Source organism: Cupressus sempervirens, chromosome 1, assembly GCF_028749045.1.
Source record: "Cupressus sempervirens isolate cs-2001-9-10 chromosome 1, ASM2874904v1, whole genome shotgun sequence".
NCBI lineage: Eukaryota > Viridiplantae > Streptophyta > Pinopsida > Cupressales > Cupressaceae > Cupressus > Cupressus sempervirens.
Window position 1 is genome coordinate 359,302,024 of NC_143118.1, and position 144,179 is coordinate 359,446,202.

The 144,179-nt window shown below is 34.6% G+C and overlaps 1 protein-coding gene across 1 annotated transcript; it reads left to right on the forward strand.

Annotated features, from left to right (window-relative positions):
• The first annotated feature begins 16,277 nt into the window (after positions 1-16,277).
• Positions 16,278-70,054, forward strand: LOC149577740 (wall-associated receptor kinase-like 21). Its single transcript, XM_089825402.1, has 4 exons — positions 16,278-18,800; positions 67,125-67,187; positions 67,916-68,217; positions 68,934-70,054. Exons 1-4 carry the CDS (start codon positions 18,023-18,025, stop codon positions 69,792-69,794), a joined length of 2,004 nt encoding a protein of 667 aa, XP_089681528.1. The 5' UTR covers positions 16,278-18,022; the 3' UTR covers positions 69,795-70,054.
• The last annotated feature ends 74,125 nt before the right edge of the window (positions 70,055-144,179 follow it).

The following is a 144,179-nucleotide window of genomic DNA, read 5'->3' on the forward strand; positions in this document are numbered from 1 at the left end:
GATTTTGTAGCTTATGTAAGAATTAAAGTTGCCACGAGTCAAACTACTTATAATTGAATAAATACTAAAGTTTATTGTTATAAACTAAATCACTTGGTTGTCACTCCTTGGCTCGATCAACACTAGATTCTCATCACTAATAATGCAAGCTCAGTATATACTACTCATTATGAACTGTATAAAGATTCTAGGACTCAGTAGCAACTGTAGAACTCAGTAACAACTATATTACTTGGTAGCAACTATATTACTCAGTAGTAATTGGAGCACTTGGTTAACACTACAAACTGAGAGATAAGCTTGATAGCAGCTTAAACAATTGACTAAGTGTGAGTCATTAATAAACAAACTTTGACCTTAATGTCAATAGTCTCCTTGTTTGGCATTAGTGACAAAAACTCTTATCAATCCAAAATTAAATGCTCATAATTTCAAGTCCAAAACATTCTTTTATCTCCTTTTTGTGTCTACAACTCGGTAACATACTCTATTTTTGAGATTTTTTTTAATTGCTTTTGTAAAAGATGTTTTCTAATTATCTATACATGTTTTTTTATAATACTATGTTGCTCCCCCATACATATATCTCATCTATACACATATATGTAGAGTAATGTTCCCCCATACATATATCTCATATTATACTTCTCCCCAATACTATACTATATGTTAATGCCTAAATATGACAAGAAGTCAGAATGTACCTTCAAAATCAATGTCATTGACTTGTCCCAATTTTCCTGTAACACCTTGCTTGGATCTAATGCAATGCTGATAAGTCAATCATGTGATCAACTATGGAGAAGTTATTGTCATGGATGAGTGTCTTGGCATGTGCAATGTATTTTTGCAATACATCCATGTTTGGAAGAATTGTGCCTTGGATGTCTACAAGTGTGGCCTTGATCCTAGCTTCTTCCCTTAATAATTATGCCTACAAATTTGTTAGATATCTGATCTTTGAATATTGAGTAGAACTATAGCTTGGGTCAAGTGACAATTGGTGTTCACTTACCTTCAAGTCTTCATCTATATTAGATAATTTTTCCTTGATTCCTTGGGTGAAGATAGATGTATCACACACCTTACTAAATAATGAAGTTACATTATTTGTAGATGTTTCCCATGAACTAAGAATAATAGACAATTCTACTTGGTTTATTGCAATTTTCTGTGCTACTTGTTCCAAAACTTTGTTTTCAAAATTTCTTTCTACTCTTTGTAGCAACTTATCTTGTCTATTTAGATCTTCATTGAATTTATGGACAACTTCTGCTAATTGATTCAAAATAGGTTGTGTACTATCAACCTCTATACTTAGTCCCTTCACAAATATGTCTTTTATATTTTCTAGCACTTGGGTTTCCTTCCTTTTCTGTTCTCTAAGCATTTGCTTCTTAGCTCTTTTCTGTTGTAATTTCCCTAGGATTTTCATCTTATCAATAGTGAGGATAGTGATATACCAATTTTGAATAAAAATATCCTCATCTAAATCTATTTCCTCTTCTTCATCCTTTGTGTTCAGAGTAGGAGAAATAATTTTCTTACCCTTGTCTGATACTTTAGTACTTGTTTGAGACTGGTTCTCAACTATCATTTTACTTGCTATTGACACATTTGGAATTGTAACAATTGTAGAAATTGAGGGGCTAGCAAAAAAAGTAGATATGGCAGTGATAGTAGAAACACCTTGTTGTTGCATTGTCAAATATGATGATGGAGGCACTTGCTGCTTAGTAGATGAAGTGTTGATCACTTCAGTTAGTGTAGTACTCAACTGAACATGTGTAGAGATTGGTTGGGTGCTTGGTGTTGCAGTGGTTACCACAACCAACTCGATAGAAGCTTTCTCAGAGTTTGATGGCAGTAAAGATTTGCTCATAGAGTGAGGAAATGAGGCTATCGCTATTTCTATAATCTTTTCTGGGTCAATTTCCTTAATACTCTGAATCTCATGGAGACTTTCCTTTGTAGCTTCCTATTCTTCCTCCTTATCATCCAAATTTACATCTTCTATTTCCACATCTTCTTCTTCGTCATTGTCATCATCTCCCTTGTCATCTTCATCATCTTTGTCATCAACATGAACAACAAAGTCACTTAGTTGATGTAGTTGGTAGATGTTTTTCCATGTGGCAATGGTTGATTTTACCTCAAATTCTATGTCTTTCATTAGCACAAGACATGTTTTGAACTTAGGCGTAAGCTTCTTTTCATTTGTCTTTAAAGCTTCTTTCATCTTTTTATTGTGAAGACTCGGCATAAGTTGTCTTAATGTTTGCTTACAGATGTCCATGAATGTCTTCTTTGCATTCTCCCATTTTGGCTTGATTGCTTTAAGAAGTGCATCAAGAACTTGTTGAGAAATCACATCTAGTGAGTATTTCCATTTCCCCAAATTGGATAATAGAATATATTCAATTTGTCTCTTCTCCTCAGGGTTCCTAGTTTCATAATTTAAAGATTTGAAACTATTCATACCAGAACCTTATTCCATCTTCTTCAACCTTTCTTGAAGTGTAGGAGGAGACTTCAGAAGGACAACTTGGTTATCGTCTTCTTCTTCTCCTAACTTCAACTTCATCTTGGATTTTGATGTCCTTGTGAATAATTTAATGGATGACTCAGTAGGTGTAGTTATGATAACCTTACCTTTCTTCCTTAGAGGTTCTTCTTCCTCAGACTTGGTTTCTTCTACTTCATCCTTTGCTTCATCTTCTTCCACATCATCTCCTTTTCCTTCTGTCAGTAGGAGCGTAGAACTTGCTTGTTTCATTTTTTCTATCGTCTTTCTTCCTTTGTTAATTGCTTGAGGAAGCTTAATTTCAATTTCTATCCTCACCTTGGCTTCTTCATATGTTCCAAAATATGGTGCCTTAGGATCCATAAGCTCATTTAGTAGAGACTCAATGATATTCTTTGTATCATCAATGTTAACCTCATATTCAAGAGGCTTAACACTTGCCACCCTCGGTTTGACTTCCTGAATGTACACTCTATCAAAGACTACCATAAAATAGATATCATCTTTGTAGTCTTCTATAAGTTTCTTTGGTATCCTATATCTATTATTCATCTTTTCTTTGAATGTATCAAAGTAGTTATCCATTATACTATCAAAATTTTCACCCATCTCTACTATGTATTCATTAATATGATATAGAACAAGTACATCTTTTCTCCATATAATTGTGCCTTTAGAAGGGAGGAATTTTTGTACAAAGAAAAATAAACAAGTTATGAGTGAACCAAACTTGCACAGATTGTTCTTGGAACCTCTGATGTTTTCCATGTTCTTATTTAACTGATTCAATAACAACTTAGGAAGGTCGAATGTCATTGTTTTTCACCACCTTGAGGGCCAAATATACTACCTCACATGACACACTGTTGAGATAGATGGAATTGTAGATTTTGTGGGCAATCAAATGAATTCCAAACTTCAATTCCATGTCTGTGATTCCACTTATCTTCATTCCTTTTCCATCCCACTCGGTAAGAGTTTTCTTCGCTAGTTAAGCCTAACCTAGGATTTTGGTCACCTTGGCTATGTTTAACATTGGAAGGATAATGATTTGGTGAATCATCTTCCTTGTGATCAAAATGGGCTGATCCAACCATAACTTCCCATTGTGAATTCAACTCAGTATGAATCTTATCCATTTTTCTTGAAAATCCCTTGGCATATGGAAAATATGCATCAAGCCCTTTTCTTCCAAATGTTAATGCTCAGGTTTTAGAGTGTCATTCACACTTAACTCATTCAATACCTCATGCATTTCATGTGTGTTTAATTCTTGAATAGAATAGTGATAATACTAGTATATATCGTGCACGAGTAATACTTGGGAAGGAATTTGTGATTGTGCACCTACTACATGGAGTGATTTGGTTATTGTTGGATTGATTTTGAATGTTGGAAGCTCATATTCTACTTGTCAAATCAATATTTCTGATCCGTTCTTTGCTTTGTTGCTGGAAGAAGCCATGCTTGGTAGGGTCTTGTAGGGTTTCAAAAAACTTTGAGAATTCTTCCAACAATAAAAACATAGATTGCTTGGAAGCACAGACATTGCTCTTCGCAAATAGCTCTCAAAAATTCACAGTGAAAAATGAATTCAATTTTCTTCCTTTAACAAATTTTCACTTTTCAATCGTCATAAATGCTTTGGCATGACCACTCGCTTGGTGATAGACTATTTTCCACTTGGTTCTATCTTTTAATACTCAATAGACATTCATAGCTTGACAATCTCAACATTACTTAGTAGAGTCTTCAACAACTCGATGTCCACACACAATACTTTTGTGTAACCCAACCTTGCTTGGTAGGGCCTTGCGACCCGACCTAGCTTGGTAAAGGTCTTGAATATTCACAACTACTTAGTGATCCTTGTGCATCTTGAATGTTGATATGGATATTTTCTTCTAGCTAGTTGGAACTAATGAGAGATGTCTGCTTCACAATCTTAGTTCCAGTTATTCCTATGGGAGTTCAAGTTTAGATGCCTGAGTCACCCAACTCTTGAGTGACATTTACTTCATGACTCAATTTTTCATTCTTTGGAGGCTTTGGCACCCATTGCTGCTTCATTTTTTTTCTGATATTATTAGCTTTGGATTTCTTTTTAGCTTCAACTCTTCTAGTGTTCATATAGTTCTTGGCAAGGTGTCCAAGTTCTATACAAATGAAATATTTTCTAGTAGTGTCTCTTTTCCTCATGTGATGTTTCACACAATTTTCTCCAATGTGCCCAAATTCTCCATAGTAGTGGCATTTGCACCATGTGTTTTAATCCCATCCAAATATAGCTTTTACAATTTGTTATGTTGGATTCAATATCTTGGTTCGACATTCAGAAGATTTGTGTCCTTTTTCTTGCAATTGTGACATTTACCTTCAACTTAGGTTTCTCCTTGCATTCACTTGTTCTATGACTATGCTTATTGCAATTGTAACACTTTCCATTGAATTTTGCTTTACCATTACTCCAACATTTATTTGATGCATGACCTAACTTACAACACTAATTACAAGTAGGCCTTTGATTCTTTTGAGCTCCTTGCTTGGATGATTCACCTTCTTTTGTGTATCATATTCCTACTTTGCCTTTGTATCTATACTGACTTTGCTCATTTAACTGATTCATGCTTTCTTGAGATTTTGACATTCTTTCATTGGTTTGCTTTGAGTGTTTAGATCATTCTGCAGTCTTTCATTTTCTGATCTTAGATTCATGAGTTCTTCATTTGCACTAGTGAGCTGATCAATGAAGTTTGTTTGATGAAGGGATAGATGCTAAATTTCATTGTTCTTTTCGTCTATCTCTTCTTTGGCTTTGTATTTTTCTTCCATGACTTCACATAATCTAACTAATTGGATTTATTGTTCTCTTTTCAGCTTTCTAACTTCTTCTTGAAGATTGGAGTTCTTTTCTAATAGGTCTTTGATTGCTTCATTAGCTTCATCTAAATTTCTTTTTGGGCAGATATCTTCAATTCTATCTTCAATGTAGAGATTGTCATTTGTTTGCTTTGCCAATTCTTTCCTTCTTTGTAGAGATTGAGAAAGATTCTCTTTTACTTTTCTAAGATTTCCAATAGCCAATTAAAATCCAACTTGTCATTCTCAATAGCCTTTTATAGCTTGTATACCTCCATTGCCTTTGATCTTTGGTCAAGTTGTTAAACTTCTTCTGTGAGAATCAAAATGCTCTAATACCAATTATGGAAATATTAGATAGGCAAGGTTACTAAGAGGGGAGGGGTGAAATCAGGAACCGATAAAACTTTAACTTATTTCACCAACGAATCCTTCATATAATATTCTAATCTAATTGCATGCATGAAAGAATGAAAGTAGTAAAAAATTCATAACACTTTGACACAAGATATGGTGACCTAGAAACCTTCCAAATAGAAAGTAAAATCGAGGTGGGGATGATACCCAAAAGCTTTAGTACTACAGTATAAAGTTGGTCTGTTAAGGCTCACAATTGATCACTTTTGATGATCTACCTTGTTACGAGAAATAAGGATTGCTAGGTCCACCTTGTGAAAGGATTTACAAAACATATAATGAAGTATGCACCCAATAAAGAGATTTGTCAAAGACTATTAAGTCTATACTATTAAAGGATTTAACTGATACACCTATTAGGATGAACCAGTGGTTGATCTTTGATCTACAACTCTAATTTGCTAAGTGAGATTCCTTTGAAATGTAAAGATCACCTTGTTGTGATAGATAAATCTTTGTTGTCCCTTATATTTCTTGTATCCTTCTCAATCGCACTTCTACTCTTCATATTCACCTCATACATACTTATTTGGATATGATACAATTCATTACATATATGCCAATCCAAATCACAATTCATCAAAGTTGGCTATCAAATAGGTTTCCATCAAGATCAAAAAGTCAACCCAATTGCTAACACATGGGTTCAGAAGACAAACTCAATGATGTTCTAATGTAAGACAACCATTGTCAACACTTGACATCATCATGCACTCAATAGACATAGTATCTCAGTTCATACTAATCAATTCCAAGTAGCTTGAACTCAATCAACACTTGTGTGATTTAGTGAACACTACGAAACTCGATATATAAACTGAATCACTTGGTTGGCACTCCTTAATTCGATCAACACTAGATTCTCATTACTAATATTGCAAGCTCGGTAGATATTGCTCATCATGAATTGTATAAAGATTCTGGAATGTGATAGCAACTATAGAACTCGGTAACAATTATATTACTCGGTAGCAATTATATTACTCGATAGTAACTAGAGCACTTGGTTAACACTGCAAATTGAAAGATAAGCTTGGCAACAGCTTAACCAATTGACTAAGTGTGAGTCACTAATAAAAAAAACTTTGACCTTAATGTCAAGAGATTAAATCCTCTAACAAGGTTACATTTATCAATATGTATTGTAACCATTATCAGGGTTGGCTCTCAACAAGGCTCACTTCAGAAGAGTGAAAATTGGTGACATGTTGCCAGTGGTTTTTCCCAAATTGGGTTTCCACATTAAATCTTAGTGTCAAACTTGTGTAGATGTTGTTATGATGTTTTACTGATTAAAGTTTACATTTTGCAAGTTTGCTGTTTTAAGAACATTTGACAACTAACTAGTGTTGCAAATAATTTATAATAGAGGTTGAGTAATGGAATGATAAGATATGAAGTTGTTTAAGTGTTTTTTTGTCCAATTGGTACATCTGGACCTTGGATAACTAATTCACTCCCCCCTTTTTGTTATACTAAATATTGTAACAATTGGTATCAGAGCATTGGTGCTTGTAGAGAAGAAGTTTGAAGGTACTCAAAGCTAAAGATCATGATGTACAAAAAAGAGGTTACAAATTTGAACAAAGAAAATTTTCCTGCATGGAAAAAGTTGATGAGGCTACATATAGCTAGTGTTGGTGATGTTGCATTGGATTTTCTTGATAATGCATATGCAGACATAACAATAGTCCTCTCGACTGCTCAACAACTAAAAGAAAAGCAAGAACATAATCAATCAATGTTGGAGATTGCTTTAGCCCTAAACTATGCTAAGTTTGATGACCTAAAAGATTGTAAGAATTCAAAGGAAATGTGGGATAGATGGAAGACTATCTATGGAGGAGATGATAATGTCTTGAGAGCCAAATCAGAAAGTCTGAGAGGTGAGTTTGATGAAATGGGAATGACAGAAGGTGAGAACATAGTGCAATATTGCACAAGAATCAAATACATTGTCAATGCTATTAAAGGAGCCAATGGAAAGATTGAAGGTGAAATAAGAATCAACAAGGTATTCAAAACTCTACTTCCTATTTATGCTATTAGGGTTTCTACAATACAAGAGCTAAGATGTCCACCAGGTAATAACCTAATCCTAGAAGGTCTAATTGGTAGGCTTATTGCTTTTGAGATGTCTAATTTTGATAATTACCCTCCCACTACTATTGAATATGCTTTTAAATCACAATTGGTCCTTAACAAGAAAGGGAAAGGAAAACATGTGAAAAATGACAATGATACTTTTAATGATGAACTTGAGGCACTGATAGCTAGGAGATTTGGAAGAGGCAAAGGAAAATACAAAGGTAAACTTCCCATAATCTATTTTTCATGCAACACGGTTGGTCATATTGTTGCAAGGTGTCCTAACAAGGAGGACAAGGATGAAAGAAAGTAGAGCAAGTACAAAGGTAGAAGAGATGATCGAGACTTCAAGAAGAACAATGACTACAAGGACAAAGGTAAGAAATCTTGTTATATTGGTGAAGAAGAAACTAATACTTAATATGAAACTAATGATGAAGAGGTAGTACATGTTTCTATGAAAGAAGATTCTAATGAAGATGAGAAAACTGCTTTAATTTCTTATCCAAACAAGGTGATACATGGATAATTGATAGTGGTTTCTCTAATCACATGACTAGTAAAAGGAAAAATTTGAGGACATTGGACCATACAAAGGTGGTTGTGTAAAATTTGGTAATGATGTTCCATGTATTGTGAAAGGTAAAGGGACAATTAAACTAACTAATAAGATCAAATTTGATAATATTTATTGGGTTGAAGAACTTAATTATAATCTACTGAGTGTTTCACAATTAAAGAAATCAGGTTACAGAGTTGAATTCCATCACAAAAAGGCCATAATATTTGATGTTGATGGTAAATTGATTGGAAGTGGTGATCAAACAAGAGGTAACTTGTTCTATTTAGATTTATCTGATGAGACATGTTTGCCTGCACAATATGAAGATATTTGGTTATGGCACAAAAGGTTATGTCATGAAAATTTTGACAATTTCGTTAGTATTAGTAAAATGAAAGAAGTAAGAGGTTTGCCAAAACAAAAGAAACCTAACAATGCTATGTGTAAACAATGTCAATTGGGAAAAATGACAAAGCCTAGTTTCAAGAGAAAAACATATTCATCTAATGACATTTTGGAATTGGTTCATACTAACTTATGTGGACCTATTAGAGTTCAAAGCTACTGTGGAGACAAATATTTCATTTTATTTGTTGATGACTATTCTAGAATGATGACTATGATGTTTCTTAGAGAAAAATCTAACATTTTTCAAATGTTTAAGTTGTATTTGGCCAAAGTTGAAAATGAGATAGGAAAGAGTTTGAAGTGTTTGAGATCTGGCATAGGTGGTGAATTAATTTCCAATGTGTTCAACATATTTGGTAATGACAAAGGAATCAAAAGACAAATGTCTACACCTAGGACCCATCCTCAAAATGGAATAACTGAAAGAAGGAATAGACCAATTATGGATTTTTTTATAACATTGATGATGAAGAATAATGTGTCACATAATTACTAGAGAGAAGCTATAAGTACAGTTGTTTTATACTCTGAATAGAGTGCAAGTTAAGAAAGGTACAAATGCTACACCTTTTGAATTATGGTATGGATATGCACCTAATGTGAAATATATCAATTTTTTTGGAAGCAAATGTTACATGCTTTAAGACAATAGGAATGGAAAACTAGATGCTAAAAGTGATGAAGGTATATCCCTATGATATTCCACTAAGAGCAAAGCTTATAAGTGTTTGAACTCTAACAGTAATAGAGTTGTGGAAAGTGCAAATGTGAAAGTTGATCAATATACAAAGAATAATGAAGTTGAACTTAAGACAAAACCTAAAGATTATAGTTCATTCATACATGTAATGATAGTGCTCTAGGCACTCCGCCTGAACAAGAAATCAAGGTTGTAGATCCTTAACAAACTGGGAATGTTGAGTTGTAACAATCAATTGCTGAACAATAGATTGTGGGTGTTAAGCAACGTATGAATAATGTTGAGTCATAGACAAAGGAAGTTGAACAATAGGAAGGCAATGCCAAGTGTGCAAAACTTGAACCAAAACTTGTGACAAGAAAGAGATAATGAGCTTGAAATTGTTTTTCAAGATGAACTTGTTGAAGAAAAGAGAGAGAGAGCTTGTGTTAGCAAAATATGTTAGAAGACATCATGCACCTGAACAAATTATTGGAGATAAAGAGTGGTATTATGACAAGGAAAAGACTCAGAAGTGATACATGCTTACTTTGTGAGTTTGAACCCAAATAAGTGAAAGATGCCTTGGAAGATGAAGATTGGATACAAGCCATGAATGAAGAAATTGAACAGATTGAAACAAAAAAAAAATGGTCTCTAGTACCTAGACTCGAAGACAAAATTGTTATTGGAACAAAGTGGGTATTCAGGAACAAGTTGAATGAGAAATGTGAAGTCACAAGGAATAAAGCTATATTAGTATGCAAAGGATGTGCACAAGAGGAAGGTATTGACTATGGGGAAACATTTTCCCATGTAGTAAGATTAGAAGGAGTAAGAACATTACTTGCATATTCTTCTTATAAAGGATTCAAGGTATATCAAATGGATGTCAAATGTGCATTTCTAAATGAGATACTTGAGGAAGAAGTATACATAGATCAGTCTGAAGGATTTATGGATCTGACAAGAAGAATATTGTATGCAAGTCACACAAATCTTTATATGTATTGAAACAAGCCCCAAAAGCATGGTACAAAAGACTACATAACTATTTGGTGAAGATTGGTTTTGCAAGGACAAATGATAACAACAATCTATATTTGAAGACTAGAAAGAACAATGAGGTATTGTTATCTGAAATTTTTGTTTATGATATCATATTTGGAGGAAAGGAAGCATTATGCAAATCATTTGTTGATGAAATGAAGAGGGAATTTGCAATGTCAATGTTTGGTGAGATCGAATTCTTTATTCGTTTACAAGTATATCAAATGAAGCAAGGTATCTTCATTACTTAGTCCAAATATATCAAGGAGATACTAAAATGTTTTGGGATGGAAGATTCTAAACCAATGGGTACACCTATGATTACTGGCTACAAACTTTCTAAGAATGATGATTCTACTAATGTGAACTAGACACAATACAAATCAATGATTGGTAAATTGCAATATGTTATTCATAGCAAACCAGATATTGCATTAGTTGTTGGAATAGTTGCTAGATTTTAAACAAGTTTTAAGGACAATCATATGATGACAATAAAGAGAATACTGAGATATCTGAAAGGAACATAAGACTATGGATTATATTACAAGAAGAATGATAAATTTGAACTAAAAGTATTCAGTGATTTTGATTAGTTAGGAAACATTGATGACATGAAGAGCACAAGTGGTGGTGCATTCTTTCTAAGAAAGAGACTAATTTCATGGACAAGCAAGAAGCAAAACTACATTTCCCAATCAACAACTAAAGCCGAGTATGTGGCAGTAGCAGTAAATTATTTGAATATCATTTGGATCAAACAATTGTCGAAAGGAATGAAGGAAGAGATTACTGATTGAGTGGTTATCTATTGTGATAACACAAGTGCTATTAACATATCAAAGAACCCTCTTATACACACAAAGACAAAGCACATTGCTATCAAGTATCATTACTTGAGAGAGCTAGTTCAAGATAAAGAAGTGAAATTGGAATATGTGAACACAAAAGAGAAAATTGCTAACATAATCACTAAAGCTTAACCTAAGGATGCTCATGATTATCTTAGAGGTAAACTAGGGGTGATTCCCTTAGACAAAGCTACTTAAGCTATAGAGAAGCATTGCATCAAATATGTTGACCATACTATATTACACATTGATGTAGATAGTTCTACTTTAGGAGTTTCCTAAGGTAATAATGAAGAAGAAGAACAATATAACATATAAATCATATGAAGATGACAAATGAAGAATTCAAACATGACATGCAATTATCTACATAATCAAGATGTATGAGCAAGAGATAATGTCTTTGGCATTGTTGTCAAAGAGGAAGAGATTGCATAAAATATTTGACGGTGAGATTGCCAATGAGATTATCTTCAAAGAGGGAGAGATTATTCATGAAAAGAGAAAATAGATGCTAGTAGAGACATGCTAAGTAAGAGGGAGTGATTACTTAGAGGGAGTTCATAAATTTTAAGAGGTGTTACCATATCATAGATATGCATTAGAATGAAACTACAAATATTAATAAAAGATCTAATACATTGAGAGTGTTACTCAAAGACTGTACAAATCTTGGATTGTATGGTTATATGAGATATTCCTGCAATATTTTTAGAGGTGTTGTCCTCAGTGCCAAAGAGGGACATTGTTGGAAACTACAATTGGAACAATTGTTGTATTGTTATTGATGTCAAATCTATTGGTGAGATAGTTTTCTATCTGATCTAAATGTCATAGCTATTTGATTGATGAAGAGAATTTGAGAAGTTATTCATAATAAAAGAATCTAGAGGAAAGATTGAGTTATGAAAATTAAACTACAAATGGACATTTGATTTGTTAGACTTTGACAAGACAAAGTGATTGTTTAAATCACGTTGCAAGAGGAGAAGATAATAATGTTCAAGTCTTGGTAGTGTGAGCAAAGATAGATCCAAATGTGTAGGCTTGACCGAGTAACATAGTAGAAGACAAAGGAATTTTTTTGAACATGCCAAGTGATGCTAGTGTCAACCGAGCCATAGTAAGTGCCGAGTAAATTCAATGTTGACCGACCATTAGTATTGATTGAGTGATGGTGTTGATGTCAACCAAGAAGTTTTATAGTGACCGAGTAACTTAGTGATGACCAAGTGTTAGAATTTAGTGTTGGCTGAGGAACAACATTTTAATTATTTGAGAGGAATCATAATTTCTAGCGAACTCAGTTAATTTATTGGGTTATGGAAAGCATGTGGAAGATAAGGATCGATGATTTGGATCATTTAATTCGAGGAGAGGATTAGGTAAACAATCTAAGAGATGAATTCAAGGAAAAGTTTCTAGAAAAGAAGAGTTAAACATAATGGCTATTATATACATTATATCTGATGGATTGAATTGTGAACCCTAAGGTCTACAAAGTTGATTAAATGAAATAGGATCATATCTACCTATTTAAGGAGGTACAAAGGAAAACTTTCTGCGTGTAGAGAGTGTAGAGTGCAAAGCAACTATGTGCATAAGAAGAGGTTCCAGAGAGTTAGAGTTTTTACTGATGTTGTTCACTGGTAAATCTAAGAAGAAGTATTAATTGAGTTGAGAAGAAGTGAAGGGTTGTCAAGTGAATATGAGATTGAGATGACAATGGAGGCCAACCATTGAATTAGTATTAGGAGTTGAACAAAGATTTGAACATGCAAAGTGAGTTGTACTTAATAGATCAAACCTGTTGTTACTTTCTAACCATTGTGAATAGTATTTTAAATCCTTTAATCAAGGTTGAACTAACAATCAGAAGGACTTAACAGTCTATGCAAATCCTTTAATTGGGTGAAATTCTAATGGAATGTTCTAAAGTCCTCTAACAAGGCAACTTCTAATAGGGTGATTAAATCCTTTAACAAGATCACATTTAACAATGTTTATTTTAACCTTTAACATGGTTAGCTCTTAATAGGGCTCACTTTAGAAGAGTGAAAATTGGTGACATGTTGCTGGTGGTTTTTCCCAAATTGGGTCTCCACATTAAATTGTAATGTCAAACTTGTGTGCATGTTATTATAATGTTTTACTGATTAAAGTTAATATTATGCAAGTCTGTTATTTTAAGGACATTGGACAACTAACTAATGTTGCAAATAATTTACAATAGAGATTGAGCAATGGAATGATAAGAAATGAAGTTGTTTGAGTTTTTGTTTGTTCAATTGGTACATCTAGACATTGGATAACTAATTCTAAACACTTCAAAAAGTTTTGAACACCATTAAATTTACAATAATTTTTTTGAATACTTCTCATGATTCAACATTTCATGAAGATGACCATCCATCAATCTACACGAATCCTAACATCACTGAACACATAATGTCTAAGATGCTGTCAGTGTTGATTGATGTAGTGGCTAGAACAACTTGTGTCAATTGAATGAAGATAATTCTAATAGTCCAAATTTTGCAAGGTAAGGAGGTTGTGGAAAACTCAATAAATCAATCAATAGAGGTAGGGGAGGATGATCTATAAGTTGGGTTTTAAAAAATGATTTCACCACCGTTTAATGACTCTACAATACTCTTTCCTTCATACTTTAGAAAATGTTGAACATTATTAATTTCTACTAAATTTCTTGAATACTTCTCATAGTTCAACATTTCACAAAGATGGCCGTCCATCAATCTACATGAATCCTAACATCACTGGGCACGGAATGTCCAAGACAATGTCAATGTTGACTAATGTGGTGGTTGGAATAATTGGTGTCAAGAGAATGAAGAGAGTTCTAACAATCTAAAATTTAGAAGGTAAGGAGGTCGTGGAAAAATTAGTAAATCGATCAATAGGGGTAGGGGAGGATGCTCTATAAGTTGGGTTTAAAAAAAAAAATTGTACCATTGCTTGATGACTCTTCAATACTCTTGCATAAAAGCTCTGAAAAATGTTAATAACAAAATGAATTATGAAGATGAGACCAAATTGAATCTCAAACTTAAAGTAATAAAATAGGTTCCTCTTAATTAAATATTATTAAACATTGTCCCAAATTCTCAAATATGACTTCATCTTTCATAACTCAATTATATTAGAATTGTTGGTGTAAATACATATTTATTATTTACACTTACTTAAGTTTACTTAGGTTAATGCATTATTTTATTATTTATTTTGTGAGACACTTAGGAGTTTGTGTACCTTTTTGAGTTGTCATGTTGACAACACAGAAGTACACAACTCTAATTCAACACATGGTGTCTACAACACTAGAGTTTGCATCATTCACTGAGTTGTCATGTAGACAATAGAGTTATTCACACTCCCTTTTTAGCACATGTTATCTACAACATAGATTTGCATGATACACCATTGTAGGCTTATCCTCTCATCATCACACTTACTTCCGTGCTTAATGGAGGATAACCCATATCTGGTGGACATGTACCTGGTTGAATGACTTATCATGATGTTGATTCATATGCATTCTAGATGCATCTCAGAGGCCTCTATATACAGGCACTCCTAGTGTACTTTAATGCATATTGAATCGAATACATATCGATATTCTGATCATACTCTTTCTAGTCTATAGTTGTGCTTGTGCTTGAGTTCTTAGTTCTTGGGTGAATTTTGCCCTAAGGCAAATTCTTACAAGAATGAGTCTCAAAATATCTTACAAAATACATTCAACTGACATGGTCTCTAAGCCAAACTGGTAGATAAACACTAAACCCACAAAAAAGGTAGATAAAGAAACCATCTATTGATTATCTTACTTGTTCTACAAAACTGTATCATTCCATCAAAACAAAGCGCTTGCAAATTAAGTACAAGCCTCACAACCCCCTAATCAACCAAAACATTAGGAAATAATTTATACATTCAAAACCAATCTCTACCTCTTCCCATCTTCTCCTTCACCACCTCCCACAACCCTAGAAGAGTGGGGGAGAATCCCCAACTAGTACAGTTGACCATGACGAGCTTTCGAAGATTAATTCCAAAGGTTTGTGGAACTTTCCAATGACTGGCATATATTTTAGTTTTTTGACATTTTACGAATTAAAAACAAATGAATAATAAAACTCTAGGAAAATTAAGACCAACAAATAATAATAATTATTGATTAGAAATTAATTTAAAAATAAACCTGTCTTTAAACTTAGAAATGAAATAATTTTGGTCATAAAAATTAATTGGCAAGGGTAACTCAAAACATTAATTCCCTGAAATATAGAATTAAAAAAAAAAAAAATTTAAATCCTCATAATACAAACTAAAAAATATGATAATAGATTTCTAACCAATACAAAAAATAAGTAAAAAACAAAACACTTATAAAATATACTCACCTTTTTTCTAAACATAACATTATAAGATACCTTTAAAACTTGAGTATCTCTAAAAACATAACATTGTAAAATACCTAGATCCAATGAATGCGAAGTGATCTAATTATTCTCATGAGAGATGGATTTATTATGAATCACCACTCGTTATGAAACTAGAGATATATCGTGATAGTAATATCAATCACTATTCTAATTAAATTAGAGATAAATTGTGGTATTAAATTGTGATGGTAATACCACAATTGTAAAATAACTTTAACCTCTTAAGAGTAACTAAGTTATGAACTCTTCATGTTAACCATTCCGAAAATATCTTGAAAACATGACATCAAAGTAAATTTAGAAATGGACTTGCAATAATTGCATTTTTGAAAAGTTTGACCACTAAGTAATCCAATCCGAGAGTTCTCGAATCAAGATGGTGGAAGAGCAACGCAGCTCTGCATTGAAGCCTCTTCAATTCAATTCAACACCGCGTGCCCTCGAACACCAACCAATCTATTCATTATTATTAGTAGTAAATATAAGAGGATCTAAAAGTCCACACCTATTCATTGTTATGGGGAATCGAGAAAAGAGGGATCAAAAGTCCTGCCATTATCTCGAAACAGCATCATCCCCGAAATTCAAGTATTTAAATATCCCAATTTTTTCATTTCTCCATTTCTGCTGCTTGTTTCCATCCAATTTCTTTTTCATTTAATGGATATAATCCATATCATTATTATTATTATTAGCACATGCCGAAGTTGTTGGCTAAAATGTCCATAGAGTAATAAAATGTGTTACTGTACATTTACAATTATCTACCTGGCTTCTCCATATTAAATTCCGACTGATTTAAAATGTCAACGAAGAGAAGGGGAGCCGTCGGCATTGCAATTGAGTTATTGGCCCTGATTCATAGGGTAATGCATTTACCCAGATTCCTCACGGTACAGCCTGGAAGCGGCCAGAGTAGTCAACGGGGTTGAACAATTTTGTGGGTTCTATTTCTTGCCTCATAAACAATTCAATTTTAGACTTGGGATGTCTATTAATTGTGTAAATTGTCGAACTAGGGCATTTTCCTTGATCTGGACTTACGTGCATTGGTATCTTGGATGGAAGAAAATCGAGCCCACATGAATAAATTTCATTTTTTTTGGGTTGATCTGGAATTATTTACGTGTCGGATGAAAGAAAATTGAGCCCGCATGAAAAGTTTTTATTAGGTTTAGTCCTTGAACACGTGAAAGGGTCTATACTTACCGCATGGCTTTGCACTTAAAATGAAGCAGCGTAAACGGAATAGACGCCCCTACAGTGTCGAAGCAATCATGCAAAATCTTAAAAACTAAAAATAAAAGTTATGAGTATTTATACATGTGTATATGTTATCTATGACGCTGTTTGTTTTTTCGGTTGATTTGACAGGGGCCACTATGGATTATTTGATTCAATAAAGCAGTAAAGCTGAAAGGGTGTTATTGCTGGAATCCAATTTACCTTCCTTTGACTGTAGTTATAGTGTGTTTTCAAGCAGAAAACCTGGAGAGAACTTATTTTTAACGTTATAATGTGGCATTGAAGAGATTCAAATCAAATTTGTACTTTGATTTTGAAGATTGCTGTGGAATTTAATGCAGATATAAAGTAGGGTACTTTTCCTGATTACTGCTTGTGAAATGGGTAATTTTTTCCAGCCATTCGATGAAGTGAATGTTGTCTTAGTAGGCCTTGGAAACAATTCAACATACTTCATATAAATGGGAATTTCTTGTTTCCTAATTTGAATATACTTTCCTCTTCAATCTTTCAACAAATCAATTTAGGTCCGACCAGTGATGAAATCCACGCTGGAAAATATTGAAAGGATCGACATTTTTGAGATAGTTCAGTGAAAAGTCGATACCGTTCAAGTGATGCCTCAAACTCTGAAGGAAGTATTTAGGAGAAGTTAAATTCTGATTGTGCTCTTTTGGATATCCTAACTAAGTTTTCAGAGGATTTGTGTCCGTATAGAATATGTTAGTAAAATTCTGTAAAGAATAGACCATTTCCTAGTACGCCTTAGTCCAAGATCAACTTTGCAGCTGTCTTAGATAGTCCATTGCTCTGGTTAAAATTTATGCAAGGGAAAATGGCAGCGAGCTGAAAAGCCAATAAGACCTTGATACCATGGTGAAACATTCCAGACAAAGGAATTCTGCTTGTATTTTAATTGTTATTTCAGTCTTGTTGGTTTCGAATCTGTCTCTGGTTTTCTCAATTAGTGCAGTCTCTGAAGCACCTCACAGCAAAGTGGGTTGCAATAATGTTTGTGGAAATACACCAGTTCCATACCCCTTTTACCTGAAGCCCTGTAGTAAACCTAATAATAGTACTGAATTTGGACTTGACTGCTACGATAATTCTACTTTGATGATTACATTGAATCAGGTTAGCTACACTTTGACCAGTATTTATCCATATAGTATTATTATTAATCCCAACCAGTCTTCTTGTTCTATAGACCTACATAATTTCACCATCGACGGTCTGCGTAGCTATGCAATTTCCACCAGTAACATTGTCCAGTTGAATTGTACTAAGGAAGTCAATCGCAATTGCCCTTTGTCATGCAACATTCCTAGTCGAGGAAACAATGAACAATGCAAGTTTGAACATACCTGCTGCTACTATCTTGACAACGTCACAAACTGGCATACTAATTTTACGCAATTCTCTCAGGATTGCACAGGTTTCACCAGTTGGGTGCTTCAAACCATTGACCCGACTTACCATGCAGAGAATGGGCTGAAACTGGATTGGGCTGTTCAGGGGAACTGTACAACCATTGAATGTGATTCCAATGCAAACTGCTCTGAAGCCAAAAATGTCAAGGGTGGTGTGAACTGCGCTTGTAAGGATGGTTATATTGGAGACGGATACGTTGAAGGCACTGGTTGTAAAAGAGGTAACTTTCTTTACATTTTTTAGCTTCAAATTCAATTAATCTTATATAGAATAGCCTATGCTTGTTTGGATGGGATTTATTGATTCGTTCCTGTAATCAATACCCTGGCCTCTCCCTGTTTCTAAGAGAAGGGAAAAAATAATTAAAAAATGCCGTGTTCTTACCATTTTCCTAGCTTTGCTTTAAAATTGCATCTTGCAGATAGTGTAGAGTTTTCAGGACTCGATTCTTTTTACTAAACTTTACCTTGGATAGTTCCTTTAATTTTGGAGAAACTAAAACAAACAGCAACACCTGTACCATATCTACCCTGGCCTCTCACTGTTTCTAAGAGAACGGAAAAAATAATTTAAAAATGCCGTGTTCTTACCATTTTCCTAGCTTTGCTTTAAAATTGCATCTTGCAGGTAATGTAAAGTTTTCAGGACTCAATTCTTTTTACTAAACTTTACCTTGGATAGTTCCTTTAATTTTGGAGAAACTAAAACAAACAGCAACACCTGTACCCTATCTATGCTTTCATCTTCATCAATCCAGTTTGACTGTAGATAGGAAGTATGAAAACTGGTAAAATTGTGTCGTCTAAAGGGTATTTCATATAAATGAATCGGTTTTTAACTTGTTTGTCTTTTGTCTTATCATATCAACGAGTTTAATAATTTCATTATATTCTTGTATTTGTCTCGTGGCTCATTTCGTAGAGAAGCTTTCCTCTGATAAGAGGCTTTTGTCATTACTGATTTCGAGAAAATTATTGTTTAGGCTTTTGGTAGTTGCTAATGAATGGCTTTTGCAGAACTTCATTCAGATTTTATCAGTGAATTATTTTCCTGATTGAACAAGTAAACTATTGAAATCTAACAAATATATCCCAATTGATGTTTGCTACACTTAACATGCCGTCATCAAAGTCTCAACTGGGAATTTCAACTTGTTTATAGTTCAAGCACATCTACACTACTGAAATCCATCTATCTATCTATATATATAGTGGCAAATGGTCACATAAAGAGCAGGCAACTAAGGCTCAAATCAGTAACATAAATTAATGAAACACCTGCACTTATACTGAAACAATGTTCCATATGATTGTATACAACAATTAGTCACCCTCTTGCAACTTAGAAGGGTCAGCCACTTGTACAACTGGCATACAACAATGAAACTTTAGTATAAAGGAATGAAAAAGACAACACTGCAAAGGTAATCACAAAAGAGATGACAGATATTTACTCCCATGAAAGCCAAAATGAGAAAAACTCCAGCCAAGAACTGTGCTTGATTCAGTAATGTGAATACAGAGTGAAGCTCTCCTCTTCTTCTGGCCTATGGATGATTATCTCTTCTTCACAACCATGAAATAAATGCAATGGAATAATGCTCTCTCACAAAAGCCTCTGCTATTATGTTTGGCAATGGATGAATTAATGAGGTTGGAGCTGAATTTTAGATTCCCGACTTTCTAAATTCCAATGTTTAGTCAACCTTGGTTCTTTGGTCCATTTTAACACCTCATGATCCCATTCCACATGTTAGAAAGACAGAAAACATGTCCTTGGCTGCAACTTTATTAATGCTTAGAACTTTAGAGGACCAGACAAATTACATTTGAGCTAAAATATTCTGGGTGTAATCTAATTGATGTAATTAAAAATCAACTATTTTGACAGGATTAGCTCATTTGCAATCAAAGAATGCAAGACTTATTTTCTTCCATTAAGGAAAAGAAGGTTTCTAGGGGGGTTAGGATCTCAAAAGGCCTTGTTCAAAACTAAAGACCAGTTTTATGCCACAGGGGAGGTTTGTAGCTTCCACGCTGAGATTTCCCTGTTATCATGTGATATGGGATTATGTGCAAATACTCCTCATTTATATCATGTGGATATGCATGAGGCTGCACATGCTCCTCTTTTTAAGTCAACATGTCGACAAATCTAAGAGTGTGGGTTGCTTAGCAAATGGTATGTCTTTCTCCAATGGAAATTTGACGGGCCATATATTTGGGATCTAAGATTTCATTTATTAAGTAATAAACTTGGCCTCTTTCCAAGGTTTGCAAATAAAATATATTCTGTGAAAGGATTCTTTCACTTGGGGCATCTCCAGAATCATGAGCAACAGCACTGGCAAAATTAGTGCAATTTCTAAGGAGCTTGAAAGGCGAATAAAACTGAAAAATCAGCCTAGTAATGCCTCATGTTGAAATTTTATTAATATTATGAACCTTCAAGGGATGAAGGCCTTCTACAAGGTTGGGAAATAAATTTTGTAATTTAGTGAGGCACAAGGTGTATAAGCCCCCTACGGTAAACAAAAACTAAAAGACCTTGGAGTGTACCAGCAAAGGATGTTCTAATCTTTCAAGCATAAAGTTCCAGGTCTGAATGCTTCTCCACAAATAAGAAAACTGTAACGCTTCAAAATCCTGACACACTGACTTTACATGTTTGGTAGAGATGAAAAGGCTAATCATGTCTTTTGAAAACACTCCTTTGGCAAGACTTTCTGAATGCTTCTCCAACAATTATCAATCAAATTAAGGCTTCAAATTTTCAAAATACTGACATACTGACTCTGCTTCTTGTGTGGTAGAGATGAAAAAGTTGATTACCTCTTTTGTAAATGTTCATTTGGTAAGACTTTCTGAATAGACTGTTAATGTGAGGCATTAAAATTTTGACACACTGATTCTGTGTATTGTGTGGCAGAGATGAAAAGATGGATCATTCTTTTGGAAATGCTCCTTTGATAACATTTCTTGGGCATTATTTAAAGCCAACTTAATTGTTTACTTGTTGAAGAGTCTAATAGCTGCTTACTTTTTAATCCCAAAGGTCATTGGCATCACCTGCTGAAACCTGGTGGAATGATATCTTAAATTCAATAATAACATCAATGGCTTGTGGATCAATTTCTGATCATTTCTCCCATGAGCTTCTGATAGGATGGATTGCCATTCAGGACTATGCCATGATTCCAGACTTGTTTCTTGAAGACTATGCCATGATTCCAGACTTGTTTCTTGAAGACTAACTGTTGTCCACTGTATCAACCCTAGGTTGTTGGGGTGAAGATTTTTACTTCGAACATTACTACCACTAGACCCTTGGGCCCCAGTGTTAAAATTGTCTAGACCCAGATCTTGAAGTTTGAGCATGGTTCTAGAGTAGCTTAGAAACCTGAGAAGCCCAAACCCTAGTTTGTCTTTTCAAAAGCTCTGTTTATTTTTTTCAAAACACCAGCATGATGGTTTGCAGATTTGAAAGTTTTGTTAAAATTCCAGTTTCTAGTTTGAAGTTTGTTAAAAATTTGGATTTGCAGCTTTAAAGAGATTTTTAATGAAAAATCTGCAAAAAATAGGAAAAAAACTGCACAAAAGAAGAGAAGAGGGAAGAGGTTGGGGCAGATCTGTTCCCCCGGACAAAACCCAAACTCTTGCCACCATTTTTGTCAGTGTTCTGGAATCAACATAACACCTACGCTGTTGCAAAGTAGCCATAACATCTTTCCTCTACTGTCCCTTTGCTCATTGAAACCTTCATAATGAAAATATATTCTCTACTTTCATCTTTGTTCTTGCCTGCAATAACATCGTTGCACTGGCCTTTTCAATTTTTGAGTTGAAGATTAAGATAATGCTTTTAACATTTAGCACGCCTCATTCAGTTTTTGTAAGAGCTATGAATTGGAAGTTCAAGTGTAAATCCAGAGGCAACTTCTGATATTCAAACCATAGGGGGAGATTGTAAGATAAGATAAAGATAAGTTTGTTAGTGTCCAATAAGTGACCACAAACGTGTAAAGGGACCAAGGGAACAATAGGTAAAAACCTTAACAATTGGAGTACCAAACGGTGACCAGAGACCAACAAAACAAGAGAAAAGGAAGGATCCAGGAACAAGCAACAAACAGGGAGCCGGCCAAGCCGGGGGGAGGTGGAAGGGGCAAGACAGTAACCCCGCCATGCCAACCAATGATAAGGAGCTGAGGAGACTGAGAAAAATCCCCGAACAAAGGGATAGCCCATAGAAGTGGTAATGCAGCGATGTCGACATTGCTTCTGTCTCTGTCTCTGGAGGTGCTTCAAACCAGAAGAGGGTGGTATAACAACAGCTGGATCTCTGTGAGTAGGCTCTCTGGCATCTCATAAATCTAGGCTGAGGAGGAGGATCCAAGTGTCTTTTGGTGCCACAACCCATCTTCAGGAAGAAAAGATTATGAGCTGATATGAAAGAGGGTGTTGGGGGCGCTGGAGAGAGTGCTAGAGAGGGTGGTCTTGCAAGTGGGTAGCCTTGTGGAGAAAGAGGGCCACACAGCGCTGATCCCTGTATTTCCAATTTGATCTTACCACCATCAGGACATCAAATTTTGGATCAATCGTATGCATGCAATTAAGAAAAGAATGAAGCCAGGATTACGAGCGATCAAGAACAGCATAGAGTTTATGAAGCCTGGGCAAAGATGAGATTTGATCCTCCTTTTAGCCATGTTTTGGAATGATTGAGACTTTGAGCCCAACTCTTGCAAATTCCAATTTGTATTAAAAAAAATCAGGGGTTGTTATAATAGTTGTATTAGAGCAAGTTTATTCTTGCCAACCTATGATAGTATCATATAATCAGATTTTAGCATTCTATGAGTGAGAGGGCACAATTTATCTTTAAATAGAGAACAAAAGAAAAATAATTGGTAGTGCACTCAAGTTCTAGAGGGAGAGAGTTTAATGAGTTTGACCCCATGCTCAATGCAAAATTTGATGGGCACCATGAAGTATTTGCACAATACATGATCAAATTCCTAGGTGAAAGATCAAGTTCAAGCCCAAACAACAAGTCAATTCCACTTGAATCATGACCTAAAAGCCCAACGAATAGGCAAATTCCAGGTCCTAAGCATGATGTTTGCCCAAGAACAATACAAATTCTGAAATCCATGGTGATTTTCCAAGGACTTGACAAAATCCAAGTAAAGACGAGTTTGAGCCCAAGGGATGTATGAATTCCGCTCAAGGCTACAACCATGCACTTGCACTCAAGAACCTTGCATTTTCCAAAATGCTAGGTAACTGAGCCCAAAGGATATGCAAATTCTTATTTGCATTTTGATGATTAAGCCACTCAACTCATGGTCCTTTTCCACCAAATCCAAGGGGTGGGTGAACCCATGTGAAGGACAAATTCTTCTTGGCAACTATGCAGAGTGCTTAACTAGAGTGCCAATTCTGATCAGCTTTCAAGAGGCCGAGTCTAAACGCCATGTCATTTGCAATTCACACTCAATACACGAGCCCACTGAGCATACAAATCCTGCCCAACCAAGTATAGGAACTCAACACTCAAGAATTTTCCGGAAATGACTAAGGCTGAGTCCAACAAGCATACATATTCTGCTTTATTCAATTGGGAGTAAAAAATCGATAAAAAATGGCTACCCAAGCTGGCTCTGAAGATGCAATCGATCATTAAATGCAAGGGAATTCGTTGATTAATTATGAGCAAGGATGTGGAGGAGGTTGGCCTGATTGTGAACAATAAGCGGATTTGATTTTGATTTAATTTGTTTATGAAAGACCAGGTTGGCCTAAACAAAATGACATACCTCTTGAACCTCAATGCTTATATAAGTTGGGTGTTGAAATTTATTTTAACATCCAATCCAAATTTGATCCTACCTTATTTATGGAAGACATTGAATATCATTTGAAAACAAATCAAACAGACATCTAGACTTTATGTAATTGCAAGCTGCAAATTCAATTACCAAAGGAAATCAGGTTGAAAAAGGGCTGCAAATTCGTACATCTATGTGAAAGTTCGAAGTTTGAAAGGTGAGAATACCTTATAGAAATCAAACATTTCCAGATTTAAGTTTCAAACTCAGAATTTGATTCCAACAGCAAGATGTGTAAGGTTTCTCATGCTAATCCAAAGCTGGAAAAAGGCTGTGAATGCAGTCTAAAATGAGAAATTCGAACTTGATAGGGTTTATGATTTAATTGTTTTAACATAAGTCATCATTCAGTCTAGAAACAAGTAAGATGTAATCAGGTTTTGAATTCAAGGAATGTTTTTAGCAGCTATCTAATGAGAGTTTTCCATCAGTAGTTTTGATTTCTTAGCTCTAATTTCAACTTGAGGTGAAGAATGAGCACTATTTGGTTGATAACTCCCCTTGCGCATACACCTACCTGTATAGATCAGCTTTGTTATGATTCATAAATATAGCTTCACTCATCATTTTTTACACAGCGGCAAGCTGCAGATTTGCATATTCAGATTCTCCAATGATATGGATGTTAGGTTTTTGTAAGTTGGTTCCCTGGTTTATATTGTTGAATCGTGAACTTTATGCATAAAACCTAATCAAATGCTAAGATGAAATTGATTCAAATAATGAATTGTTTGGTCCTTCAACAACTTGGACTAGTGTGTAGTTCATTAGGTGACAAAGTCATTAACAGTAAAAAGGGAGGAAATACATTAAGAAAAATATCAACACAAGCAAAGATCCATTCACATATACATATAAGATACTACATTTCAAGAACCGAACACACTACATAATCTATAATTAGAACTACACTGACTCGCTTAGAATAAAGGAGTGACCATTATAGAAGTTTTGCAACACATTAGATGTCATCACACATACATCAAATTTTCATTACATTTGACCATTAAATTTTTTTTACAATGCATTAGATGTCACCACACATACTTTAGACTTTCATTGCATTGTTCCAACAAATGTGGCAAGAGGAGATACAATAATCACAGATACAATATTAATTTGAATCACTACAAACAGCCACAGACATACCATTATGAAAAGATGTACACTACACAACATTTCCTATTTGAATCACTACAAGCAACCACAAACATACCTTTATGAAAAGATGTACACTACAAATTTTTTCCTACATTTCAGAAAACATATTCTCTTATTTGCAATTTAAACTTTCAACTTTTGATTCTCTAGATCCTTTGTATATTAGAGTCCAACTATACATGAGAGCCTTGACATTGTTGGGTGGATATTTTGCAACCGACAATTTGTTAAAAGTCAATTGCAAAATAGGTAGATTAGCCACAATGTATGAGACAAAGTCTCTGCCACCTTATGGAGAAGGCTCCCCCTTCTCACCGTTCTTTGGATCAACTCATTGTAAGCAAGAAGTTGAGAGATTTTGAAAAGGTGTTACCAATATTTTTTCCTTTGAACTTTCAGAAAAGAATCCACTTACCCGTGGAGCGAGTAATAGGCAAGATAAAATCTCTAACTATATTTCTATCTAATAGCTGGAAACGGTGATACCAATAAACCAACACCAACTCAAAGGCTGGTTGAAAGCATACCGGTTTGGCTCAAGTCCTGTTTTAATTTATCCTATAAGAATAACCTCTACCATTGGGGCACAAAGACTTCCAAAAGTAGAGAATTCTAACTATTTTTGATGAATTGAGAAGGTAATACAAGCTACAATCAAAGCTTCTAGTCTATGTATAACCACAATTGCTTCCAATCAAAGCTTTGTCTTTGATTGCTTCTTAACTTGTTTATGCTCAATTATTGAAAACATACAACAATAACATGAATCAAAGATAACAAATGCAAACTACAGTAAAAGCTTCGAATTTGCACTATCACAATTGTACTCAATCAAAGTTTCAGCTCCTATTGTTGCTTTGTATTCACTTTTCATCAAAATAGTACTACACAATCAAAGTTATGCTTGCACAATTCTTCATAGCTTTCTTGCATACAATAAAAGATGGTTTTTACAATGAGAGAGGCGCTCCTTTTATAGGAAAAGATGTGAGAAAAAGGAGGAGGAAAAAGTGAGAAGAATTATTGGATTACATGTCATGAGGACATGCAATCGAATTACATGTAATTGCAATCGCATGCAATTTACATGCAATTAAATTACATGTATTTGCAATCGCATGCAATTCATCTTCTTCAACTACAAATATGAAAAATTGAAAACTAAAAGAAGACGGAAAAAGCTGAATCAATCCTAACGAATGTCCTGAAAAGTCTTATATTTGGCGATACAATCATGAACCGTAAGAAGATATGGGATCTCCATTGTCTTTGAGATAGCTTCAGTTCTGATTGCATTCGCATGTGCTAATTTTACAATTTTGTAATTTTTTACAAGAGAATACCACAAGTGTTTTGCTACAAATTTGTATGTAGTCGATTTCTGAGTTCATTTCTTCTTCTGTGAATAGGTTGTCATGTTCAGTAAGGACATTATATCCCATTTGCTGTAGATTGCAAATGATTTTTGTTTCCACTAATTGACAACCTTCTAAAGCGCCTTGCAACTTTGTGAAAAGTTTTCCAATTACCTTCTCCTTATGACCTAGGAGTCCTTGATATCTGTAGAATATATCAGAAGATGGGATGACGTCACAAGCAACCAAGGTATCAAGGTCAATGCCTACCATTTGATTCCACACACCCAAAATTTCTTTCAAGCTATTGGTTTCTTGATTTAGAGAAGCAATCATATCATGAAAATCTCCTTAACACCTTTGATACATTCAAGAACTTTGACCGCATCCTTGATGGATTGAACTCCTTCAGAGATCACTTCTCTGAATGAAGTCTTGCTGCTTCAACTCTTCGTTTCTCTTGAGTTGTCTGAGATGTGAAAATTGCAAGTTGCGAAGACTGTTGGCGGATGACCTCATTAAGATGAGTAACCTCCTTTAGCTGATTCTTCTTCTCCGAAAGCTTGTGATTGCTCTTAGACACATTGGTGATTGCATCTTGGGCATCTTGCAAACACCCTAGCTGTGATTGTTTATCAAGTTCAATTTTGGTGACTTTTAATCTAAGCGGTTAACCTCCTCAATTGGTTTGTCTACGAAAGGCTCTGCAACCTTGACGTACTTGGTCTTTTTAGAATCAACTACAATCCTTGAAATGACCTTGGCTTTAGAAGATATAGACTTAGTCTTTTTGATAAGAATATTGTATGGAGGTACTACAACCTTCCTTCTCTTCATAGCGAATTTTCCCAACCAGGTGGGCAAGCTGAAACCATAATTTGCTAGAACAGGGTGAATGGCTACAACAAACATTGAACCTGATTGTATTTTTGTTGTGACTGTGCATGCTTCAGTTTGCGTGGCCGGAACCATGGCATCTTTCAAGATGACTTTGTCATGAACATCTTGAGCTCTGCAACCAAAGTATTAAGTTTGGAAACTTGATCTTCTGTGAGAGTTGGAAAATCTTCAAGCACATTTCCCAAGTTCTCACAGTATTCTGTTGTGAGGATACGAGCTATTGCAGAGGAGATGAGTAGTGCCGACATGTCCACTTCTGAGATAAAAATGGTGGAGAATGAGTCCACATTGTTGTCTATGGTATCCAAGAAGGGTCTTCCCTGAATGGATGGATCCTAATTTCTTTTTGGCCGTGGGGGGGATATGATCATTATCTCTCTCTCTCTTCCATTTCATCTTCTCGATCAGTTTCTTACTTTGATTCTTGAGCTTGCGCGGGTGCTTGAGAAGATTCCAGAGGTGGTTTTGATCCTTTTCTGCCTTTGAGCTTGAACTTGAGGGTTTTAGCTGGTGCTAAAGTGGATGAACCGTCCTTGCTTGTTATCTCCACCCGGACTGTTCTTCCAATAGGTATTTACTCTTTTGAGGCCTTGGATTTTCAGCCACTTATTGGTATTTACTAAGATGGATTGGAATCTATCAAAGATGGAATTGCTTTCCTTTTGTTGCCATTGAATAGCAAACAAACAATGCTTGTCAAAGCCAACCCTATGATATTCTGGATCTAGGATAACGCTGCCATCTTCAACTTGAAAACCCGGTGGAATCTCAACCATGTTGAGGTCAATGATCAGTTGCAATGTGAGCCTGCAATAGTCCATTTTCATGATGTCTATCTTTGTGCGTAGATCAATCCATACATCTTCCATGCAATGAACATGGGTGAATGCTCTTTTGATTCTTGAATACATCCCTCGATAATTGAAGTCGAACCTAGCTTTGAATTTCTTCAAGGTAATAAGTTGAAGTTCCTCTTCCATTGCTTTTGCTTTGTATACCAAATTGAACATATATTGACCAATTACAAGGGGTTTAGCAGTGGTGATGCCAAATCTTGACTTGTGCTGACTGTGTTCGTATGATTGCACCTCAATGAGTTGTCTGGCCAACTCCATCAAAATAATCTTATCTGTAGGATATCTTGGTAAGGTATATGGTTCCCCTTGACAATAGTCAACTCTCAAATAGGCGAAAGTTGGAAATTGCAAGAAGATGCATCCGAATTGATTTACCCTATCCCAAGCTTCATCTGATACTCTTCTAACTATTAGCTCTTTGTCAAATCGACACCCAAAATGTCCAAAAAATGCATCTTGGACTCTCCTATAGTGATATTTTCTTTGCGTCAATGTCATTTGATCATAATAACTTCAGATAGGAACTAGAGTTCAATCCCCCTTGGTGGAAAGTTCTGAGAATGTTCCCATGAGCACAACAATGTATACCAAGTATGAATTCATGTAGAAAGGTGCTGATGTTCCCACCTTAAGCAACTGCTCACATAGTGTTGGTACTTATAATTTCTCTCTAGTAGATGGGTTCCTTGTTATCAAAGATTTGAAGAATAAACTTGTACATTTATGGTTCAAAACTACAAGATTCCTTGAGGCCACAAACTCTGTTGAGAAGAGTTATCAAATCTTTAAATTCTGATTTGAAATCAGATCTATTTATGGTTTTGGGCCATTTAGAAAAATTAGTTCTCTTATTATCCAACCAAAATGTATTCATATGCCTTTGATAATCCAATTTGGTTTGATTCCATAGTTGTAAAGACATCTTTGTAGTTAAATCTACACATTTTGGATTCTGAGGAACTTTGAAGATTTGCTCAATGACATCCGGTTCCATACTAATGATGACCTTGCCATCTGCATTCTTGATTGTTCTTGTCTTGGGGTTGAAACATTGAGCACATCCCAAGACAAACTCAGGTTCCAGGGCAGCCATGGGAAAAGTAGACTAGATGAATATTGCTTCTTTTGATGCGTCTCATCTCTTTGTTAGCAGGAGATTCAATTCTTTGTAAGAAATTAGGCATTTCAATGTGCCTAATCTCCGTATCTGATACTTGATCAAGTGGAGATGAAACAAGTGATGTAGTCGCATGAGCCAACTCCTTATCAAACTGGTATTTCATCTTTCCTTTGGACTTTGTTGGCACAAACATGTCTTGTGCTGCAACATGGAAATTCTATAGAGTAAATACATCATCCAAAGGGATTGGCTCCATGAAGACGTTAGCCTTTGATTGGAGAAGGTAGATCTATGAGGAACAAGGTGTTTGGAGTATTGATTAGAGACTCAAAGAACACATGTGATAGCTGGCAATGAACCAGAAAGCATATGTATTTGGACATAAAGGGGCAAAATAGGACTTAGAGGGATGGATTGCATGTGGGTAACGATGGCTTTTCATTTGTATGGCCAAGAATGCAAGCTAGGTACATATGGATGTGTGCAAATGACAACTTTGGTATTAAAAAGAGTGACCTTTTACCAAAGTCAGGTTCTCTAGAGGTAATTACATGTAATAATTTGAGGTGCACATGTAATCGAGTTCGGACGATGTAATTGCATGTGTAGGAAAACGGATGGAATATGCATTGACATGAAAAGATGAAAGGTGAAACGATGTGGATGCATTTGCATTCTTGGATAGGAATTCACAACTTTCTCCAAAAAAGGAAACCAAAACAAGCAAGCAATCAAACAAGAAAACTAAGCATAAAACAAAAACATACCTCTTGCTATTGACTTGGACATGACAAACTTCAAAATGTTTTTCTACATGCAATTTCGTTTTTGGAGTTTGGAGGATTTTCAAGCATTTGAAATGAGAAGATTTCATCTTATTTATAGAAAAAATGCAAAGGATATGGCATGCTTTTGAACAAATGGAAAAAGACAAACCAAAACATGCAACATAATAGCAAAGTAAGCAAGCAATGAGAGCAAAATCAAAATCTTCTACTTGGAGCTCAAAGAGCCAAATGTGGAGGAAAGAGAAGTTGAAATGAAAGTCTCCTCTCCAAAATTGAACTCTCTAAGTGTACTTGCATACAATAACTCAATATCCTTTGACCATTCAATGTTGCAAATGCAAATCTATATGGTCAAACACTTGGTTGTTTTTGCATGTAATGGCAAAGTTTAAGTCACAAAACCTCCAAAATGCAAAATGTTTTTTCATGTATAATGTTCTTGAGGTATTTCCAATAAAAAATGTGACTCCTTCCTGCTATATATGGGTCGTTTTTGAAGGAATAGAGCAAAAACGTGATTCTCCAATGCTGAAATGGGACTCCAAATACTGCAATGCCTTCTCCTTTGACATATGTATGGGCTGGAAGTGCAAATTCTGGCCTTTTTAGACAAAAATGGACCCTTCTTATTCACTAATATGCATGTTCTTGCAAAAATGTGGCTCACAAATGCACAAATGTGATTCTCAAATGCAGATTTCTGGGTGTTTTTAACAAAAACGTGCTCTTAGAAGGCATAAATATGGGTCGTTTTTGACTTGAGAATGCACAAACGTGATCCCCAAATGCATAATTATACATTAAAATGCAAAAACGTGGCTCTTCAAATGCCAGAATGTAGATAAAAAAGAGATTTTCTGGGCGTTTTTGATGGAAACGTGGCCTTGAAATGCATTTGTTTGAGGCATTTTTGGAAGGAAATGCTCAAAATGTGTTCTCCAAAGATAGTTGCATAAGTTTGTATGCACGATCGAACTCTAAACATGTATTTACATGGTTAAGTTTGTCTTTGAAAGCCAACGTTTTGGCTATAGATGCATAATTGGACAATTGGACTCTCAACATGCATTTACATGTAATACTTTCCCTTGTATTTGCAAGTTGAAGTCAAACATATCTCCTAAATGCAAAATCGTACTCTACATATGTAATTTTCCTTTCTATGTGCAAATCTCACTCTAGAGGAAGAATTACATATCATGTACTTGGAAGTTTTTGGCTTGAGAGTGCAAAAATGGGGTTTTGGAGGGTGATTACACGAGTTTTTAGGGCAAATCAGATTCTCCAAGGCATATTACATGTAAAGTTCATTTGCTGGAAGTGCATTTACATGCAAATCGTGGTCTTGAAGGTCCATTGCATATTTAAAAGTATGCTTTTTATTTGCTTAAGTCCAATTACATGTAAAGTGGTTTGCATGTAGAGGGAGTTTTTCATGTAAAGTGGACTCTTGGAAGTCCGTTACATATTTAAAATATGCACTTTTAAGTCAAAATCGGACTCAAGGAATGCATTTACGTGTAAACATGTAAAAAGACATGTTATTGAGTTTGCACAACTGAAGTGACCAATTTAGAACGTCTAATTGATTTTTGAGTTAATATCACTTAAAGGGGCCAAAATTAACATTTACACTACATAGTTTACATATCATGTGCAAATATAATACAAAAAGTAATATTCAACCTAGATGTTTTAAAATAAAACATTAAGTAAAAAGCAAAAATAAATTAGAACTATATAGTGATAGAGTCACTTAAGTGAAAAATTAAAAAGTAACTCAACCTGAAAATATAACATAAAGTGCACTATAGTCACTTAAGTGATAAAGTAACGTAAAAACATAAGATAAAGTCAATTTATGTTATATTTAAAAAAAATGAATGTCAACATTAAAATATAACATTGATATTTAAAATGTGCAATTGCATCTGGAGAGTCCACTTTTTGGGTACTTAAATACTCACATCTTTTGACTACCAAGTCCGATTAAGCCCTAAGATATACTGAATCGAAGGGAACCAAACGCAAGAGATTGGACAAAACCAAAAGACTAAAAACAACTAAACACACAATAAAAAACACAAGAAAGGACGTTTAAGGCTTAAAAAATCAAGCAGAGGATTAATAAAATGAAAAACAAAAAGGACTTGACGAAAGTGTTCAGTAAAAGGATTTATTATGTGAATTGGGGTCGATTGATTGATCAATGTTTGCCAATTAAATAATGAATTGTCTTAGAGAAATACATAACTAAGTTGAAAATGTTTCGTATTGTTATCTACATTTTTTGGTGACAAATTGTAGGATGACAGACATTATAAAAACTTTGATGATGTGAGAATATCCACAATACCTTACTCATAGGCACTCGTGTCACAATTTGTGTTAAATATGGTGAAAACAACTTGCAAAAACTTTAAAATCATCTAGAGGTATGAAATAACACTAAAATCTAGAAAATAAATTTTTCATTTATTATGTGCTTGGATCAAAGTGTTAGGCATGGTTGACTTGTGAAAATTGTTGGAAATAACACCACGAGACGACATGGAAGTATTGTTCCTAAAAACACTCCACTACCACATTAAATGTAGCACATGTTTTTACCTTTTATTCTCGTTGAATCTACATATTTTTGATTATAGTGAAGTTGTTGATCCTAGTTTGGATTCTGATTAAGGCTCAAGATTTCGGTTCGCAGGTTTGTTGTGGGTTTGTCTATAATAAGACAAGTGTATATATACTATATATATAATTTAGTAATATTTAATATTTGTTATTTATTAATATATATTGTATAACTATATATATAATTTATTAAATATTATATATAATTTATTAATATTTAAATTCTAATATTATTGTTAAGATAATAAATAATAAGATCTAAAATTACTGTGTACCAAATACATTGGATCCGGACCTTGCTATCACATGATCCTAGAACAAGTATTTGAACTGAAATGATTACATAATTTCTAGTTTTCCATGCTAATCTAGTAGATCAGCCACCCACAATTTATATGTATTAGATTTATCTATTGAGACAACTTCAACTTGATGCAAGTAGGCTTTGATCAAGGATCAACCCAAGCTCACATATTCAGGTTTCCAATGGATCGAGTCCTATAACAATTCATCTAATGGGACATCGATGAATTATACCCCACTTTCCTTAAAACATATCCACCTTTGTTTGATATGATGCCACCATTTCAGATTTGTTCTATTTGTATGTGGTAGAGATAATGATAATGCTCCTCCAAAACTCCCAAACATATATCTATCGATAATGAGCTCGTAAAATTGGAATCACCATTGTCTATCAATTCTAAATATCTCCTCCATCAATATCTTCATCTTGAATGTGGCAATCACTTATCCACTGAATGATTCTACTTTTGGCGCCCCCTCGATATTATTTCTGTGTGTCTGGATGATGTCAATCGATCCTTTCCTTATGCAACAATGCCACAATTTTGAATATAAACTTCTATTATGTCTTTGTGCTTTATTTTGAAGTTGTGATGTCATGGATCAATCCTCTACTGACCCGTTGGTGACAACTATTTCGGAACTCCAACCACAACTCCTTAGATATGCTTCGTGCACAAATAGTTCTTAGAGGATGCTTATAGTGTCCTTTAAGAATCCTATTTTAAGTTAATTTTCTTTTTGAGGGCAAGCAACTCATTTGCTAATCTCTGCACTACAAGATTTGTCCTTATGATGGAAGAAAATGAATTAGGAGGAAGATAGCATTCCTTAAACCCACTTGCCTCAATGCTCATCTTCTTAGCAAGAATAAGATCATCTTCAATTTCAATCGCCAATGTTTGTGCGGCTGCAAGAGTAGGTGAGGCTGCTCTTCTTAATAGAATCTTGACTTCAAGAATTTGAGCATTCATAAAGAAACACATCAAATTTGCAGCTATAGGTTGAGCGAAAACTAGAATTCTTTGTGTCAATTTGTTGAAATAAGCAACAAATTCATGCATAGGCATGTGAGATGCCTTCTTTAGCTGAGTGAGTTGAGTTAATAGTGCATGAGCATCTTTAGGAGGTTTAAATCTTTCTTCAAACTTGGCTATGAGATTAACCCAACTTGTGATAGGTTGGGGTACTAAGTGGTAAAACCAATTAGTAGTCATGCCTTGGATAGTTTCTACGAACAACCTTACAGACATGTCCTTGTAGCCATCACCATGAACACCATATGCAATATAGAAGGCAGCAATATGTTCAACTGAATGTTATTGTCCATCACAGAAGAACTTGGGAAAATTCTTTTGCGAACCATCAGGAAGAGTGTGTAGAGGCAAAACTAGATTCAACAGTCCAGAAGTATTTCCCCAAGGACCTTGAGCCATTTACATGTCCTCGGTAAAAGCTTGAAACAACTACAAGAAATAAAATTACAATGATAAAGGACACAGGGATGCTTCAAACAAAAACTTGAGACTTTCAAATTCGTGTTGTACCCTCAACAAAGTTGCCAAAATCTGTTGGCTAATTTTTTTATATGTCACTGACTACAACTTACAAAATTGTGACTTTAGGCAACATTTCATGAGATTTCTCTCTCCTGTCAACAATAGGAGAGGCTCCCTTCTTACCATAGGTGGCTTCAACAGGAACTTAAATGCAATCACAAAAAGGATGGTTCTCTTAAGCAATTCCTTTTTTTAAGGAATGATTTGCATAAAACTATATCTCTTCAACTTAACAAAAAGTGCCTTATTGCTACAATAATACTGGTGACCCTGGAATTGACGTAAGAACAACACCAGGGGCAATAGTTTACCTTTTATATCTTGTGAAACAAAAACAAGAACCCAAAGCCTTTTGCACTTGTTTCGAATGAAGATTCAAGTAGAATAACCAGTAAGGCACAAAGTCTCTTATTGGATAATCTCTATTTCAATCAATAAAAACTTACAATTGAAGCCCAAAGTCTTCAAATCTAAGTGATTACAGCCACTACCATCTATTACAATTTGTCCTCCTGGAGCAAAAAGTCTTCAAAAGTTTAAATTGGCTCTAAATGCAATAGGCACCTCAAAGTCTACACGATTAAATTTAAATTCCTCTTGATCAAAGCTCCAAAACTCACAATCAATATTAGAAAATATCATCACATAACACCTTGAATCAATACAAAGTTTGAAAGCAAGTTGCCTCTTTTATTGAAAGCAATTTGATTTACATCCAAGCACAAAGTCTTAGAGTGCGCAATACAAATTGGCATAACTTTCTTGCGTTGACAAAAGATGTTTAGTTACAATGAGCTCCCTCCTTTATCTAGGAAAATAGTAGAGAGAAAGGTGGAGGAAAAAGGGGAAATTCTCAACGACCTTGACTTATTGTCTAACAAACTTCTAACTTACTAATTTGACTTATTCAAAGTTGCATGCCTAATGCAATTGCAACTTGATTACATGTTACAACTTTGCACGTGATACTATCACATGCAATTACATCCTTGTTTTCCATCACATGTAATATGTCAATTGCAAATTACAAATACATGATGAAAATATTCTAAGTGTCTTACAAGACACAAATTCTATTACATCAAGCTTTATTGGTCTTCATGCTGCTACAAGATGCCTAATGTTTTACGATTGTTATGCTCACGTTTAGTGGAAGCATCTCGAACTGGAATATGAATATGCATCTTTGATTGTTCCGTTGAGTGTTCATTAACCTTTTTTTAGCTTGAAAGCACTCTATGCTTGTAATCATTCTTTTACCTCCTTGTAGGCTCCATCATGTGATCGTGCTTGTTTCGTGTCCTCCTTTCTTCTTTGCATGTATAAAACCAGCTCTTTAATTGGGGGAAAGAACTTAGAAACATGGTTGTTTTGGGAGCATCGCATATGTCATACGGCTGGAAACTTTTGGGACGACAAATGGGAAATGCATTTAAGCTCAAAATATGTGCTTATATGATGGAAAAGACAAAAATGGGTTTTTGGTGGTCAAAAGCATGTATCAACAACAAGCTTTAAGTTACGCAAATGAGGACGAATGAGGAGCAATCAGGTAACATATGAGAGGTATAGCACGCTTTTATAAATGCAATTCATTATCTTTTATCTGATAAGCACGTGGGAAATACTTTCAACCATAGGGCAGCCATGTCGAGGTTTATGGAATGCATGATGGTGGAAATTATACTTGCATTTGCATGAGAAGAAATAAAGAGTTTTCCTTTTCCTTAGAACGAGATTTTACCCCCAATTGCATATGCAAGTAAATGAGACTTTGCATATGCAACTTAGAGAAGTAGACGAAAGAATAGAAGAAGCAACTTGACATATATAAAAAAAAATGCAAATTTGAAAATGAAAATGATGAGACTTGCATACACAACATAACAAATATATGCAACAAAAGCCTTAAGAAAAATAACAAGGAATCAAACCTTTTTCTCAAGAGGCAAGAGAGGAAGTCTTTTTTAAACACTAGTGAAAAATCTGAAAATGCAATCAAAGAGATTTTTCGGATTTAGAAAGATTGCATAATGATGTGTTAAATAAACTTTGAATCTTGACTCAATCCTTGCAAGAGATGAGTCAAGATTCGTAGCTTGTGAAGTGTAGGAAGTTAGAGCAAAAATTTGCATCATTTTAGCAACCATTTTGACCAAGCAATGTGCAACATGCAAAGAATTTGGAAAATGGAGTCCAAAACACATCAAGTGATTTGAAAGACTTGAGTGTACTCTAGGAAGGATAAGAAATGCTTTCAAACTTTCTTTGATCCAAAGACTTGCTGTTTCGATGTAAATTGCTCAAAACTAGGGTGTTTTTGAGCAAAAACGTGCCCTAGATGGGTTGAGAAATCAAGAAAATACTCAAGAAACTCCCTTTTTGAGTAGCCCAATGTGTTCTTTGGGTGAATTTAGGCAAAAATGACCCATAGATCATAAAAAACAACCAAGTAATGCTCAAGATATGAGCATTTGAAGGCTGCAAAATCCATTTTTGGAGAAAAGCAGCCAAAAAAGTGAAGTTTTGAGAGCCAAAAAAAATTGTGTTTTTGGGCTAAAATTTGTCACTTTGAGGTGTTTGATCAAAAAGCCTCATATTATGAAGTAAAATGTTAAGATTATAGCTACAGTTGGATTGATTTAATCTTAAGATGCAAAGTTGATATATATATATATATATATATATATATATATATTATAATTATACTACATATATATAATATTATAAATATATATTATATTATCTTATATATACACATATATATATATCATATATTATATTGTGATTTATATTGTTAATATATATTAACTAATAATGATTAACGTAAAGACATGTCTCCTACTCTTATATTTGTAAGAGTTTGGGATCTGCATTTGAAACATATCTATAACAATGGCAATATAATTACATTTGCAGAACCGATCCATGTTACTTAAAATGGTATCAGAGCAAGACTGCAAGTGTAAGATAAGGAAAAAAGGATAGAAGAAACAATAGCAGCTTGGATTTTGCACATTGTAAATATACAATAGTGATTGATTCATTTATCCAACACTTTATATCAAAAATAAATAAGGTAGTTCTATCTGAAGAGTGATGGCGAAATCTGAGGCAGAACTTTGAACAAGGATATACCAATCAGCATTTCTATATGCATTTGGGACCTGTTCAGAACATTTAATCCCAATCAGCCAAATCCACATAGACTCACCCAACCCAGCAACCATACAAGACAAGTAAAATAGAATATATCGAACAAGATAACCAAACAATATTTGTTATAAGACTGTTGAAAATATATTCATAGTGGGCATTTTAAAACTTCAACGCGGAACCAGATTTCTAATCTAAGCACAGTCAACATTTGTATAAGTTTGTAAAGAAGGACATGAACAGATTATCATAGAAAATATTATCTTAGGTGGGTTAGAAGGAAGAGATTAGAGGCAGCAATCAAAGAACCAAATAAAGATATGACAACATTAAGGTGGATTCAGATAATCAATTAAGGGAACTGAATATAAAAGTTATAGCAAAGCAACAAGGATACTTATCAAACACAACATCTAACAAACCAATTGGAGAATTGGCTGTATAATGATACTGAACGGTGACAAATAAAACGATTTGATTCAAAAATACATGAAGTCCACTACAATGTAACTGAGTATGCCCAGTTTGTACTTAGAAGTGTGACAGAGCATATAAGTGATATACAAATATAAAGAGGAAGGGGACAGTGTAAGAAGTTCTATGTTAAAGAGAAGAAAAATATTGTGAATATATAAAGATTCTACAACTGTGGAAGTAATGTGGAAGAAATGGTCCAAATATATATAGAAGAAGGATTTACAATAGATGCTGAAAGAAGTATATAGACAAATTTGAGAAGGGAAGCACATGCAACTGCGAGAATATTTGCAAAATTTGAAAGGGTCATTTAAAAAAATATTTGTTGTTATAACTATATTAATAAGGAAGTTGATATGTACGAATAACATATCGTTATCATCCAAACTTTAAGTACAGAGATTTAGTAGAAGAAGTCTGTTACAAAAAAATTGAAGATATCAATCAGAAAATCCCATATGTTCGGCCAAGGGACATTACAGTGGTTAAAAATGATCTCAACATAACAGACTCAACGAGATATTATAGGTCAGGAAATCCACTGTAGAGACGATGAGTTGCATCGATTTGGCCGATCATTATGTTTGTATGACTGAATTCACTACTCGTGCAAGACAAATATAATATGGTGCTTGGTACTAGAGAAAGAAACTTATTATTGGTACGATATATATAGAATTCTGCATGAGACATCCTCATTTTATAAAGGCTGTGATTGTTCATCAATATACAAAGATATTCACATCGAATATTTCTAAAGGAGCGAATGCTGATATAGACTCCGTATACAATTAAAGATGGAAGTAGGTTTTATTCTGTGAAATTCCTCATGATTGGTGGAAAGGAACAATATTAACATGGTAAAGTTGAAGAGAATAATAATAATACACCCGTGGTATATAATTGCGATCATTGGATAGCGTTGAAGAGAAATACCGATTGCAAATTAAAAAGAGTGGTCCCAACATGCCAAAGACATAAGAAGGAACAAACTCAAAATTGACAAGTGATAATCCAAGTCAACATGTGTTAATGGATCTATGATAGTGTTCAAGTCGAAAGACATAAGTTGTTGAAAGATGATGATACCGATAAAAAGAATGAAATTCAAGGAAAATACAAGTGCAGTTGAAATGTTGGATTCTCGTATTTGACTGCAAAGACATTATATTCCAAAGCTATTAATCCAGAGTGTTAATATCTGGTAGCAAATATAAGAAGTGTATAAGGTGGTGACTCAAAATTTGTTCAAAGGACATCATTGTTATAATATCCGAGAGGTTGGCTGTGATGCGTAGGCAAATAGGTCAAGTTGTTAATGTTGCAGTATATTGATGAATAGGATGTCATAGACATGTATATTATTAGATATGTTCCCTTCAATCATGCATTGATTAATGATCACTATTTGAGTTGAATTTTGGAATGTCATTCTACTGAATTGTGGGGTTTCTTTGGAACATATGAATGGAACTACAAATTTATTATATTGGTCATTGATGTAAACTATCAACATGGGTGGCCACTAGAATTACACATGTTGATGAATTTATATTGTATATGGCTAGAGAAGAGTGCTCTCCCAAGACTAAGTTTGAGCATTTAAAGTAAATATGTGCAACCTTGGACATTTTAGGTGTTTTGAGCATTTTGGAGAGAGAAATTTTCATTTTGAAAATGTGATAATAATTGAGGAGCATATTGTGTGTTTTACTTCGCTATGACCAAGTTGCATGCATCATTTTGCTAGTTGTTGATCTCTTTATCTAGCACAAGTTCTCTAATACGTGAACACTATAAGGAAAATTGTGCGAGTTCAAATTCCTGAATGAAGTCTTAAGTTTGTCATCTAGAATATATGCTTAATCTTAACAAACATTTGTCACTAGCATATTCTGCCTCAAGAATGCCAAGAAAGCTCTCAATAATGGATAAGTGGGAAGTTTACATTAAGGGGAGAATAATAACCAATGTTCCATTCCCATTGTTTCACAAATGCTTATGTAAAGGCATTGTCTTACTTGATGGATATGGACCTTCATTAGAGCAACTTGTATCAAGGATGCACAGATAAGTACTCATTAACTTTGAGTATTACATTTATCTAATTACTATATTCTCTCTCTTAATTGAAATCATACTGTAAGAGTTATTTGCCTTGATCTTTTCCTTTATGTGTAGGGATGTTCTTGCAGGAAAAGAAGGTTGGTACCTTACACATGCTACCAAATATTGTACAGACTCAATCTTATGACAATAGTTTCAAAAGACGCTTTGATCTATAATTCATTAGTCATCTGATGATTTGGCTGGATAAAGTGAGGCCCATGAAGCGAATATTTCTTATGATTGAGATTATGAATATCCATCTACATTAAGAGGGTGTATGACAGTTCTTTGAAGGCATTGAAGGAGCTCAGAAGATTGATACTCAGAGAGAGTCTACAAATACATGTGTGTGAATGCATAACTTTGATGGGCCTACCCCTCTATACATCATGTGAAAATAACAACTTACCATAGAAGGTTGAAAGATTAATATCAGATTCAAAGTGAGTTCGACATGCATCCTTGGGTGAACAGAGTTTTTGAGGAAGTAACTAGAGGACCTGATTTCCCAGAATCGATGCTCAGAGGGAGAAATTTTGAGATGCAATCTTTTGTGGATGATATCTTCTCTACAAGGAGAAGTTCTAAGAGAAATTCTTTGTAATGCTCTCTCCTCTATGAGAGAGAAGTCTAAGGTAAAAGCCCTTGTTCCACCCTCTAGTAGCAGCTATGGTGGGTCCACCCTCTGACTTGGTTCATGGTGGATATCATGTGAGTTACTACATGATGCTGTTGTCATTATGTCATGAAAGGTGACGATTTTTCATTGATGTATATATTTAGAGGGGAGCTATTGAAAGGTGATGATCTTATCAATAGTTGGAGTTGTTATCATAACAGACTACATTAAGTTGTTGTCTTGGAGTGCCGGAAGTTATGATAGCGAATAAAAGGTAACTATTGAAAGGTGACGATCTTATCAATAGTAGACCTATCTCCTGACACCAAAATGTGTTGGAGCAAGTGTTATCTTGGTTTTTCGGGCTGGATTTTGCCGGATACCTTGATAATCAACTTATCACGGTTCTTCGGGCTGGATTTTGCCAGACACCATGATAGTTGTTATGGTCCTTAGGGCTAGATCTTGCCAGACACCATAACTTAAATCTATCATAGACCACACTTAAGGTGGTGTTCAAATTCTTGTAATCATATTGCTTTAATTCTCTCTTTTTTAAAGAGGGAGTGTTGAGAAATTCGGCCTCATAGTGAATTGAAGCAAATTACATATGTAATATATGTGTGAGTTGATGGATTTTTGTTGATATTCGTAAATATCACTTTGAGATGATATATCTCCATATTATTGAGAGCATATTGTGTTCCATAGCAAATCCTCCTTAGCTAAGAGGGAGTGTTAAGATTATAGCTACAGTCGGATTGATTTAATCTTAAGATGCAATGTTGATATATATATATATATATATATATATATATATATATAATATTATAATTATACTACATATATATAATATTATAAATATATATTTTATCATATTATATATATACATACATACATCTATATAAATCATATGTTATATTGTGATTTATATTGTTGATATGTATTAACTAATAATGATTAACATAAAGACACGTCTCTTCATGAGACATGTCTCCTACTCTTATATTTATATGAGTTTGGGATCTGCATTTGAAACATCTATAACAATGGCAATATAATTACATTTGCAAAACCGTTCCATGTTACTTAACATAAAACACACTTTTTGGTTGCATTTGCATGTTCAAAACATATGCAATGGTTGGAGAAATCGCCACTTTGGATTTTAATGCACTACAAGCCTTAAAAACGGGTTAGTAGAAGCTATTTGCATGTTTAAATGATATGCAAATGGGTCTAAAATCGCCACTCTTGCTTAAACGCATTTTTAGAAGTGAAAAACATGTTTAAAACTACATTAATTATTGCATGAAAAATCACCACTTATGATGTTTAAGTGAAAAACAAGATTTTTTCAATGTATATGCATTTTTTTTAGCATATAAAACACATGTAATGGGGTCAAAATTTCCACTTCTAATTTTGGCTTATAGAAATGGGTTTTCTTTTACCAAAAACATATGCAATATGGTCAAAAACACCACTTTTGGTTTACTTAAGGGAAAACTCACTTAAAACATGTATTTGCATGTTATAATAACATGTAAATTGATCTCAAAAGTCCACTTAAGTGGCAATTTTAAAAATGCATATGTAATAGGATTGAAAAACTCCACTTAAATGCTTTAAACACTAAAATAAACTGTAAATTGATTTCAAAAGTCCACTTAAGTGGCAATTGCAAAAATGTATATGTAATAGGATTGAAAAACTCCACTTAAATGCTTTAAACACTTAAATAAACTGTAAATTGATCTCAAAAGTCGACTTAAGTGGCAATTTAAAAAATGCATATGTAATAGGATTGAAAAACTCCACTTAAATGCTTTAAACACTAAAATAAACTTATATGTGCAACAAAATGTGTAACGGATTCAAAACCTCCACTTATATTGATTTAATAAGTTTTAAATATGTAAAAGCATATCAAAAATCCATTATACACATTAAAATGTGTTATTGCATTTAAAAAGTGCACTTTAATGATGTTGGGACTTATAATTTATTGGAAGTGGGTTCTCATATAATGATTTGCATGTTGATATATGCAATGAATAATAAAAATTCCACTTAAATGCATTTAAGATGTCTTTAGTAATTAAATTTGATATCTAACTATACTTTTTAATAAAGTAACATGAAAAATAGTCTTGAAATAGGTAATTTCATAAAAACATTAAAAACTATGGTCAAATCAACTCAAATTGAGTTGAAATTTGAAAATGGAACACAAAATTCACTTTAAATATTAAACAAAAATTTTATATTATGATTTTATCAATAAAAAAACCCACTTTTATGAGGTTTTTAAATCGAGATATGCATTGGTCTTGAAAACCCCTACTTTTTCCTTGATAACTTGAGTTAGACAACTTCAATTTCAACCTAAGTTAGCGCAAAATGAGTGGAATTCCAAGGGCTATTCACCTAAGTCAAAATCAAGACTAAAAACTATATACAACACAAAGAAAAACAAAGAAAATACACGAATGTTTGCCAAAATTGAGTGTTTGCAGTTAGAGAAGAAAAAGTCTTACTAGCAAACAATTTGAGATTTTACTCGATAGAAACCTTCAAAAAGAATGCAGAGATAGGATCAAATACAATACAATTCAGGGATAACGAATTATTCCATGACACCTTATCGACACATTAAAACGAAGAGGATGCGCCTACCAATCCATAAGAAAAAATGCGTAGGGTTGCCCCAGTTTTTTAAAACCAAAATTGAGGACAACAAAATCTAATTTTCAGCCTTGTATAATGAGTAATCTGTCATGCTCAATTGAAGAGAAAGCTCATCTACCTCCTTTTTATCATTTGCATACTTGAGTACAACACTGTAATGTCCCCATTTTTGGAGAGCTCCTACAGTTGATTGAGTCAGTTTATCATAGCGGCCCTCCTGAGCTGACAGTGAGACTTGAGGGTCTCAGTTGTGGATTTGCTATTTTTAGTAAGTCTAAATCACATAGTTGCCATATTTGGCAGCGCAGATGGTGGTGTTGGTAGTTGGTCATCACCTGCACTGCATAGGCTCATATTTTTTAGTTAATTATTAAAGTTTACATTATTACAAGACACTTTATTATATTTAATGCTATAAAATGATGTGTTGATGAAGCTTCTTAAGTGGAGTTATGCTTGGGAAACTAAGTGCCATTTGGGGGATATAAATATGAGCTCATTGTAAATTAAAACGCATCTGATTGTCTAATTGCTTTTGTTGTCTTGTGTGGTATTCATTGAGTTTGGTGAGGTATAAGGGTTTGATCAGAGGCTATTGAAGATTGAGCTGATTTCTAGTCTGCTGCTGAGGTATAGTAGGGTTCGAATTGAAGCATGGTGAATTAATGTGGTATCTTCCATTATTGTTATTACTATGATAATCCTTCTGAGATTTTGAGGATTAATTATATCTGCATCTTTGGGTTTCAACATCTGTTGTTGAGAGATCCTTTTTGTTTGGAATTTAAATTGCATTTCCACCTTCAAATCGGAGAGTTCGGTCTACATATCTGAGCATATTGGAGTATTTTTGCAAATCTGTTCATACTGTTGTTGAAGGTTGAAAGAAGTGGAATTGGTGAATTGCAAACTATTGCGTTTGGTGTTGGAGTTTAATTGGGTTTGAAAGTGATTGTCCTATTCTCTAAAGGCAACTTTTAGCTTTGCCAAGGCTTTGTTCAAGCCAATTAAGGCTTGCGATCAGGTTTTAGAGCACCTGTGACTTATCTGAGAGGCTGTTGGGTATCATTAAAGGCTGCTGTCCCTTTCCAGAGGCAGTGTTAGGCATAAATACAGGCCTGTGACTACTTCTTTGTGGTCTGCAAGCATTTTCATAAGGCTGCGATCCACCCATACATCCCGTGTTTCATGATATAAGCCTGTGGTTCCATAATTTGGGGTCTGCACACAAACTTAGAGGCCAGTGTTTGGGATTTTGAGGCCTATTATTGTTTCCTAATACCTGCGAGCTGTTTTAAGGTGGAGATTGGCATAATTAGGTTTCAAGGAAAACTTGCCATTGTGCAAAAATCAGGTTCCATGTTTAATATATATAATTTCCAATTCGTAGTGACTTAATATATTAGCACAGTTCAACGTTTGGTATCTATTATTCAGTTTAGCATTTAGCTTGAGTATTTACATTTGAATGTATTTAATTTGCTAAATCATACATACCAAAAAACACAAAAAACAAATACATTTCAAAACATCATATACATTAATAACAGAGTTGTGCGCCAAGTGTTTGACGAAATGTCGAACCAGTGACTTGTGAAGAAAATTGATCTTTGATTAAGCTATCAGCAGTTGTGGGATATTACAAACATGTCCATCTTTGAGTAATTTCAAATATTCTGATTTCATCTTTTTCAAAGCCATTCTAATTGTGTAAAGGTATTGACTAATAACTCCACTTGCTATTCCCTTATCCTGTTGCTCAGTTTAAATTTCCCAGATAGTTTCTTCACTGTTTTCATGGGCATTATTAAAATGCACTGAGGCTGCAACAACCATATTACTGGGACCTTATCTTATGTTCCGAGTTACATGCTCCAAATTCCTCATCTAGTAATAAAATTTCTGATTGGTCATTCAAATCAGCCTCTTTAGTGTCATCATCATGGCCTAGCTCAGGTATACGAGTTTGGACAACCCTTTGGTTGGAAGAAATTTCATTATCAGCTGCACTTTTTAAAATTTATTAAAAGAATTTTCCTTCATCTCAAAATAAATGGCCTTGCCTGCTATTATGTCATCTTTTTTGAACAGTTCATCATCATGGGAAGATTCATTTCCTTGAGAACATCTTGAAAATAAACATGCTCATCAAAATGCTTGTCAATAACAATTTCCACCTCACCAAATAAGAGGCTTGTATATCCCTTACCATTAGCCGTAGTTGATTCCATCTCTTTGCAAGCTTTAGTGTTACTTTGTTGGAGCAAAATTGTTGGATTCTTCTCTTCTTCAACACTAGTCTGAATTTGTTTGGCTACTTTTTCTTCCTTGTTGTCTTCACAATTGTGATCAAGTGTCCGAGTATGTTGGCATGTGAAACAAATTTGCTCTCTTCTCATTTGGTTCTTGCTCATTTTTGGAGATTCTGCAACTTAGCTTATTTTCAGTCATGAGCTCCTCGAACCTTTCATCTTATGTTCAATCATTTCCTTTGTGAGCTCATAAGCCATAGATGAGATTTCATGCTCCCCTCTCCAAATTGTCAACAATTCTGATTGCAATTGGTTACAAATATCACCATCCTCATCTAAGGTTAAGAAAATGATAGTTTGCATGCAAGCCCTCACATTGTCTAGATGACACTTCTTGAATTTATGTAAGAAACATTGAAGCATTTGAAGACTCATGCTATCACAATTGAGATCCAACCTGATAAAAAATGCAGCTTTTGCCGTGATTTCCAAAGTCTTAGCCCTCTTATCAAAGGTAGGGCCTTAAACATCATGTAATCTACATAAGTTGTCCGCAATCAGTTGTAGAACCTTGTTCAAGATGCTATCATTGTAAGGTGCAATAGGAGCCATTATTCTTATGATTTTGTCATGACTGAAGCAACCATTAGTCTCACACCTTCAAACAAATGCTCCTTTAACCTATGTTGGACTAAAGCAACCATTGAGGGCTACAAAGCTCAATTCAAAACCCTTCAACCAGACTGGTCCACTTTGGATAAATATGAATCCAATTCTTTAACCTTTGAAGAATACTATCCATATTTTTCAGAATCCAATTGTAGTCCAATGATACACAACCCATTCCCTATTTCTTTTTCTTTCTACAAGTCTCTTAACTATTCATCATTAAAAGTGTCATTAAATTCTTTTGAAAACACCTTGCCTCACAAATTATTTTGAATGAGTCGCCTGTGTAACTTTACTCTATGAGTCTTGTTCCAGCTAATTACCGTCCCCTATATGCACTCAATATACAACTTTTCCAGACTAAATAACTCCATGCATTAGTCTTCACCAATGTGCGAGCCACTAGAGAATAGCAATCCTTCAAATATCTACCACAGTCCAATTTTATTTCAGGCCAAAATTTATTTAACACACAACATACATTAATTTATTTTGTTTCGAACTAGATATTAAACACCAATTATTAAATACGACAATCTTGCAATAATATATATATTCAAGGAATATATTAGCAAAACCCCACACATTTTATGCACCTTCAAAAATACAATTGCTTATTTTTGTTAGACGTAATCCTTCATTTGCAAATCTTTATATTCAAGATATCGAGTCTTAAGAAGTTATGATATATTCTTTTAAAGATAATATTTAATACTTAGTTTCTCCAAATACTTTAATCAATACAAAGTCTATCTTTCCCAGTTTGAAACTCATGCTTGATGAAATATATTCATGACACGGATTATATTTGCAACAAATAATATATTTGTTAAGGGCCCAATATAAATATTATTCGCCAAGACGATGATCCCCTTTTTTGCCTTATTTGGTAGGATGAGATTATAATATAGGATCTTGATATTTACTCTTAATTCTTGTAATGATAGTGACTAATTTTGATTCCTGTTCTAAAACACTCAGAGTGATACATTGCTCCAAGAAATGATTCCGAGCTACTAGGAATGTGAAATGCCTTTAATACCAGCTCCTCCTGAAATAATCCTTGCTACTAATTTGAACCAAGTCCAACAAGCCAGTTTGTTATCTACAACTCCCTGTATTTGTTCAAAATCCTCCCAATGCTTCTCTCTAGACTCGTCTGATGCCATAATAATTCCATAATGCTCTAAACATTTAACAAGATCCCTCCTGATTATTTATCTTGTTATTGACCAATCACACTATAGTTTTGCTTGTCATTTCGTTTTCCTTTCCTTTAATAGAGCATATGTCAATTCTAACATGACCAGTCTTCTCAATGGTCATGGTAGATATTCAACGTAATCTATAGATAGTCTTTGTTAAAAACTCCTCTATATGCATGCAGTCATCTCTACCATTTCACTATACAAGATTCTTTCCTATTAGTTTTTGAAACTCATACACGACAATTTATTTGACTTCAAGCAATCCTTAGAAGAGAAAATTAAAAGGAGCATGATAACATAAGGTGTTTTTTTAATATATCTGGTGGCCCCACACCCAACTCAAGATTTCATTCAATCCAATAAAGTTTTGGAAACCTTCGAATAGAATAAAGGCCGAAAAATGAAACTTACGACAATATTAGGAGTAATAGCAATCTAGAGAACTTTGATATTCACTTTAAAATTCAGGATGATTTATAATGTTAAATATTTGGCCTGAGCTTGTCTTCATTTGGTCGCTATATTTTACCTTCCACTTGACATTTTCTTAAGTCAGAAACTAATATATTTTTGCTTGTAGCACTAAGTTATTTTTGTGTACTTCAATATCTCATATAATCTTCAATGTTAACCCTTCAGGCTAGCAGGATACACTGCTTTGATGCCACTGTAATATCCCCAACAGTATTTCTCCCCAGATTTCTCAAAAGATATCTCAGAAATTTAGAATAATTTCATGCGAAAGGTTTTCAAATTATCCAGCAAAATACTAGAAAATACCTAAGTTGCTGATTTGGGTTTAGGGTTCGGGTTCGTGGGTTTGGGCAATTTTTTTTTTCCCATTTGGGTTTGTGGGTGGGTTCACGAGTGTATATATATATATATATATATATGCAAAAAAAAAAAAGAGAAACATGCATAGTTGTAAAACTAACTTACGAAGTCAAAAAGAGAAACATGCATAGTTGTAAAACTAACTTACGAAGTCATTTCATAGTATGAATATATCAATGTTACTTGATTATTGATCAATGTTGAGTGCCAAAGATAAACATCAAATACTTGCTCATTAATCAATGTTAATACTGTAAAGAAAATCATACATTGAAAATATTAAAATAATGATATTTTAATGTAATTTGAAACACTTATATGGTCGACAGTCCCAATTAGGGACCCTACCTGGACTCGGATCTGGACCCAAGCACGAATCCGAACCCAGACAAATCTAGATCCAGACCCAAGCTCTAGGGTCCGAACCCAGTAACTAAGGAAAATACCTAGATAAAAATTCTCAAAAATATTATTGCATTTCAATCTTTAGTAGTACAACAACAAGATCCAATTGTAAACACAAAAAGCTACAATAAGCTTATTAAATAAAGATTTCAAGCACAATTGAGATATTCGTGTGAATCTCTAGTAGACAATGGGTTTTTGTCCATTGCCTCCAAGTTCAAGGGTTCCCGTCCTCAAACTAGCTGAAAGTTGAGCTTCCAAATTCTCCAAGAGAAGAAATCAAAACATAATCCAAGCATGTTGGATGAGTTCCTCTTTGTTCATTTAAGGAGAATCCCTGTGCCCCTTCAATTTCCCATTTCTATCTTTCCATCTTCCTCTTTTGTCACTTTTACACCTCTTTTAATATTAAAATAAATTTCATCAATTTGGATTAGGCTCTCATAAAGTCATTTATAATATTTTAGAAAGTTGGCATTAAAAATTTTAATGTCCTAAACAGGTTATCACCTGAATCAACATCTTGAGGGCCAACTTGTTCAATGGCTTGGATGAGAATGTTTGCAATGAAAGGATTGTCCTTCACCTCCCCTTTAGAACAACATTAATCGAAGGACGATTTCTTGCATCTTTCCATTCATCGAATACTGTGGTCACACTTGTTTGGATTCATGAATCCTTGATGTGTTGCATGAGAGCTTCTACACAAATCACCTCTTTATCCAATAAAATGGTGCACACTTAATAACTCAGGCCCTTGAATCCCTTTGGAGCCTGACTTATTGATCTCATCTTTTTTTGCCAGTACAGTGAGCGAATAACATTAAATGTCAATCCATTTGCATAGATGCATCTCACTATGTCTTCCTTGGCAATGTCTCTAGCTTCTATTTGAAATGATATTTCCAAGCCCCCATTTGCTCTATTATTTGCATTGGGTTCTTAAGGACCACACAAGAAAGGATGGCCCCCCGCTAGTGGTTAATTGGGAGTGGAAACAAAAACCATCGATGATGTTTTTGTTATTTTTCTAGACTTTTGCAAAGGATGCGAATGTGCATTCTCATCTGCTTTGTCTGCTTGTTTTTGCTCTTGAATATATTTATTCACAATGTGGTTTTGAAGAAGGGTTTTAGGTAGCACCACATTAATTGTTCGCTTCACTATACAAAATTTAATGACTTTTTGAAGAATAAAGCACAAATGTGCTTTCACTCTACTATAAGAGCTACTAAATTCCTCTTTGCAATGGCTGCAAACCTCGAAAAACCTCCTCCACCCAGCATTGGTTGACCCATTTCAACATATTTCCATGGTGATGAGCATCTATCTGTATTGAAGTAGGAGTTTCTAGTGCTAGAAACACTTCCCATTATATGAATCTACAAATAACACAGAAAGCAAAAAACTAAAATTAGAAAAGAAAATAAATGTAGACTTAGAGAGCCTATTTCCTTTTGTAAAAAAAAAATGCATAAATAACTTTTAAACGTAGACAACAATGAACGTAAAAAAGTTTCAAATCCCCACCTCTTTTATTTTTCTCCGTTATTCCCCAAACAAACAACTTGAATTTACTAAGATTTGCAAAAGTTCCCTATTATCTCTATTATTTTCAGGCTTTGGCTCCCTACAAGCAACTTTGTGCCACCCTATTTGGTCTGTGTGAGTAAATTGCTGGTTTGAGACTTTCCTAGGACAGTGAGAAGAACTATCATTGTCTTCACAAATGGCTTGTTAAATGTGAAAAAACTTTATACAAGTTATTTTAGGTTTAGAAAGGTCAAATAGACCTAAAAAGTCAACAAAATCTTTTTTAGAAGTAAAAAATGATGTAACATGCAAATTTATTCCAAATTAGTCGGAATTCCATCCAAGCTTGTGCGGGTTTTGGAAAGTTGTCTAATGTTGATGCAATTCTAGATAGGGTCCCATTGAATGAATTTTGACCGAATTCATCAAATTGGCACCGAATTTGGAAATAATACATACTGAAACAAACTTCTCAATGAATCGACTTTCGAGTTCTAGGTCCTACGAGAAAATGTGGTAATGTAGCACTAGCCACATCCATGTTAGGAGAAGCTTCAGTCCATTCAAGGATGGTATGCAAAAGGGTGCCAACACAAATTGAGAGTTAGCATAAGACTAATAAAAAGAAATACAGAAGTTCTTCCTCTTCTATGTGTGCAGCAATTGATGTTTCACTGTTGGCAACTGCTACAACAATGATTGCTATACTAGCAGCCTCCCTATTGTTACAATGGAGGCTCCATCATCATCTAGGTCTAAAATTTTCCCTTTTAAGGTTGTTGGTAAACATATTTGTCACTGTAAAAAGTATGATTTCGCCCAATGGAAATGTGTGCGGCCAATCAGCTTCTCCAACAGGTAGATATGTCTTTGGTATATGACCTTCCTTTGTGTTTTGAGGGGCAACTCCCTCGTAAGATATAATTTGGATTTTCAAATAAAGAGGTATTCGAATTTTGAAAGATAGGAAGAAAGCTATTGAAGATGAATGCACAAAACGACTTCTAAGCCTTCCTAAATCAACTTCTATTGCTAATGAGAACGATCAAGAACTATACTTGAAAGCTAGCATTAGCTGAGTGATGATTCGATGGTTCACTAACATTTACACCATATCGTGAAAACATTAATTACAACAAGAATCAACACCCAGACAGTTCAAACTTGGTAGAAAAGAGAACACAAAATGCACTTCCTTTTATTTCTTTGCACCAAGAACATAAGAAAATCTGTTGATTACAAGAGCAAGAATTGTACACACTTTCTAAAAATTGCTTTGCTATCAAACTTCAACATAAGCGTCCCCTTATTTCCAAATCCAAAAATGTCCCTTTACAAAGCCAAATTGTTATATAGACATTGAGGTTAAGATCTACTCCTCTGAGGTTAATAACTACGTGCCAATTACATGATTTCGGTGAGGTTAATTGACCTGTATAAAATTAACCCCAGAGCGATCAAAGTCATGATTTACAACGTATGACTTGAAACTTACATCTTTTGAGACAAAAGCTAGATAATTCATCTTGATGAAGCAACCAATGAGTCTTCCTAGTCCATATCAAATAGTCATTTAGTCCCCTACAAACTTACCCAATGCAACAAATGATTATCATTTCCTTTTATGAACTTTTGATTCTCTTGATTGAGATAATTCTTTTCTTTCCTAATCTTGTGCTATCATATGATGCCCTCTTTTCTACAACATCCATAAAATATGACAACAATGTATTTCTTCAACATTTACCTTAATGCCTTGGAATATGGAGCTCATTCAATCTCTGTCTCTGAGCTATTTGATTTCTTCATCAATTTCATTCCTTCTTTTCTAGAAATAAAATTGAGCACTTCTATCTTATTAATATGGGGATGCATGTAGGAACTCATTCCATCATATATTTTAAGTTTCCTTACTTGGTCCATTTTCTCGTGATTCCATACTTTATGTCTCTTGCATATCCTCTTAATTGACTTGAAGATCTTTTTCAGTGTTTTATAACTCTTCTTTTTGATAGCTATGGTAGGAAACAATAGTGGTCATGCCTTTATCAAAACTAGAAGAGACATGAAATGTCCTTCTGTTCACATTCACAAAACTCATTTGTAGTCAGGGAATTTTAATATCCTTGTATCCATGAATATGTTTGGCAAGTCCTTCATTGAGTTTTCTTGGCCACTTAAAGTGAAGTATTTTCATTTCATGAATGTGGGGAACCCTTTGATGGAAGTCCATGCATGTTAGAGTGCCTCAAGATTTCCATTTTCGAAATAAAGAAACAATTGATCATGGTGGTATATCACGTGTCACTAATACTTTTCTATTTACTCCACAATTGATACAAAATTACCTTGGCTTCACTTAGGAATATTAACAAACAATTGGCTGACAGTCATACATATAGAGATAAATAATGTGCGATCAGGTTCTGAATAAGTTCTATCATTTGACATCTCATTAAGCAAGTCAGAGGCTATGCCATTCATACTTTGAGGAACTTGCGGTCACTCTATCAATTACCATTGGTTTTGCCTTATCCAATAGAGGGTGTGCTCTGCAAACATTGCATTCCATGCGATTGCATCTTTTGCAACTATTTTGTTGACTACTTGGTGTGCCTTCACCATATCACCATGCTTACCATACATGTCAACAAAGGCATTTTGTCGATCAATTCATCCGTAGGGTTAATGTATTCATGTTTTATCCATAACCTGCAATCACTACATTCCATGAGGTGGCATCTAGCTATGACATTGTGTCAAATGGTTGGTGTGCTGTGCCATGTTAAACAAGTTGTTCTTATTATCTGTCCAATTCATACTTGAGTGCACACATTTTATCAAACAATTCACGTGCTTGCTGCTTACAAGTGCCTTGGCTCTACGTTATCAAGGGTATCCTGTCAAATATTTCCGATGTACTATCCCATGCTTCTAAAATCTTCCACTTAGATATTTGTAGTCTTCACATCATGTTGAATGATCCCCTGTGCTTATGAAGGTGACATGGCTGAGGTTAAAGCATTTTGTCAAACAGTTCGCATGCCTTGTTCATGAGAGGTCCACTACTTATATTCTATGCTCCCATCAAATGCTATGGGTTGGAGATATGAGAAAGGGTTTTGCCAAACAGTTCACGTGCTTTGTATATGTTTTCCACATTCTACAAGCAAGACTATCGTTCTAGATTGCTATATTCAACGCCTATATCAACATACGCTGATGATTGTGTATGCACATGGAGATGGCATTTGATCAAGCATTTTGCCAACCCATTGCCGAAGAAACTCTTCGAACCCCTTCTTCACGCATGGAGTTTAGTAGAACTTGAATCACTTGTTCGAGCAGTTCAGGAAATGTGGTGCATGCGGGACCATTTTGTCAGATCATATACATATTCTCTATGTTTTTGCGTTGAGTGCTCCGAATAAGGGATAACGGGCTTGGAGAATAATCCACGTGCGTTGGTATTTCAAATCCAAGGAAAAGTGAAGGTTTGAAGCACCCTTAATGATAGTTATCCCTAACTCACTCATAGAGTTGAGTTAGGGTAGTCTTAGGCCAGGATTGCTAAGACTTGTAAGGTCCTAGAAGTCAGCTTAGGATCTTGAGAAGGCTAGGACTAGTGTAGCCAAGATAGTAACTGTGCAAGAACAACTTGGAGGTATCCTATCATTTTGAACCTAAACCTTAACCTCTTTAAAGGTTAATGGTTAATAATTGAGTGGAAAACACGTATTTCGATTCCTCCCATCAACTAGAGATAACTTGAGACTCGAGAACCAGAATTCAGAAATTTGAAAGGCAGAACAGAGTTGGGAATGAGCCGAAGATATTTGAAAAGCAAAATTTCTTAAAAAGATTGAGGGGAAGTGACTCTTTAATGTTTAAAACGAGGTACGTTCCAGGATTAACCATAGTTTAAAAATGGCGAAGATTTTAAATATTCGGAGCAATTTTGATATCCGGGCAACAAAGGTTTAACTTTCAACAAAAAGTAAGCCCTCAACCTTAGGAGAGAAAGTTTATAAAAGACTAAGGGTCCCTCGTCATTGGAGCTTGTGAATGAGGTACTTGAGGAGACCAAAGATGAAGATATCGAGCCGTCTTTGGTCTCAAGAAGTTGGACCAGGTTTGCCACTGCTATTGCTCGAACCCTTGACTTGGGAGAGCCATCTTCAGATAAAACTTGTCAAAACATCTTCTCCAAGCCAAGGACTAGCTTGAGCAATTGGCCGAGAAAAACATTTTATCCAAAGAACAAGGCCAGTGTAATGTCCCTTTCTTGGGATTACTCTAATTTTTTCCTAAAAACACAAATTGCATTATAATAAGAATTGGATGATGGTTAGAGATATAGCTTTATCAATTAAAAGGACTTTTAACAAGTTAAGTCCTAATTTAGGCCTTGTAATCAACAAATAGAGAACAAATGCATATATATATTGACTATATTGTTAGTGCAATATAATCTGCCTTAAGCACTATAAATTGATAATACAAATAGATATATAATCCCAACCTAAGGATTAGATAACAATATATAATGAGGGCAAGTGAAGTGAACCTTGAGTAAGGGACACAGTAGGAGTGAACCGATGCTTTTGTAAACGAGGGACATGTAATGTCCCCATTTTTAGTAGGTTCTTGTAGTTGGCTTGGTTAGTTCACCATCGCGACCCTCGTGAGCTGACAGTGGGATTTGAGGGTCTCAGTTGTGGGGTTATAGGTTTTTCAGCAGCCTAAGGTGTGTTTTGGCTCCATTTGAGGTACTTACTATTTATAGTAAGTCACTGTTGGTTTCGATGAGCCCAGCTGTGTTAGAGGAGTTGGGTGATGCTCTCAGTTTTTATGTTGGGCTTTGGTTTGGGCTCCAAAAATCTTGGAGGAAGCATCTATTTATAGTATGTCACCTTGTTAGGTTCCTTAATCGTCTTTCATCATTAGGTTCACTTTGGTGTTGTCAGATTTCCATTCTAATGCTTCTTCAGTTGTTTTCGAAAGACGGGTGAATTATTATTATTATTCATCTAAAAACGCTGAGGTTGCTATTTTTGTTGGTGTTGTTTGTTGGTTACCTAAGTATCATAGTTCATTGGAACCAGGACAAAAAGATTTAAATTGTGGGAACAAGAAATAGTGGCCTTGCGTTTTAGAATTTTAAGTTATGGTGGAAAAGATCATTTTTTGGAGCCAAAAGCAATTAATAAATTATATTAATGGCACTTTATTATATTTTAATGTTGTGTAGAGTAAGCTTCTTAAGTGGAGTTCTTTTGGGAAACTGGTACCATTTGGAGATTATAAATATGAGGACATTTGATGAGAAAATCCTCTGATTATTTGATTATCTTATTTTGCTTTGTCATCTTTGTGACGTTTATGAAGTTTGATTTTTCTGTGTCCTTGTTGAAGTAAAGTGTTTGTTCTTGAGAAGTTCATTGTAATTCACGTTTGAGGTTTTGTGAATTAGTTCTTTGAGAATTGTTCTTTATCTCCATTGCTGTTTACACTGTGGTTGGGAGATACTGTGGTGTTGGGAATTTGGAATTTGGCGTCTTCTTATACTGTTATTACTATTGCTGAGAAGCGGTTGGGTGTTGGTTAATGTGGAGTTGGTTGAGCACCCATTTATATTTGCTACTAGGTGTTATTTTCTATCTACACTTTGGTAGTAGCGTTTGACATATATGTAGTTGCATTTGTTTGTTGGAGAATTCTTTTGTTGCTGCTAGACTTCATTTCAAAAGGTTTCAAGGCATGTCATACCTATTGTCTTGAGCTAGCAAGGCTCATTACAGTGGTATCAAAGCTTGCTTGCAAAGTGTTTGACGAAATGTCAAACCACTGAATTATAAAAGAACTTGGTGTTTGATGAAGTTATAATCAGTTGGGGTTATTACAATGGTATCAGAACGGTTTCCTGCCATCCTGTGGGGTAGGAAAGTTATTTAATTTTTAGATTTGTTGTTGCATTTGGAGTGACCAGCACTCTAGGATATTCTAGCCATGGATAGACATAGGAGGACTGATAGTTCTAGAAGTTGGTGGAGTAATGAGCAAGTTAACACGAAAATGAATGCTTTGCAGGAGAGTATGGAGAAATTTAAGCTTCATCAATAGACGATGGCGGAGAGCTTGTTGAAGCCAAAGATAGCTGAGAGGGCAGTAAGGTATATGGTTTCCGCCTTTAGAATGTCAGCAAGGAGGCGTGAGTTTTCCCTGTCAAGTGTCTATGATGCAGATGTACCTATATTTAGTATGACACCTGCTAGTCCTATCCACAATATTGATGATGGACTTATTTCACAAGGACATGTGGTTGTATCAGTGGCATCGAAGGATAGCGACATTGAGCTTTAGCAGGTTGAGGCTCCTAGAGCTGTTGCTGCAGTTAGTGTAGAGACAGTTGATGTAGTTGTTACTATTGATACTTCACACTCTCTCGAGGAGGGGATTATTATTGGAGATTTGTATGTGAGCTGTCATAGTGTTGCTCCGGTTTACGAGGCAGTTGCTTCCTCAAGTGGGACTAATGCATGTATGGAGTCACCCAGCTGTGATGTTGGTGATACAATGGAGTCAGTAGATGTGGGTTCATGCTCTAACATTATTGATTCACAGGTTGACCTTGAGTCATGTGTGTAGAGTTAGGTGTCAGCAGTTGAGGCTTTATTAGGAGATGTGGATGCAGATAGTATGGACACATCTAATGATACATTTGATGATGCTATGAGTTGCACCAGGTATGATATCCCTTGCCAGGTATCAGCTGATGACTCCAAGGAGGTTTTGGATGGGTTCGAGGATTAGTCTTTACAGGATCTACTTTTTGAGGTGGAAGTTGAGACATGCAGAGATATTGATATTGCGAGGGCTTCCATTTCTTCAGATGAGTTGATTGAGGTACATAGTATTTGTATCTCAGATGCAGAGTTGTGTGAGGTCGATAGCACACATGTAGTGAGTGATCTTGTGGTGGGTAGTTTTGATTCAGTTTCCTATCACAGTGTAATTAGTGAGACAAAGAGCTTGCATAGGAGGCAGGGGTTATAGAGGCATCATGTGACCAGTCAGTTGAAGGTGAGTGAAAGTGACATCTCTTCAACTTTCAAGCATTATGATGCAATCCATTAGATGCTAGCTACATTTGGTTGGGGTGCTCCTATGTCTGATGAGCACGGTGATAGTACTCTTTCTCTAACAGAGGTTCATGCACTTCAAGAGGCTGTCAGGCTCTTGAAGCATAACTATTCGTAACTAGTGGCTGATAGGGATTACCTTCTGGAGTGGGGTAGCACTTGTTATGAGACATTGTTAGAGAAAGAGGAGGAGGTGGTTGAGCTCACCCAAGAGCTTGAGGTGGCTATGGACTCTCTTCAGTGTACTCAGTTGGCTCTTCAGGAGTTATAGTCATGATTGGATGAGGTGACTGGAGTTGGAGCATGTTTGGACCACACCAACCCCAGACGTTGTTCAGTTACATATTGTGGTTGGTGGTGAGTTTCCTTCCACGATTAGGGATGAGAGAGGTGATGATGTGACAGACACATCCGTCCAAGATATGGGTGCAGTAGGTATAGATGAAGTGAGAGTATCAGTGGAGTTGAGCTCTCATGTTCATTTGCTTCCCTTTGTTGGAAGCGAATCTATTTCTTCATCTCATATAGTTCATAGCATTGGACGTTTTCAGAGGGATCAACTATGGGTCACGGGGGAGTAGGTTGATGCTTCCACATATAATTTCTTTTGCACAGTCTTTCATGGAGTATCTTTTGGAGACTTAGGATGTGTAGAAGGATTCATACAGTGTCTGAGGGTACTCTCATTTGAGGCTCTCGTGCTATTCAGAAGTTGGTGGTAAAGATTGTAGAGACTCTGTCTACTATGCTTCCCCACAGGGATTTCGAGGTTGGGTTTGCTGAGAGGGTTGCCTAGGATCCTTTCTGACCAATAGTTCAGAGTCAAAGATTGGAGCCATCTTTCAATTCCCAATTTGATGATGATGAGCCCTTGACAGAGATTGAGAGTTTTTATTGGCATTACACTGTGAGGAGTGCTCATCACTTTTTTTTTGACCCACAGGTAGAGGACTTGGTTCCATGTCGGTGTGGGTTGGCTTTGGTTTCATACCATCCATTATGGGATGGGTTAGCACCATCTTTTGCAGATGGGATTGACAGTTGCAAGTTAAACCCTTTGCAGTATCTACACACCTGGGATAGTCTGGCAGAGGTTGGAGTTGGTGGTAGTGTTTCAGTTACCTATGGTTGTTACCATCTCCACAATGTAGTTGGGTGTGAGTATCAGTTTGATGGGGACTTAGGTATGGATAGAGTTGGTATTTTAGTTGGATTGAGTTCCAATGGGTTGTTATCACCATCAACGTCCATGGTCAATTTATAGATGATTTTGTTATTCATATCAGTTATTTGGTTGCTGATGCTACAAGAGTTGCTTGTACACTGCAAGGATACTACACAGTCCTACCTTTGGGATCTAGGTGGACTATGATGTTCATTTGTTTCGGGATTGCTTTGGGACAAGCAATCTTAGGGTGGGAGGACTATAATGTCCCCATTTCTAGTAGGTTCTTGCAGTTGGCTTGGTCAGTTCCCATTGTGACCCTAATGAGCTGATAGTGGGATTTGAGGGTCTCAGTTATGGGGTTATAGGCTGTTAAGGTGTGCTTTGGCTCCATTTGAGGGTCTTACTATTTATAGTAAGTCAAATTGTTGGTTTTGATGAGCTCAGTTGAGTTAGAGTTGGGTGATGCTCTCAGTTTTTATGTCAGGCTTCTGGTTTGGACTCCAAGAATCTTGGAGGGAGCGTCTATTTATAATTTTATAATAAGTCACCCTGTTAGGTTGATTAATCGTCTTTCATCATCTGGATCACTTTGGTGTTGTTAGATTTCAATTCTGATGCTTCGTCGATTGTTTTCACAAGACGGGTGAATTATTATTATTATTCATCTAAATACGTTGAGGTTGCTATTTTTGTTGGTGTTGTTTGTTGGTCACCTCAGTATCATAGTTCGTTAGAATCGGGACAAAATTTTTAAAATTGTGGGAACAAGAAATAGTGGCCTTCCATGTCAAAATATCAAGTTATGGTGGAAAGGGTAATTTTTTGGAGCCAAAAGCAATTAATAAATTATATTAATCTATGTTCCCTCGAGTTTCCGGGACTGGGATAGTAGGGGACAGCGGGACGGGTTTCCTGGATGGCATTTTTTTTTGCTGATTTTGGGGACGATGGGGGACGGCAAATGGGGACAGCAAAAGTGACATTTTTAAAAGTTTTTTTAAAATTTTTTGTGTTAAAAAATTGGAGATGGATGCAAGTCCCCAATGAAGTTTCCGGGACAGGGACGTCCCTATCCCCGAAACGCTGGTTTTTTTGGGGGGGAAGCGTCCTCGGGGAACATAGATATTAATGACACTTTATTATATTTTAATATTGTGTAGAGTAAGCTTCTTAAGTGGAGTTCTTTTGGGAAACAGGTGCCATTTGGAGATTAATATGAGGACATTTGATGAGAAAAGCATTCAATTATTTGATTATCTTATTTTGTTTTGTTGTCTTTGTGATGTTTATAAAGTCTGATTTTTCTGTGCCCTTGCTGAAGTAAAGAGTTTGTTCTTGAGAAGTTCATTGTAATTCACAGCTGAGGTATTGTGAATTAATTTTTTGATAATTGTTCTTTATCTCCATTGCTGTTTACACTATGGTTGGGAGATATTGTGGTGTTGTGAATTTGGAATTTGGCGTCTTCTTATACTGTTATTACTGTTGCTGAGAAGCAGTTGGGTGCTAGTTAATGTGGAGTTGGTTGAGCACCCATTTATATTTGCTACTAGGCGTTATTTTCTATCTACACTTTGGGAGTAGCGTTTTACATATATGCAGTTGCATTTGTTTGTTGGAGAATTCTTTTCCCGCTGCTAGACTTCATTTCAAAGGGTTTCAAGACATGTCATGCCTATTGTCTTGAGCCAACAAGGCTCATTACAATGGTATCAAAGCTTGCTTGCAAAGTGTTTGACAAAATGTCAAACAATTGAATTATAAAAGAATTTGGTGTTTGATGAAGTTATAATTGGTTGGGGTTATTACAGGACACCCTAAAAGAACTCACTTATATCATTTAACTTCCATATAGATCGATAGAAAGATTACAATAGGGTGCCCTAACTCAACCCTAGGCCCAAGGGTGAAAACTTTGTCTCCCTTAACCTCATCCTTCATTGGGTTGGCATACCTAGTGAGCTTCACTATTCCCTCGTTTTGCAAGTTCTTTTCATCTATATGGACTATCCTTCACTAATGGTGCCTTTGTTTGATGTAACCCATGCCTATTTCACCGTAGGCCTTATCTAGTGTCTTTTTATGATGTAGCCCATGCTCATTCTACCCTAGTTCTTAGCTAGTACCTTTGTATGATGTAGCATGGACCATTTCACTATAGGACTTGCCTATCTTGCCTTTCTGTAACATTCCCACATTCAATCCTCCTTAGGGGCAATAGAAAAGATTAAGGATTAGACTACCATATAAGATTAAAGATTAGACTACCATATACGATTAAGAATTGTTATATAGTAGTCTAATCTTTAATCTTTCCTATTGCCCCTAAGGAGGATTGAACGCGGGAATGTTAGGGAGAGATGGTATTAATACCTCGCAAGATAGGTAAGTCTTACGGTGGAATGGATTCATATAAATAAATGTAAATGTTAAAATATACATTCTTAATACATTAAGAATTGTTATGTGGTAGTCTAATCTGTAATCTTTCCTATTGCCCCTAAGGAGGATTGAACATGGGAATGTTAGGGAGAGGTGGTAATAATACCTACAAGATAGGTAAGTCTTGCAGTGGAATGGACCCCATATATGTGTGTGTGTGTGTGTGTATTCTCTTTATTAATGCTTATAACATATGAATAAAAAGATATCATAATTCTGCTTATATTATGTATCATAGACTAACTTAATGAAAGCATATTAATTAATTATTCAATTATAAAATAGTTTCATCATACCAGACTAGTGATCCAATCACTGCTCAAAGGAGTGATCTAATACTGGATACAATGATGGTAAAAATATCAAATCCCATACCCTTGACTATGAATATTGATCCTTATTAAATATCTTGTTCATTGAATAATTGTATTTCTTTGCTTCGGAATGGACACATCTCTCCCTTGATCGCACCTCTCCATTTATACAAATCGAGCTCTCTAATCTAATCTAACTTGTTAACCTAACTGCTGGCCTTGATGGTTAATCATCGTTTGACTAACCACTAGATTAATTAGTTAATTTCTAACTGGAAAGATATACTCATCAACCCATTAATCCTTCTTCCACTTTAAAGATTTCCCCTTAATGCTGTTGCCTTTTGAATCTTATTTGATATCTGGATTTAGTACAATGATTAGCTTAGATTTCAGAATATGTTTTGATTTCCTTGCGAATTTCTTTGGTGCAGATTTTCTATTTTCAAATCTCTGAAAATCTTCCTAGAACACAGCAAATTTAGACATGCTGAGTTCTTTTCTCACCATCATTTGTCAAACCAGCAAAGGCCTACATCGTGCCTTTTACATAATCTTTATTGACCTATCTAACACGCCTATGACTTGGCCATCTAGAACCTTGGGAGTGACTACACTCTTTCAAGAGAGGGATCTACAAATCCATGTCATTGTATCATGTAAACATCATGGTCAACATGAACAAAACACTGATGTAGAGGGCTAGGAGTTTTGGGTGGATATTTTGCAGTTAACAGTTTTAGGATCAATTGCAAAACAATGGTTCCAGCAACAGCATGTGAGACAACCTACTTCTCAGGGAAGGCTCGCCCCTTTTACTTCTACTGTAATCAACAAAGCACTTAACTACTATTTACTCTAAGCTAAATCTGGGCTGCATATTCATCCTGTTCTCTTATTTCAGAATAGATGTTACTATGGCAATACATCTTAAAGCAATAGTTTAATTTCGTTTACAAGGTATTTGTTGGAGCAATAAGTCCGATAAAGAATAATCTTTGTTGTAACAGCTTTTTATGTAATCAAGAAACTCATGAAAACTCAAGTCTTTCCGTGGCTTCTTATGAGATTTTGAGAATGAGAATGAAACACGTGTAGCTCATAGCCTCCAACATGTATTTCACCTGCATGCAGACAAGGTGAACTTATAATCGGACCTAATGTTGGGATCAAGGTGTCTCAACCTTTGAGTCCTAATGTTGATTATGAATTTAATTGGTTATTTGATGCATATTCATTTTGTCCAAGTTGTCAATTCCCTATTTTGTCATATCACTTGTGGGACCTCTTGGTGAGGTGGCATCCTACATGGTATGCAATGACTATTAAGTCTCCTATTTTTAGGGGTTAGGCACCCGCTTGGATGACACTATTTGTAGGATAATGTTGTCATATATTTTCATATTGGACTAAGACTTGATTTTGAAGCTTCCTATGTTGACTAAAGAGTTTTTTTGTACTGTTTCTATTACAGATTGGAGTTGGAATTAACAATATTGAGTTGATAGGTGTTGCATTTATAAATTTCTGTTTTCAGTGAGTCATGACTATGATAGCATGCCATATTGGACTCTTTTTCACATCTAGATGTGTTTTTTATTGGCAAGTTTGACATCCATTCTTTATGTTAAGAGTGATCATAAATATGTGGTGCCCTAGGTCATTTTGACTGGCAGGTTGAAGATTTTCTGAGACATCATTGTGCTGCAGGAATTACTCTTAGGATTCTTTTTTATTGCGATTACTCCTACAGAACATTGGCTCTATGCATTGTATTGTAGCTCTTGTTTGGGGGAACACAATTGAGTGATTTGGAGTTTGGGTGTTTTCCCAGAATGGATTTCCCATGTAAATCATGCTGTTATTGTTTCGCATTGGTTTTAGCTAAGATATGGATTCAGGTGTGGATGTGGATGCGGGTACGAGAAATTCTAGTATGTGGATGTGTGAATTTTTTTGGATATTTGGATGCGTGATTTTTTTTGGATATTTTAGGTGCGTCTTTACACACACACAAAAAATGCAACAGAATTAAATCATTTGATAGTATGATACTTTTAATTGATATTTGATCAAGATAAATATTAAATGCCAAATCTATGGTATAACTATATGGTATAAAAATGATTTGCTAAAAAGGAAGGATTTAAATTAAGGAGATACATATTAATTTTTAAGTATACTGATTTCTTTTATGAACAGTTATAATAAGTAACAGCTCCAGGGATCAAACAATTGGAGACATACAACAATGTTAAATTCACCAAGCAATGATAGTGAACGATTTCATTAATATGTCATTCAGCAAATTAATACAATGATAATATAAAAGTACCACTGGAATATAACATGGACAGGGATAATTCCAATATTTGGTGACTGGACAAAATGCGACTATTCATATGATGCAATTATCTTAGAAGATAAATAGCATTACCTATAGTCTAAATAGAAAAAAAGGTAATTTGTGTATCAGCAATAATATAGAAGTCAAAGATTAAAACAGGTTAGCAATAATATTATATGTGATGGTTGATAGAAGACATCAGTATTATGAGAACCAAGTTTATGTGATTTGGACTGAATAATCTATAGGAATCTCACAGGGAGCATTACAGGTCCCTGTGAGTGCTCTTGGATGCACATCCACACGCATCCACAGGGAGATGTAATGCACAATGTGAGCTTCCCCACGCATCCAATTCCGCCTCTGCCTCTGAACAGATCTACTTCCACATCTGGATCAGCTTCCGCATCCAGGCATTGGGCAAGAGAATCCGGTAACTAAGGGCTTAAGCTGTTTATGTCTGAATATGCATCTAAAACTGTAACAGTTAAGGGTTTAAAGAAGTTTTTGTAACTAGATCAGTTTCTTTAAAGATTTTTTTTTCAGTTTCTTTTCAATCTTGAGAAGATGACTTGTTCTTTGGAGGCTCTTTCTTGATGAGGGAGACCTTAAATATTCCTAGAGAGTAATATTTTGATATCACTTGGGGGAATATGAGTAAAGTTAGTGTAAGGTGCCATAAAATCCTTTCACCGCTTGCCCTAATATTATTTAGAATTGAGTGATTGAGGTAGAAAATCTGTGGTTTGATGTTATGTGTGGACGAAACCAAGAATCTGGCTCTGTAACTAATCTTAAGAGTTTATTAAATATAATAAATTATTTATGCTAGAACTGGATGGTTTTCTGCTTTGTTCAATAGTGAAAATTTCTACGACATAACTTTTTAAGGTTTGGTTGCTGGAAGTTGCTCTTTGAAAAACTGTTAGCCTTCATGGCTTTTTCCCCAGTTCATTGTTTAATTCCTCAAAGAAGTTTCAATTTGTAGAAGGTACTTCTCATTACCCTTAGAAAAGTCTTCAACAAATAGTTTGCATATACTGTTATTTAATTTCCTATTGAGCTTTTGTTGCCACCTTGGTCTGGGGCTTCTACCTGCTTTCACCTTTGCAACCCCAATGGACCACAATATCCTTCTTAGATTGACTATGTTAAATTCTCAAAGGCAAAAAGAAGTACTGGACATACAAACATTAAGGCTTTTGATTCTCAAAGGCAAAAAGAAGTACTGGACATACAAACATTAAGGCTTTTGAAAAATTAAGGAACTGGTCATGAAAGAAACCAATAACCTATTGAATTATATTCCCTAGAGGATGAGCAACAAGTACACTTGAGTTTGGCCTAGTGGAAGATATGAAATTAGAAAAAATGATGGCTGAGGTAGGCCCAGAGTTATACTGCTGTGAGCATGGATGCTTAGAAAAGAGTCTTTGTGGAAGGACTTTAATGACACATTTTGTTTAAATGGATGATTACAAACCTTTCCAGGGAAAACTATTTGCAAGGCTTAGCCCTCCTAGTTCTTTTGGAGCTATTGTTCAAGCTATGCAAGATCTGGAGCAACCTGATGGTCCATACAGTTATTCGTAGTCTTTTAAGGGGCTTGCTCAAGAAGCTTCCTAACAAAAATAATACCTGTAACAAGGCTGCCTGTAATACCATTGGATAACAAGATCCGAGAGAATGCTAAGGTGCAATAGTCTAATTAGTATCCACAGAAATTGCTTCTAATACAAACCATTGCAAACTGTAAACCACAATCAAAATTCTTTAAACAGTGTTAGCCCTGAATAATGGAATCTGAACATGGCTGGTCTGCTTTTAGTTGTCCTGTTGGGAAGCAGTTCCAACTTCCATTAAAGTTAAGAATATCTCTGCATGCCTGGGATCTAATTTTAATTTTTACCTTCAGAGATTTGTGAAAAGAGACATATATACTGGCTTTTCAAAGTTTATAAACCATCTGGTTTAGGCCTTCGATTCAATTCCATATCCTCCTATTAGTTTAAAATTAAATGTTAATGATATAAGATTCTCACAATACATAATTTATATTGCTTCTGGATTTGATCGTGTTTGTGTTTTTTCATCAACTTTTCGGATTACACTCCGTGTTCCATCATTAAGAAGCAAATGAGTGCCAGAAGATGTAGAATGTAAATTACAGACTTGGGCTTGCTTAAGATCACTTTTGAAGGAGAAAAGGTGAACAAGAATTGAGGAACCAAAATACAATAATGACAGAAGAAGCGAGAAAATAAATGAAAGAAATAATCGAAGGAGAAAGGAGTCACAAAAGCATTAGAGTACGCCTCTAGATAAAAGCACAAATAAATATAAGAAAACATAAATACATAAATATCACAATATGCAAATATATAAAATGTTTTCTACAATATGCAAATATATAATACAGAATTCAACTGTTTCCCAATTTGTGTTCTACAGATTTTTTATTTCTTGCTTTCTGTGAGTGATGGGAATTAAATGTTTAAGTCCTTGAGAACCAGAAGTGCATAAAATAAGTTAGAATCTGATGTAGACTTTTTGGTCAATGTTGACTCTGCTTCATAGGTCACACTGACAGAATTTTGTTTTCTCTGGACAGTTTGTGCAAAGAATGAGAAGGACTGCAAGAGAGACAAGACTAAGATAATAATTCTTGCAGCTGGTACGCCATACAGTTCAAGAACTCCTTTTGCAGTATTGAAATTTATACAAATTCTAAATGAAATTCTTTTCACTATTATTTATTAGTGTCGGATGTTTGATATCAAGTCATTTTATTTGATTGAATAACAATGGTAGCAAATCAGTCTCATGGATGTGCCTAATAGTACAAGTTTTCTTGGATAGCTGGTTGGTGAGACATTTGAAACCAGAAAACATAAATAATGAAGATTTTACAGCTTAAAATGAATGGAAATTATTTTTCCCATCGGAGATTTCCTGAGGCTACATTATATGTTCAGTTGATTTGTGTTTATTAAATACCAAACAGTTTGATAGCCAAAGTTTAAATTTTTCTATTGTAAGATAATTAGACTGTATATCATTCTTACCTCAAAAAGTGTAATGGTAAGCTTTTCTGCTTGAAAGTAGTGGGTCATATATTTGAGCCTTCATTTTTTACCAGTCCACACTTGGAACTGGTTGATATTTGAGCAAACTTTTTTGGAACTAGTGAATTTTAATACAAAATCTTAAAGGGCCATAGGGGAGTCCTGGATAATTCATGTTTAGTGGACTCTCCCAGTGTAAATAATTCCATTTTTATTTCAGCAGCATGTTACTGAGAAAATAAGCATGGCTTTCATCAATTGGACCATCACCTAAATTAACAAATTTGTTTCTGGTTTTTTATGTTATCAAATTCTAATATTTACTTTTCTTCTGCAGGGCTTCTGGGCGGATCAGTTCTGCTAGCAGCAAGCATTGTATCCCTTGGATTACTAATTCGCCAGAGGCAGAGCAAGTGGCAACGACGAGCTGGAGATGGAAATCAGCTGGCAAGCCTCCTCCACAGCCGATCTGAGGAATTCAGCACCGAGCTATTCAGCTATAAAATCTTGGACCGAGCCACAAAAGGCTTTGCTGATGCGCAGAAGTGCGGGCAAGGTGCGTGTGGTACTGTCTACGCTGGTCGCCTCCCAGATGGCCGATTGGTGGCAGTCAAGCGCATGCATCATAATTCATCTCAGGTTCTTTTACACCCTAGCACCATTTCCTCTATCTAGATGTACCATGAGTCCGAGGTTATGCTTGATCCCATTGAAATAAATTATAAAATCATTCCTAGATAAGTTTTGAATGAATGAAAGGAGTTTTAGTGACAACAGATAGCAGATTTTCACAATTTATGAGAGTTATAGCTACTTTTGCATTCCATTGGTGCATATTTCTAACATCAATCCAAAAACAGTAAGCAAAACTTTTAATGAGCAGTCAAAATGAGCTATTTGAGGAGGCAAGATTTCATTGAACCCCAGTCACTTGATGAAGATCCACAACAGGAGGTGACAGTGATAGGAATTTGAAAATTGCAAATGATGATGCTCTTGGTCCTGTAGACTGATGGTTTCATGGACATTATTAAAACTCATTTATTCAAATGATGTCTGCGACAGTTTAAAGGATAACGAGACAAAAATTAACATATTTTTATAGTTATTTTTGATGTCAGTATTAGACAAAACTGTGTAAATGCAAAATTAACATACAGATATTTTCAAATTTCTTTCGATGTCCAATCTTCTAAGATGAATCTTGACCAAAAACTCACTATTTTATGATCCATTAACCTGGTCAAAATTAACAGCAAAAATTTGTTTTCTGAGAAGCCCTACACCACCTAAACACAAAATGTGCCTTTTGCTTAAGATCTCCGGATATTAATACAATTTCTTTCTCCCCGCAGGAAGGGGCACACCAGTTCCTGAATGAGATCAGTCTTCTTTCAACCGTAAAGCACAAGAATCTAGTTCAGCTGCTTGGCTGTTGCCTAGAGGCGGATGATCCCATATTAGTCTATGAATTTGTTCCAAATGGCACACTCACAGAGCACCTCCACTGCGAGCAAGGCAGAGGCCCGCTTGACTGGCGCACCCGGTGCGCCATTGCAGCCGATGGTGCTCAGGCGCTAGCCCACCTGCACACCAACCTCCAGCAGCCGATCTATCACCGGGACGTCAAGTCGCCCAACATACTCCTAGACTTGGACTTCAACTGCAAGGTGGCAGACTTTGGTTTGTCCAGGCTAGCACCCTTTGATTTTGGGACCCACATTTCCACAGCCCCACAAGGCACCCCAGGTTACGTGGACCCTGAGTACCACCAGAACTTCCACCTCAGCGACAAATCCGACGTGTACAGCTTTGGCGTTGTGCTGATTGAGATCATTACTGCCATGAAGCCAGTTGACTTTACACGCAACAAGAAAGAAATCAGCCTTGCTGCGCTGGCAGTTGCCAAGATCACATCTGGCTGCCTCGATGATATTGTGGACCCCCGCCTAGGCATCGGTACTCGTCCACGTGTCAGAGCACTTGTGCACAGGGTTGCTGAGCTGGCATTCAGATGTCTGGCACATGACAAGGATGCCAGGCCCTCCATGGCTGAGGTGGTAGAGGAGCTCCTCACTATTAAGGATCAGTGTGTGGATATCGAGGATCTGCCACCGGCTATTGCCAGTGAAAGCTCTGAAAAGTCGGCATTGTCACCGACATCTGTCCAGGCGCTGTGGCCCAGTAACGGTACCGCACACTCAGATAGTTCATAGTTTAACATTGGCATGGAGCTGATGTGTATTTTTCCTGTCTCTTAATGGCAGTCGGAGAGCTCTCATTCTTCCATCTCGGCATGTAAAATATCATAATGCGGACAATGTAGCAAGGGTATTCAGTTCTATGGACAGGCTATATATTTAGATTCAGGGAAAGATTTTGTTTTATAAAAGACTGGCAAATTTATTTTAATTATAGATATATATTGTGTACCAAAGGCTAAAAAATGTATAGTATGATTATTTGGAGCATTTTATATCTTTTGTTATTTTAGTAGGACCTTACGCTGATTTTTTTGTTTAGTGGAGAGTTAAAGAATTGGGGAATCTGTTCTTACCAATGTTGTCTGGGACATGATTCTAGCGTGTTCTTATGTCATTCATACTTTATAGTTTGATTTTTGGTGGATGACACAATCAAATAACAAATAAAAAATACCATCTTTCCTATCAATTGTACTCGACTGATTAAACTACCACCATTTGGTTAATATGACATTTTTGAAAGAAAAATTGATATTTTTACTCTATTGAAAGTGTCATTTACGTGTGTTTTATTGATTCAATAGAAAGCTGAGTTTGCCTTTCGTAAACAGTTTTAATTTTTTATTTAGGTTTATTTGTATTGTAAATTATTGTTATTAATTATAAAATTTTTTTTATATTGTGGATGATTTAATCAAAGAATATACCATCTTTCTTATGGATTGAACTTACAACCCTTTGGTTAATATGAAATTTTTGAAAGAAGAAAATGGATATAGTTTACTTTAATGAAAGTGGTCTTACATGGTATCTAAAATTGTAAAGAAAATGATTGGCTTTTAACTTTTAAGATGTAAAAGATTCTAAAAGTTATAATTTTTTAGTCAAACTTTTTTTTTTGTAAAATATTAATTCTAATTATAAAAAGATCCAATGAGTGCTTAGTGCTCTATTTATTCTCATGAGAGATTGATTTGTGTGAATCACTACTCATGAAACATGAGTCAATGAGTTTGACTAAGAAAACTACACAGATAGCAATATCATAATTTGACTTGTGAAAAAATGTCCTACTTATCAATTGATGAGCTCAAGGGGCCTTTTAATGGATGGTTCATAAGGCACAACACTTGGTGAAGGTTTTGCAAATGGGGTTGCAACTAGAATGGATCTAACTATGGAGGAAACTTTGTAGTTAAGCACGCTCGAGCTAGAGTAGTACTGGGATGGGTGACCTTTCGGGAAGTCTCGATGCTTCACCTCTATGAGCATCATCTAGATCCAGTGATTGCTAAGCATTCTATTTATTCTCATGAGAGATGGATTCGTGTGAATCACTACTCATGAAACAAGAGTCAATAAGTTTTACTCAAAAAACTACATAGTTAAATCTTGAATAGCTATATCATGATTTGAATTGCTGCGAAAAAAATGTCCTCCTTATCAATTGATGAACTTAAGGGGATTTCTAATGAATGGTTCATAAGACACAACACTTCGTGAAGGTTTTGCTAATGGGGTTGCAAGCAGAGTGGGTTTAGCTATAGAGGAAACTCTGTAGTTAAGCGTGCTCAAGTTGGAGAAGTATTGGGATGAGTGACCTCCGAGGAAGTCCTGATGTTTCACCTCTGTGAGCATCACCTAGATCCAATGAGTGCTAAGTGTTTTATTTATTCGCATGAGACATGGATTCATGTGAATCACTACTCATGAAACACGAGTCAATAAGTTTGACTAAAAAAACTACATAGTTAAATCTTGATAGCAATATCATGATTTGATTCGCTGTGAAAAAATGTCCTATTTATCAATTAATGAGCTTAAGGGGCTTTCTAATGAATGGTTCATAAGGCACAACACTTGGTAAAGGTTTTGTAATTGGAGTTGCCAACAAAGTGGGTTAACTATGGAGAAAACTCTGTAGTTAAGTGCGCTTTAGCTGGAGTAGTACTGGGATGGATGATCTCCCGAGAAGTCCCAATGCTTCACCTCTGTGAGCATCACCTAGATCCATTGAGTGCTTAAGTGTTGTATTTATTCTCATGAGAGATGGATTTGTATGAATCGCTACTCATGGAACATGAGTCAATGAGTTGACTCAAAAAACTATATAGTTAAATTTTGATAGCAATATCATAATTTGTCTTGTGAAAAAATATGTCATACTTATTAATTGTAAAGCTTAAGGGGGATTTTTAATGAATGATTCATAAGGCACAACACTTGGTGAAGGTTTTGCAAATGGGGTACATTACACGCAGAGTGGGTTTAACTATGGAGGAAACTTTGTATTTAAGCACGCTCAAGTTGGAGTAGTATTAGGATGGGTGACCTCCCAGGAAGTCTTGGTGCTTCACCTCTGTGAGCATTGCCTAGATCCAATGAGTGCTAAGTGTTCTATTTATTGTCATGAGAGATTGATTCGTGTGAATCACTGCTCATGAAACATGAGCTAATGGGCTTGACTAAAAAAACTACACATTTAAATCCTGATAGCAATATCATAATTTGCCTTGCTGTGAAAAAAAAATCCTACTTATAATTGTATGCTTATTCAAAAAAATTCATACATTTTAACGCACTCATTTTTGTAATAACCTTTTATGCAATTTAAAGTGTTACCAGAAGAATATATAATACTAGCACAGGTAAAATCTGTGTGTGTGTGTGTAAAGAGAGAGAGAGAGAGAGAGAGAGAGAGAGAGAGAGAGAGAGAAATATAGACAGATAGATACAAAGAGAGATAGATAGATAGATAGATAGACAGATAGGTAGATAGAGAGATAGAGAGATAGATAGATAGATAGAAAGAGAGATAGATAGATATAGAGATAGATAGACAAACATATATATATATATAGGCAGACATAGAAAGACAGATAGAATAGATAGACAGATAGACAGATAGATAGACAGAGAAACATATATATATATATATATATATATATAGAGAGAGAGAGAGAGAGAGAGAGAGAGAGAGAGAGAGAGAGAGTTTTGTAGACAGACAAATAGATAGATTGAGAGACAAACAGGCAAACATACAGACATATAGACAGATAAACAAATAGATAGATAGAAAGATAGACAAACAAACAAACATATAGATAGACAAAGAGATAGATAGATAAACAAATAGATAGATAGAGAGACATACATATAGATAGATAGATAGACAGATAGATAGATAGATAGACAAATAGCCAGATAGACAAATAGATAGACAAACAAACAAATAGATAGATAGAGAGATACATAGAGAGACATATAACCAGATAGACAGACACACAAATAGATAGATAGAAAGATAGACATATAGACAAATAGACAGATAGAAGGATAGATAGATAGACAAATAGATACACAGACATATATATATATATATATATATATATATATATATATATATATATATATATAGAGAGAGAGAGAGAGAGAGAGAGATGACCCACCTTGTGCGACTCCTATTTGGTAGAGGTTGTAGATACTTTTTGACTCAATCGATTAGGTTGGTTGACCTCGACTGGAGAATTTTATCTTTGCATCAATTTGTGTGAGCTAGACACTGAGTCATTGTGTGTTCAACTTAATACTATGGTTAATATGTTCATGGTCGATGTGTTCTGACTATATGATGAAGACCTTGTTCAGTTTTGAGTGTTGATTCACTATGTATAACTCGACTTAGTTGAATCATTATGAACATTGTTTAAAACTTTTATTGATAATGTTCTAGATGGGTAAATTTCATTTAAATATCATTATGGTAGTTGAAATATGTTTGATTTTATGAGATGTCAATATAGTGATTAATTTTTTGGTTGTATCTACATGATTAAATTTTATGATGTATGATGAATGTTTAAGATTTGTATTATTAAATATAATAATGCTATGGAATTTCGATAAGATGTCATAATTTAAGATATTATTTTATTTATTGTCATGTTGGCAATACTGATGTGTTGGCATGTTTGAGGTTGTGAGTGTGTAGGTACTGAAGCTAGAAGGGTGGTTGAGGTAGAGGAGTGTAGCTCCTTGGCAGGGTTGACCTGAAATTTGTTTCGTGTAGTTATGCACACACACATATTTACTATATTTTGTTTTAAATTTATTATCATTTAATTTCGAAGTAAGTTCGAATTAGAAATTTTTCAATGAATAAGCATAGGTGAATAAAAGTATGGTTTTGTTTATTATCTAATCTAATTGAACATTAAATTCATATAAACATAATTAGGAAACAAAAGGTATTCCTTCTTTTACTAATTTGTAACTAGCTTATATATATATAATAAGCCGAGAAGGATCCTTCTCGAGGCCCTTATTTTTATAATCCCATAATTTTCATCATTCCATATTTATGTGAGTCTAAGAGGCGTGAGGAAATGATTTGAGACTCTTGATCTGCCTCATTTTTACTTCCATTTCCTCTCTGTAATTTTCACGAATTTAATTATAATTATATTTAGTCTATTTCTATTTTATTTTTCTGAAATGTAAATGAAAGTCAATTTTTTTTCAAAATGTAAAATGTTTACATTTAAGATTGCTGCCACTGTAGAAAGCCTCTCGACTTAATTAATAATTTTCAATTCGGAAAAGTATAGTTTTGAGTTAGTGGTGGATGCTTTTAATTTAACTATAAGTTTAGTTTAGTTTTTTTTTTTTTTTCTTTTTTGGTTCGGAAGCCAAGTGTAATTTTTTTAGTTTGAATTATCTTGTTTGTTGGTGAAGTGACGGAAGAAGGATCCGTGCAAAGAGGAAATCCATTAAACACTAATGACTTTTATTTAATTCGAGAGAATGCCAAAAGAGAGGAACCACAACATTTATAGAGGGAGATATTTTTATTTATGTAGAGGGTGATCCTTAGAAGAGGAGTGTTGGCGTGAAGGAGAGAGGGTAGTGTTGTTGCAAGGAGAGACATCGATTTTTTAGAAGTAGCGGCTGGATTAGCATTGGAAGAGGAGGAGGAGACATTTTTCCTTGCCATTAAGAGCTCATGAGATTTCCTGTTATGGGGTCGGAGGCGGGGGCTTCAGGCATCATCTTGGCTTCTCCAAATCGTTTCTAGGTTCCTTTCTGTGATTGATTCGCTGTTAATTATCTGTGATTTGAGTCATGTTCTGTTTTATTTATTATTTATAGGAAGAATTACAATATGCATCGAAAAGTTATTAATAGCATAAGATTTATTTCTTGAAATCTTCTATGAATGGAATAAGACGTCATAATGCCAAATAGAAGTAAATTAGTTAAAAATGTTGGCAGGAGTTTGATGCGGTTGTTTTGTTTTATAATTTCATGTGTTTGCTGTCCAATTTTCATTGTTCTCTGTAGAGTAATCAACACACCTGTTAATCGCATCTGACAGTTGTAGAGTTGTTTGACTTTTATTTGGTGAAGTAATGTAGCTGTACCATGTAAATATGGAGAGTTTCTTTGCCAAGTCAACTTTTATTGAAAATCGATTCTTGTGAACCTTTGTCTCCTAAGGGATTCACTTGCAAAATCTGAGAAGACAGTCGTTTATCCAGTCCTCCATGTGTGACATTTATTTGATTTGATTTTATACTCACTAGGAATGATGTTGTGTGATTACTATGATACAGTATTTCCTTTCCTCTAGCACTCGTGCCGAATTCTTTTGTTTACTCGATATTGCTTTTAAAACATGACACATTTGCAAACGCTTCTTTTGGGAGAGTATTTAGAAACATCCAAGCCAGTTTTTGGGAAACATCAGTATGCTGAGGCTGAATATTTACCCTTACCACAGTTTGTGATTACGTTGTTTTCTATTCCATATGAGTTTGTGTTGGAAAATCATTCCTCTATCACTATTTAACTATCAACTTATATAACATATTGTTGATTTGCACATTTCCATTGTTGTCAAAGGGCAGGGAGTCCTCATATAACATATTGTTGATTTGCACATTTCCATTGTTGTCAAAGGGCAGGGAGTCCTCTAAGATTAGAGTGTTATGCCAATTCACATTTCTTTAGGCTTTAGCATGCTGTAGGTAAATTTCATGTTTATGCTTTGTTTCATCATAAACCTTCATTCATTTGAGTGATGTTTGTGTGGGGGAGTGGTGTTCATACTTTCCTCAAGCAACATATTCAGCTTATTTCTTGTCAAATCCTCATGTGTAGATCTGTGAATACGTGGAGTCTTCACTTAACATTATATCAAATGAGAACCTCATACTTAGCAAACATATAGTTTTTGACTTCCACACCATAATACTTTTAAATTACCTTGTGTGATAGGTCAAAAGTTAAATTAGTTAACGTGAGTGTTAACCTTGGACTGTTTTGAATGTTGAGCATACAATGGCCGATTCACCCTTGATTAACAACTTGGATATGCCAAATTAATGATAAATATGGGTATAGATATAACAAATATTTTGAAGTTAGTTAAAATTTTCTTTTTACAAATATAATCATTGGTTGTTTACTTCATTTAACGTAGAATTGAAAGAATTTATTTCATGTTAACATTTACTCGTATTAGACATCATAAGAGGTATAGAGGTTACTTGAGTTTTGTTAAATTTTATGTTATTCACCTCCTAAAAATCTCATAAGTTGGTTTATGTGTAATGTTTTATAGTTAATGTATATACAAGCTTTTTAGGAGTTTCCTTATGAGTTAGAGGTTTGGCAATTTACATAAAGATATGATTGGGAAAATGGATTTAGAATTTTGGGAAGGGTTTTGAATGTGGGTTTAAAGAGGAGGGTAATTGAGGGAATTGTATTGTTTTCTTTAGAAATTACCTACTAGTCTTATACACTAAACTGGTTCATGATGCTTGGCCAAGCTCCATAAAACATTTATGGATATGATTGAAATGCATTGGCTATTTTATATTGTTTTCCCTCTTCCACATCCTTGTGTATGTTTCTACTAGACATATGTGTAAGTAGATTAGGAACTTGGCTACACTAGATCCTTCAAATCCAATTGTGCTGAGTTGCTAGCTTTTTCGTGCTAGGGTCGGGTAGTTCTTCTTAACTAGAGAAGCTCAGGGAGCTAACCACTCCATGGTTAGGCGGTAAAAGTGCCTAAACCACTCTTCCGTCTCATGATAGCAGATGGACAGTGTTCCGATGGCTTGGAGACAGGAATACATGCAGATGGACATTAAGGTTCAATAACATGTTATTTTATATGTTTTATGTTATCATACGATTTATACCATATGATATATTGATGCTATGCTTATGTTTGGCATATAGGTCGACATAGTTTGTGACATAATATTGATGTCTTATTTGTATATTTCAGTATCTTATACTTTTGTAGTTTCGACATGTGGTCAACTTGTATTAGAAACAAACGACATTAATTATGTTTGACATTATGATATTTATGACATGTTTCGTCTTTGTGACACGTTTGAATGTCGTTGTAATTAATTTTTTACTTTGATGAAATAAGAATAAGTGGTTATGCAAATGTAGTCGACATTTGACTTTTTCAATTTTAGTTTTCTACATTTTATGGTTGTTTTGCGTATGTGGAAATGTTGGAGAATTTGGTTCTTACAAATATATAGATATATAGATAAAAAGATAGATAGACAAATAGATAGTCAGATAGATAGATAGATAGATAGAGAGATAGATAGATAGATAGACAAATAGATGAACATATAGACAGACATATAGATAGACATAAAGATAGACAGAAAGATAGACAGAAAGATAGATAAATAGACATAACATATATACATACAAATATATAGATAGAAAAATAGATAGATAGATAGATAGATGGGTAGATGGATAGATAGATAGATAGACAGACAAACAAATAGACAGACAGATAGATAGATAGAGGGATAGATAGATAGATAGAAAGATAGATAGAAAGATAGGTAGATAGATAGTTAGATAGAAAGATAGAGAGTTAGATAGATAGACAAACAAACATATAAAAAGGTAGATAGATTGATAGATAGATAAAAAGACAAACAAAAAAACAAATAGATAGATAGACATACAAACATATAAATAGATAGATAGGTAGACAGATAGATATATAGACAAATAGAGAGATAGAGAGATAGACAAATAGAGAGATAGAGAGATGGATAGATAGACAAACAAACATACAAATAGAGAGATAGATACATAGATAGAAATGAAAAATGTTGACAGAAATTAATTGTTGATTAACTTTCTAATGTTTAAAAATGTTAATCTTTGTTTTAAACACATTATCTGTATATCTTATGAATTAATACTAGATCTTATATTTACAAGTGCTTTACTTGAAATAAAAATTAAAACTTTTGTAATCATTGTTAAGGAACCAATCCTCTATGAGGTTACCTCTCTATCAAATTTAACATTAATCATGAATTCACTTTAGTGATATTTGAATTTTAATGTTCTAATTAAGTTTTTTATAATCATTGTTGATAAATCAGTCCCTCTCTTGAAATTTATGACTACAAACTTTAACTAACATTTAACATTAATCATGAATTCATTTTAGTAATATTTGAATTTTTATGTTCTCAATTCATTTTACATTTCGAAGTTTTGTTTATTGGTATATTTCATGGGCTCTTAAAGTACGAGGAAATTTCCTAGATCCAACCCCTACCATTTCATCAAGATCAATCAAAGAACATTAAAACATAGGTCTTGTTAAATTGTTTTTGGCATCAAGCATAACTCATAACTCTTGTTTATGTTATTAGAAATTAATCCTTATTTTTATAGAATTGGTGTGCCTATCTATATGTTGCATAGATGAGACTAGGCAAGAGCCTACAACACAACGACAACTTGTGAGCCTCTCATGTGGGAGGTCTTGGAATCACATTCGCTTAACACATAAAACTAATTAATTACAATAAATAACAATAATTAATCTAGGCTTCAACCGTTTACCGATCCTATATATATATATATATATATAAAATCAAATATTTTATCTATTTAAGCTTACTCAATCGAAAAATATGATCATTTTTGTTCTGTAATGCCCCGCCAAGGGATCCAAAGAATTAATCTAAAATTTCACTAAGTTTACCAAATAATTTTTTTTTAAACATGAAAGATAACCATTCACAACACTTGCGGAAGCAATAGAAACAATTCGAATAAAAGTACACATAACATAACATAACAGATTACATTCTTTAAAGATCCCTTAACGTTGAATCACATCTAATCATAACTTATTCATTTAACATCACATCCTTATGAAATAACCATGATACATCCAATGTTCATAAATTACATTTTCAGATTACTCAATCATCCATTGTACATGTTAAAAGCTTAAAAGAATATACATCCGTGAAAATAAACTACATCATCATCCAATATTAATCCATGATGCAATAACATAAATGAAACCACATATCATACATGATACATCATCACAAAAGATTTAAACATCCATCATAATAGATAACCATAAATCACAAACATAATAAACTAAGTGCACGGTTCCTCCCAACCGTAAATAGCATCATTAGACCATCGTGGATCCTAGCTATCCCTCTGTGTGTAACATTTCCAAGCACCAAAGAGATCATCGGTATTAACATAGTAGGAATGTCACTCCTAAAACATCCTACTAACATGCAAAGTAAAGCATAAGATAACATCATCTAACATATGCAAATGATCAATATAAGAACATACTAGTAAATACATCTATCATAGGGTATATCATCTATCATAGGGTATATCATCTATCATAATGCTCCAAGATCATAATGAAGATAAATACCAACCAAGAAAGCATTAGCCACGGTGTCTCAGATGTAACTCAAATGATAAGAGTGGAAAATACACTACCACCTGACCGCGTGGTACCTAAGTGGTCCACTCCCACTGTGCTAAGAAGATAATCTCAAGTCTCAAATAGGCTATCATAATCACATAGCATAGATACTCTCTAAGTCCAAGAATCCTAAAAGTATACTAACTCAAAGGTTCCATTCACACAAAACCGACATCTAATTCCTAGAGGCACAACAATGACATGTAGGAAACCTACTATGCAAGTGGGAAAGTGTCATCGCAATTATCACGTACAAGTTACCCTGGCAGTTAGCTAAACTCCACGGGTCCATACTGATCTCATGCGGCCACTAGTATCCTCTCATACTGACGAGGCATACTACAGAATGCAAGGTCGCAACCATGCGTTCTCACTACTCCCATCCTAGCCTGTACAAGCACTCAAGGCATGGGCGAGAACATCAAAACAATTATCTTTTTAGGTTCATTTAATCCCCATTTAGTGTGTAAATGTTACCACTTATTAACCAAGCTTACAATGAGTTACCTTGGTAGCCACTTAGGGCTACGACCCCCATTGCAAGCCACTTTCCGACACTACAAGTAGATTACCTACCCTAAGCTCATGGAATCATAAAATCACCACAGTCCTGTACAAACGACTGTAAAGAAAATCCAAAAGATAATCCATAAAAAGAATTATCAAATATCCATGATAAAAACATCAAATATACATAAGAAGAATCATCAAATCTCCAAGATAAGAATCATCAAATCTCCATGAGCATCTGAAAAACATCCATAGAAAATCATGATCACAACAGTTCTCTATTGGCAACTAAAGGCATCACTGATAATCATAAGTATCCATTGGTTCTTAATAACCAAAATACATTTCAGTCATACTGATCGAAGACTCCAAAATGGTTGAGTCAAACATGTCACAACATGACATCATCAAGAAATAAATCCACATTTTAGTCCCATCATGGTGACTAGAAAATAATCTAAGGATAACTGATCGATGACTCAAAAATGATTAGCTCAAGTGTCTCATACACATACATCTCAGCTTCACACATGAAGACTGATGAACAAATACAAACATTTCATAGAGCATACAATCACATTACTATGGTTGGGCTTATAAAGATTGAGACCAAATAAGATCAACAAGCCATCACATCTCATAACCCCCGAACCTCTGGTCATAACCTAGGACTGGTCAACACTAGTCAACCCAAAACCCCAAAACAAGAAGCATAGAGAATACACGATGCAAACACATGTTTTGGTTTTGCTATATTACATAGTTGAATAATGTGTAGGGGTTTCCTGTTTTTGTTTGCAAGTATACTTCAAGTGTCTTAAGTTTCATCATTTGACCTACAAGTCAACTCATTTGTTTTTCGATAACATTATCTTTCTATTATTAAGAATTACATTCTAAGAATAACTTAAGGACAAATATTTATTCATTAAACTGATCATCATTGACCTTTAATTAAATTGTTCTCTTCATTTAACTAAGATCCATATTACTAATTAAATAACTTTTCAAACTTTCAAGGATCATTATTCGTTATATTATAAGAGGACCACTTATCATTCTTCAAATAAGAGATCATAACTTTATTAGAATGATCAATTAATATTAGTTCACAATCCTTGACCTTTTATCATCCTAATAATTCTCAATTATATATTACTAAGTCTTCACCATTAAAATATCTAAAGTCGTTATTCAAGTCATCGGAATAAGACCTATCAATTTTGATATCAGTATTTCATTAAAAGAATTATATCAATTAAATCTTCATTACATAACTTAATTATTAATTAAGTCTAATTAACTCTCATTAATTGATTTAATTAATAATTGCATAACCATAGCAACGTTCCAATTAACATCAGTTGACTAATAACTAACTAGAATTCTGCAAGTTGAAAGTCAACTAATACTCAAATGACCATATTAATAATTCAATAATAATAATCTTGTTAATAATTAATAACAAGCTATATTGAAAATTTTAATAATAATTCTGTAATGACCACATTCGTCTTTCTTATATGAATACTGATGTTTCCTTAATTAATCTGTATTATCAATAATCATTTAGATCATTATATTATTATTTATTAATAATTTGCTAGACCCAACAAACATTAATAAATGATAAACTATAAATAATCGATCTAGAGAAAAACTTAACATAAGCTTCATTAGCTAACTCTTAATGAGTTATTTAATAATACATAACATATTAATAACATAGCAATGATATAATATAACAATGACTCTTTATCTTTTTAATACTTAATTAAATCTCATATAATTCGCCATTTGCGACTTCAAACAACTTAAATAAGATTAGATTAAATATTATCCAAATTGGAATCTCCTAATTGAATTATTAATCATAATTATAATTAAAGGATGACTAACCATCTACCCAACAGAACTACTCTCACTGTATATTAGATCAACCTTCCCAATGTATGCCAAGAAGTTATGGTTAATTAAGTTGAAGGCTTGAATTTAACCATCATATCAATGAATCCACATTTTCCATTTTATCGCAATCAACATCCACTCAAACTCTATAGCTTAATTATTAGTTAAACTTAATTATTTCCAAAATAATTAAATTAACCTAATAATTCTCATAACTTTAATAATATTTCCACATTAATACACACAAACTAATATCTCCTTTTAATTAAACTATTATTAAATTTGTGTTCCACATTTATCTTATAAAATAAAAATAATAACAAAGATTAACTTACATACATATATATATATATATATATATATATATATATATATATATCTCCTTTTAATTAAACTATTATTAAATTTGTGTTCCACATTTATCTTATAAAATAAAAATAATAACAAAGATTAACTTACTTATATATACATATATATACATATATATATATACATATATATATATATATATACACATATATATATATATATATACACACATATATATATATATATACACACATATATATATATATACACACATATATATATATATATACACACATATATATATATATACACACATATATATATATATATATAATGAGAATCGAAGTATTTAATATCGATTTCTCATAACATAAACCGTTTTTAATCACTTTCCACAAAAATATTGTAATAACTTCAACTAGAATTTTAAACTTTATAATACATTAAAGGAGGGCGCTTTAGTGTTTATGCGATTTTAAAAATCGCTATGCATATTTATGCAAAGGCCGTGCGGCAGTTAAGAGGTCTGTCGCGGGTACCCGCAGGTACCCTGCGACCACAGTATCGTGGGCGTATGGAGACAGAGAGGGGGATACGGGCTGTATACCCCGCCCTCCCTTACATATATATATATATATATATATATATCGTTTTTAAAACATTTTTCAAAACATGAAACGTGATGCGATTACATAAGATCTTCACTGCGATTTATTAATTAGACCTTTTTTCAAATATATATATATATATATATATATATATATATATATATATATATATATATATATATATATATATATATATATATATATATATGTATGTATATATATATACATAAATGTATATATGTATATATATATATGTGTGCGCATATATATATATATATATATACATGCAAAGTATTATATATATATATATATATATGTATGTATGTATGTATGTATGTATGTATGTATGTATGTATGTATGTATGTATGTATGTATGTATACAAATCCAAAAAATACATTTATATTTCTATATAGGGTAAGTGCACCAAGTTGTGGTGCCAAAAGAGGGGTATAAGTGGACACCTTTTTCCTGAAATCAACAAATTTTGGACTTCAACAAGAATTTGAAGATAGTTACGCTCAAAATTTTAAGATATAACAAAAACAAAAGTCGTAGTCCTTTGAATCTAGTTTTTAAACTACTAATTTTTTTTCAAAATGGTTTAGTTTTAGGTCCTCAAAAAAGGGGGCCACAAAAAGTGGTACTGTTTATTCCAAAAAAACATAACATAGTACAAAGTGTGGTCCCCCTAAAATTTTAACCTTTTTTTTGAAATTCTTTAATTGCTCCAGTCAAAAGTTAACTATGTAGTTTATCCCAGATTTTTCAAGTAATTTTATAATGGGTATTTTTTTTTTAATGAATTTTTTAATTAGACCCATCCCAAAAACATGAAATATCTGTGTGCTCCCCCTAGAAATGATTGAAAACTAATCTAAAATAAAAACTTCTTTTTTTCAAAGTGTGTAGAATGAAGTCTAGTTTCTAAAAAACTAAGTTGTTACAAAATTCGATGAATGAGCTAAAATCTACAACCCAATTAGTACATGGTGGTTTTTGACAAAAAATGAACATACATTCAAAAGAAATTATAGATGAAAGACTTAAAATAGTTCAAATTAAAAATAAATTATATGGTTAGATAGCTAACACAGAGACCTATAATGTTATGTAACCTGATCTTATCGATACCCAACCACGAAGAATCTTGAAGGGGAGCACACAAGAAAAATCAATCATTTTTTGTATGTTTGTTGGAAAACACGTCTCAGACCTGTTTATAAACTCCAAACCTTTGGGTTGGATCTCCAAGGCAAAACCAAGCCTTAAGCTTGGTTTTAATGCAAAGCTTTGAATAGCATGTGCGCCCTATAGCGCACACGCGCTATTAAAACACTATTGAATTCGAGGTAGTGCGCACGCGCTATAGTGCGCACACACTATTGAGACCTAAATTGCAAACCAAAACCAAGAGAGAGCTAGGGGGGTGGGGCGAGGGAATGGCTATTTGTGTGTGTGAGAGAGATAGAGAGAAAGTAGGGGATGGGAGAGGGGAGAGAGGAAGTGAGAAAGAGTAGGGGTGGCAGAGAGAGTATAGGATGAGAGATAGAGGAAATGTGAGAGAGTAGGGGTGGCAAAGAGAGTACAAGATGCAAGAGAGAGAGTAGAGGTGGCAAAGAGAGAGTACGGGATGGGGGAGAGAGATTGAAAGTAGGGGATGGGAGAGAGAGGAAGTGTGAGAGAGAGTACAAATTGGGAGAGAGAGATTGAGAGTAGGGGATGGGGGAGAGAGAGAGTAGGTGGTGGGAGACGGAGTGGGAGAGGAAGAGCGAGAGAGTAGGGGTGGCAAAGAGAGTACAAGATGCAAGAGAGAGGAAGTGTGAGAGAGAGAGTAGAGGTGGCAAAGAGAGAGTACGGGATGGGGGAGAGAGATTGAAAGTAGGGGATGGGAGAGAGAGGAAGTGTGAGAGAGAGTACAAATTGGGAGAGAGAGATTGAGAGTAGGGGATGGGGGAGAGAGAGAGTAGGTGGTGGGAGACAGAGTGGGAGAGGAAGAGCGAGAGAGAGGAGGATGGGAGTGCATGTGTGTGAAAGAGAGAGAGTAGGGAATGGGAGAGGGGGAAGACAGAGTAGCTTGAGAGAGAGTAGGGGATGAAAGAGAGAGTAGGCGATGGGAGAGGGAGTGGGAAAGGGAGAGAGAGAGGGGGGATGGAAATGTGTGTAAGAGAGAAAGAGAGAGAGTGTGAAAATGTGAAAGAGGGTAGGGGTAGCAGAGAGAGAGTAGAGAGGGAGAGAGTGAGAGTGAGAGAGAGAGAGAGAGAGAGTGAGAGAGAGTGAGAGTAGGCAGTGGGAGAGGGAGAGCGAGTGAGAGAAAAAGTAGAGGATAGGAGAGGAGAGAGGGGGGATGGGTGTGTGTGAAAGAGAGAGTAGGGAATGAGAGAGGGGAGAGAGAGATAGAGAGAGTAGGGGATGGGATAGAAAGAGAGTAGGCAATGGCAGAGGGAGTGAGAGAGGGAGAGAGAGGGTGGATGGAAGAGAAAGAGATTAGGCAATAGAAGAGTGAGTGGGAGAGGGAGAGAGAGGGGGGATGGAAGTGTGTGTAAGAGAGAAAGTAGGGGATGGGAGAGAGTGTGAGAGTGTGAGAGAGAGTAGGGGTGGCAAAGAGAGAGAGTGAGAGTAGGGGATGGGAGAGAGAGGGAGAGATTGAGAGAGAGAGAGATAATAGGCGATGGGAGAGGGAGTGAGAGGGAGAGAGAGAGGGGGAATGGAAGTGTGTAAGAGAGATAGAGTTGGGGATGGGAGAGAGTAGGCAATGGGAGAGGGAGTGTGAGAGAGAGAGAGGGGGGGAATGGGAATGTGTATAAGAGAGATAGAGTAGGGGATGGGAGAGAGTGTGAGAGTTTGAGAGAGAGTAGGGGGTGGTAGAGAGAGCTTGTATAGGATGGGGGTGAGAGAGAGAGAGAGAGAGAGAGAGAGAGAGAGAGAGAGAGAGAGAGAGAGAGAGTAGGGGATGGAAGAGAGCGAGTGAGAGTAGGGGATGAGAGAGAGAAAGTAAAGAGGGAAAGAGAGTACTTGAGAGAGAGAGATAGTAGGTGGTGCAAGAGGGAGTGGGAGAGGGAGAGAGAGGGGGGATGGGAGTGTGTGTGACAAATCTAGAGAGTAGGGGATGGGAGAGGAGAGAGAGAGGGGGGGATGGGAGTGTGTGTCTATGAAAGAGAGAGAGTAGGGGATGGGGGAGAGAAAGTAGGCAGTGGGAGAGGGAGTGGGAGAGGGGGAGAGAGAGAGGGGGAATGGGAATGTGTGTAAGAGAGACATAGTAGGGGATGGGAGAGAGTGTGAGAGTGTGAGAAAGAGTAGGTGGTGGCGGAGAGAGCTCGTACGGGATGGGAGAGAGAGAGTGAGATTAGGGGATGGGAGTGTGAGAGAGAGTAGGGGATGGGAGAGAGAGAGAGTGAGAGTAAGGGATGGGATGGGAGAGAGAGAGAGTAGAGAGGGAGAGAGAGAACTTGAGAGAGAGAGAGATCTAGTAGGCGGTAGGAGAGGGAGAGGGAGAGAGATAGGGGGGATGGGAGTGTGCATGACAGATGTAGAGAGTAGGGGATGGGAGAGAAGAGAGTGGGGGGATAAGAGTGTGTGTGTCTGTGAAAGAGAGAGAGTAGGGGATGGGAGAGAGTGTGAGAGTGTGAGAGAGAGTAAGGGGTGGTAGAGAGAGAGTACGGGATGGGAGAGACAGAGTGAAAGGATGGGATAGATAGAGTGAAAGGATGGGAGAGAGTGAGAGAGAGAGTAGGGGGCGATAGAGAGAGAGAGTACGGGATGGGAGAGACAGAGTGAAAGGATGGGAGAGAGTGTGAGAGAGAGTAGGGGATGGGAGAGAGTGTGAGAGAGTTGGGAATGGGAGAGAGAGAGAGTAAGAGTAGGGGATGGGAGAGAGAGAGTAGAGAGGGAGAGAGAGAACTTGAGAGAGAGAGATAGTAGGTGACCTGGGAGAGGGAGTGGGAGAGGAGGAGAGAGAGGGATGGGAGTGCGTGTGACATATCTAGAGAGTAGGGGATGGGAGAGAAGAGAGAGGGGGGATGGGAGTGTGAGTGTGTGTGTGTGTCTGTGAAAGAGAGAGAGTAGAGGATAGGAGAGAGTGTGAGAGTGTGAGAGAGAGAGAGTAGGGGGTGGCAAAGAGAGAGTACAAGATGGGAGAGACAGAGTGAAAGGATGGGAAAGAGTGTGAGAGAGAGTAGGAGGTGGCAGAGAGAGAGAGAGTACGAGATGAGAGAGATAGAGTGAAAGGATGAGAGAGAGTGTCAAAGAGAGTAGGGGATGGGAGAGAGTGTGAGAGAGAGTTGGGGATTGGAGAGAGAGAGAGAGAGAGTAAGAGTAGGGGATGGGAGAGAGAGAGAGAGAGTAGAGAGGGAGAGAGAGAACTTGAGAGAGAGAGAGAGAGATAGTAGGTGGTGGGAGAGGGAGTGGGAGAGGAGGAGAGAGAGGGATGGGAGTGCGTGTGAGCGATCTAGAGAGTAAGGGATGGGAGAGGGGAGAGAGAGAGGGGGATGGGAGTGTGTATCTGCAAAAGAAAGAGTTTAGGGGATGGGAGAGGGGAGAGAGAGAGTAGCCTGAGAGAGAGAGAGAGAGAGAGAGAGAGAGAGAGAGAGAGAGAGAGAGAGAGAGAGAGAGAGAGAGTAGCGGATGGGAGAGAGGGGCGGATGGGAGTGTGTGTAAGAGAGAGTAGGGGATGGGAGAGAGTGTGAGAGTGAGTAGGAGGTGGCAGAGAGAGAGAGAATGGGATGGGGGAGAGAGAGAGAGAGAGTGAGAGTAGGGGATGGGAGAGAGTGAGAGAGAGAGAGTAGGGGATGGGAGAGAGTGTGAGAGAGTAGGGAGAGGGAGATAGAGAGAGGGGGATAGGAGTGCATGTGAAAAATCTAGAGAGTAGGGGATGGGAGAGAAGAGAGAGGGGGGATGGGAGTGTGTGTGTGTGTGTCTATGAAAGATATAGAGTAGGGGATGGGAGAGAGTGTGAGAGTGTGAGAGAGAGTAGGGGGTGGCAAAGAGAGAGTACGAGATGGGAGAGACAGAGTGAAAGGATGGGAAAGAGTGCGAGAGAGAGTAGGAGGTGGCAGAGAGAGAGAGAGTATGAGATGAGAGAGAGAGAGTGAAAGGATGAGAGAGTGTGTGAGAGAGAGTTGGGGATGGGAGAGAGTGTGAGAGAGTTGGGGATTGGAGAGAGAGAGAGAGAGAGTAAGAGTAGGGGATGGGAGAGAGAGAGTAGAGAGGGAGAGAGAGAGATAGTAGGTGGTGGGAGAGGGGAGAGAGAGAGAGAGAGCAACCCAAGAGAGAGAGAGAGAGTAGTGGATGAGAGAGAAGGGCGGATGGGAGTGTGTGTAAGAGAGAGTAGGGGATGGGAGAGAGTGTGAGAGAGAGTAGGAGGTGGCAGAGAGAGAGAATGGGATGGGAGAGAGAGAGAGAGACTAAGAGTAGGGGATGGGAGAGAGTGTGTGAGAGAGAGTAGGGGATGGGAGAGAGAGAGTAGAGAGTAGGGGATGGGAGAGGAGAGAGAGAGGGGGATGGGAGTGTGTATCTGTAAAAGAGAGAGTTTAGGGGATGGGAGAGAGAGAGTAGCAGATGTGAGAGTGTGAGAGAGAGTAGGGAGATGGGGGAGAGAGAGAGAGAGAGAGAGAGTAAGAAGTGGGAGAGGGAGGATGGGAGTGTGTGTGAGAGATCTAAACAGTAGGGGATGGGAGAGGAGAGAGGGTGAGAGAGATAGAGAGAGTAGGCAGTGGGAGAGGGAGAGCGAGAGAGAGTAAAGGATGGGAGAGGGGAGAGAGAGTAGGAATAGAGAGAGTAGGGAGAGAGAGAGAGAGTAGGGAGGGTGGAGAGTGATGTGTTCTCACATAGTGCGTACACGCTATAACGGGTACGCACTATGTGAAATCACCTAAAAACTGTCAAAAAGCAACTTTGGGGCCCATTTCATTCATTCTCTGCTTTTGTTCTATTCTGCACTCTGTTATCCCGATAGAAATCACGGGTTTCAACACAAAAAACACTCTTTCAAGGTGGAAAACACTATTTCAAGCTAACAAACACTATTTCAAGGTGGCAAACACTTTTGGAAGCTAGAAAACACCAAATTCAATCATTGGATACACGATTTGAAGACTTTTTGAATATTCCTTGTATAGAAAAGGTTAGTGCAATCTATTTTAAATATTGTTTGTTGATATATAGATACAAATTTGATTATAATTTGACATGTTTTTTAATATATAGTAAATTCATTGAAATTTGTATGTTTCAATGAAATGCTATTTCGAAATGGTTAGAAATTTGACAAGTCGTTTTATATATATATTGTGTATTCATTCAAATAATTATAATTTTTATATGTATTTGAATAATTTGTAATTTACACATTTTAAGTAATTCAAATGTTTGAATAATTTGACATGTAGAAATCATCATCATGCCAAGGAAGAAACCAAAAAATCAAACAAATGAAGATAGGGAGAGAGATTTGGCAATTAAAAGAGATAAAATGAAATTACTACGTGAGAAAAAAAAATTGCAAAGCAATAATGAAGAATTGACTTTCAAAGAGGATCAAGAACCACCGGTACCAAGAAACAAAGAGGAAGAATTGGAAAGACAAAGAGAATGAATGAGACTGTTATGCTCAAGAAGACAATTGAATTGTGAAACTACACCATCTTCTAATGTTGGAGTCATATCGTCCGCTACACCATCTTCCAATGTTGAAGTCATATCGTCCTCTCATGTTGAAGAGACACCGATTTGTAGATCCAAAGATATACACACTCCATCGTGTCATGTTGAAGGCACAACATCAACACATCAAGTAGGTGATATTCCATCTTTTGCATCTTATTGCCAAGGCACATCATCTTCGGTTCAAGGTACGCAATACACTCAACCTTATGTTGATGTTCAAAATGTTGAGAGAATTGAAGAGATTATAACACCTTCTAGAATTCATTTTAGAAGACCAAAATATTTGATTGATATTGATAGTAACATTTTGAAATCAATGCCTGACAAGATTAGCAAGCGTACTTGTCAAAGAAAAGTTAATCGTATGTGGAGATTATTTTTTTATGAATTAAATATTACAGGTCAATGCCAATTATTTGTTAAAATGATGAGGAATTTAAAATTTAGGCCTATTATGAAGATTCTTGGGCTAAGAACGATGGATGATTCAAATGAAAAAAACATTGTAAAGAATCTAATGAATGCTTATGACAAAGTGGGTTCCAAATTATGCACCAAAGATAGTAATATCACAAGACGAGTACTTACATCGACAATAGTAAGTAGCCAAATGAAGAAAGCTCGACTCATGAGAAAGACAAGAAAAACATTAAAAATTGGTAGAGGTACTCTAAGGAGAGCCATGCTAAGGCGTGAGAGATTGGAAGATCCAACAAAAAATGAGTTATGGACATTTAGTGGTAGACTACCATGAAATGATAAAGAAATTAGTGTGGCCTTGAAATCATTGATCGAAGATTTTTGGAAAAATAACACACGTGTTTCCCCTAATCAAAGAGATGTTGTAAGAAGGAGGATTGGTAGCCAAAATCGCGAGCCACATGCGAAACATTTTTTGGACACAACTCAGACACAATTTTTTGCAAAATTTATTGGCATGTATCCTCAAATTCGAATAAGTCAAAGATTTTTTGAGATGGGTAAACCTTTTTATGTGAAGATAAATCACACACGCACAACTTGTTGTTGTAGGATACATATTGAATTTTTTAACCATTTTGATGTTTTTAGGCATATATGCGTAATTTTGCATTCTCAATTTTTTTTGCAGGATTGTGACATAAATGAGCCACCGAGATCTTCAAGGGAATTCATATCCAACATTTTATGTGAAATAGGGGACGGCCAACAATTTTACAAGACATCATGCTTGGATGGTATGTGCTTATTTTGTGGTTCTTTGCAACTTTTATCAACTTGTCAACATATGGATAGTATACATGCAATTGGAAATGAAATAGTAGATTACGAAAAATTTAAGACAGTGACATATGCTCTAAAAGATGGGAAACATGATAAAAGATGTGATTTAGTCATTGAAAAGATTCCAGTGTATGAGTTCATGAAGATTTTTCGTGAAAACATTATTTACGAGTATGCAAGGCATACCCATAGAGCTCGATGGCTGGATTTGCAATTCAAGTTATGCAAGGATACGTTTCCACTGGATACCATTGTTTCGGTTGTAGATTTTGCAGAGAACTACACACTACAACCACAAAATGAGGTGCAAGAAAAGTATTATACTTTTCAATAGGTTTCCATATTTTTTCACATAACATTCATGCATTCACCTACAAGTACAGAGGATGACAGGAAGATTTTGAGGGAGTACCATTTTTACATCACTGATGATCGATCACATTCTACGGAGTTCGTACATGGTTGTTTTCAACTATTTTATGGAGATTTGGCTAACAGAGGCATCACATATCGTCAGCACATTATTCGGTCAGACAATTGTGCATCTCAATTCAAGAATGCACGGATGTTCTATTGGTTGAGCAGGATGCACAAGTTGTGTAGAATTCAATACATGTGGAATTTCACAGAGGCTGGTCATGAAAAGGGAGAGCACGATGGTGCAGGCGCATGCATCAAAAGAGCCTTATCTCGTGAAGAACTAAAGTACAAAGATGGAGCAATATTGACAGATGCAAAATCCATCGTCCAGTGGTGTAACGCTACAATGGGTCCAGGTAAGGAAGGTGAGTCTACGGTTCGTAGATTTTTTTGGTTGATAGATAATATTGACATTGCACCATATCAGGATTGTTGCACACTAACAGGATCTAGTGAGTTGCACTCTTTTAGAAGCTCTGATGCAGGTTCATGGAGTATCCACACACGAAAAATGGCATGCTATTGTCCATCATGTGCAGAGGAAAATTGGGATGACTGTGAGTCGACTGAATGGGTGGACGAATGGGATATACGGGTTTTGGACTCATCAATATTTGCATCATCTACAGTAGTTGTTTATTCTGATCCACTACTTGTGGGTTGTGGTTTAGATCCCTATTTTCCATCCTCATCAACAATGAAGCACTTTCTTGGGCCTATATCATTCACTAAAACCTTCCTATTCAAAGACCATATCCCTATCCTATGGAAACCACTCATTATATTATTGGGTGTAAGTGACAAATTGGAGGCTTTGCTGGATAACATTCCTAACTCCCCACGACCAATATTGATTTGAGGGTTCCTAACCAACCACACATTCCAAATATGTTTTAAGTAAGATTTTAATGGTGAGAAAAAACTAACATCCAATGATTGACACCTATAGATGGTATATGCTACAAGTGACACACAATCTATGCCCAACTTCTTTGCTTTATCAATTATTTTCCATGTCATATGGATTCCATGATCATCAAATACTAGAAGACACCTTTTTGAGAGAAACACCCCACATGGAATTGTTCTTACAAAGTGGTCTAGCCAATTCAAGAATAATTATTTCATCATCCATCCATGTACTTGGACTACCATGCAGGCCTTGAGATCATAATTGAAAATGTAGTTTTTTATATGTCTCTTAGCCTTGAACAAATAAAAATTGGAATTCTCTAACCAACAGTAATGTAAGGAGACCCACCTTGCTAGTTTAGGCCACTATGCCCAAACTAACCAATGACTTCTTCTGATCCTATAGGGTTTCTTCTTGACCCTATTCCCAAGAGGATATCTCCCAACTATCCCCTTCCCTAGGATCTATGCACACCAATTGACTATGTCAACTTCAATCACCCCAATATTCAAATGAAGGCATTTTCTCTCTACTAGGAAAAATTGGGCACAAACCCCAATGCAATATCTAGGGTTATTATATGGTCCTCAACTTGATATTTCCAAACTTTCCTAATCATCACAAGACTCCACTCACCAACCCAAATCATAGATGTCCTTTTCTTTCTTACTTGACCTACTAGGTCTAGAGCCCCAATTAGGCCAAAATTTTCAAACTCACTAGGTGCTCTTGCACCATTCTCCCCATGTGACAAAGAACTCATGGTGGATAAATCTGAAGGAATTTCGTAGGAATACCTTTCTTTCCAAAATCACTCTCATCTATCCATGTTACTTCAGATTCTGTTGATCCTTCCATTTGATAAGATGCTCCATATAGGTTCCATGACAAGTCTTCTTCTTGATTCTTGAATCCATAACCTTTTCAGCTTTTGGCTGAGATTATAATGGGATAGTGACTTCTTCAACCTTTGATTTTGTTTGTCCTTCTATGAATGTAGGCTCTTTATATTGAACTTAGTCCTTGACATTAAAGATAAGGTAAATTTCCAAGTTTGGTGGGAGTTCTATTTGTCGGCATTAGAACCATAATTTGCAAGTACCTTACAAGGTCCTATCCTATGCATTTGTAGCTTGGTTGGAACACCCTATGCAAGTACCAAAACTCGTCCTTGGCATCATATCATGGCCTCAACACCTTGGATCATCTCAAAACATCTCATCTAACATGTTCCAACTCCTTGCACACTCTCAGCAACTCATCTCTTACACTTTCTCAATTTTGCCTCTTCTAGGCTTGTTCCAACTAGCCCTTGCCAGTCACTAATTTGTTGTTTTCTCCAAAATTTTCCACAGAACTTCCTAAACTATTGGGTGATTAAAATACCCTTTTCCTCACTCTAAAATATACTCCAAAACCAACTACACTTGTTTTGTAAAATATCACTCAAAACTGGCTATTTCAGTCTGCCAACTAGGCCTAGTTTGAGGCCATTTACAAAGCAACTAACAATCCCTTGACTTTTGGAACTCCCATGACCCAAAAAAGTCTTAAGAAATGACTCAAATGCAAGGATTCTTCTATTTTTTTGGTGTCATGATCAACTTTACAATGGTTTTTACAAAACCCTCATTTCTAGCCCCTTTACCCTAGGGCTTTCTAGAACTCTTACTTTGCAACGTCTCTAGAACCCCAAAATGGTTCAAACACCTTCACTTTGGTTATATTAGATGACTTCAAACATAAAATGCAACTCTTGTTTGGAGAAAACACTAAATCCACCTTGGGAGCAATCACATACCCCTTTTTATGCACTCAAATTTTAGGGAAAACTATGCAAATACTTCTTAAATGGTTTCAACACTCAACTTTTCAGATGGAAATGGTTATTATAGACTCAAACCAACAAGAAAAATCTCAAACTTGAGGTTTCTCAACACTCAACAATGAAATTTCAAAACTGTTACCAACACTTACTACTAGGACAATTTCTAGTTTTAACGGTCAAACTCCCAAACCATACAAAGGACCCCCTACTATTTTTGCATTTTTAAACACTCTTTTTGGAGACCTACAATAACCTCTCTCACTTTTTGGAGATCACACTCCGTTTTCATTTTACGACGCCATCTCAGGTGATGCTGAAACTTGCAATGTCGGCTAGTACAAAGTTGCCAACTGCCAAATCTCTCTCACCTTTCCTCGTGGGATCAAATTGTCTACTCCGTTAGCTCTGCGTGGCCAGGTAAACCCTATCCCCAAACTTGTCCTATCCCCTTCAGTGCTCGAACGTTCTCAGGCACGCCAATCCAGAATGTCCCCAAGGGTCACTAAATGCCATAGGGATGTGATCTTTGACGGGGCATATCTCGAAGCTCATGCAAGGTATGGATGCAATTCCAATTCCTATATGACCGTGTTGTGGAGACCTACAATAACCTATCTCACTTTTTGGAGATCACACTCCATTTTTGTTTTACAACGCCATCTCGGGTGATGCTGAAACTTGCAGTGTGGGCCAATACAAAGTTGCCAACTGCCAAATCTCTCTCACCTTTCGTCGTGGGATCGAACTGTCTACTCCGTTAGCTCCGGGTGGTCGGGTAAACCCTATCCCCAACCTTGTCCTATCCCCTTCAGTGCTCAAACATTCTCAGGAACGCCAATCTGGAATGTCCCCAAGGGTCACTAAATGCCATAGGGCTGCGATCTTTGATGGGGCATATCTCGGAGCTCGTGCGAGGTATGGATGCGATTCCAGTTCCTACAAGACCATGTTGCGGAGACCTACAATAACCTCTCTCTCTTTTTGGGGATCACATTCTATTTTCATTTTACAATGCCATCTCGGGTGATGTTGAAACTTGTAGTGTTGGCTAGTACAAAGTTGCCAACTGCCAAATCTCTCTCATCTTTCGTCGTGGGATCAAACCGTCTGCTCCATTAGCTCCGGGTGGCCAGGTAAACCCTATCCCCAACCTTGTCTTGTCCCCTTCAATGCTTTAACGTTCTCAGGCACGCCGAACCTGAATGTCCCTAAGGGCCACTAAATGCCACAGGGTTGCGATCTTTGACGAGGCATATCTCAGAGCTCGTGTGAGATATGGATGAGATTCCAATTCCTATAGGACCGTGTTGTAGAGACCTACAATAGCCTCTCTCTCTTTTTGGAGATCACATTCCGTTTTCATTCTACAATGCCATCTCGGGTGATGCTGAAACTTGTAGTGTTGGCCAGTACAAAGTTGCCAACTGCCAAATCTCTCTCATCTTTCATCGTGGGATCGAACTGTCTGCTCCATTAGCTTCGGGTGGTCGGGTAAATCCTATCCCCAACCTCTTTCTGTCCCCTTCAGTGCTTGAACGTTCTCAGGCACGCTAAACCAGAATGTCCCTAAGGGTCACTAAATGCCACAGGGCTGCGATCTTTGACGGGGCATATCTATGGGTTGTCAATACTTCGACTATACTTTAAGTCGACGATTATCAATATGTGAAAAAATGGAACTCATTTTATTTTGAAGTACTGAGAAGATGGCCTTGCCCTTCCCAAGGAGTTTCAGAAATGGGAGACATTAGGTAAGAGAGTGAAAATGTTACTATCGCTTCAACGCACATGACGCAATTGGAAATGCAAATTTTGATGGTAGTCATTTTGTGATAAGGGAGAGACTAGGGATGATCATTGTTACTATCTCTTTAGTAGTGGAATTTTGTTTTCTCTTGAATTTGGTGGTGGGGGATCAGTGGTAAGTCTCCTTGGATATTCCTTCTTATGATGTTAGTGACAAGTGTTGCTCTTTGAAAACACTTGTACAATCTTTTTTAAATTATTAGATAAAAACAGAGAATTGTAAGTATTAAACATGATTAGCCTTTAGTTCCTAGAAGATCTTTATTTCCCCATCAATGCATTTAGAAAGTTAAGTTTTAAGAAGATCATAAATAGAAAAAATTAGAGAAGCGATTTAAACATTTATATTGATTGGAAACACGTGAGTCTTGAGTTTCCTCTACCTTTTAAAGAACGTTCCTTAGCTAGCAGACCTAATTCCACATTCCATAAGACTGTCATTGCGCTAAAGATTTAGGAAACCAGCTACTCTAAGATAAAGCTTCTCGGTCAATAATAATCTAGCCTATTGAGGTTCATAATACTTCTCAATTAAACTTGTGTTAATTCAGTATTAATTTTGTAATTAACTACAATTTTAGTATCTATGTACAGGGGGTGACTAAGAAAAATATTTGAGGTCTAATTTGAAAATATATTTGTAAGGATCTCGACCAAGGTTCACAACCTCGATGATTAATACATTCATTTAGGCCAGAACCTCACTACAAAAAAATAATATATAAAAAAGGTAGTGAATAACGTCATGTCTAGACCCAAATCAACCAATGAAAGTCAAATTAGCATAATGTGGAACAACAATATATGCATTGAGTGGGTTGTCATAAAAAAGCTTCATAATAAAATTCATGTCTAGAATTAAAAGACCTTAAAGAACATTTATGCTTGTAACACAAATGGCCATTCAAAACTGAATATGATTACAATATGTGAAATAGCATTACAAGAACTTGTAATGCTCTTGTGAACATCATGTTAATTCTTGTAAGAATCCCTAAGATGCTTTTTATACTCAAAATTTTGTTGAAATTGAATTAATTTTTATCCTGTCGGTTAATTGGCTTAGGGTGATATATGCTTCTTGGATGGAATAATGAGTTCATGATTAACTCTGTATTAAGATTCATAGCATCTTCTAGTTATTTGCAAAGGAAATTTATAAATTACTTGCTAATGTCATATGGCTTGCTTGAGAAAGATGTCCGTGTTCTTATTGATGGGTACTAATGACTATCCACATTTAGTTCTTCAATATCCTATTTGACAAGCTTTCCATAGACATTTCTTTGCCATACTAAGTATTTTTGAAAACATATTTGAGTAGAAGGACTACAGTAGATACTACATGATGTTTTAACAAATAAAGTAATGGGTTAAAGACTATTATTTCCAAGGTATTATGTCATAGTATTTTAATTGTAATGATCTTAGACTAATGATATTCTTGAAGGTAACTTCGACATGCAGCAAGAAAGACAACCTACAGCCAAGGCTATATTGTGCCTACAACCAAAGGCATAAATGCTCACAGCCAAAGCCACTAGTGCACATAGCCAAAGCCATGGATGCTTATAGCCAAAGTTACAAGTGTTCGCAGCCAAAGCCATGAGTACATGAAGTCGATGATCACAATTGTTTACAACTATTTACCAGAAATAGCTTCTTTGCAATTTTTGAGAAATACTAATAAAGCAAAAAAGAACATCTACTAGTTGGTAGACATAATGGCAACTCTCTAGCAATTGAATTTAATTTCATACATGCACATATCTAATTTAATGTCATACACGAACATATCTAATTTAATGTCATACATGAACAAACATATAATATAAAATGATAACCAATAATGTCATATACATTAACAAACACATAATATATTATGATAACCAATAATGTCGTATATGAACAAACATATCATATATTAACCAATAATGTCATACATCAAATATGTAATGCATCAAATATAAAATGTCATATGTACATCAAATGTGTATCGAATATGTCTCTCAGATGCCTATATATATACATGGGGAAGGAAACAAGTCTCTATATATATGTATCAAATATCTCAACTACATCTTTTCCTTCCCACGAGGGGAAGGAAACAAGTCTCTCAACGTCCTCTGCCGTCGTGTGGAGGGAGACAGTGGAGATGACGGGGCCCTCCTGACATGCTCACTTGACCTCTTGTTGAGGCTCTTCTCTAGGTCCAACTGATACAAAGAAAGTAGATATGAATCAATATTTATTATACGTTGAAATCAAATATATGTACTCACAAAATCAATTATTTTCTTACCGCCAACAAATAGTCACTCTATAAGTCCACCTCAAATGCTCGTGGACGATCAGGCGTGACAAGACCCTACAACAATTCAATAAATATAATCACTTATAAATAACATTAGAAATTTTGAGATTAACTATTATAAACAACAACTAAAATGAAGAAAATTCTTTCATACCTCCATCAGTGGCTGTGAGCTAGCCACAACTGTGGCCACTCCACTATCAACAGACTGTCGCAGATGAGGAGGTGTGTCCAACATCATGAGCTGCATGTCATACAATACATGTTATATCTAACATGAAACATAGAATAAATATAATCAAATGAATTAAATTAACATGAAACAACTGTACCTGTGTGAAGCTTGTATGATGTCTCTGCTCTATGTCTGTGGTAAAGGTTGAGGGTCCTGTGGAGAACTGATGCACATGCATATTTTTTTTGGTTAATCCTTAATATGATTACGTAATAAATATATGTATTAATTAAAATGATTAAATTGATACATACCTCAAGACTCGTCGAAGGGACAAAAAATGGGCCTGGAGGATCGCTGCTAGGCCCAGGAACACTTTGACCCTAAATTTTGAACAATGTCAATAAATCCTAATTAATTAATCATTCACTATACGTATGAAATGTGATCAAATTAGTAATTTACCTGTGTGTCAATGCCAAATGTCTCGTTTAGGAACTGATCGGTGACAAGCCCATCATCTGCACCATCTCTGACATGAGTGCCAAATGTGCATAGGGATCTGCATGAAGTGCACATGTAACCATGATGTATAGAAGGCTCCCCCTCAACTAATGGGCTTTTGGAATGGATGAGGGTCTGCGTCAAAGCATTAATGGTCCCTAGAGTGCTGGCCTCTACATGTTCCTTCACAACTGAAGGAATAATCACATGCTCACACTGTGGATGGACCACGACTGCCCTAATTACATTAGGGTCATGACGTGCTCCTAGCCTATCAAATGAATACCCCCCACCTCTACCTTGGGAGTCTAACATATCAAAATAATTGGGGATCTCCCCAAGGACAAACTCACAATATAATTTCTTCAAAAAATACATGGGGACCTCATGATTGTTGCAAGGAGGGGCATCAAAAAACATCCACCATCTATCCCAAAAATTATTTCTAATAGCATCATGTATGCACCAATGGATGGGGAATCATTTAGTACCCTCTCTAACAGTATTTTGCTCACCGGGTTTTTTAAATAATGCATATATACTACCTTTTGGTATTTCCTTTTTTCTAACATCTTCATATGACAATTTATTTGCATAAAATCTTATTTGTTCATCCCTCTTAGCCTGAAAAATATCTAATTAACCACTAACTGAGGCTATCTGAGTGTTAATGGATTCGAGGGATGATGCCAATTGAGCCCTCATTAGATTGGTTTGTCCGGATTCTTTCAACCGAGCAATGATTCCTTCTAATTCAGTTTTGCCTCTCTCTATTTTATTTCTTATATTTTCTTGTGTGCCTAGTGGAGGTCTTGCAATTGGTTCGGGTTGTGGAATTTGTTCTTCTTCTTGAGGAGGGTTTTGGTTTTGGGGTTCTTGAGGGTTTTGATGTTCTTGTGGATTTTCTGGTTGATTATGAACATTTCCTGATAAAAAATCAATTGAAATTCAAATAAATAAACAAATCTAAATAAAATTTGTAACAACCCTACAAAAGAATATAAAAAACTTACAAAACAATATGAAAAATATATCAAACAATGCAAAGTTAGGTTTATATCACTTACGGCGTCATCGTGGGTGCGCTTGTGGTCTTCGATTTCGTCGACGAGGAGGCATTTTGGAAAATGGTGGTGCAAATGTTGAGTCTTCAACTCGCGTACGCGCTGCTCGCTGTAGGAGTAGAAGAAAATGATGATGAAAATGATGAGCTGTGGGTTTGCAACCCATCATATATACTTTTTATTTTTTAAAAGCATGCACGCGCTATAGTGTGTGCACACTTTTTAAAATAGGAAAAAAATTTTCTTGTCACCTTTTTGGCACCACAACTCGGTGCATATGCCCTATGTACATAATTTTAAAACAAAGGCTTTCAAATTAAAGATTTCTATAAAATATTTTTTTTTTAAATTTATCCAATAATTTCTCTAATAGGTTTGACTATAGTTTTAGAAACCATTTTCAAATCTATTTCAATTTGATTCTAAATCGAACCCAAACCCGAATTAGATCTAATCTCTTCTTTAATTGGATCTAGGGCTTTTCTATTGTTTTCTTCTCAACCTAATAAAATATCTAGATGCCAATTTCAAATTATAGATTCAATCACAAAGAGTATTCAGACACATAAAGCAGACACAATTAAGACAGGAAGAGAAAGAGTGCAAAGAGAATATGCGAATATCACGAGTGCACCTGGACACTGATGCTAATCCACCATGCCTCAGAAGTCCATAGAAAATCCCTTCCTTCTCCATCATTCACAATTCCTCCAAGAATCCAAGCCAACCGAAAACCTCCAAGTGACTAGAAGTGCTAGAAGAAGCATAGAAGCAAGTAGAAAATATATGAGCATATGAATCTTCTCCAATGCATGTAAGCTTTGAAGCTTCCATTTTAGCTTGAAGCTTGTAGTTTCCATTAAGCTTGTAGCTTCCATTAAGCTTTTCCAAACACACTAGGAGAGCCTCAATTTAAAGGCCTCTAAGATGCATCTAGAGTGTCTCTAGAAACAACTAGAAGATAAGCATGACAACCAAGCATGGGTCTTCTCCAACTTTCTAGATAAGTCTTAAGGTTGTAGACACCATGTGCTCAAATAAAATGCTAACTCCTAAGTGTAGACAACTTGTGCATTCTTAGAGTGAAAACTCCAGTGTTGTCTACATGACAACTCTCGAAAATTTGCCAACTCCTATGTGAGCAAAAATTAATATAATATTTACTTTACTCTTTCCAATTTAATTTATTTATTTATTAAATCTCATGCACAAACTTTAATATCTCCACTCTTCAATCTTAGTATATTTATATTTTAAGCACATGAAATCTAGAATCTTTTAATAATTTTAATATATTTTCCACTTTTAAATTTCATTTTCAAAACTTAATTGCTAAAATATTTATTAGCTTTAATAATAATATTATTTAGTTATTTATTAAAAATGAACTCCAAATATATTATTATTAAAATAAATATTGTCACATTCCAAATTTAAACTTTAAACTTTTATTTTCAAATTTAATTATTTTATTTAATTAATTAAATAAAATAAATATTAAAATACCATATTAATTTTCATTAAATTAAACCATTAATTAAATATTTTAATTAGGCTTAATTAATAGAAAATACATCAAAGACTCATAAGGAAAAAATATGAAAATCCATCATAGCCAAAATACATACAAAATCAAACCAAGGGTTAATATCACGAATTACATCATCTGATGCATTCGGAGGGTACTCAACTCAGATACTTGTCCTAATTTTCCAATTAGGACAAATGGCTTAAAGGGTTGGGATTTGGACTTGAGAATTTATCTCTCCTCTCTTATCATTGAGATAATGTGATAGGGTACGCTCATTCTGGCAATTCAGGGAAGTCGATACCCGGTACCTGCAACCTGCACAAAAACCATGCATGTACAAGCACAATATACTAAACTAAACAGGCAATGGCAAGAAGTGGTGCATCGTGTAGATCCCAACTAGAAGGTGACTATAACTCCCTTCTTTAACCACATCAGACACGCCATACAAAAGAAAACACGCAAAGCAAACACACACACCATACACTTGCAAGTATGGGGTAAGTATCCATAAGAAAACACATATGATAATAAATCATCTTACTAGTCATCATTAATAACTACAAACACTGAAAATAATCATCATGCATATATGAAATGTAAAGTCTAAGTGATCTCATCACATAATAAACTGAATCCATAGCACAATATCTGGTAATCTCAAAAGAATGCTGCTAACCAACAACATAAAACTAGCTCTAAAAGAGTTCAACAATGATAACAAAATGCAAACCAAGGGCAGGCACTACATCCACCCCCCCTAGGATTAGGCTTACTCTTGGAAGCCTACAAGAAAAAACTAAGTTACTCACTATGTGGGTCCCATTGATCCCTTTTCCTCCCTACAGAGGGATACGATTCCACTGGGAATATTACAACACACTTAGAGCAATATGATTTTTGTTTAATGGTAAATCGAAAACCACATTGATCCAACATTCATCCTTTTAACAATTACTAAAATAGATCCCTTAATACATTCTAAACAAGAACAACTTAATGCTTGCAAAGATAAACAAAGGTTTACTACCTTAAAACATAGATAGAATGATACATGTTTTGCAACTAGAATAAATTTCAATTTTTCATTTTTCCTTCGTTTAGGTTTTCAGTAGAATTTTCAGTTTTGAAAGCTAAGTGTTGAAATATGAAAAATATGCAAGTAACAGTTTAGGTTCTGTTTCAGTTCACCTAGTTTCAAGTTTCAATTTGCAAGAGATACATATGATAGTTCAAAGTTTTCATTTTTTGTTCAACTAGTTAACAACTAGTGGCATTCAAATATACCCAGAGCTCTCAATGTTGAAACTCGGGCTCTGATACCAAATGTAATGCCCTGCCAAGGGATCCAAAGAATTAATCTAAAATTTCACTAAGTTTACCAAACAATTTTTTTTTTTAAAACATGAAAGATAAACCATTCACAACACTTGCGGAAGCAATAGAAACAATTCGAATAAAAGTACACATTACATAATATAACAGATTACATTCTTTAAAGATCCCTTAACTTTGAATCACATCTAATCATAACTTATTCATCTAACATCACATCCTTATGAAATAACCATGATACATCCAATGTTCATAAATTACATTTTCAGATTACTCAATCATCCATTGTACATGTCAAAAGCTTAAAAGAATATACATCCGTGAAAATAAACTACATCATCATCCAATATTAATCCATGATGCAATAACATAAATGAAACCACATATCATACATGATGCATCATCACAAAAGATTTAAACATCCATCATAAGAGATAATCATAAATCACAAACATAATAAACTAAGTGCACGGTTCATCCCAATCGTAAATAGCATCATTAGACCATCGTGGATCCTAGCCATCCCTCCGTGCGTAACATTTCTAAGCACCGAAGAGATCATCGGTATTAACATAGTAGGAATGTCACTCCTAAAATATCCTACTAACATGCAAAGTAAAGCATAAGATAACATCATCTAACATATGCAAATCATCAATATAAGAACATACCAGTAAATACATCTATCATAGGGTATATCATCTATCATAATGCTCCAAGATCATAATGAAGATAAATACCAACCAAGAAAGCATCGGCCACAGTGTCTCAGATGGAACTCAAATGATAAGAGTGAAAAATACACTACCACCCGACCGCGTGGTACCTAAGTGGTCCACTCCCACCGTGCTAAGAAGATAATCTCAAGTCCCAAATAGGCTATCAAAATTATATAGCATAAATACTCTCTAAGTCCAGGAATCCTAAAAGTATACTAACTCAAAGGTTCCATTCACACAAAACCGACATCTAATTCCCAGAGGCACAACAATGACATGTAGGAAACCTACTATGCAAGTGGGAAAGTGTCATCACAATTATCATGTACAAGTTACCTTGGCAGTTAGCTAAACTCCACGGGTCCATACTGATCTCATGCGGCCACTAGTATCCTCTCATACTGACGAGGCATACTACGGAATGCAAGGTCGCAACTATGCATTCTCACTATTCCCATCCTAGCCTGTACAAGCACTCAAGGCATGGGCGAGAGTATCAAAATAATTATCTTTTTAGGTTCATTTAATCCCCATTTAGTGTGTAAATGTTATCACTTATTAACCAAACTTACAATGAGTTACCCTGGCAGCCACTTAGGGCTCCAACCCCCATTGCAAGCCACTTCCCAACACTACAAGTAGATTATCTACCCTAAGCTCATGGAATCATAAAATCACCACAGTCCTGTACAAGCGACTGTAAAGAAAATCCAAAAGATAATCCATAAAAAGGATCATCAAATATCCATAAGAAGAATCATCAAATCTCCAAGATAAGAATCATCAAATCTCCATGAGCATCTGAAAAGCATCCATAGAAAATCATGACCACAACAGTTCTCTATTCGCAACTAAAGACATCACTGATAATCATAAGTATCCATTGGTTCTCAATAACCAAAATACATCTCAGTCATACTGATTGAAGACTCCAAAATGGTTGAGTCAAACATGTCACAACATGACATCATCAAGAAATAAATCCACATTTCAATCCCATCATGGCGACTTAAAAATAATCTAAGGATAACTGATCGATGACTCAAAAATGATTAGCTCAAGTGTCTCATACACATACATCTCAGCTTCACACATGAAGACTGATGAATAAATACAGACATTTCATAGAGCATACGATCACATTACCATGGTTGGGCTTATAAAGATCGAGACCAAATAAGATCAACATGCCATCACATCTCATAACCCCCGAGCCTCTGGTCACAACCTAGGACTGGTCAACACTAGTCAACCCAAAACCCCAAAACAAGAAGCATAGAGAATACACGATGCAAACACATGGTTTGGTTTTGTTATATTACATAGTTGAATAATGTGTAGGGGTTTCCTGTTTCTGTTTGCAAGTATACTTCAAGTGTCTTAAGTTTCATCATTTGACCTACAAGTCAACCCATTTGTTTCTCGATAGCATTATCCTTCTATTATTAAGAATTACATTCTAAGAATAACTTAAGGACAAATATTTATTCCTTAAACTGATCATCATTGACTTTTAATTAAATTGTTCTCTTCATTTAACTAAGATCCATATTACTAATTAAATAAATTTTCAACTTTTCAAAGATCATTATTCCTTATATTATAAGAGGAGCAATTATCATTCTTCAAATAAGAGATCATAACTTTATTAGAATGATCAATTAATATCAGTTCACAATCCTTGACCTTTTATCATCCTAATAATTCTCAATTATATATTACTAAGTCTTCACCATTAAAATATCTAAAGTCATTCTTCAAGTCATCAGAATAAGACCTATCAATTTTGATATCAGTATTTCATTAAAAGAATTATATCAATTAAATCTCCATTGCATAACTTAATTATTAATTAAATCTAATTAACTCTCATTAATTGATTTAATTAATAATTGCATAACCATAGCAACATTCCAATTAACATCAGTTGACTAATAACTAACTAGAATTCTGTAAATTGAAAGTCAAGTAATACTCAAATGACCATATTAATAATTCAATAATAATAATCTTGTTAATAATTAATAACAAGCTATATTGAAAATCTTAATAATAATTATGTAATGACCACATTCGTCTTTCTTATATGAATACCGATGTTTCCTTAATTAATCTGTATTATCAATAATCATTTAGATCATTATATTATTATTTATTAATAATTTGCTAGACCCAACAAACATTAATAAATGATAAACTATAAATAATCGATCTAGAGAAAAACTTAACATAAGCTTCATTAGCTAACTCTTAATGAGTTATTTAATAATACATAACGTATTAATAATAACATAGCAATGATATAATATAACAATGACTCTTTATCTTTTTAATACTTAATTAAATCTCATATAATTCGTCATTTGCGACTTCAAACAACTTAAATAAGGTTAGATTAAATATTATCCAAATTGGAATCTCTTAATTGAATTATTAATCATAATTATAATTAAAGGATGACTAACCATCTACCCAATAGAACTACCCTCACTATATATTAGATCAACCTTCCCAATGTATGCCAAGAAGTAATGGTTAATTAAGTTGAAGGCTTGAATTTAACCATCATATCAATGAATCCACATTTCCCATTTTATCGCAATCAACATCCACTCAAACTCTATAGCTTAATTATTAGTTAAACTTAATTATTTCCAAAATAATATAATTAACCTAATAATTCTCATAACTATAATAATATTTCCACATTAATACACACAAACTAATATCTCCTTTTAATTAAACTATTATTAAATTTGTGTTCCACATTTATCTTATAAAATAAAAATAATAACAAAGATTAACTTTTATATATATATATATATATATATATATATATATATATATATATATATATATATATATATATATATAAAATGAGAATCGAATTATTTAATATCGATTTCTCATAACATAAACCATTTTTAATAATCACTTTCCACAAAAATATTGTAATAACTTCAACCGGAATTTTAAACTTTATAATACATTAAAGGAGGGCGCTTTAGTGTTTATGCGATTTTAAAAATCGCTATGCATATTTATGCAAAGGCCGTGCGGCAGTTAAGAGGTCTGTTGCGGGTACCCGTATGTACCCTGCGACCACAGTACCACAGGTGTATGGAGATAGAGAGGGGCGTATGGGGGTTATACCCCGCCCTCCCTTACATATAATAATTTATATTATATATATATATATATATATATATATATATATATATATATATATATATATATATATATATATATATCATTTTAAAAACGTTTTTCAAAACATGAAACATAATGCGATTACATAAGATCTTCACTGCGATTTATTAATTAGACCTTTTTTCAAATATATATATATATATACATATGTATGTATATATATATATATGTACATAAATGTATATATTTATATATATATGTGTGTGTGTATATATATATACATGCAGAGTATTATATATATATATATATACACACACACACAAATCCAAAAAAAACATTTATATTTCTATATATACATAATTTTAAAACAAAGGCTTTCAAATTAAAGATTTCTATAAAATATTTGTTCTCTAAATTTATCCAATAATTTCTCTAATAGGTTTGACTATAGTTTTAGAAACCATTTTCAAATCTATTTCAATTTGATTCTAAATCGAACCCAAACCCGAATTAGATCTAATCTCTTCTTTAATTGGATCTAGGGCTTTTCTATTGTTTTCTTCTCAACCTAATAAAATATCTAGATTCCAATTTCAAATTATAGATTCAATCACAAAGAGTATTCAGACACATAAAGCAGACACAATTAAGACAAGAAGAGAAAGAGTGCAAAGAGAATATGCGAATATCACGAGTGCACCTGGACACTGATGCTAATCCACCATGCCTCAGAAGTCCATAGAAAATCCCTTCCTTCTCCATCATTCACAATTCTTCCAAGAATCCAAGCGAACCGAAAACCTCCAAGTGACTAGAAGTGCTAGAAGAAGCATAGAAGCAAGTAGAAAATATATGAGCATATGAATCTTCTCCAATGCATGTAAGCTTTGAAGCTTCCATTTTAGCTTGAAGCTTGTAGTTTCCTTTAAGCTTGTAGCTTCCATTAAGCTTTAGCTTGTAGCTTCCATTAAGCTTTTCCAAACACACTAGGAGAGCCTCAATTTAAAGGCCTCTAAGATGCATCTAGAGTGTCTCTAGAAACAACTAGAAGATAAGCATGACAACCAAGCATGGGTCTTTTCCAACCTTCTAGACAAGTCTTAAGGTTGTAGACACCATGTGCTCAAATAAAATGCTAACTCCTAAGTGTAGACAACTTGTGCATTCTTAGAGTGCAAACTCCAGTGTTGTCTACATGACAACTCTCGAGAATTTGCCAACTCCTATGTGAGCAAAAATTAATATAATATTTACTTTACTCTTTCTAATTTAATTTATTTATTTATTAAATCTCATGCACAAACTTTAATATCTCCACTCTTCAATCTTAATATATTTATATTTTAAGCACATGAAATCTAGAATCTTTTAATAATTTTAATATATTTTCCACTTTTAAATTTTATTTTCAAAACTTAATTGCTAAAGTATTTATTAGCTTTAATAATAATATTATTTAGTCATTTATTAAAAATGAACTCCAAATATATTATTATTAAAATAAATATTGTCACATTCCAAATTTAAAATTTTAACTTTTATTTTCAAATTTAATTATTTTATTTAATTAATTAAATAAAATAAATATTAAAATACCATATTAATTTTCATTAAATTAAACCATTAATTAAATATTTTAATTAGGCTTAATTAATAGAAAATACATCAAAGACTCATAAGGTAAAAATATGAAAATCCATCATAGCCAAAATACATACAAAATCAAACCAAGGGTTAATATCATGAATTACATCATCTGATGCATTCAGAGGGTACTCAATTTGGATACTTGTCCTAATTTTTTAATTAGGACAAATGGCTTAAAGGGTTGGGATTTGGACTTGAGAATTTATCTCCCCTCTCTTATCATTGAGATAATGTGATAGGGTACCCTCATCCTGGCAATTCAGGGAAGTCAATACTTGGTACTTGGAACCTGCACAAAAACCATGCATGTACAAGTACAATATACTAAACTAAACAGGCAATGGCAGGAAGTGGTGCATCGTGTAGATCCCGACTAGCAGGTGACTACGACTCCCTTCTTTAACCACATCATACACGCCATACAAAAGTAAACACGCAAAGCAAACACACACACCATACACATGCAAGTATGGGGTAAGTATCCATAAGAAAACACATATGATAATAAATCATCTTACTAGTCATCATTAATAACTGCAAACACTGAAAATAATCATCATGCATATATGAAATGTAAACTCTAAGTGATCTCATCACATAATAAACTGAATCCATAACACAATATCTAATAATCTCAAAAGAATGCTACTAACCAACAACATAAAACTAGCTCTAAAAGAGTTCAGCAATGATAACAAAATGTGAACCAGGAGCAGACACTACATGTTCCTCATTAAAATGAACAAAAATGAGGTCTAAGAAAAGTCTAATTATTGGGATAGCATTTTCATTTGGATAGATCTTATTTCCACCCCCCTAATATAATTGTAAAATGCCTCTTGATGTGATTAACCAAATACAATTCATTCAATTTTAGATTAAAATCATTGTTATAAAAAGATGAAATCTTTTTTAAAATATCAAAATGACTTTTATAGTGTTAGTAAATATTTTTTTATCAATATATTGATATAATAGAGTCATACTCCATAGAATGTAGTTAAAGTGTTACATGCCTATTTATATATGTATGATTAGAATTAGATAGACATAAAATAAAAATTACATGCAAATATAACTAATATCAGAAGGGAATAAAGCACACATAAATGAGCAAAAGACACAAAGATTTAATGTGGTTCACTCAATCTCTAGGCTACGTCCACCAAATAAGGAGTCTAATATTATTATCCAGTAAATTCAACCTGTTACAATCATCAATCTCCCTTACAACTTGATTCCATTGTAAGAAGCTATAAATTTACATTAGGAAAAAACCCTAACCCTAAGCCAGTATTACACGACTTATGTTGGCTTAAAAAGTTAACCCTAAACATACTTGATGACTTAACTCAAAAATGCCTTGAACCCCACAACTTATGAAAAATGTATAACAGTTTCTTGATAAATCACCACAAATCAACAATCTCCCACTTGAGGACTGATCAGGGTCCACAATAAACCACCTCCCACTTAGAGACTAATCCTATAGCTACATCACTACCTTTGAAGCTCCTACTAGGTTGAGATGCCCTAGACTCTAATGTTATTTTATTATGTTTAGTCTAAAAGACCAACCGAACTTGACAATGAGTTCATCTTCTGCCTTGTCACTGCATTTGTAAACATATCTACTAGATTGTCATCTATGTGTATCTTTTCTAGCTTTAACTATTTGTTTTCAAAAATTGACTAAATGAAATGGCACTGTAACTGTATGTGTTTTGTCTTTGAATGTGAAGAAGAAATATTGACAAGATGAATGCCATACTAGCTATATGAATATAGCTAATTGCTAGTCTGTGACTATCCCAACTCTTCCATGAAAATTGAAGCCATATCATCTCATTGGTTGCATTAATAGCAACAACATACTCTACCTTTGTAGTGGGTACAATAGTCACCAATTGTAACTGAGAAATTCAACTCATTGTTGTCCCACCAATAGTAAATACATATGTTGCACTACTCCTAGCATTTAGATCCCATGCCAAATCCGAGTCAACACAACTCCTTGTAAATCAATAGTAGAGCTTTCTGTCATAACTCATTTCTTCTCAACCAAAGAAATTGCTATTATAATTGCCATGTGTATTTTGTTATCAAAAATAAAACTAAAACTAAAATATTTGAGATAGTGGGGAACTGTTAACAAATATAAAATAATTCTTAACTACATGCAATAACTAAATTTCATAACTAGCATATCATGCCCATCTTCTGGAATCCTATTTACAGAGTGAAATAGTTAAGTTTGGGGGGGGGGGGGGGGGGGGGGGGGGGTGGTGGTGTTAATCCACATGAGCTCCATGGTGGTTGGGAAAAAGGAAAAAGCTAGGCGAGTAAGGAGGAGATCGAGCTAGTAGAAAACTATCAAGTTCCAATCTTTTATTCTGTGTTTCAAATTTTCGAAGTGCGATTTTTTGTTTTCTTTTATCACAACATATCATTATATATTGGAAATGAGTGGAAATGTATGCTGTTTTACATTTTTTGTGGCCATTAAAACTTGTTATGGTTCATTACAACTGTAGGAATGTATTTATATAGCTGTATGTTTTTATCAATTGGGCACTGAATAAAGGAAAAACAACCAAAACTTTGTCAAGACTCCTTGCACATAACTTGCAGGTCAAAACGGCCATGTACTGAACTCACATGCACTTATGACTTTTTTTCTTAGTTTTAAGAAAACATTGATACTAGAGTTAATAGCTTTAGACTTTTTAAGAGCCAAATTTGGAAATGTTGTTATGGCCCTACCAACGAACTAGGAAAATGCCAGAACCCTAAAATTGTGTGCTTTTTCTTTTATATGATTATGGAATTGTTGCATGACTAATAGGGTCACATTGGTATGAAGTCTTGGTTATGAGTTTTATATACAAAAAAGATGTAGAAGATAAAACTATAATATTAGATGCCAGTGGTTACTATTAGAATGTAGATCATGAACTTTGGATATGTACTCATAAACCTCATAAAGGGAATTTCTAATTAAGGATTGGGCTCCAACGTTGGTGAATGTTAATTTGAAACTGGTTAAAACTCACATTTATAGCCATGATCTTCTGTTACATCCCAATTTTTGACCTAGCTTGAGATATAGCCATTGAGGTTCACATGAAGTCAGTTGGCAGTTTGATTTGATATAATCTAGCAAAACAGTAAGATAGTTGGTCGTTATAATTTCAAGTGAAGATGACATGTTAGTTGATCGTTGATCACGAATTCATGAAATTAAGGTGAAAGGTTAACTATTATGATTATTTATGATTATATAATTTATAATTAAATTATGGAGAAATTCCTTGTAGGGAGCATGTCGAAGGGGTGAAAGCATTGTCAAAAAAGAATTAGGCAGGGCATCACCATTCACTGGGCAGACGGGTAAAAGACCTAGCTGGAATACATCTGCGAGACTTATATGAGTTATTTAATAATATAATTAAAATAGTTAGGATTAAATATAAAATGTATCTTAAAAATTTATCTTAAAGGATTTTTTAATTTTATCTTTCAATATATTATTTTTAATAATTATTTATTTCATACATCTAATTATAAAATCTTTTTAGCCCAATATAATTTAATAATCAATTAATTAATGGTTGCTTATTCATATTAGATTTTAATAATTATTATAACTTCCTATTTTTTCTTTCTTCCTTTCCTTCCTCCTTTCTTTTCCTTTTAAAAATCGAGTTGAGGGAAATTCGAATGGTTTTCTTTGTAACTGTTAGGTACTTGAAGAGCCAAGCATCTTTTTTAATGGTTTCTTCAATTGTATATTGGGGCTTGGTGTGCAAACCCGTAACATTTTCTTTCATTTGTCTTTTCATATTTTTCTTATGTGTTTCTAAGAAGACGTGAACTCGAAGACAGAAAATGTCACACCAATTGCAATTGACTTCTGACTAATATAGCTTCCTGATCTTTGCAACGTCCAAAACCTATGAACTCGCTGCAATGTTGCATAAGATATGGAGAATCATTAAAGTATATATTGATTTGAGAAAATGGTTTGGGCTATTTTGTCAGTAATTCGCAGAGTTGATGGAGAAAAATGTACTTCTTTCATGATGGAATAAGCCTTCTTTGTTTTTTTCAACTATTTTCAACTTTCTTTTTCATCTTTCTTGTATTATGCTTGCAAGAAGCTATTAAATCTTGCTATAAGGATTCAACTTCATATAAGAATAGTTTTGACCCTGAGAATAAGTTAGTTGAAGGAATCCCTAAGTGCGAGGATGGATATTTCATCAAAACTCCTTGCTATAATTTTTCTGTGGAGTGGAAGTAATAGCTCAGTTATCAGCGAAATAGTTACCAATATCATGGCCCACAACCCTGGAAGGCCCATTCATTCATCTAAGGTTGTGTTTAGTCCCTGTGCACAGTATGGTAGCTCCTCTAAGAAGAGCATGGGAAGTCTGTTCTTGTGAGTTGATCTGGAGCAGACATGTCTCTATTCATGATCGTTAGATTACTACACAACATCACCAACCATGGAACCTTAGTAGGAAACTCAAACCAAAATCACGAGTAGAATGCTCTGTTCAAGATTCATTGTGGAGGTCATGTAATACAACTGCTAATAGCAAAGTATGTTATATGTTCTTTATTTGCTAGTTTAAATTCTAATAACCCATACACTGCTGGTTCCTTGTTACTACGTTTCTTAGTATAACGTCAGTAGTGTGTTGATAGAGGTACTGAACCCATATCATGATTTATTTGTGTCTTCCAAGGGATAGTAAATAGATTCATTCTGTAGTTTGAAGTAATCCATGACATGATAGAACTTATATAATATCAACCATCTTAGTTTAGAACCAAATACTTTCTGTTATATACTTACAATGGAGATTTTGAAAATTAGGACACCAATTCATCAGCAATGATGCTTGTTGAGGTAAATAAATGTAAAGCAAGACCAATGTATTGGCACTAATAATAATCGTAGACTAAATCATGTTGGGCAGTAAAAGATTTCAAGTTCTTGGGAAACTGTTCTTAAATCATAGATGATTCTTATTTCATAAGATTGAATCAATCATGCATACAGGAGATAGAGATGCAATGGAAGCTGTAAGCAATTAAAACTGGTTTAGAAATGTAATACATTCATTTAAACCATAAACAGTTAGAAACATTATCAAGACTCCATACACCATGGAAAACTCACCAGGCAATATGGTGAAGAGGTGGAGATAATTAATTAGACCTTTAAAGAACATAATTTAAAGATCATAGTTTGTGAATGGCTGAATGCATGTGAAATTGACAGAACTAGTTAATCTGAGAATTTCATAATACCTGAAACTCACCCGGCTGTGTAACCAAGAAAAAAAAAGGGTGGTGAAGTGAAAAAGAGGAATCTATGATAATTGAATCCATAATAGCTATGACATTTCAATAGTTATCAATTTAATATGAATCAATTAATAACTCACGCATATTCCTATCATGGAGAACTTCTACTGCCAAGTTGTACAATGAGTTAATTACCAGGAAGCCTAGTGGATGGTAAGATGTTCCCTGTCAATTTTAGGTAGGGAGGACCTTTCTCATTGGAGATCGTGTGGGGATATATTGTGGTACGAGGTTGGGTGGTAAAGCCCCTGACAATGTTTCACCTCTCTCAAGATGTCGGATATGAGTCCGGCAAAAGTAAGCTATGCATTCAATTGTTTATCAGAAACATGTATTATCATTTTTATTATGAAAAGGTAAGATTAAATTGAAGTATTTCATTGTTATCATCATTTTATTTCATATAAATGAATATTGAATATAAGCAATTATCTAATCTTGAGAAATTGTCGTAGATAAGCAATTGGAAGGAAAGAGATCCAAAGCCCTAATTGATTGTGTGACAATTGGAACCTTATTTGATATGGTGGTATTAGAAGCCCTAATTGAATTCGTGGTATCAGAAACCCTAGTTGAATTCGTGGTTGCAAAAGCCCTAATTTGAATCCGTCATCGTGGAAACCCTAGATAAAATCTGTTGTCGTGGAAGCGCTAAATTGAATCCGTGGTCATGGAAGACCTAAGTGGTAAAGCAGTACTAGAAGCCCTAAATAAATCGATGGTAATTGATGCCCTAATTAGTAAGATGATATGTGATGCCCTAATTTAAGTTATATTGGTATTTAGTGGTATTCATCAAATGATTTTTGAGATAGCAGTCGATTTGAGAAATTGTTATAGTATATTTGTGGACTAACCTGGGTGGTTGCAGAAGCATACTTAGATGAATTTTCTGTCTCAATTTTTCTGAGGTATGTGATTTCAATTTCTAAAGTAACTTCATTAAAAAGTATTTCAAGTATTTAGTTAAGAAATTTTGTTTAATTGACTTTAACGGTAATCTTCTTCACATGAACATGAATGATGTAACTACCTTCTTATGAAGTCAAAGTTAAAATTGTAATCTTTGAGTATGATTGATGTTAATTTAGACCTTGGAAACTTGGATGTTACACCTTCCATTGATATTGTATAGTTCTTGGACCACTCTAGTATGTTGTTTGGGGGTTTTTATCAATTGATTAAGCTATATATTAGAGTCTTCTGCAATCTTTCCAACTTGTCGGTTAAAGCTAAACTGTGTGTGTGTGTGTGTGTGTGTGTGTGTGTGTGTGTGAGAGAGAGAGAGAGAGAGAGAGAGAGAGAGAGAGAGAGAGAGAGAGAGAGAGAGAGCAGCAGTAAGATAAATACCTTGGCAAGTTGTTGAAGCTCTAAAAAATTTCAATTTCAAATACACTATTGTGGGTGTTATGATTTTATTTCTTAGTTCTTATATATATGAGCATTTTTTTTTTCAGCATTTAAGCATTGGTTGGACCATTATAATATGATAGTTAAACATTTTATTTTTTTTTATGTTGTAAGAGCATTCTTTCTGCATGATGTGTTGATTGTACCATAAGAACAGAGTAATATTACATGTTTTAAACAGTTACATTAGTTTCATTTTTAAGAGTACTTTGATTGGCTGAACCTTAGTAAGAATGAGCCATGCAAAACAGGTCTTGTTTACCATACCACTAGTTAAGATGTTGCTTAACTCTTTTCATTAAAAGCTTAAGCTTGGTTAACATTAAATTATCTTCAAGATGTTAAACTCAGTACCAGACCTAAAGGCGTAGATTTGAATGTATGCATTGAGCTATGCAATAATTGTCTGCTTTCTCAACTTTATGAATTATTGAAGCCTAGTGAAATTGGAAACTAATATTTTATCAACACCTCCTATAATCTTATTGAATTTTGATCATACTCTTTGGTGGTTTTGGCTAAGTATGTAAGCTTTCTGTTTACTTGAGTTGGCTGCTGAATATAGTTTGGGCACTTAGGAGTTCCCTTGGAAAATAATAATTACATGGCCGTATTTTATATAAGATCTAGGGATTAGTTTTATTCAACATTTATTTTACCATGACTTTATGAACTATGTTTAGGAATTGGTAACTCATGGAAGGATGTCGACTTTTAAAGTATCACGATACACAAATGTAGTCATTTCATGATGCATACATGACATTTATTTTTATTTTTAAAGGTATTATTGCATTTTCCATTGCTTCCTACGTTATGTATAGAATCTATAAGTTGGGAGAGAGAATATGATCTCATGATGAATGGGAAGTAATGTGTCATTCTTATTACTTAATATACATCTTGTGTATTTATGTTTTATGAGAGAAATTCCAGATAGGATAACATGCTAGGATTATTAATTGACGGAGAAAGAGTTTCATTGTTAGCTACATGATTGGCTTAATATATGCGTATTTATAACATGTGTCAATAGAGAATTGATGGTAGTACTTGTATGCCCTTTGGGAGTTGGACTAAATTGCTTGCTAGAGATGAGCTAAGATGATGTAATTCATTGATCCATGATTAAGGGATCGACTTTATGGTTTTATCCTAGTATGTTGATGGGTATATGGAACTCAATGTTGGATAAACCTTGTTATGTTTTACTTATTTTAAATGATGGAGAAGGGATAGTGATACTGAAGTGATAACCAGAAAAATGTTGTTTTGTTATCTTATTAACCAATTAATATTCTTGACATTATTTGTGTAGCACGATTCCATTACTCCTCTAAGTTTTACTTGTTTAGACTATCTCGTTGCCGGGTTAGGTATCTTTCATATTAGGAAAGGTTCCAGGGAAGCTTAATAGCTTTGTGGAAGGGTGGTAAAGCGCTCCTACAATATTCTTGCCCTTCTATTCTTAGATAGGTTATGGAGCTCATTTCAACATTGGTCATCATTGTTAGCCCATCTAGTATTTGGTATCTGGTATTGGTAATTTGGTAACAAAATTATAGTTTCTTTTAGAATTGAGCATATATGTTAAAGTTAATGATAGTTAATCAACTAATGTTGATTGGTCAATATTCAAAAGAATTGACTCTTGTTGAATTTTCCACATTTTATGGAGATTGCTGATGTGGCATTGGTTTTGCAAGGATAGTCTTTATACTCTAAAATGTAAACATTTACTAGATGTACTCGTCAAGTATGTGAGAATCCATTTTGTTAGTTTTACAATTGTTGCAAGTGGATTACCATTGCCACTTTGGTATACATTCTCCAAAAGTAGTGATCTCTCTCTTATATTGTGGAAAACACATGGAGAAACATGTCTATTCATTATTATTTAATTAATATTAAAATTAATTATTTAACTATATATATATATATTATATCTCACATATATAATATATATATGTTTTTAGTTTAGTCTTAGGGTTCATCCAACTGAAGCTACCAAACATTAACACTCCCTCTTAGCTAGGTACCTAATAAACACATAGATATTACACCATTGATAATATACAATATTAAGAAATTGAAGGATATCTTTGATCAAAAGATATCCACCATTTTGATATCACATTTGATATTATGAGTATTGGCCTCCAGAATATCAACATATCATATTCACCAAGTACTCAATAAGGTAATGGCCTACATAATATTTACATATGATAGTCATCAAATACCTATCATGTATCTATACGAATAACTCATAATCTGTCAAGTGAATAACATCTAACACTTGCTTGTTGATTTACTTCATCATGATTTGTTTCAACATTTATATAAAATGTATATCATGATGTAAGTTATTGTAAGATTGTCATCTTCCAATAACTTTTGCAAATACAAGTGATGATCATTCAAAAGTTGTCACTTTCTTATGATGTACATAGGGGGTAGGCCCATTAAAATCATATAGTCACACATGTATAGACTTTCAAACTTCCTCTGAATATCAATCATCTGAGCTCCTCATCTAAAGTTGTTTATGAAGAAATGTTAGACTCCCTCTAAATGTAGGCAAATAGATCTTATAATATGTATTGAAAATATAAATAAGAATGTTAACATTAATTAGGATGTTAGTAATTTAAATCATACATATTACTAGTAACAACATAAATTATTATAACATAACTCTGTATTTTATATTCTCGAAAATAGAAATAAGACAACATAATAATACTTAATGATTATATTCATTTGTATTATATTTAATTCCATTGTTATTTGAATCCATAAGTAATTTAGTTTGAAAAATATATGCACTTTATATACATATATAATCAACACATATACACTAGATTATAATGAATAATGAATAAAAAGAAGAAAAAAATTACACACCTTTTTCAATGTACTTGACCTGATATAATTATGTGATTCTACCTTCACCTCTCTTTCCATGTAATACATTGAGGGATATAGAGCCTCTACTTTTATGGTCCTTAGCAAGTGTCTTGTTTGTTAACTACAATGAGACCATGGATTATTTTCTTTGTATGCTCCCTTATCTTATTTGTATGATCTCTAATTATATGTATCAAGGTCATTACCTCCATGTTGGAAGATCACATGCACTATATCCATCAAAGAAACACCGAAAACAAAGAGTTTCATATGGAAGGTGAAAATATTGATAGCTACAAACACCAACACTTTCAATAGCATCTACAATGAATGAAATCATAAACCCATGACGAACTTCAAAGACTTGAACTATTCAACACCTATCCTGCATAGAACATGGGCCAAGACATATTGTTCATGATGCCAGGATATCTCATGCACAGATATATATGGATATTGTTTATTGAGTGTTCATTGCCTGCTACATCCTTATTGATAGTCTCCTTATAATACATGGATACCACATTCTTTCTAAGTGAATAGACTAGCGTACCTAAAATTTTAATTAATCTTTTTTTTTGTAAATTGAGCCAAGAGATATATAATTTCAAGATATCTAAAGTTCACTAATACAAATAGTTCACCAAATTATGTATTACAAAAGTTAGAAGGCTGAAAATAAACAAAAAAGAGACAACTAAAAATTTTCAGTTTTACAAATGTATATCTACAATATACAACAAATGCATAAAATCCAATATTTTTGAATGAAATGGTGGATCTATTACTCAAAATTTGGATGTGCTAACTTGTACATGTCCAAGTATTTTATTGAAACATTTGAAAATATTTTTAGCTAGAAGCAAATACATAGAAGGAAATAAATAGAGTAGAACCTAGATCTAAACAATTGCATCTAATAATACTTTGGTTTTAGATGTATAGTCAAATTTTTCAACTTTTATGATCGTACACTTAACCATTTGTTCATAATTGTAAGTTCTCTTCTTTCATGGCCACTTCAAATATGAATTTATTGAAAATGACCTTCCATATAATTTCTCTTAGTTTGACATCATCTTGCTCTTCATCCTTCAATATTTTTAATTCCTTTGCTATAACACCCATAATCCCTTCTACTGCTTTCCGAAAAATAGTAACCCTAGTGAATGTTGTGTGGTCTTGCACTATACATTGAAACATGTATATGTAATCACATTCAGAAAAATCTTATCACATCTTTGACAATACCAATTATCATTCCTATCATTCTTCACCTTCTTTTTGCATTGTCTATCTTCAAATTTTAAGGGGCAAGATGCATAAATTTTTTTTTCCAACTTTATAAAACAAAGGGTGTATGCACCCTAAAATGGCCACCTTGACTATGTGCCCCAGTTTAATAATTTATCTCAAGCTTGAATCAATATTTACATCACCATTTCCTTTGATCAAATTAAATTATTTGAATTATTTAATTAATCATTATTATTTTACATCAATTTCCTTGATTAAATTGGAGTTAATTTATTTAATTAATTTTAAATAAATGGTTGGATCATCTTGATTTTTGTATTATTTAATTAAAGGAATTTGCTCCTATTTAATTAAATAAAACCCCTTTTCACTTAATTTTATATGCAAAAATTATTATTTTAAAAGAAATAATTAAATAAATGTCACACACTTTATTTTATAAGAAAATGGATTATTTTACATTTAAATTAAATAAAAACACCCATCTTATGATTTTTGTTGAGTTTTACACTCCACATCTCTTAATTAAATGCTAATTACACATTCTCTTATGTGGGTCACACCTTTTCATTTAATTTTCATTTTCCCTCCAATTTGGGAATACCTCTTGGCTTTGGTATATAAGGAGACCTCCTTCCTTCATTTTGGGAGGAGGCAATTTTATTATCACCATTATTGGAGCTTTCATGTGATTTCTTTGAGGACTTGGAGCATTCTTATGAGAAGATCATGACTTCTTATGCTACCATTATGATAGACATTTTTTGAAGCTTTCTTGGAGACTTGGAGATATCTTGCATGTTCATGATCATTTGGATCTTCCATTCATTGGATGTACTTGTGAAGGCCCATATGAGAGCCACCACTACAAACCTTTGAAGGTATTTGCACATTGATGATAGGAAGCTATGAATCAATTCTTGACATCTTGCACTTTCATGGTGTTATTTTTGAAGGATTTCAAGTATAAGGATTCATAGAAGTGTGTTTGCATATTTGTCCACATTTTTCACACACAGGGTAGCTTTTATCATGCCCCAACAATGTGCATTAGATTTACCAAGTCCCCAAAATTAACTTGTGCCTCAAATTTTAGCATTTTAGCTTGTCCAATAGATGATATTTGCTTTGTAATAGAAGGGGAAGTAAGACCTTTCCGTTCTGTATCAAACCATTATTTCAATTGATGTGCCTTTAGAATATTTGGATTTATTAAAAAGTTGAGTTGTGCTGATTGTCCCTATAGATTTTCCTCCATAATCATTGATGTGTCCAACCTTTATAGCAAGAATAGGAAAAATTTCTAAGTCACATAGGTTTTGGAGTTGTTGGCCTTCCTTAACTTATTGCAAAAGTCACTCCACATTGTGAACTCTAGTATGAAACCTGACCTATCTTTCAATTGAAGAGTTCTTTTTCTTAGTTTGTGTGGCACTCTTTTTTAATATCAAATTTGATGGATCAATTGCTAAAACAATACCAATGTTATCAACTATAAATTTTTTTCCATGGCATCAACTTCACTTTTTGATATAAAATTGAAATTTTGTTTAGTATAAAACTATCTTCCTCCAAACACAATTCAACTATGGAATTACTTCGTACTAGATTTTCTCAATCATTCTTTAAATTGTTAATTCTTTCTGTGTAGTTTTAAGGCTCCCTTTTGAGATTGTAAATAGTTTTCCGATCTCTAAACATTCATAAAATTTATTTGCAACAACATTGAAACATGTAACTCGTACTTCCCCACCATCAAAATCAACCAAATCAAAACTAAACAAATTTCCATCTCCTCTTGCATTGTTGAATTGACAAAGATGAGTCTTTGTAGTAACTCTAGCCTTGATTTTCTATACACTCCTATAAGGACATAATACTATAATAGGAATGATTTTTACAATAACTTTATTTCTTGCAACATTTAGTTGATCACATGAATCATTGGTAGAGTCCACGCCTACATTATCATAACACAAATAAAATAATAGAACATTAAGAATCATTAAACACCATGAGATTTATAAAAAAAAATTTAAAATTCAGTAATAAAAAATTATGTTTTGAAAACATATAAAATAACTATATAGATAACACAAAATTTAATTAATTTCATATAACTCTTCCATACTAAGAGGTGACTCAAATCTATCAACAATCACTCCCCTCCATCAATCATTTTCTAGTACTTCCACATGGAGGTCATGTTCTATATATGAAGGCAATGCTATCTAACATAATACTTGAGTTTTGTAGTATTAGCAACACGTCCTATAATAATTGGTTCAAAACAAACACCCTCAAAACCATTCTCATGAGAAGAGACTTCAACCTTTATCCATATATGCACATCCATATTTTATGCCTTTTAGAGTTAAAACAATAGAAATTTTTAATTTTTTCAATCATAAGATAAATACAATTGTTAATAGTAAACACACTTTATTATTTGTGTTAGAGGAAAATAAATTTTAAATTTAGAAATAAGTGTATAGGTAACAAAAAGTAATGGAAAAAATATTTAGCTTATATATATATGTATGTATGTATGTACATGTATATATGTACATACACATGTATATGTACATACATATATATGTATGTATATGTATTGTATGTATGTATATATGTATACATATATATCTATATTTATATGCATACATATATGTGTGTATCTGTATTTACACACACACACATGACCTCTTTTAAAACAATAGAACCTTGACATAACAAGGAAAGCATAAGACAATAATTATGATAGACAAAAAAAACATAAAAATATAATATAATTCAATAGATTGAAAAAATTGTGAACAATTAAATTAATCTTATTTGTCCATACATTTATATTACTTTTATTATAAAAAATTAATGATAAATAAATTCTCCTTTATTGAAAGTTTTACAATATTTCTACTTATGAAAAAGAAACGAAAAGAACAATAATTATATATTATTACTAGAGTAAACTAGCTAAATTGTAAAATGACTGAGAAACTATGAAGAAAAGATTAAATATTTAAAACTGATGGGGACACAACCCAAGAACAGAATGGACACAACAGAAAAGGGAAAATTATATTCACTGAGAAAATAAGCTAGTACAAACAGTACAGAGAAAATAAACTTCAAACCTTGCCCTAAGGGCTTACAATAGCATAAATCTGGAGATAATTTCTCCTGTTAGTACCTCCTCTCAAACTCCACTCCGAACTTCTTTTACAATGCTAGGAATCTCCTTAAATAGACCCCGGAGGGTTAAGGACTAGGAATACATTCTATAAAGTTCTAGTAGGCATCCACCGACCAAATAAAAGGTTCCAGAAGCCGCGTTAGAAGTCGGCGCAAATCTAGAAGAATCCAGAAACGATAACCGAACTTTCGGGAGGCATAACTTTTGAACAGTAGCTCCGATTGACGAACCGTTTACATTTTCGGAAAGCTCTCGAAGTGTTCTATAGCCCTATGGACAAGCTTTGCTCATCCCCCATTTTTTGGCCCTTCTCGAAGTCATTTAATGCCCCTAACTTGTCTTTGAAGCATTCTTAAGAGGTCTCCAAAACTCGAAAAACTGCAATAACTTTCAAACCGTGGGGTTTTTTGACCTGATTCTTTTTCAGGAATGCTCTAAATCACAATTACATTCATCTAGCCAATTTACACCTCCTAGTTCACCGAAATGATGGCCCAATTACATGCTCCTATTTTTTCAAAATTTTCTAGCACACTGATAGTGGAATTGTGAGAGTTGGAACCTTTATTTGACCCAAATGGGTGTCCAAAAATGAAAACACATGAAACAGAAACTAAGTCTAAGTACATTTTTTGGGTGACACAGGATTGACCTTATACCTCTAGATGCTCCTGCATCAAAAACTAAGATTTATATATAAAGATTGTCTTATTATTATTATTTTTTGAAATATAAAGTAAAAGAAAAAAATGATTTTTAAATATTATTCTTAACTCTTAAAATAATTCTATTATAAAAAAATATTTTGTTACTCTAGTCTCTCACCATAAAAAGAAAAAAATATAAACAAATAAAATAGATACAAATGTTGATTGATTGATCAAAAAACATTTTAACTTTGATATCAGTGTAGTCAACTATCCTCCATGAAATGACACCTCTGAAAAAAAGTGGCCAAAACCTTCGAAAAATCATGATTTTGATTTTATCGATTCTAAAAATTTCATTTAGATTTTTCTAATGTGCCTATATGTTTTCTCCACATGAGAAACCACCGATACAATTTTATTGTTTTTTCTTAGCTTAACACATTACACTAACTCGAGTCATAATAATATATAGTAAGCATGTGAGTGAGTGAGGAAGTTTACCGTGAAGGGCATTGGAAGCCTGCACCAACATTCCCAAAACATGCTACAATGAGCTAGAGTGCGACCACTGGGAGGATGACAGCAGTTGGGTTGAGAATCTTAGACGTAATACTCATGCACAAACACACTGCCGCCTCTGCTCCTGCAACTCCTTCAATCTCTAGAGATCACTGCTTTGCAACTGGATCTCCACTCGCCACCCCCGCAACCCCTCTCACAAAATCCACACACTCCCACCTTTGCTGGATCAAGCGGGCATGGATTTTCTGTTGCCATGATTACTAGTAACGACATCTCTATCATAGCAATCACCATGACTGTAAATTCCTAAGTCTTTCTCATCATGCTCTCTCAATATCTATTTCTCACCACCACACCTATTGAAAACAACAATACAATTTGCTTCAACTCTATGCTGCTTGTTGCATCGTTATAGTTGAGGGTATTTATAGCTGTTAGCTCACTACTTGATGTGCAGGAATTGTATTCTAAGTGTGACCTTTCCTGTAAATGATTTAGTTTTTTATTTCCTTTACTAAGAAACATGATCAATGTCCTCTTCTTTGTCTATTCTATGAGATTAGATTGTTAGCAGAATTGGTTTTTGGCAATCCCAAAATAGGAATGAAAAAGCTTGTGGGGCCATGAGATCTATTCCATTCTTTCACTTGAAATTATTATTGCTAATTATAAAAGAACCTTTAAGACTGAAAAATATGCAAAAGAATAACAATGTAATGTTTTTTTATTCATCTTTCACATTTATAAATAGGATGATTTATGATTGTCAAGAAGCATTTAATTCAGGTCCAAGATTACTTGGAAAAATCCTTTTTGTCTTTCACTTGAAGGCACCATGAGTTTTGTGTGAGGTAAAATAATGGATGTAGGATGAGACATCCATTTGTATCTTCAATACTTGCTAGTTCTTTTTGAGTTCAAATTTTAACTACCGATGAATAACATAAGTCTGTGGGTGAGAGATGAGGAACATAAACATAAATAGCTGTAATAGTTTGAAGAAGATTTTTAAATTCTTGTAATCATAAATTTGAGGGTGAGAGAAGAGGAACAACCACAAACTCCTATGATAGTCATAAACGGTAGTAAAAACTATCTAATTGGGACTATCGGGAAGCCATGCAAAACATATTATAAATTACAATCATGATCACAATGTACCTTATGGTTATTGCTATGCTAATATAGAATATTTGACTTTCTTACAGATAACAAGGTGATTGATTGCAAACCTGCACAAATATTTTAATGAAAAAGTCATGAATAAGAAAAATCCACAATTTCTAATTGAAGGTAAATGACAACAACAAATGAAAAAAATGAAACCTGTAGAAAACCCTAAAGAACTCTTCTACAAAGTAGAGATATTCTTGTTTCCAAATGTGTGATAAAATGAATCGATGGCTAAAATCCTTTATGTAGAAGTTGCAATAATTTGTTTGAAGATGGTTTAGTTGCTTTGGTAGCTAGCTTTGTAATAGAGCATGCAAATTTTAAAGCTTGTAACAGTCATGCGTAGTCATAATGCAAGTCATGTGTTAGATTTACCTAAAATTACATGTGATTATATCTATGGCAATGGTTTGGGGGACAGTAAAGACTATTGGAATTCCAATAGAGGCACAATGAATGCTCCGATGGCTTGCAAACTGCCAGATATAAAAAACTCTATGGAGCATTTTTCTGGATGTTACTACAAAGAAAGCAAAATTACTCTCTCGCCAAATACTTTGCTTTTGTAACTATGATTAGTAATTGTTGTCGATCTGCCAACTCAACGTACCAACTCAACACTTCTAAAACTTTTAAACAACTGCCAATTTTTTTAAAATAGCAAAAAGTTTACATTGATGAATGCTTCCATTATAGAAAGCCTCTCGACTTAATTATTTAGTCACTTGATCCTTTATATCAACTGCTTTTGATTACTATGATCTTTTTGTGCTCCTTTATTAAGCCTTTTTAAACTACCTAATCGATTAGGTTCTTTGGGTTGATGGGTGGGATCCTTGTGGTCACTTCTATTCCTTTTCAAATATTCTATCTATTTATCTAATGCTTGTCATGATGTCAGATTCTATCGACATGTTATTTCTTAATGGGTCATTGACGTTTGATTGTACATTATTTTCTTTGGGACTTCCACCTGCCACCACATCTACAATTGATCACTACATTGTCCTATTCATCTTCATCTTCTTTATTTTTTGGGCACTTCCAACAATCATATGGTTAACCTATCCAACGTAAAAGATAGTCTACAAGGGAGAGAGATGTGACACAATAGATTCTCTTTCACCTGTTGACTACAACTCTCTAATATACTGATGAAGAATATTTTTGAAATTTCGTAGGTCTCTTAGAAGGGCTACTCTGATATCATGTTAGTTTTACGATTTCTATAGATGTATTAGTAGCCAGTGGCTAAGAGGCAATTTATATGTACCCATAGCAAGTGTTAAATAGTCAAAGTTTTTAATATTTTCCTTGAATAATGGTGCATATATGTTGCACCGTAGACACACCTATATTAGCATTTCCTCTTTCGTATATATTTTCCAAAAGAAATAATCTCTCTCTTATATTGTGGAAAACACATGGATAAACATGTCCCTTCATAGGGACATGCCTATTTATTATTATTGAATTAATATAAAAATTAGTTATTTAACTATATATCTATAATATCTGTAATACCCTGCTCGAAGATCCTTGGAACAAGGATTTAATTCAAGCCAAGATATATATATTTTTGTCAAGTATGAATGCACATGTCAACATCATATAGGGATCACAAAGATTGCAATAGAAGACTTAACCAACAAACTTGGCAACCAATAAATCTCCAAATGCCACTACCAAACTGACATGCACAATCTCAAGAACAAAAACCAAAGATGAGGTCAGAACAAAAAATCTCTGAGCTATCAAAACATGGAACCATAAGCAATCCTAAAGGGTACTCAAAAGTCCAAGTTGTATTCCCTAAAGAACAACGAAGAGGCCCCCTTTTTTTGTGCAAGAGAATAACAACTAACAGTCTTGTGAGAGGAAGCACCTCTTCACATGAGAAAGTAAACTGAGCCATGTAAGGAAACGCCATCTTGCACAAGGACATGCTTGGTTTAGAAGCCAAAACACCCAAACTAGTGCGGGGTTTTGCTCAAGGATTCACCAAGCTACACGAAGAAACCTAGCACACCATGAAAACAATTGCATTCTTGCATGAGAGAGCACAATTTCGTGCAAGGATACAAATCAAAAAACCAGAAAACATATAGGTAAAAAGATAGGAAATAAATTTCCTCCACACCAGGGAGTACTCGATCTACATAAATCAAGGAATGATCACTCGAGTGCATTAACAACAATATGCCATGAAACAAGAAAGACAAACATCTATCCATCTAAACCATAGAAATAAACAAACATATTGAAAGCAACATTGCAGCATACAAAAATATCACAATGTCTAGAAAAAAACATCGCAATGTGTAAAACAATCAAACTAAATATGTAGTTCCTCCCAACTGGTAATGCCATCATAAGACCATCGTGAGCCCTAGTCATCCCCCATGCATAACTTCTCAAGCTACCAAATAGATTTTCAGTTTTATCATAATAGGGACGCCACTACTAAAACATGCTACAACATAAGCATAAGAAAATCTAACATGTTAGAAGTAAAGCATAAGATAATCCTTCAAAGTAGATAACATCAACTATAACATTCTAATAAACATAATAAGGAAATGTGGTAGTAACTAACATCATCTAAACATGATATACAAGCATTCCAATGAAAGCATAAGTCATAAGAAAGCATACTTTGGAACTCGAAGTACCAAGTGAAAACATCCAACAACAGTCACACCATGAAAAAAGATCATCTTTGCACACTGGTCCCTAGTAGTGGTATAGGTAGCTACTCCTCCCAACCACGTGGCACCTTTAGGTGCACACCCACCATGCTAAATGGAGATAATGATCCAACACAAACACATATAAAGCACAACATCCATGGCTAATACTCACACCAAATAGTATGATGACTAAAACCAATAACAAGACAATGCAAGTAGAACAGGTTTTGGTTAGACACTCAATAGGCTACTATTGTCACAAAAGTTTGCACCCATGTCCAAATTTTTTACCTAAGGACAACCTTGTGAAACATGGAAACAACCTCGAAGCTGTGGGACTTGAACTGTGAGGTTGAGTCTCCGAAGAAGGCTGGATTCCTTTACTATCAAGGTGCACCTAACTACTCTTGGAGAGGAAAAGAGAGAAGGAATGCATAGAAGCAAATCTACCTATTCTAACCTAAGGGGGTGATGCACCAAAATAGAGTGTTCAAACCAATCTTTGCCCATACATGCACTATTGAACCATCATGACACCAAAAGATATACACATCCAAACTTGCTTTATTGTAACAATCACATGCTGATCATAAAACCCAAATGAATGACATAAGGAAAGGGAGGATTCACTTATATACCATTCATAGGCCAAAAGAGATACAGTCATGCAAGATTGCAGATCTCTACAATAGACCAATGAGAGGCAAATAGTTCTTGCACTTTACATCAATGGCTAAAGGAGATAAGGTAGAATGTCATAGAATTCAGAGGCAAAGGGGATTTACAATGAAGTTGCAGGGCAATATCAGTGAAAATAGAGAAGAGTCAACTAGAACAAAATTTACAAAAATTGCCTTTATAGTTCAGGCATAATTGAGATGTCCTCTAACTGAAGTTACTCCACAAACACTGCCATTAAGTCTCTATAGAAAATCTGATCTAGGCACGGATTCAGATACCATGAAATCTGATATTTTGTTAAAGGAAGACCCTGACAGAAACAACACCATTAAGCTATTCTGACCAAGTAGATGGATAAATTGGGGTGGTGGAGTGTTCTCCTTCATTTACCATGTGCAACATTCACTCAGGAGTGGTTGGAATCAATCATGAAGATTGTATTGTACAAGAAAACCTGATTCCCCTTGCTTCTGGCTCATCAGTCAGCAAAGTCAAAAAGTCAGCCGAATCCTGCCATCAAGATGAGCCACATGGAACAATGATTTAATTTCATTTTCCCACCCTGCAAAGTCTCCACACGATTGACCACATCTTCTTAACTAACTGCACCACCTTGCAACTTTGACTGTGACGGTCTCGTAATGGCCGGCCCTCACTGCCAACGCCCTAGCCATAATGTATCTCCTCAGGCCCACAAGGACATGTGTCCTTCAAGTGCTTCCCCACAATGTTTAACTTCCTCACATCTCCAGAATGTGGGAAAGTGTTGATCGTTGATCTCCATGAGATCAACAATCATGAGAGATCTTTTCATACTGCACTTGCCCCCTTAAAGTTTTTGGGCCCATGAACCACTCAGCATCTGACTCAGCCTAACTCGGCCCCATCTGGCATCACCCTACGGCATACAAAACCAACTTGACCCTACAAAGATATGCAACAACGAGGCGCTCACCAACATTCTGTAACATCCGTGCACTTTCATGATGCAAGCATGTGCCAGCCATTGATCTTGGGAGATCTGACGGTGTTCATAACATGTGCCCTCTGAACTTGCATGAATATCCTCTATGACATTACTAGGACATGTGTCACTAGGGCATTTGCCCGCATTGTCAGAAAGTCTGACAAAAGACAAAATGTGGGAAAGAAAGGGCCAATCAAATTGTCAGCTCACCTCTGCCACCTTGCTTCCCTCCCGCGGCCCACATAGAATGTTTGTCTCACTTGCCACACATTGCAAAGGGGCTTCCTCACATTATGTAAAGGTAGTTCATCTTGAGAATGCAGGAAAGTGCCCACTGTGGATCGCCAAAGATTTGATGGCACAAAAATTTATGGGCCAATAGTATTATAACATGTGAGCCATAATTATACATAACTTTAGTGGCGAATCTACGAATGGCGAATAGTACCAAAATTTTTTTTACGAATGGCGAATAGTACCAATTTTTTTTTCGAGGTGATGCCTCGAACCCCCCTAATTATAAAGTATGTACAGTACTTTCCTGATCAGTCACCACAATCTAACAATCTCCCACTTGGAGACTGATCCTATAGCAATAGTACTACCACATGGGGCTCCCACTAGATCAAACCACCCTGAGCTCTGCTATTCTTTTATTCATGTTTAGTCTAAAAGACCAACCAAAGCTGAAGAGGAGTTTAGCTTCTCCCATGTTACAACCTTTGTTAACATATCTGCTGGATTGTCATTGGTATGTATCTTCTCTAGCTTTAACTATCCATCCTCCAAAATTGACCGAATGAAATGGTACCACAACTATATGTGTTTGGTCTTAGAATGCAGAGTTGAATTCTTTGCAAGATGAATGACACTCTGACTATCTGTGAACAAATAATTATCCTTCTGAGGATGTCCCAATTCTTCCAAGAAGAACTAAAGTCATATCATCTCCTTGGCTGCCTCTGTAGCAGCAACATACTCTGCTTCTGTAGTGGATAGAGCATTAATCTTCTGTAACCTAGAAACCCAGCTCACGGCTACCCCACTAACAGTAAAGACATAACCTGTAGTACTCCGCCTGGTATCAATATCCCTTGCCAAATTTGAGTCAACATAGCCCTATAAATAAGTAGTAGAGCCCCCAAAGTGTAAACACTTATTGGATCTTCCTCTCAAATATCTAAGAATCCACTTGACAACATTTCAATGCTCAAATCCTGGATGACTCGTATACCTGCTAACTACTCCCACTGCATGTGCAATATTTGGCCTAGTGCATACCATAGCATACATCAAGCTTCCTATAGCCGAAGCATAGAGTACCTTGGACATCTTATCCTCCTCTTCTTGTGTCTTAGGACACATCTCCTTAGTCAACTTCAAATGACTAGGTAAACGTGTGCTGATAGCTTTAACATTCTCCATAGAGAAACATTGCAACACCTTCTCAACATAATCAGCCTAAGATAGCATCAATGTTTTGTTCTTCCTATCTCTACAAATCTTCATACCAAGGATTTGTTTTTCTGCCCCCAAATCTTTCATAGAAAATGGATGTGCTAACTGGCGTTTCAGCCCCTTAATATGATCCATGTTAGACCCAGCTACAAGCATATCATCAAAGTATAAACATAAAATAATGTAGCTATTATCATCCAACCTCTTAAAATAAACACAATAATTTGAATGACACCTGTTATAGCCATGCTCATGCATAAACCTGTCAAATTTTAGATACCATTGCTGAGGTGCTTACTTCAAGCCATATAAACTTTTCTTCAATTTGCACACTAAGTTCTCCTTACCTTTGACCTCAAATCCCCGTAGTTGAGCCATATATATTTCTTCATCCAAACCACCATGAAGAAAGGCTATTTTAACATCCAGCTACTCTAAATGCAAATTTTCAGTAGCCACAAGACTTAAAATAGTACGGATAGAAGTCATTATAACAACAGGAGAAAATATCTCATCGAAATCAATTCCCTTTTTTTGTGCAAATCCTTTTACAACTCACCTGGCCTTAAATCTTTTCTTACCTCCTTCCTCTTCTTTCAACATGTAAACCCACTTATTCTATAAAGCCTTTTTACCTGCAGGCAACTTGCATAGATCCCATGTCTTATTCTTCAGCAAAGAGTCCATTTCATCTTTCATTGCAGACTCCCACTGAATCTTAGTATCCACCTGCACATCTTCATCATAACTTTCAGGTTCACCAGCATCAGTAAGTAAAATAGAATACAAAGAGGGAGAAAATCTTTGTGGAGGTCTAATTTGCCTTATTGACCATCTAACATTCACTAGTGTGTGTGGTATTTGTTTTTGCAGTTGTTGCACATCATGAGGAATGGCTGGAATATCAGCTTTTGGAGTATCATCCAACACTACATAATCATCTTCTTTCTTCTCATGTTGCTGCAACATATCTTTGTACAACACTTTCTCATTGAATATGACATCCCGACTTCTAACAATTTTATGATTTTCAAAATCCCAAAGCCTATAACCAAATTCATTAATGCCATATCCAAAAAAGACACATTTCTTTGATTTTTCTTCTAGCTTGGTTCTATTTTCAGAGTCTATATGAGCAAAAGCTTCACAACCGAAGGTCTTGAGAAAAGAATAACTCACCTTCTTACCGGTCCATGCCTCCTCTAGAATACCATAGCCCAAAGGAGTAGAGGGACCTCTATTAATCAAATATACTGCAGTATTGATAGCCTCCGCCCACATGTGTAAGGGCAACCCAACATGCAACCCCATGCTCCTTGCGTGCTCCATTATAGTCCTGTTCATGCGTTCAGCCACTCCATTTCCTGTGGAGTCCTTGGAACAATTTTTTGTCTACAAATACTATTAGAGGAGAAATAATCTTCAAATTCATGATTGCAATACTCATGACCATTATCAGATCTGAGACATTTTAATTTCTTACTAGTTTCATTTTCAACCAAGCATTTCCATTTCTTAAAAGTTTGAAATACATCAAATTTCTGTCTAAGGAAATAAATGCATACTTTTCTAGTTGCATTATCAATAAATATAACATAATAATGAGAGCCACCAAGGGAAGATACCTGAGTTGGTCCCCATACATCTTTATGCACAAGCTTTAATTTCTCCTTTTTGTTTTCCTTCCCAGTCTTTACAAAACTCACTCTCTTTTATTTTCCATACACACAACTTTCAAATAAATCCATATTAACACATTTCAAACCTAGTAAAACTTTCTTTGAATGAAGTACTTTTATACCTTTCTCACTCATGTGCCCAAGTCTGTTGTGCCATAGCGCTGTATCAGAATCTACATCAGCTATTTGTTCTCCCTGCTCAACTGCAATAATTGTTCCTGAACATTCATTTTTCTCTGAAACAATCAAAGTCAAAGGAACAATATGACCTGTACAAAGATATTGGGTGCCTACTTTCACACCTTTTGCTACTACAAGGGACCCTTTTGAAACCTTCCAATTTTTATCATTAAAAGTAACTACACAACCCTCATCACCGAGTTGCCCTGCTGAAATTAAATTCCTACTTAGCCTTGGAACATGTCTTACCTCATGTAGTAGCCAATGATTCCCATTCGACAACTTAATCTTAATTTTTCCCTTTCCAACAATTTGACAGGGTTCATTATCCCCCAAATAAACAAGCCCAAAATCCCCTTGGACATAATCAATGAAATAACCTCTATGAGGTGTAGCATGAAATGAAGCACCAGAATCTAAAACCAATGAATCATCTACACTTTCTAAAGACAGAAGCAAAGAATCCTCTTCAAATTTATTACTTACCACATTTGCCTCCTTGTCTCCATCTGATTTATCTCTTTTATTTTTCTTTCGATTCCAACAATCTTTCTTTTTGTGCCCTGGTTTCCCATAGTACCAGTAATCATTTGGTCCTCTCGATTGAGACCTCCTCCCTTTTGACTTTCCTCTTGATTTCCCACGATTTCTAGAGTTACTTCCTCTCTCAGTCATTCTACCCCTGCTTTGTGCATTCAAAAAACTTCTTGATGTAGATCCACTTGAGGATTTCCTATTAGTTTCCTCACTCAAAATAACACCGATCACATCATCATATTTTAGGGTACTAGATCCATGAACAAAATTACTCATTGCCATTACCAAGCCATTCTAGCTTTCAGGCAAAGAACAAAAAATCAAGAGAGGCCTAATTTATTCATCAAAATTGATACCCATAGAAGATAACTGACTAGTAATAGTATTAAACTCAATTAAATGATCTGCAATAGATCCACCTTCTGCCATTTTCATATTAAATAAACACTTCATGAGAAATACCTTGTTTGAAGTGGAGGGCTTTTCATATAGTGTCGCTAGGGTTTTCATCAAATCTTCTGTCATCTTTGCTTTTGTAATATTAAATGCCATTGATGGTGCCAAGCATAACCGAATGCTTTCGAGTGCCTTTCTGTCCAAAAGATCCCAGTCAGCCTCTGACATAGTTCCCTGATTCTTGGCTTTTCCTTCCAATGCCTTCCATAAATTCTTCTGATATAGATAGTCTTCCATTTGCATCTTCCATAACTGGAAGTTCTGCCCATTAAACCTGTCAACCCTCAGCTTACCCTCATCTACCATCGCTCCCACTCAACTATGAGACTCCCACTCAACTGTGAGACTTTCTTGCAGAGGATAAGTAAAAGACAACCTTGCTCTGATACCACTTGTTAGGATAAACCACTTTAGGGTTATAACATGTTGGCTATAATTAGCCATAACTTTAGTGGCAAATCTACAAATGGCGAATAGTACCAAAAAAATTTCTACGAATGATGAATATTACAATTTTTTTTTTCGGGACAATGCTTTGAACCTCACTAATTATGAAGTATGTATAGTACTTTCCTGATCAGTCACCACAATCTAACAAACAGAAATAAAATAGGAAAGAAAAGAAATACCATAAAGTTTTAAATGTTTTATTTTTTGATATTTTCATGCCATTTAAATAATACTAAAGATGGTAAGTGGCCATTGGGTTGACTCAAGTATTTGAATTCAAACCTTTGGCGGGAGGCAAAAATAGGTAACAACTACTAAGTAGGGGCTGATATCATGGAGAGTCACTTGGCATTGACAAGCCCAAGCTAGTTCTAGTAGCTCTTCACATCCTAACGGAAGGAGCACATCCCAAATTATTTTCATTATCTTAAATTTTATTACCAGTCACACATTTTATTTAGTTATCACTTAATTAAAACTTCCTCACCTCCGCCAACCCTCTGGTCACAATGATCACCAAGGTATGAGGTAGAAGCCCTCTCCATATGCTACCCTACCTTACCCATGCTCATCCTATGATAAGTGATCGTTGGAATATATACTCCCAACCCAACCCTATGATCATAACTTCTAGAAGTACCACAAAATATTGAGCCTTGCAAGTCACTCAAAAAATGTACATGCATGTACTCATGTGTGGTGCACCACCATCACTAAGATCATAACACAAGGACTAGATGAGAACACAAACAAAACAACACTCAACCGAAAACAACCTAGGAGGATGGATTCTACACTGATCCCAAGAACTAATAAAACCATACATCATGAAATCACTCAACCAACCTCAATCCAGAAGTACAAATTCTGCATGAATCTTAATGATGCAACAAGACCAAACATCATGAAGTCACTCAACCAACCTCAATCAAGGAGTATGGATTCTACATGAATCCTAGTGTCCACAAAACAATAACAAGGGTCTAAGAGAAGCCATAAGAGCAGATATAAAATCCCTCAACCAAACCCAAAGTAGGGAGTACAAATGTGACACACATCCCAATGCAACATAAAAGTGCAATAAAGGTTTGACCAACATCCAAATAGATAATCTAGGTCCACAACCCAACTCATGCCAAGAAAACCCAAGAAAACATGATGGCACATGGGTAAAAGCACAGATCTATGTCACCGTTTATGATACCAAAACCTGTTTTGGTCAAATCTCATTTCTCTATCAAAATTCAATTTTTTTCAAAAACTAAAATACCCTTTTATAGATCTCAGATTCAATATCATCATTATATAAAATTTTGAGTGTTTTGATTAGTTATAATATGTTATAATCTCAAAATATTATAAGTCAATATTTTAACATTTTAGAAGATGCTCCCTCAAAAAAAGAAAAAAATAGTAAATCATATCAAAAAAATTAATAAATTAAACTTATCTCTAGAGAAGAGAATCCTCTTCACGAATATGTAATTTTTTTCAAGAAGGTATAGATTTGATAGGGAATTTTTGACAGGAGGAAAAAATTGTTGGATTTTGATAAGGTCAAACTTGAGCACTTATAAAAAAGAAAATATACGTAAAAAATAATTATTTCTTTTTTTGTTCACTAGCTATACATGTCATCTATAAGATATTTTCAAATCAAAACAAAAAAAATGATTTGCGTATACTTGTTTTTCGGAAACTACACCCTATATTTTTTATAGTTAAAAAAGGGACTTCAAAATAAAAGAAAATGAATAAATTCTTACTCAAAAAAATTATAAAAATTATAGGCATATAATTCATCCAAGTCTACTCATTTTATCGGTTTACATCATCTTTATATTTTAAATACAAATACTAATTTTTTTGTCATTAATGTTGAACTGCCACATTCTGATATCCCGTTTCTTTATAAAAGGTGACATAGGTTTGTGCTTTTACCCAAACAAAACAAGGTAAAAATCCCAATTTTTTTTTTTTGAAATTAAAACTGATTTGGCCTTTGGGTCCAAAATCTCCAAAAATTCAAAAATAATTAAGTTTGGACATTGTATGCAAAAACTAACAGCATAATTGTGCAAAACCCCAAACCCTCATCCCAAAAAATAGGGAAATGCTCATACCTGACCAACTGGGCAGGACCAACAAATAGAAACGGAGGGGAACACTAGTTCTTAGCCTCCAAACAAATGCCTACCAAAAATAAAAGTTGAAATAGAGCATAAACAGTAAAACGAGAGAGCCTTACTTCATAGCCTAAAAGAAAAAACAAGAATCTGAACTATAAAATAAAAATCTTGTAGAAATGGCTGAAAATCATGGCAATCCAAGGTCTCCCCGAGCTGGATCCAACAAGCTCAACCTTGCGACTATCCCATGCCCATAGCTCCCAAAAAAAATAATAATAAATCCTCATGAAGAGGATTTTGGGTTTTACTCTCCAACTTTCTAATTCAAAAGTGAGAAGTCTAGAATTAAATTCCTTTCTGGATATTTATTCACTTTTTGAGTGAATAATCGATTAGGAAAAACAACCAGCCAACCTAGTTAAACCCTGAATTGACCCAAACAAAAATAGGCTATTTCTAGAAATAGGAATTCATCTATGGAAAAGCTACCAGAAATTAAAATAAATCAATTTAAAAGCCCAAAAACCCAAAAACAAAGAAATTTTCTTAACAACTTTCGTGACAATGCAAAATTTTAAATGCATAGACACGCTTACTGGTCTAATCACATAATGCAAATGAGTTTGGATTCAATAATCACTGAAAGGTTTAATTAAAAAATTAAAATAAGGGTATGTTGACCATACATGGATGACATTGGTAAAATATGAATAGCTAAATCACTACCTCCATGTGCCACTGCTAGGGATATAAATCCTGCACACTAAACAACATGATCAAGTGCAATTACATATAATAACATAGCCAAAGCAACAAATGCATTAAATCACTTAATTCAACCATTTATTTAATTATATATAAAAAATCTATTTACATCACTCACGTTCGCATAAAGCATAACAACATAGGAATGAAGTAAATAACCATAGCATTAAATCTATCACCTAATATAATCAGAGATATGTCCAAATACTAGATAATGAGATATCATCATAAAACACACTGTCATCTCAAAATTGCATTGCCATGCAATATGATCAACTGAACAACATAGTAGTCTAATGTCTATGATACTAAAATCAAAGTATAACATTTGACCCTCAGTTCATCTCAAAAGTAAAACATAACATAGGTAACAAATATCTCTTGGATCAAAATATAACAAGGTAAATATCCACAACACATAACCAATAAACCTAACAAGGACAATCTATTTCTAATTATTTAAACATTAAATAATGGTTGTTTAAACAACATGAAAAGGCACTTAAAACACATAAGCGAACACAATCATAAACATGACTAACCATTGCTATAGGAACCTAGTCTAGTGCAGTAGGGTAAAAGTACACAGTGCAATCTCTGCATACATATCAAGGTAATCATGGAACAACCTCATGATACCACATCGATCCTGGTAACCACTGACACGAACCTCAGTGAACCATAAATCACATCATAATCTCATAAATCAACCAAAGCATAATCAAAACAACTGATAAAGAAACATAAATCCAATCACCTCAACAGTGTAGATCACTCATGGTCACAATCATGATCCATCACAATGAAAGATCAACAAGGTTGCATCCATCAAGATGAGTTACATAAGTCAAATGGGAGAGGCACTACAACATCTCTTTCTCTCTTTCACACACACACACACATATCTTCAGTTTAGTCTCAAGGTTTATTCAAATGAAGCTACCAAATATTAATAGATTTGACTTCATTCCAATGCTCAATTCTAGGATGAATCACATACCTACTAGTGAGTCAATGACTCCCACAACATGTGCAATATATTACCTTGTAAATACCATGACATACATTAAACTTCCTACAATTGAAGCATAAAGTACCTTGAACATTTTATCATCTTCTTCTTGTGTTTTTGGACACATCTCCTTAGTCAAATTCAAATGACTAGACAAAGGTACGATTTTTTTTTGACATTCTCTATATAGAAATTTTGCAACACCTCAATATAATCAACCAAAGATAATGTAAATTTTCTATTTTTTCCTATCTTTGCAAATCTTCATACCAATGCCTTTTTCCCTCGAATCCTTCATAGAAAATGAATGTGCTAACTTTAATCCCTTAATGCGATCCAAGTTAGATCCAACTACAAAAATATCATCAACATATAAACATAAAATAATATAGTTGTCAATATCTAACCTTTTAAAATAAACACAATGGTTTGAATAACACCAAGTGTAACCATGCTCATTCATAAAAATATCAAATTTATATACCATTGTTGAGGTTCTTGCTTCAAGCCTATAAAATTTTCTTCAGTCTGCACATTAAATTCTTCTTACCTTTGAGCTCAAATTCTTGTGTTTATTCCATAGGGGTGAGGACTTAGTACTTGAACATGTTCCAATAGTTGTGATAGAAGTTGTTGACTTAATATAGGCACTTATTGACTTAATGCCCAATTTTTTTGACAACATTGTACCAATACATGTGACTATAAAGTTGTTGGTACAATGAAGACTACCCAAAATTGAATAAAATATACCCTTAGCTATAAAATTAACCAATGATGTGATGCCACATCAGTTGTGCAAGTATGGGTACCCTTTATGCATGACCATTGATCTCACTTTTTATTTGGGTTGTTTTGGACAACTTGGTAAAAAGCATGCTAGTGTGGCATCATAATGGGTGATGTGGACTTGAAACCTTAGTTTATATAGTTTATAAGTAGACAACACGATAAATAAGCTATTGTAAAAAATGGGAGTGATTTGAAATTTCCACATAAGATTTTGATCAGTGTAAAGTTAGGGTGTTCAAGTACTGGGTCCTCTCCCCTATATATTTCTTCATCCAAATCACCATGAAGAAAAACTATTTTAACATCAAACTATTTTTACTCCTAAAAGTAATTGTGTTGTCATTAGTGATGAGTTATGTTGATTAATCAAGTTAGAGAAGAGAAGACAAGTTAGTGAAGCAAGTGAAGACAAGATAGATTTGGTCAGTGAGTAGTTACCAAACATAGAGTAGTATGATTATTGAACAAAGATACTGAGAAAAATGGTCACCAAATAGATATTGTTAACTAAGCATAATAGTTATCGAGAAATTATGTTAGCCGAGGAAGAATATTACTAAGAAGGAACAACATGATAACTGAGTAGATTAGAAAATGATACTAAGAGACACATGATGAATATAATTTTTTTTAAAATTTAATACCAGGCAGTTGGATTTTACCAAGCAAGAAAATAATTTACGAAGATCAAAGAGAAAGGTAGGTAAGATTTATTGGGATTGAAACATGATTCTATATGATCCCAAGGTAAAGTTTCAACCAATGAAATTGCATAAAATATTTATTGGAAGGATGAAATGAATATAGATCATATATTTAATTGTTCAAGCATTCTAGAAGGATCTAAAACCTAATTAGCTCAAGCACATAGGAGGCTTCATGATTACTATATAAGTATGGATCTAGAAGAGATCATAATGCATGTGGAGAGAAGAATGTGAGCTAATATAAGGATATATGAGAAGACAATTATACAAAGCAGTGAAAGTGGATGAATTTGGTGAAAATGGAAAGGGAAAGGTGATGAGACTACATAGATCATAAAAGATCTGATCTAGCATAAAGGTAGATGAACTATTCTAGATCAATCATTGCAAGAATACATTGTTGTTATTGTATTCTTAAATCCCATATAGTGGGTAAGCCTTAACAAAAATTTTAAATTCTAAATATCTTAACAGAGTGCACACTTAATGAGTATTGAAAATTATTTCACAACGTAGACTTTAGCAGGTCTTTTTGTATTACACCTAATAGGATAAATCACAAGAAGTGATACTTTTGTAAGCTCTAACCATGAAACCATTGCACTATAATAGTGAAAGATTGTGGGTATCATCCCCATCACGGTTGTCCCTCTAACCAATGTTTTTTACATGACTAAAATCATGTGTCAAATGTGTTCATGCATGTTATGTGTTTAATATGGTTGAAAGAAATTACTTTATTTTACTTTCATTCAACAATAAGTTGCTATGTTTATGCATGCAAGATTAGATCTAAGTTTCAAAGGCTAAAATAGTATAGAGAGTTAAAATTTTTGAAGGCATTTATTCACCCAAACTCTCAACACCTTAACTTTCCAAAAATTGACCATATCAAAGCCACATTATCTTATTTAGAAGTTTAACCACTTGAGAGAAAGATGTAGAGATATGGAAAGATAAAGTATGAAAAGATGATTAAGAATTTGAACATAGAACTCAAACTTGCAAAATAATAGACTGGTAAACTAATATAGAATGAAGAATTCATTAAGAAAGAGAAAGGAGCTACCCCATCATGTGAAATATACTCAATATTAGGTTGAAGGACTTGCAAAAAAATAAGAGGGAAGCTTGTCTGGTGAAGTTGAAGTTGCTATATTAGATCTAATGGAAAATAACACAAACTTGATTAAGCATGTAAATTCACTAAAGAAGGAACAAGAATCTCCCTTAGTGAGAATGTGTGAATTCCTAGAATAGAAGAGAAATATGAAGATGACAAGATAATGATAGAAGATGAAAGAAGGAAAATGAATATAAGATTAAATGAGAAAGATGTGGAAATTCAAAATTTGAAACAAAATCAATATGATATGGAAAATATTTTTCTCATTTCTAATCATGAGATTGGAAGGAAGGTAGAAAAGATTCTTGGATTGAGATCATAAAATGAACAACTATAGAATAAATTGAAAAGGTGAAAAAGAAACCAATCAAAGGCTAAAGGTATATGAGGAAAGTATAAGGAAATTAGATGAACAATTGAGAAATAAAAAATGACAAAGAGATACCAACAAATTAGGATTTACAAATAACTCTAAAAATAAGAGGATAATCATAAAAGCAAGTTGAACAAAGAAATATAAAAAATCGGGCCACACAAAAAATGTATGCAAGAGAAAAGTCGGTAAGTCATTTTCCACTACTAAATTTGATGGGTATTATTATAACTGCAAGTATGGTCATCAAGAATTTGAATGTAGATCCAAGTTTAATACATCTCAAAGGAAATATAAGTTTTGATGGTAATTTTTTCACATGCAATAAGTATGGACATAATCTCAAGATTGTAGATCACAAAAAATACAACTAGATACCAAATATACAAGGAAATACTATTAACTAAGATTACAACATAAGGTTAACATGTACAACTTGTGGAAGATATGTTCATATTCTAAAAGATTGTAGAAAAACACACATGGGAGGAAATATTGGTACTTGGAAGAATTCTAGCATGATATGTTTTCATTTTCATAAGGTCAATCATTTGAGAAAAATATGTAGGTACACAATGATGAAGACACCAAAGGAAAAAGGTACATAAAGTGTTGATGATATTCAAAATCAGATGAGATAGATATCAAAAAGAAGGATAGATGAAAGTGTAAAAATATCTAGATCAATCAGTGACACCTCATCTTTTCGATCAAATGACTCAACAACTATATAATATGTCATATAAGTATGTATGTATGGGAACTACATTTGAATTACTTTATCATACATTAGTTCCTCATAATCATGAATTGATAGCCAAATTAGCATATGGAAAGATGCAATGGGATAAATCATATAATTTTAAAAACTAGTGTAGTTAGTAAGTTTAACCAAGTAAGATGGATAGTCGACAGAGGAGTAGTGAGTTATTGAGCAAAATTCGGTGGTCATAATGGAAATTGGTTGATAGGATGGAAAAAGATAAGTTATTACACATTACCTAATCCGAAAGGGTCACTATCACTATAAATAAGCAGATAGAAATTTTTTTTGACACCTTGCATTCAAGAGCACTAAAGGGTGATTTGAGAAAATTTGAACAAGCATTTGAATTATGAGATGAAACAAGTAAATTTGTTAGTGATTTGAGCTATTTGACTGATTTTGTGTATAATATGAGTATTCCCTAGTCATTTGACTATTACTCAATGAAGTTCTATAAAATTAAGTTCCAAATGGCCTCCAATACAACACAAATAAAGACATCCAAGGTTGCAAAACTAGTTTTGACATGGAGCAAAAATTATGAGAAACCAATCTAAAATTATATCTTAAAGTTTCCACAAATACTAATGAGATAGGAGCATTTTAATCATTCCCTCCTAGGGTTTTAATGGCTAGGGAAATTATATCATATATTCACTACAAAATTGGTGAGGCATGTTAAAATAAGATTCAAGATGCATACAAGGCATTATGCATGGATGGAGAATTGAAGGATGAATGTAAACATTTGGAGTTGAAGGTTTTGATGCATGCCTTGGATTTCCCAAAGGTATTCAACTACGAAGGGATAAGAATTATCCTTAGTCAAGTGCATGAGAAATAAATGTGGCTTGAGGGTCTAATCAATATCATGAAGGATGTAATAAAAGAAGTAAGAGTGACATCAAAGGAAGAGATAGAGAAGAATACTAGAGCCACATGGGATAATCGAGGCCTTTAAGTATCCACAATTATTGATGTTGAGACCAAGTTTGCTATATATTTCATTAAATACCAAATCTATTAGTCTAGTAGACAGAATAATGTATTGTGTGGAGCACTGAACTTAGCATAAAAAATTGTGAAGTAAGGATTTAGGATTGATCTTGTTGAGATACTTTCGAAGCAATTGGAAGATAACACACATACTATTTGAGTTTCCAAGTCAAATACATTGAAGTGTGGATTGCTATTGGTATGCATTTTATTCTACTTAAAAAAAATATTTCTTACTATTGGTGAGGAAAATTTGAATATAGATAGGCCAATCATTTATCAAATCAAAGGTTACATAAATAACTTGGGAGAAAAAATTGATAATCCTATGAGTGAATACTTCTCACAATTGAAGACTAGGATGCACTAGAGATTTAAGATTCCCACATAGTTAGTTAAAAACTACAAACATACAATATGTTTCCTGACTGATATAGACACATGCCTCATTAAGGTTGTACAATGAAGAACATCATGGTTGGAATCTATGGGTTATGAAATTAACATTTACCAAGCCACTCTTGCTATTAAGACTTTGTTGAAACAACCATTTGAGGAAGCAAAGAAGACAATTAAAGTTGATATTTTCACTTTCCTAAGATGGAAAATAAATCAAAGAAAATGATAAACACATTATAAGAACAATTCAGTCAAGAGAAGGGTAAGTTGATTGATGTGGAAAGCAAGGGAGAAGAATCTGGAGGATAACATGCTAAGGAAGTAGAAGTAGAAGTAGAAAAAACAAAACCAAAGATGGGTAGGAAGGCAGTAGACAAGGAAATAGTTAGTCCTAGGGCTTTAGGTCAAGAACTAAGGTTGCTACAACCTCTACACCACTTGCAAAAAAAGGTAGAGGAAAAACTATTGTGATTAGAAAAAATCAACCAAAAATAAAAACTTATCATGGATCAATTGGCCTCACTTGTAAATCAAGTCAATGCACCATATTTTGATGCTAAAGAGAGAATGATTAGGATGATCAAGAAGAAAATAGAGAAAAAAGGTTGAACAAAGTTTAATGAAGAAGCTTATGCAAAAGATTGTTGAACTGAAAGTTGAACTTTCTATCATTGATATTGAGTTGGAAGAAACTTTAAAGGTAATAATAAAGTTATTCCAACAATTATCCAATGTTCCCCATTTTACTGAACATGTTCTAGATCAGACGACAAAGATTAATGAAGAGATAAAGATAAGTGAAAATAAGTTAATTGAAAAACCTTGGTCATTGCAAGTTCTTTATCAGAAAATAAAACATTTTATGAGTTTACAATTGGACTTGAAGAAGGAAGAGTATAAGATTAGAGTAGAAGTGCTTGAACTTCAAGCACTTATCATTCGTCATTTAGAGGTGATTTAGTTGAATATCAAGAAATCCAAGGAACTCATTGGCAAACTTGAAATGTCTATGATGGATCATATGGAAGATTTATCATCACAACTACAAACTAAACTATTAGTAGTTAAGGCACTAAAATACACGTAGAAGGATACCCATGACAATGCTAAGTCTTCTTATAAGGAATTGTTTGATAAATTGTGAGTAGACCTTGTACCTTTTTTTTGAAATTATTGCCAAAAAGGGGGATAGTGTTATGAGTAAAAGAAAGATGCTTTAATAGGATGTATACCTCCACTTTATGCCACTAAAACATT

Bases quoted from the DNA above. Each gene is read 5' to 3' on its own strand.
- LOC149577740 (XM_089825402.1), top strand. From the start codon at position 18,023: ATGGTGAAACATTCCAGACAAAGGAATTCTGCTTGTATTTTAATTGTT. The intron at 67,188-67,915 runs GTACGCCATACA...TTTCTTCTGCAG, and splicing joins GATAATAATTCTTGCAGCTG to GGCTTCTGGGCGGATCAGTT. The intron at 68,218-68,933 runs GTTCTTTTACAC...TTCTCCCCGCAG, and splicing joins TGCATCATAATTCATCTCAG to GAAGGGGCACACCAGTTCCT.